This window comes from Odocoileus virginianus, unplaced genomic scaffold (assembly GCF_023699985.2).
Source record: "Odocoileus virginianus isolate 20LAN1187 ecotype Illinois unplaced genomic scaffold, Ovbor_1.2 Unplaced_Contig_11, whole genome shotgun sequence".
NCBI classification, from domain to species: Eukaryota; Metazoa; Chordata; class Mammalia; order Artiodactyla; family Cervidae; genus Odocoileus; species Odocoileus virginianus.
In genome coordinates this window covers 2,158,852-2,289,235 of record NW_027224328.1, presented here as the reverse complement: position 1 = coordinate 2,289,235, position 130,384 = coordinate 2,158,852, and the positions used below count along the sequence as shown (strand labels likewise).

Sequence of the window (130,384 nt, the reverse complement as noted above, 5' to 3'; positions counted from 1 at the left end):
GTTTGCTACTTTTCCTCAAGAAATATTCCAAGGATTTTAGCAGGTTATCTGAAGGTTGTCCCTAGGTTGGGAAGATCCCCTGGAGGAAGGCACAGCAACCCACTCCAGTATTCTTGCCTGGAAAATCCCATGGATAGAGCCTGGTGGGCTACAGTCCATGGGGTCTCACAGAGTTGGACATGACTAAAGCAACCGAGCAAGCATAAAAATGAAATCAAAGCTTTTGTCAGAAAATAGCAGACATTGTTTCAAAACTGAATTGATATTGTCTATGATATTGTCTGTGGTAGGAGAAACTTCTGATTAGCCATTTTAAGAAGATATTGTATTTTTATCAGACTTCATCATGTTATATTTAGATATATATATATATATGTTATATAATATGGATTTCCCAGATAGCTCAGAGGCAAAGAATCAGCCTGCAATGCAGGAAACATGAGTTTGACCCCTGAGTTGGGAAAATCCCATGTGGAAGGAAATGGCAGCCCACTCTAGTATGCTTGCCTGGGAAACCCCATGGACAGAGGAGCCTGTTAGGCTACAGTCCATGGGATGGCAAAAGAGTCAGACATGACTTAGTAACACAACAAAAACATTATGTAATATATATAGGTTATATATTTTTCATATTTAATAAAGAGTTTTATATAAATTAAAATATTTTGTTTTTCCCTTTTTTCTGGACAAGCATGTCATTTTAAAAATTTTGCCTTCATTTTAATTTTTTTACCTTTCTCAAAGATTAAAAATACATTTTCTATGTTTTGTTCCCTTATATGTATACATGCTAAGTCACTTCAGTTGTGTCCAACTCTTTGAGACCCTATGGACTGTAGAAAAATCCATGGGATTTTCCAGGCAAGAATACTGAAGTGGGTTGCCATTCCCTCCTCCAGGGGATCTGCCTGACCCAGGGATCAAACCTTCATCTCTTAGGTCTCCTGCCTAGGCAGGCATGTTCTTTACTCCTAGTGTAACCTGGGAAGCCCTTTATTGCCTTATACATATACTTATGTTTAGCATTTCATTCGCCTGATATAGGGAGCTAAGTTTAATTTTCCAAAATGTATATCTAGCTGTTTAAGCACAACTTATAGAGTGTTCTATTATTTATTTTCTGATTCACCCATTTAAGTAACATGTCTGGTTGTCTACTATGTCAGGACCTAAAATGATAAATAGTAATGGACATATTCTTATGGAAATTAGAATTGTTGGAGAAAATATATATCAGTCAAATAACTACAGAAATTATTTTTAGCTTTCAGTATTGATTATTGCCTCAAAACAGGTAAATTATCAACCTGATACTATGAGAAATAATATACAGGTAACTAACCTAGTGTTGGAGTTCCCTGAGGAAGTCTAAGGGAGTATAGATTGATACAGGTATTTTAGAAACGGAATTATTTCATTATTTAGGTAAAGAAAAGGACAAAGAACAATTTAGGCAAGAATATTAGGATGTGTGAAGACCCAGTGATGTTAGGAAAAATAGTTCATTTAATTAAAGAGGAATGATGCGGCAAGAGCAAAAAGAAGAAAGTGTATAATGCTTTCAAAGACAAGGCCAGAGCAGAGGCAGGCAATTTGAGAAAAATTTCTTATTTAAAATAGGTCAAATCTTGTAATTGACATAGATATACAAACAATAAATTGGGGGAATTCCAGATTCCTTACTCTTTCAACAAGTTGAAAAATGGTGACCTTCACTAAAATAAGAACATATGCAGGATGATAATATTGTTTACTTTGTTTCATTGTTGAGGTGTGGAGTTTTAGTTGTTAATATTTGGGACATTTGAGGAGATGCTAACTGACAAAGAATAAGTGAGATGAAACCTAAAGAAGAAATCTTCTCAGCATGTGCACATGTGTAAACATGTGATAAGTAGTAATTGAGGCAAGGACGGTGGATGAAGAGACCAAGAAAATATAAAGAAGAAATGGTTAAGAAGAAAGAAGTGGTGAATGGTATTGAATTCTATTAAAAGTTCAACTAAAAGAGAAATAAAGGATTCATTTAGTGAAGCAGAGATCACTTATGATCTAACAGTGTGCTGATGCTGAGGAGTCATTAGGTAAGAGTTAGAATGCAGTGGCTTGAGTAGTGAGAATAAAATATAATAAATGGTGATGAAATTCAATGGCACTTTGAGAATTTTTCTAAGTGTGGTAGAGAGCAAAGATAGTATTTTTTTTATTGGGATTGAGGTCTAATGATGGTGAAAATTGTGTGTAATTTTAAACTGATGTGAAGGATAGTACTAAGAAGATACTGAATATTAAAAAAAAAAAAAAAGCAGAGTGATAAATAGTGTGTGATTCTCGGGCAGTGGAGTGGACAGATTCAAATATAGCTGAAATTGGTTTTGTTGAAGAGGAAGGAAATCACCTCTGTTGAACAGGAGAGAAAATAAGATGCGGGTATATACCTGGAGAAAGATGAGGTAATCTGGTACTTTTTCTTTTACTGTGATATAGGTCATCTTCTGAGAACAAAGAGAGGGGGTGGAAGAGAGATTTGTCAACAATGGAGAATGTGTGATAAAATTAGTTTCAGAGAATGTGAAAGAATGATGACTTGAAGAAAGCAACAGGACTCCCAGCATCATTAAAGCAATTTCATGTTGGTGACGGTGAATTTATATTGCAGTAAATCTGATCTTTTCTAAAAAGCCCTTGGCTTCTCAGGTGTTGACGGAGAGGAACAGATAATTTATCTCATACATAGGGTGATTTTACTGAACAAGTGGGACCAGAAAATGTTCAAGGAAGTTAGTGATTGGCAGAAGAGAATCAGATTTGACCTGAAAGAAGGTGAAGAAAGAAATATACTGATAGAGTGGAATGAGGTCAAATGGGCTGCAGACATCAATGAGATCAGAGCATTTTCATGCTGGAGAGAGATAAATGAGCAATCTTGAAAGGTAAGAGTGTTTGTGGAGGGTGCTAAGTTTATGTAAGATGTTTTTTGAGATGAAATACTTAAAGATATTCAAAGACCAAGGTGTTCCCATAGGAGGACTTGGCTGTGGCAGAATGAGAAAGTTACTGTAGATGAGGAGACAGAGAAATTGTGTAATCAGTATATAAGAGGATGGTTCATATGGACATTGTGGATCAGAATACTGTGATTCATCAGCCTGGTCAATAATGAGGATGCCTGGGAGCACATAAGCCATGATGAGAGGAGGGAAAATGAATGTTAGAGTCATAAATAAGTGGAAAAGACTTGAAAAAGAGGTGTCTGTACTGTGTTTAGTCATCAGGTACAAACTAACAAGAGACACATTTGGAAATTTATATTAAAATGTTTTCTTTTTTACCCATAAACTGCTGATCATGGAAGACTTTCAAATTATATGTATAGTTATTTATTATAACACACCAAGTTTCCCAAGCGGCTCAGACATTAAAGAATCTGCCTGCCTGGGAGACCCAGGTTTGATTCCTGGGTTTAGAAGGTCTCCTGTAAAAGGGAATGGCTAACCATTCCAGTATTCTTGCCTGGAGAATCCCATGGACAGAGGAGCCTGGCAGGCTACAGTCCATGGGGTCGCAAAGAGTCAGACATGACTGAGCAACTAACACACACACACACACACACACACACACACACACAGAGTTCAGTTCAGTTTAGTCGCTCAGTCGTGTCCGACTCTTTGTGACCCCATGAATCACAGCATGCCAGGCCTCCCTGTCCATCACAAATTCCCAGAGTTTACTCAAACTCATGTCCATCGAGTTGGTGATGCCATCCAGCCATCTCATCCTCTGTCATCCCCCTTCTCCTGCCCCCAATCCCTCCCAGCATCAGGGTCTTTTCCAATGAGTCAACTCTTCACATTAGGTGGCCAAAGTATTGGAGTTTCAGCTTCAGCATCAGTCCTTCCAATGAACACCCAGGACTGATTTCCTTTAGGATTGACTGGTTGGATCTCCTTGCAGTCCAAGGGACTCTCAAGAGTCTTCTCCAACATCACAGTTCAAAACCATCAGTTTCTCAGCACTCAGCTTTCTTCACTGTCCAACTCTCACATCCATACATGACCACTGGAAAAACCATAGCCTTTACTAGATGGACCTTTACACGACTATATTAAACTATATTATGAAAGTGAAAGTGAAAGTCGCTCAGTCATGCCCAACTCTTTGGACCCCATGGACTATAGAGTCCATGGAATTCTCCAGGTCAGAATACTGGAGTGGGTTGCCATGTCCTTCTCCAGGGGATCTTCCCAACCCAGGGATTGAATCCAGGTCTCCCGCATTGCAGGTGGATTCTTTACCAGCTGAACCACAAGGGAAGCCCAAGAACGCTGGAGTGGGTAGCCTATCCCTTCTCCAGCAGATCTTCCCCACCCAGGAATCCAACTGGGGTCTCCTGCATTGAAGGCTGATTCTTTACCAACTGAGCCATCAGGGAAGCTAATATTAAGCTGATAAACTATATTGTATGCTATAATAAACACAAGGTAAAAATAAACTTCATTCTCTGGGTGGTGATATCAACTATCACTAAGTAGTAACCAAGAATTAAGGATTATCTATTATAATTTAACCAGGAAAGCCTAAAACATAATTTTTATTGTCACAACTACATACTTTCCCATGTATCCCATGGTACTTTTATTTCGTGTAATCTCTAATACAATATGTAATTGGTCCATTTTTCTTTTCCTTTAAGGTCTCAGCTTTGATATTAAAATACTCTTATTAAGCAGTCATTAAAAGTAATATTTTTCTTATACATCTTAAGTTGAAAATTTATAATTTATGAAATCCTTTTTGAAATACCAAAGTTATTTTTTTATTTTCTGATTGGTATTTTGTGGGGGAGGTAAACTACAAATGAGTAGCTTCATGAAAACTTCCTTTGTAGTTTTTCACACATGCTTTGAATAACAAGTGATTATAAGTCATTAGATTATTTTTCAACCAAGAATCTTCCCTGAAGCTTCTTATACCAGATTATCTACTGTATAACTTTATTTTCAACATACAGCAATTTTATATTGTTTAGTATCTTTGATTTTCCTACAAAGTTTATTTTTAAATTTATTCTTCAAGTTGGTAAGTATGATTGTTTCTATTTATTTCCTTCTCTCAATAAGTTAAAATTGTATATAATTTTTTACAGTTATATCAACAATCAACTCATAATGTACTGCAGTTTAGGAAAAAAATTATTTCTGTAAAATTATGTTACATGTTCATTTTGTAAACAATGGTGTGGAGTATGAATGCAGCTATCTTTTGTATTTTTTGATTCTTTGCCTTGGAATTTTCCTGTTGTTTTTTTCTCCAACTGTTTAGCCTCTTTTATTAAATAACCCATATTTTTCTCATTATTTTAAAATGTTGGATCAGTTGATGTTTTCGTTATTGGGTTTCCATACATACTGGCTAATTATTTTCCAGAGGGAAAGATTTAAGTTAATCAAAAATCTGTGTAAATGAATGTCTGTTTTCCTGCACATTGTCCAACTCTGGTTGGTTGAATTTGATTTACTGATTCTGTAGGTTAACATCTATATCATTAACATGTTAGTCTGTATTTCTTTGTTAAGTGATGAAGGAAAAGTCTTTTCATGTGGTTATTATTGACAAAAAAGTCTTTACATTAGCAATAAAATGATTTTTTATAATTCAACCTAACTTTCTTGTCTATGTGTGATTAGAAACTTGTAGCTATTTATTTATACTTTCTTTGAATGCTTTATTAATTTTATCTCATGGTTTGCATTTAAAATTTTGATTTATCTAAAATTTGTTCAAGTATATGTTGTGAAATTTGTGATCTAAATCTATGTATTGCTTCAATTTGAACTAATATTCCATCTGATTCTATCACTTTTAGCATTTCCTAGATCATGCTTATTTAATTATCAGCTCTCAAAAACAATAGTCATTTTTCTTTCTTTTTTGGTACAAAGAAAAAGGCAGTTTAATTGTGCTAAACATTTAAACAGCAACATTCTTACAATGTCTTACAATGTCTCTTAAATATCAAGTTTTTGCTGGTGCTAAATGAATTGGTCAAAACTTTCAGAAAACAATTTGAGGAGGTGAGAAAAATTCTTAATTTGAAAATAAGTTTATTCCAGTTTTTTCAAAATTTACTCCTAGTAAATTTATAAAAGGATAAATATAGGATGTGGAAAGGCTTTATGAATAAAATTTTTTGTTGTTCAATACTTCTAAATATTAAAAATTTTTTAAAAAGTGTAAAATATATAGCAAAAAATAAATAAATAGCTTGTATCATTCATTCTTTTATTTTCAATAAAATAGAGAGCAATGTATGCCAAAACTCTACCTACAAGTAACCACTGAAAATACAGCCTATTGAGAAATCTATTATTTTGCTTTAAAAATATATATTCCATTATACAATATAATAATATATAAAAATAATATCTGTTACATTAAACAATAGTATACTATGGTATAAATGTACCATAGCTTTAACACCTTCCTTAATTGTGAATTCTGTTGATAACTTTTTGTTCTTTGTTTTTCCAATTTAGCTCTTAGTAAATAAAAACAAAAGATAGGTTCTGCATAACTTTGAATATTTAAATAATATTTTGTAAGATAAATTGCTTAAGATAGAATTGCTGGTTAAAATTCTACTTACTTTATGCTTTCATAAATATTGATAATTTTGTACTCACAATCATGCCAATTCAACAAAATATTAATTATTTAGTGTTATGGCAGGTGAAATGTGCTCTATTATTTTCATTTTTATTTCTTTCTTTATTAATGAGCCAATAAATTTAAAAATTTTATGCATGACCTTTTAATTTCTTTTTTCCCTTTTTGGCAATTCATTGGTATTGTTTCTTAATTTTAGATGACTTGTTTGCCCTGTATGTGTGTGTGTGTGTGTGTGTGTGTGTGTGTGGGTGGGTGTGTGTGCTTGCAAATAAATATGATCTAGTTAAGTAGAAAAATGATGTTAGGCTGGCAGATTGAGAGATACATGGTTGTTAGGCAAATGTAGAATTTACCTAGTTCATGAAAGACATAGGTTTTTCCCCCTCTATTAGTCAAGAATCTACTGCCTAATGAATTATTTCAGTGATACAGTAAACTTTATGTCAACGTGATTTGAAAGAAAAATTTTAATATTAAATTTAAATAATTAAGCCTTTGTTAATATAGCTGTGTTTTAACCATAGTTCACACACTGTCAACACTATTCATTATATCGAGAATGTTGAGAAGGGAAAACATATCTATTTTAAACCTACTCCTTTGAAACCCTGATTCAGAAAGGAAATGAAATGTATCTTATTAATTTTATTAAAGGAGAATAAAACTATTTTTCTGAATAAGGACTGCAAAGTGAGAGGGAAATTTAATCTCTCATTTCCTCCCTTTTTTATCCTTCTAATGTTATACCTAAAAGCTCACTTGTACTTCAGAATGAATGTATTTTTCACTGTCTGATTTGATATAATCACCACTTAACCTTTTCCCTCACTTTTCTCTACTACACAGATATTAAAGAGAGACACAGAAAGATACCCAGATTGAGCTGAAGCAGTCTAAGTTTTAAAAAAAGAAAAAATGCTTAAGAGTAAGCAAAACAAAGATATTGTAAACAAGCAAGAGCTAATCTACACAGAACCAAAATTTTCCAAGTCTCAACAGCAAAAAACATCCAAGACAAATCAGAGTAATGTCCAGTCAAGAGAACAGCAAGTAGACTACATGGAACTGAAATTTCCCAGATCTTCCCACCTTCAGCACAGAAAACAGAAAAAAGGAAAAGGTATATTTTTATATGTATTATATTTTGCTATTTGCTAGATCTTGATTCTTGGGTTTAGAAAATTACTTCTTTCAACACCTTTGTATAATAAATTTGCCTCATTACACTGATTACCTATCTTCAGCACTCTCCTTAGTTATTTTAGATATTACCATGAAATTTTTTGCCTCTTAAATAATCCTTCACTATGTTCATTTTCTCTAAAATATTCTTACAAAATTGTATTACTTGTGAGAATTATTGTGTAAATTCTACTGCTTATTTTTAAAATAATTTTAAAAATAATTCTTGTTATTAATTTTCAATTCAATTCAATGTAACTCATTCCCACAACTGTTTTTGAATTTTTGCTGTGACCCTGATCCAGACCTATGATACCTATAAAGATGAAGCTGCAATAACCACTTAGCTTCAAAAAAATTAACAGAATTTGTTAGAGGAAAGATAGATTACAGAAAAAATATAATAATGATTAATTGGATATTGGAGTTAAAGCTGAAAAATGAGAATATGATAACAGTGTTCCTAACCTAAGTGACTGAGTAGTTAATCATCTTACTCACCATTAAGAAAAATATGTTTAATCTAGTAAAGGCAGATCATATATGAAATTTGAATTGTCTCTTGATCAGTTCAGAGGAAAATGTCCATAAAGAAATTGGATTTTAAAGGCTAGATGTCCCAGAAGAGGATGGAAAAGGGTAGGAAAGACTTACATTAGTAGGTAAGATTGAAAACAGAGGCACTATGGGTGAAAAGTCTATCACAGAGAAAAAGAACATTTATGGCTTAAGCAGAGGAAGATTCAAGAAGGATACGAAATGCATGTCCAGAGAGAAGGAGAAAATAAACTATGTCTAATAAATGACAAGTGGAAAATTATTTCTTTGGACTTAGTAAATTCCAAAAATTTGGGATTTGGCAAAGTCCAAAAAATTGGGAATTCTGTTTGAGTGCCAAGAAAAGCATATAAGCTACAACTAAGGGTTAAGAGGTTGAAAGAAATTTATTATGGGAAAAAAATTAGTCCAGAAAACATTTTTACAATTTTCACTGAGAAAAAAACAACATAAGAGAAATGGTGATAATAAATGAAAGACCTGTATGAATAATAAGGAATTACATTAGATTTTGAGAGGTCTGAGACCATACGTGGACAGATGTGACAAAATTTATAGAAAGAGATGATGAAAAAAAGAGAAACTTTCTCTTAGAAAATAAATGTTCTAAAGGAGACTGGGTGGCATGGAGTAACTAGGGCATACAGTAGGTTTTAACTTGGGCCATAAAGAAATTGCTTTTCCTCTGAATTGAAAATAAGATAATAAGGTTGAATATATAAATATTCATATAGTAAGGTAGAATATATGAATATTCATACATTCAGGAAGGTGGTCAAGATAAGGAAATTCATGGTTTCAACTTCCTTATAAAATAATAAATTTCTTGGTGCTTGAGTTAGAGTCTTACTGAGGCTTGATAATTTTTTTTTTTTTGTAGTCAAAGACAGACTTTGGGCAGAAGTTGACCAAAACTAAGATTAGACATGCTAATATTTATCCACCACACTGTTTAATTTCTAAACTTGGAAATTTGACTCCTCACACTCTTTCATCTATGACACATTCAAGCAATCTTGAAAAGGACCACATGTTCAAATAACCGGCTTCTCTCTTGGATTGATGTCTACCTGCTTTCACGAAGATTACTAATACAGACTCTCTAAACGTTTCTCATCTTCCACTCTACACATTTTTCAATTCTTTCTTAAGTTTCAATAAAAATGGTCATATCTTTTTAAAATCAGTGTCTGCAAAGATTTCATACTGTTCTTAAAGTTGCTGCTGCTGCTGCTAAGGCACTTCAGTCATATCCAAAGCTGTGTGACCCCATAGACAGCAGCCCACCAGGCTCCCCATCCCTGGGATTCTCCAGGCAAGAATACTGGAGTGGGTTGCCATTTCCTTCTCCAGTGCATGAAAGTGAAAAGTGAAAGTGAAGTCGCTCAGTCGTGTCCGACTCTTCGAGACCCCATGGACTGTAGCCTACCAGGCTCCTCCGTCCATGGGATTTTCCAGGCAAGAGTACTGGAGTGGGGTGCCATTGCCTTCTCCGTTCTTAAAGTTAGAAACAATAATAATCCTATAGTCTTACAGGTTCTCTCTCCACTTCCATTCCCCCTTTGCTCCCTGAATTCCAGTCAGACTATAATTTCAGTTCCCTGAATACATCAAACTTCCTGTCATCTAAAACCATTTATTGATGACTCTCCTCGAGTTTGATCCCTGGGCCAGGAAGATCCTCTGGAGCAGGAAATGGGCAACCCACTCCAGTATTGTTGCTTAGGAAATCCACCAAGGAGCCCGGTGGATTACAGTCCACAGGGTCACAAAAGAGTCAGACAGGACTTAGAGCCTAAACACAACCCCAAGTGGAAGACCTCCTCCATGTCTTTCATACTTCAAGAAATAATTAGCTCTTACTTTCCACCAGCTTTCAGTGAAATGTCTTTTGTTTTTGCTAAATATATTTCCTGTTCTCATGTGTCCAGGTTAAAACTTGGTGAACATACTTGTATGTCTTTGCAAAATTTATGGTAATTATTTCTTATCTCAACAAAGAGCAAAAATGTATTTTGCTATTTCCCCCTTGACTGATTGGTTGGCTGAGTGAATATTAATATTCACATAGAATTGTGAAAATAATATTTTTTACATGACAGCATTGTTTTCTCTAGGTGTATTTCATTTTTAAGTCTCCTAGCTGAGAGTATATTTTCGAATTGCTCAGAATTAATAATTTATAGATGACTAGGCGAGGGATACTCAAAGATGCTGGTGAGTCAGGTGACATTTCTGGGGCCTTAAATAGGATCAGAAAGAATTGAGGTCAAGAAAAAGCTAAAAAGGAGGAAATCTGAGTATCAAAGAACTCATACAAGGATTGGAAAATGAATTACTGCCCTCTGAGAGTGAAATATAATGGATTTAAATTTCATATTTGATGGTTTGTGGGAAATGATGAAACCATCATTGTTTCTGTTTCCTTTAGTGTTACACCACCGATCTACAGCCTGGCAAGTGATAACTGGGAGTCTGGGGACCCTGTGTGTGGTCTTGTTGATAACAGTGTGTGTCTTGCTTGCAAACTGTAAGTAATTAAGAAAATAATCTGTCCTTGGTACAGTCAATATATCAACAACATAATATGTTTCAATGATTTGTAATCAAGACTGAATTTTTATTGTCCTCATTATTTTATCCTCAACAAAACTAATTATTACCATGATTTTTGCCATAGTATTTTCCAACAAAGAAGACCCAAACCAAAAAATATCACCTGTTCCCACTCTGTCTTCTAAAAATGATGGTAAGTACTCTCTCTGTTTTGTCCACTTCTAATATTGATTATTTGGAGAAGGAAATGCAATCCATTCCAGTGTTCTTGCCTGGAGAATCCCAGGGACGGGTGAGGGTCAGACATGACTGAAGCAACTTAGCAGCAGTAGCAGCAGCAATATTGATTATTAGGGTTAAAAGGTTTGTTTTCCTAACATTCATAAAACTTCAGTGAATCAGACAGAAAAATCCTCTTTTATGGTATGTTCAACCTTTTATCACAGAACTATTAATATTGGGCAAGATGAGAAAGATGACATAGGAGAATGCAAGAAGACCCAAAGTATTATGTATAATAGATAAGTATTGTTTGTGATTTGATTATTTTTGGGAAAAAATGGGGTATAAATTATATTAAGGTGGGAGCAAGAGAAATGGGTGAAGAGGGCAAAAAGGAAAAGAAAACAAATGAAAAGAAAAGGAGTTTTGTTTCTAGCTTTCCCTGATGGAGATGATTTCTCTAGCATTTATGAAGTTAGAAGCATTTTGATTTTATTAAAATATATTAATTTTATTTATACATTGATACAATGGCTAGATATAGAAAGCTGTTATTGTTTTGAATTTTTTCTTTTTTTTTTTCACTTATTGCAAGTTTATTCAAATTCCTAACAGTAAATTCAGCACTTAAAAGAAAGAGAAAGATTGCAAGAGAAAGGGAGAGAATGTTTCTGTCTCTTTATTCAGGAAGTTGGGATGGTTCCCATCTGACTTTTTTTAGGGAAATCTTTCCTTTTTCAATAACAGTGTTAGATTCTCAGCACAGATGCATTTGCCAAGAAGGGTATCTCTTTTCCCATACACTAAAACTAAAAGGGTAGGGTCCCTCTGTCACTGAGGCCAAAGACATTCCTCATGAGTATTCCTGATGAACATTTCCTATAAGCAAGGGGGATAAAGAAAGAAAAAAAAAAAAAGGAAAATAATAAAAATTATGCAGTAGTTTTTGCATGACATAAAAATATTTTGGTTTAACACTCCCTAAGAAATTAAAAAGGACCAAACATTTATGAAAGAGGAAGTCTAAGTAAAGATTTAAAAAGATGGAAAGAACTAATTTCAGGTCTAATTAAAAATAAATTCTTTGAGTTAAAAAGAGAAAATCTCAACAGATGCAATAAACAGAGACTAGACACATCAGTTGTTAATTTTTTGTTTAAATTAGTGATTGACTTGGGAAACTACTTGTTGTCTCTCAGAAAAAAAAAAAAATCAGTGTCAAATCTTAGCCATTCACATTGCTTGTGTTTTTGTTTTCCTTTCATTGACCTAATTTGAAAATAAAAAGCAGTCAAACAGGAAATTAAGGAAATGAAAATTATAACCCCAATGAGTTAGCATTACACAACCACCAATATGGTTAGAATTTGAAGGCTGACAGTAACAAGCATTACTAAGAATGTGGAGTTAACTGTACTGACACAAGCCCTTAACAAGCCTACTCTTAGACATTTAAAAAAGAGAAATGAAGGCATATATCCACATAAGACATGTACAAAAATATCTAGAGACACTTTATATGTAATAGCTAAAAATTATAAGCAATCCAAATATAAACCTCCAGATGAATGGATTACAAATTGTGGGTTAGTAAATAATGGACTACTCAATAATGAAAAGGAATGAAATCTCTATACACACAATAGATAAGATTCAAAGACATACTGAGTGGGAAAAGATGCAAAAGAATCAATCTTGAAGGATTATGTTTATATGAGCTTCTTAAAAAGGTAAAAAAAATAATTTGCAGTGATATAAATCAGATCCATGGTTGTTCGGGTGAAGTAGGGGTGTGGAACATTAGTTGGGAAGTAACATAAATTAACTTCTGTGTTGATGGAAATATTCTAAAATTTAATTGCAGGGGAAATTACAGAGGTATATTCATTTATCAAAACTTATCAAATTGTGTATTTCAAAACTGTCTTTTATTATGTGTAAATGATAACTCTGTGGACTGTAGCCTGCCAGGTTCCTCTGTCCATGGAATTTCCCAGGCTCAGAGGCAACCTGGGCTTGCATCCCTTCCTCTGTTGTGTTCATCCCTGATCTAGCACAAGGCTGTAGTGCAGAAGGCTGGGTTTGGGGGTCAGGGCATCGTGGCCGCAGGAAGTGCAGCTGACAGAGATGTGGACAGTCTCTGTGGCATTCTCCTGAGACCAGTCTGTCCCAGATGGACCTCTAAGATGTGGTACAGAGTGGTGGAGCTGGGATGCTCTCCCTGGGAGAGGAACCACTAGCTACTCCTGTGGGTGCTGAGAATGGCTGCTGCTGCCCCACCCAAAACACAGCTCAGCCCCTCCAGGCAGTCTCTGCGTTGCTACATCGAGTCCTCTCCCAATACCTGTCTGCCTGAGACTCAGCATTAGGCCACTGAGACTCCTGGGGTGCTACCCCTGTAGCAGCTATATTCATAGCTGCCCCATATGTCACCTTGTGTGTACACTGACAGGGATCACTACCCCTCTCTTCACCCCATCACTCCCCAGTCCTCCCAGTCTCTCTCTGTGTAGCTAGACAGTCTTTTCCCAGGGTCTGGTTGTCCCAGATATCACACCAGGTTGTGGTGTGGAGTGAGCAGAGTTGGGGTGATCACCGTTTTGGATTAAAAAGTGTGTTGATGCAGTAGCCACAAGCCCAAGGCTCTCTCCACCTGGATTGTTGGCAAACCAGCCCATGCACACCCCTCATAAGCAGAGTCTATATAGGCTTCTCCAGCACTTCTATCTGTCCCAGCAGTTGTCTCAGCAGACGAGGGGGTTTGTCTCCGGAGCACAGGACTCAGGACCGGAATGCCCAGATTGTGGCTCACCCTGCTCGCTCTTTAGGGTGAAGGTCCTTCTCCTCGTATCAGGCCCCTCCCAGGGGTGCAGAACCTGAAACGATGCCTTTTGTCCCCATCCTACCCGGTTACACGTTTCCTGCTGTTTTGGTTTTATAGGAGTCCTGCCAGTTTCCAGTTAGTTTTTCATGAGCATTGTTACACATGTAGATATTTTTTTGATGTGCCTGTAGGAAGATGAGTTCCTTGTCCTCCTACTCCACCATCTTGTTTCCCCTCCCTAAGTCTACATTTTTTATGATTATAAAAAATTATTAAAATACACAAATTACATGATTATTAAATTGTTGAAGTATCAGTTTTTAAAAATTACTTACTGAATTTTATTCTGTGTATTTAAATTGCTTCCCTGGTGGCTAAGTTGGTAAAGAAACTGCCTGCAATGCCGGAGACTGAGGTTCAATCCCTTGGTAGGGTAGATCTCCTGGAGAAGGAAATGGCAAGGAATATTTAAATTAATAGCAAAAATTTTGACAAAAGTGAAATAGCTCATTAGTTGCTTTTTGTGTTCATATGATTATATGTTGATTAACTTTTCATTTATGACATTTATTTACTCAGTTATTTATTTGGCTGTGCTGAGTCTTAGTTGCAGCACATGGGATTGTCCATCTTCTTTGTGGTATGTGGGATAGTTCTAGTTGCCGCATGCAAACTCTTAGTTGCAACATGTAGGATCCAGTTCCCTGACCAGGGATCAAGCCTGGGCCTCCTGCATGGAGGCTCAGAGTCTTAGTCACTGGAGTAAGACGGGAGACCCTAGCCTTTTAAATATGCATGTATAATTTTGATCACATCAAAAAACTTATATTTGAAATGTGTTTTCCTTATGGATAAAATTTTATAACAGATTTTAAGTAGAAAAATTAAAAATATGAGCTAAATCTTAATTATTGTTAGCTATGGTTTTGTTTAAAACTTGCCCAGAAATGTTACCAAAAAAATGCTTGTTTTTCTTCTTACCTAATATCCATCTGTATAACAAACAGGAAGATATGGGAATTGTGTTAGTAGTAGTGACTTACTGTACAGAGTACACATTAAATATATTTTTACTTTCTAGAATGTTCCTGTGACCGTTGTTCAACTCACTGGATTGGATTTGGAAGTAGTTCTTATCATCTTTCCAGTAAAGCCAAAACCTGGGTGGAGAGCCATGCTGCCTGTGAAGAGCTAAATACCCACCTTCTAAAGATTGATATCAAGGCAGAGCTGGTAGGGGAGACACTTCTGCTTTTGTTTATTTGTTTGTTTATGTTGTTGTTGTTGTTGTTGTTGTTATACTGCAACTGTATTTGGTTTGAAAACATTAGTGATTGATGCTATAATTTGGGAAAACTGAAATTCTCAAAAGTCTATGATATTTTCTTTCTTTGACTCAGTTTTATTAGGGAGAAATTAGAGAAACTCCACTTTTTGAACATCTAATGCTAGGAAAAAAACACATTAATAAATGAGATATCTTTACAAAAAATCTTATTAATACTAAGTAGATGTGTGCAAGCCCTTGGGAGAAATTTAACCAATAATCTTTGAATCAGAAAGGAGTGAATTATAATATGCTCACATTTATGGTTTATGACTGTTTCCAAATAGGAACTTTTATCAATGCTTGAAGTAAAAGGATGGATAGGTCTCAAAATCAATGAAACCAGTGAATCCTGGTTATGGGAGGATGGCACCACAGTAACTGAAAACCTGTAAGTATGGTGTTTTGATAACTGAACTTTTCTAGATTATATGTGGTTGTATGTGTATGTGTGTGTGTGTGTGTGTGTGTGTGTGTTATGTGTGTAGGGAACAGAAAGAGCAACCAAGATAAAGGAAATCATTATGTGTTTTGAGGATCAGTCTATGTGATTTAATTGGGGAAGAAGTGTCAGTTCTTTCTAAATAATCTCAGCTTTAGAACCTTTACATTGTTAACATTACTGGACTCTTAGAAGAAATTTGGGCATAGTTTTAGCCAAGTTTGTAAATCTATATGTTTCTATCATAGTTTAATCATTTGTGATTGGCTTTTGTTGTTGCCCAGTCACTAAGTCATTTCCATTTCTGTGACCCAATGGACTGTCTTCCCTGTCCTTCACTAACTTCCTGGGTTTGCTCAAAGTCATGTCCATTGGGTCAGGGATGCCATCCAAACATCTCATCCTCTACCACCCTCTTCTCCTCTTGCCCTTAATCTCTCCCTACATCAGGGTCTTTCCCAATGAGTCAGCTTTTCACATCAGGTGGCCAAGGTATTGGAGCTTCAGCTTCTTCCAAAGAATATTCAGGATTGATTTCCTTTGGTTTATAAATTGTCATTTGGCTTATAATTCTATTTAAACAAACAGGATTAGATACTGTTTAGTATTATCTGCTAAACTTGGCTTAAAGACTGTCAATCTTCAGGGTTTTGTTCTTATTTTATTTGTTTAGTTTGTTCTTTTATTCTTTCTCATTTTGTTTTGTTAATTTTAAGCTTGAGATAAAATTGGCATTTGAAGATTTTATTGCTTTAATTTTTTTTACAGATTTGGATTCCTGAAAATGGAGAAAGATGATTGTGCATATATTGAAGGAAATTATGTTTATGCTGCTAACTGTTCATCTGGAAAAAGTTACATATGTGAGTTTACTGTATAACAGCTCAATTTTGCTAATACAAGTTGTTAGTGAATCCTAATTAATTAAAGAGCATAAAATATGTTGCTGCTTTTATAAAATTTTATTAGTTATGACTTAAATTTTTTTTACTGCATGCAGAATACTTCAGTTACATTTCCAAATTTTAAATGTACTCAAAGTGAGGAAAATTTACCACCCATAAATTCCTTGGGAGTGAGTAGTCTCCTTATGAGAGCTCATATTAGTAATTATTTATTTAATAAAATTAGCAAACATCCTTTATGAACTAAAAAAATTGGTAAAAGTTAGGGATATAAAAATAAAAAGGGCTTCTACCTATATCAGTTAAGGTTCTGGCATGAAGCAGACATTTAAGATTTTTCGAGAGGTTTACAGTGGTAAACCACATGGGCGAGGTTTAATGGAAAAACAGGAAATAGCAAGATTTATAAACCTTTGTCTGTCCGGTCTTGGAGGCAAACCAGTGTGCTCATGTTCATGTACACTCCTTAAGAACAAAGCCCAGGCTTCCCACAGCCCTTCCATCTGTTTCAGCAGTCTTACAATCAGTCACAGGTATTTGTCCTCCCTACATAGGACTCCAGACTGTGACACCCCATTCATGGCTTGACCCATGAGTGGGTCTCCATCAGTATAATCTCCCTTTTCCTCTGAGTCCACTCCAAGATGCACCAGTCCTGACCCAACCACTTCTCTTCTGTTCATACCTGATTATTTGTATATCTTTCTTACAGTCTTGGTTAAACAGGAGTCCTTTTGCCAGTTTCCAGTTAGGAGAAGGAAATGGTAACCCACTCCAGTGTTCTTGCCTGGAGAATCCCAGGGATGGTGGAGCCTGGTGGGCTGCCAATTATGGGGTCGCACAGAGTTGGACACGACTGAAGCGAGTTAGCAGCAGCAGTTAGGTTTCAGTGAGAATTGTACCACATGTGGATATATTTTTGACATGTTGTGAAGGAGTAGGTGAGCTTTATGTCCTTTTACTCCATCATATTGATCTGAACTTCCTTTAGTTAGTTTGTATATGCATCCCTGTCTTGATCTGCAAAGTTTCTGCTGAAAAGCCAAATGATAGTCTTGCAGGAGTTCCCTTGTACATTGTACTTTGCTGTGCTGTGCTTAGTCACTCAGTCTTGTCTGACTCTTTGCGATCCCATGAACTGTAGCCCGCCAGGCTCCTCTGTCCATGGGATTCTCCAGGCCAGAATACTGGAGTGGGTAACCTTTCCCTTCTCCAGGGGATATTCCCAACCCAGGGACTGAACCCAGGTCTCCTGCATTGTGGGCAGATTCTTTACCAGCTGAACTACCAGGGAAGCCTCTCCTTTATACATTACCAGTTGCTTTTCCCTTGATGATTTTATTAATAATATTTTTTTATTTGCAATTTTTGCCGCTATCTTTATAATGTGTTTCTTTGTGGACCACTTTGGGTTCATATGTTTTTGTACCATCTGTCCTCTCAGACAGGGATATTTGTTTCTCGGGTTAGGGAACTTTTCTGCTCCCATTTCTTCATATGAGTTTTCTGATCCGTCTCTTCCTGGGGATCTGTATGATACAGTTGTTAGTGCACTTGATATTGCATAATGTGTGTCTTAAACTGTCCTCGATTTTTGAAAGTCTTTTCTTTTTTTTTTCTTTTCCTCTTCAACTTAAGTGATTTTCTCTACTCTCTCTTCCAGACTGCTGAACTGTTCATCTGTGTCATCTAATCTGTTGTTGATTCCTTCATGTGTATTTTAAAATTTTATTGAATTCTCCAGCTCTGTGTGTTTCTTCTGTTATTTTCTAACTCTTTGTTAAAAATATTGTGCTTATCCTTTCTTCTCCTGAGTTCATTGAGTATCTCTATGATCATTTCCTTGAACTCTGTCAGGTAGATTGATTATATCCATTTTACTTCTTTCTCTGTGATTTTCCCTTACTCTTTCATTTAGACCATTTTGTCTCTATAATTTCCTCTAATTCTCTGTGTTTATTTCTCTGTATTAGGTAGTTTGGTCTTGTTTCCTGTTCTTGGAGAAGTGGTCTTATGTAGGAGTTGTCCAATGGGGCCAGCAGCAGACTCTTCTGGTCACCAGAGCCATATGTTCTAGGGGTGACTCTGTGGACAGCATAGGATGACTACAATGGGGACACTGATAGGTGGGGCTGTCCCCATATTGTTGGTTACATTTGCAGCAAACATTTTTCCATGTTGTCACTTTTTTTTTTCTACTTTCTAAGTACTGTCTTTTCGATAGACCCAAAGATTTTATTCCAAAGTTTTACTGAGATATAATCAATATCCAACATTGTGTAAGTCAAGCATGTTGATTTGATACATTTGTATTGCAAAATGACTATCATCATTGCATTAACTAGCACATCTCTCTTATCACAGACATATATTTCTTTTTTGTGATGAAAACTTTGAAGATCTAGTTTATTAGAAACTTCCAAGTATATACTACAATATGATTACCTTATTCATCATACTGTACATTAGATCCCTATAATTTGTTAATCTTATAACTGGAAATTTATATCCTTTGATTAGTATTTCCACAGTCCACTCACAGTTCCTGGTGACAATCACTTCTCTCTCTGTTTTCTGAATTTGGCTTTTTCAGATTCCATATGTATGTGATATCATGTAATATTTATTTGTCTCTGTCTGACTTATTTCATTATCAAGTATCTAAATTAAGGTTGCTTTATAATATGTAGCTTTGTATTTACCATGCCAAATTCTCTCTTACCATTCTTCAGTTTTAGAAATAAAATATCTATTCTAGGCTCTTTGTCCTACTATAAATTTTTAGAAATAATTGATTAAGGTCTAGGATAAACAATGATAGGATGTTTGTTTTAGTTACACTAAGTGTTTAGATTACTTTGGGTAGAGTTTGAATATTTATAATGTAAGTAAATATTTCAACGAATTGGCAAGAGATATCACTAGTAATTTACACCTTCTTTAATAATTTTCAGTAAACTTCATATCTACATAGAAATAATGAATATCTTCTGATATTTACTCCAGATACTTCTAGGTATTTAATTTTTTTCCTAATGTAAATGAAATCATCTATTATATTAAACAAATTCATAATGTAAATAAAACACACAGAACTGCACAGACTATTAATGTAGAGCTTGTTTAATTTTCACAAAATAAATATACTTGTATATTTATATGTTGAGATCCTGACATTTAAATATATGTTAAGGTCCTAACCCAAAATATATGTCAAGGTCCTAATCCCCCAGTACCTGAGAATATGGACTTATTTGAAATAGGTCTTGGTGGATACAATCAAGTTAAAGTTAGTTCTCTCTTTAGAGAGAAGCCTAATCAAATATGCTCATATGTAGGACCTGCTAACCACTTTATTTTGAACTTCTATCTTCCAGAGCTGTGAAAAAAAAAAATTCTGTTCTTTTAAGACACTCAAGTTGTGCTACTTTGTTATAGAAGCTCTAGGAAACAAATACAACATCCAAGTAATCAGCACAAGATAATTAACAAGGTTTTGACCAGAAACATATTGATACATCTTTTGTTACTGAAACTTTAGTGACTGAAGATGTTTCAGTGTTCACTTATGTAACAAATCACCAACCACAGGTGTTAGTGTATGCAGACATCCCCTGGTCAATTGTGTTAAACAATATCACAAGCACTTGAGAAATGCCTCTTGGACTTTGTCTCTAGGAATGATTTCTAACCATGGTAACTATTATTCATTCCCATTATTATACCTTCTAGGAATAAATCCCCTATCAAATAAATTCTGTCCTAATTTATGGCAGCAGAAATTAGAGTTATGTATAAATAAATGAAATTTTATAGAAAAAACTACTTTGTGTCTTATTTTTTGCTCAAAATTGTGTTTGTGTTATTAATCCACAATGACATAAACAGATAGTTTAAATAAAAGAAATACCAAAAAGAGATGCTTGGTGTCACAAATAATAGGAAACTGTAAATTTAAATGACTCAAGACAACTGTTTCCATTAGTAAAGGCTTTATTGTCAAAATCAAACAGATTCATAACACACTTTGTTGGTAAAGATGTAGGGAATCAGACACTTTTGAATGATGCTATTTGGTGATAGTAAGTGCACAAGCTCTATTAAACATTAAATATCTATCAAAGCTTAATTTACATATTTTTTGGACACAGAAATTGCACTGCAGGAGATCTATATTATGGATATGCTCTATGGTAAATAATATGGTATGTCATGCTATATTGGAGAATTTTTCTATAATTACCAAATTCTGGGATGAAACTAAATATCCGTTGAAATAAGCAGTTAAATTTTTTAGAAGTAATTTATTTTAAATGAAACAAAGATGAATATTTTTAATGATAAAAGGTACAATTCACAAAGAAGATAGATCATAAACCATTAGACACCTTAACAACAAAGAAACAAAGATATATAAAGCAAAAATCAGAAGGAATAAAAGGGAAAAGAAAAAATATATAATCACAATGAGACATACATTTCTCTGAGAATATTTTATCAAGTAAGCAGTTAAATTTTATCATAATACTTGCAATTGTTTACAAAAAGTGAGATAGCTCTTTATATGCTAACATGGAACAATTTGCAAGAAAGTTACTTAAATAAAAAAATAAAGAAGCAGGACTATTGTTTATAGTTCAGTTCAGTTCAGTTGCTCAGTCGTGTCCGACTCTTTGTGACCCCATGAACCACAGCATGCCAGGCCTCCCTGTCCATCACCAACTCCCGGAGTCCACCCAAATCCATGTCCATTGAGTTGGTGATGCCATCCAACCATCTCATCCTCCATCGTCCCCTTTCCTCCTGCCCTCAATCTTTCCCAGCATCAGGGTCTTTTCCAATGAGTCAGCTCTTGACATCAGGTGGCCAAAGTACTGGAGTTTCAGCTTCAACATCAGTACTTTCAGTGAACACCCAGGACTGATCTCCTTTTAGGATGGACTGGTTGGATCTCCTTGCAGTCCAAGGGACTCTCAAGAGCCTTCTCCAACATCACAGTTCAAAAGCATCAATTCTTCTATGCTCAGCTTTCTTTATAGCCCAACTCTCACATCCATACATGACCACTGAAAAAACCATGGCCTTGACTAGATGGATGTTTGTTGACAAAGTAATGTCTCTGTTTTTCAATATGCTGTCTAGGTTTGTCATAACTTTCCTTTGAAAGAGTTAATGTCTTTTAATTTCACAGGCTGCAATCACCATCCACAGTGATTTTGGAGCCCAGAAAAATAAAGTCAGCCACTGTTTCCACTGTTTCCCTATCTATTTGCCATGAAGTGATGGGACCAGATGCCATGATCTTAGTTTTCTGAATGTTGAGCTTTAAGCCAACTTTTTCATTCTCCTCTTTCACTTTCATCAAGAGGCTCTTTAGTTCCTCTTCACTTTCTGCCATAAGGGTGATATCATCTGCATATCTGAGGTTATTGATATTTCTCCCAGCAATCTTGATTCCAGCTTGTGTTTCATCCAGCTCAGCATTTCTCATGATGTACTTTGCATATAAGTTAAATAAGCAGGGTGACAATATACAGCCTTGACATGCTCCTTTTCCTATTTGAAACCAGTCTGTTGTTCCATGATTACATAACATTTGATTTAGTATATAGCATGTATATAATTTTATGTTCCTACAATATCTCTGGAATAACATCTAGACAAATATAATATTTGTTCTGAGAAAGAAATTAGGAAAAATAAAAGACTTTGTTCATTATTTCACACCTTTCATATTTTGAACATTATGAAAGTATCAATTTCAAACCTTCTCAAATACATTTAAAATTACTTACATAGATAACTTCAAGATATCTAGTCCATTAAATGAATTTGTTTGATGTTTTCTTATTTACTGGTTCTTGAAATTTTTAAAAACTAAATTTATTTTTTTGACTTTTGATTTCATTACATATAAAACTTATTGTTTTATCCTTCAAGAATGTTTGAGAGATCATAATCCTTCATAAATCATGTGTAGTTGAGTAATTTGAATGAACATCCTAAGTTTTTTCCATAATATCTATTAAAGAATTAAAATATTGACTTTGAACACAATAATTCTTTTAGTTATCAGGGCAAATAAACTTCTTTTCACAAATGTAATGAAGCTTTCTAATACAAACATCAGAAATAATACTCACTGACTTGAGGTGTCCACATTTTCCATCATGAATTCTGTTGGAAATTCCTACAACAGAAAATATATTTATTTTAGATAGTCATTCTTTAGGAAAAATTTGGTTATCACAAATTTAAAACATATGTGTGCAATTATTTCAATGTTCAGATGCAAATCTTGTGACAGACATATAACAATAAAATTGTAAAGTGTAACTTTATATATAAAACTAAAATAAGTATTGCCAATTGTAACTAGATATAAAAATATTTCCAGTTTCCTATCATTCAGAATATGTGCTGAGAGCAATTTTCTACTATACTAACCTCACTTTGAGAGCAGAAAGTGCTTATATGCATTAAAAATGAATGTATATTTTTAATTTTTTTTTTAGTTTGGTCATTTTTAAAGTTTATATTGGATTTGTTACAATATTGTTTCTTTCTTTTTTTTTTTTTTAATGTTTTGGATTTTTGGCCATGAGGCCTGTGGGATCTTAGTTCCTCAACCAGGAATTGAACTGGAAGGCAAAGTTTCCACCTAGACTGCCAGGGAAGTCCCAAGAGTGTATGTTTTGAAAGCAAGATAGCTGAGTTGGAGGTCCTGAGCTCATTTCCTTCCACAGACAAACTAAAACTACAACCATATGTAGAACAACGATCTCTGAGAATGAGTTAAAGACCAATAGAGCAGATTTTCCATAACTAAGGATATAAAGACACTGCCTAGGAGCTTCCCTGGGGGCTCATTAGTAATGAATCTGCCTGCAAATCCGGGAGACATGGGTTCGATCTCTCATACAGGAAGATCACACATGGCATGGAGTAACTAAGCATGTGCACCACAACTGTTGAGCCTGTGCTCCAGAGACCATACTTTGCAACAAGAGAAGCCAGTGCAATGAGAAGCCTGTGCACCACAACTAGAGAGTAGCCCCCACTCGCCACAACTAGAGAAAAGCCCATGCAGCAATGAAGACCCAGCACAGCCAAAAATAAATTATACCAGAGTCATACAAGAAAAAAATTAATTGAGTAATTTTAGGGCCTGTGCTAAAGGGGCAGAGATTTGGTAGAACTTTCCATGGGGATGAAAACACTGGTTGGTGATACTTTTTTTTTTTAACTCTTCATCCTCCTAACTAACCCAGCGCTGGGTGGCACCATTCCTGTTGCTCCTTCCCAGGTGGTTCAGTGATAAAGAATCCGCCTGCCAAGTAGGAGAAGCAAGAGACGTGAGTTTAATATCTGAGTCGGGAAGATTCACTGAAGTGGGAAATGGCTACTGGCTCCAATATTCTTGCCTGGAGAGTGCCTTGACAGAGAAGTCTGGCAGATTATAGTCCAGGGGGTTGCAAAGAGTTGGATATGACTGAGTGACACAGAGAGTTAAGCACAGTGAGAAGACAAATAGACATAGTCACTATGTTGTACACCTGAAGCTTATTGTATGTCAACTATACTTCAATAAAATTTTACATAAATAACTAAAAGGAGAGTAAAATTTTTTCCTACTAACCTTAAGGACTTCTGGGCTTCCCTAGTAGCTGAGATTCTTTCCCTGGTAAAGAATCTGCCTGCAATGCAGGAGACTTGAGTTCAATCCCTGGGTCAAGAAGACCCCTGGAGAAGGGAATGGCTACCCACTCAGTATTCTTGCTTGGAGAATCCCAAGGACAGAGGAGCCTGGTGGGCTACAGTCCATGGGGTCACAAAGTGTCAGACATGGCTGAGCAACTAACACTTTTTTAAAGATTTTCATACCAAATAATGTATTAAAATTCTGTGAAATCGAGCAATGAGATTAGGGAACGTAGATTTTTACATTTTAGGGGGAGGAGGCTGCAATATGTAGGAGAAAATGTTGCTTAATTTTAACTTTCTCTAAATGTTCCTGAATCTAACCAATAGTGAGCAATACTTTTAAATAACAAGGTTATCTGTGTGAAGTCACCAAACTTTCAAATTCTGCTAATGATCTCAGTAGGACTTCTATTTAAGGTATCCCATGATCCTACCTGCCTCACTGTTTTCCTTATGTCTCTTTCAGCACCCTTCCTAGTAGTTTCTCCTCATCATCCTCTTCTCCCCATTATCTTAAACATTTGTGTCTGCAAAAGCTCAGGTTTAGATTTCCTGAAGGTCACTCCCAGCTTCATAGTATTGACAATGTCTCTGCAATGATTCTTGCTACACTTGCATCCCCGGCACAGATTTCTCATTTGAACTTCATAACCATGTACAAAAACCATCATGTGATATCTTGTGGATAGCTAAATGCTTAATCTGTTTATCTAACATATCTAAAACCAAATTCCAAATATGCCCCATCAGAGTTAATGGCAAATATTCTTACAATTACTGACCAAAAACCTTGGAAGCATCTCTGACTCACACATCTTTAAATACATTTGGAATCTGTCAGCAGACCAACTCAACCAATGTTCATCAGTTCAGTTCAGTTTAGTTGCTCAGTTGTGTCTGACTCTTGCAACCCCATGGACTGCAGCACACCAGGCCTCCCTGTCCATCACCAACTCCCGAAGTTTACGCTAAGTCATGTCCATCCAACTATCTCATCCTCTGTCATCCCCTTTGCCTTAATATTCATCATTGTTCATCAAGTCACTATCATCTCTCACCTAGATGACTGTACTAGATACTTCATGTCCCAATTCATACTCCCTATATCCCTAAACATACCCCAGGCAGCGTGGAAGGCAAAGTCAAGTGGGCCTTAGGAAGCATCACTACAAACAAAGCTAATGGAGCTGATGGAATTCTAGTTGAGCTATTTCAAATCCTAAAAGATGGTGCTGTGAAAGTGCTCAACTCAATATGCCAGCAAATTTGGAAAATTCAGCAGTGACCACAGGACTGGAAAAGGTCAGTTTTCATTTCAATCCCAAAGAAAGGCAATGCCCAAAATGTTCAAACTACCACACAGTTGCACACTAGGAAAGTAATGCTCAAAATTTTCCAAGCCAGGCTTCAAGAGTACGTGAACCATAAACTTCCATATATTCAAGCTGGATTTAGAAAAGGCAAAGGTACCAGAGATTAAATTGCCAACATCTGTTGAATCATTGAAAAAGCAAGAAAGTTCCAGAAAAATATCTATTTCTGCTTTATAGACTATGCCAAAGCCTTTGACTGTGGATCACAATAAACTGGAAAATTCTTCAAGAGATGGGAATACCAGAGCACCTGGCCTGTTTCCTGAAACATCTGTATGTAGGTTAGGAAGAAATGGTTAGAACTGGACATGGAACAACAGATAGGTTCCAAATAGGGAAAGGAGTACGTCAAGGCTGTATACTGTCACCCTGTTCATTTAACTTTTATGCAGAGTACATCATGTGAGATGTCATGTTGGAGGAAGCATAAGCTGGAATCAAGATTGCTAGGAGAAATATCAATAACCACAGACATGTGGGTGGCACTACCCTTATGGAAGAAGGTGAAGAGGAACTAAAGAGCCTCTTGATGAAAGTGAAAGAGGAGAGTGAAAAAGCTGGCTTAAAACTCAACATTCAAAAAATTAAGATCATGGCATCCAGTCCCATCACTTCATGGCAAATAGATGAGGAAACAATGGAAATAGTGACAGATTTTTTTTTTCTTGGGCTCCAAAATCACTGCAGATGGTGACTGCAGCCATGAAATTAAAAGATACTTGCTCCTTGGAAGAAAAACTATGATCAACCTCAGTTCAGTCACTCAGTCGTGTCTGACTCTTTGTGACTCCATGGACTGCAGCACACCAGGCCTCCCTGTCCATTACCAACTCCCAGAATTTACTCAAACTCATGTCCATTGTGTCAGTGATGCCATCCAACCATCTCATCCTCTGTCGTCCCCTTCTCCCACCTTCAATCATTCACAACATCAGGGTCTTTTCAAATGAGTCAGTTCTTCTCAATGGGCAAACAAAGTGTTGGAGTTTCAGCTTCAGCATCAGTCCTTCCAATGAATATTCAGGACTGATTTCCTTTAGGATTCGGACTGGTTGGATCTCTTTGCAATCCAAGGGACTCTCAAGAGTCTTCTCCAACACCACAGTTCAAAAGCATCAATTCTTTGACATTCAGCTTTCTTTATAGTCCAACTCTCACATCCATACATGAACTACTGGAAAAACCATAGCTTTGACTAGATGGAACTTTGTTGGCAAAGTAATGTCTCTACTTTTTAATATGCTGTCTAGGTTGGTCATAACTTTTCTTTCAAGGAGTAAGTGTCTTAAAAGACACATGAAATTAAAACTTCATGGCTGCAGTCATCATCTGCACTGATTTTGGGCCCGAAAAAGTAAAGTCTGCCACTGTCTCCACTGTTTCCCCATCTGTTTGCCATGAAGTGATGGGACTGGATGCCATGATCTTAGTTTTTTGAATTTTTGAGTTTTAAGCCAACTTTTTCACTCTCCTCTTTCACTTTCATTCAACAGGCTCTTTAATTCTTCTTCGCTTTCTGCCATAAGGGTGCTGTCATATGGTGGTGGTTGAGGTTATTGATATTTCTCCTGGCAATCTTGATTCCAGCTTGTGCTTCATCCAGCCCAGCATTTCTCATGATGTACTCTACATATAAGTTAAATAAGCAGGGTGACAATATACAGCCTTGATGTACTCCTTTCCCATTTGGAACCAGTCTGTTGTTCCATGTCCAGTTCTAACTGTTGCTTCCTGACCTGCATACAGATTTCTCAAAAGGCAGATCAGGTGGTCTGGTATTCCCATCTCTTTCAGAATTTTCCACAGTTTGTTGTGATCCACACAAAGACTTTGGCATAGTCAATAAAGCAGAAATAGATGTTTTTCTGGAACTCTCTTGCTTTTTTGATGATCCAGTGGATGTTGGCAATTTGATCTCTGGTTCCTCTGCTGTTTCTAAGTCCAGCTGAACATCTGGAAATTCACAGTTCACAATGGCTTGGAGAACTTTGAGCATCACTTTACAAGCGTGTGAGATGAGTGCAATTGTGCAGTAGTTTGAGCATTTTTTGACATTTTCTTTCTTTGGGATTGGAAGGAAAATTGACTTTTTCCAGTCCTGTGGCCACTGCTGAGTTTTCCAAATTTGCTGGCATATTGAGTGCAGTACTTTCACAGCATCATCTTTTAGGATTTGAAATAGCTCAACTGGAGTTTCATCACCTCCACTAGCTTTGTTCATTGTGATGCTTCCTAAGGCCCACTTGACTTTGCATTCCAGGATGTCTGGCTCTATGTGAGTGATCATGCTATTGTGATTATCTGGGTCATGAAGATCCTTTTTGTATGGTTCTTCTGTGTATTCTTGGTACCTCTTCTTAATATCTTCTGCTTATGTTAGGTCCACAATATTTCTGTCCTTTATTGTGCCCATCTTTGCATGAAATGTTCCTTTGGTATCTCTAATTTTCTTGAAGAGATCTATTATTTTCTTCTATTTCTTTGCACTGTTCATTAAGGAAGGCTTTCTTATCTTATGACCAACCTAGACAGCATATTAAAAGCAGAGACATTACTTTACCAACAAAGGTGTGTCTAGTTAAAGCTATGGTTTTTCCAGTAGTCACATATGGATGTGAGAGTTGGACTATAAAGAAAGTTGAGCACTGAAGAATTGATGTTTCTTAACTGTGGTGTTGGGTAAGACTCTTGAGAGTCCCTTGGACTGCAAGGAGAGCAAGCCAGTCAATCCTAAAGGAAATCAATCATGAATATTCATTGGAAGGACTGATGCTGAAACTGAAGCTCTGATACTTTGGCTGCCTAATGCAAAGAACTGACTCATATGAAAAGACCCTGATGCTGGGAAAGATTGAAGGCAGGAGGAGAAGGGGATGACAGAGGATGAGATTATTGGATGGCATCACTGGCTCAATGAACATGAATTTGGGAAAGCTCCAAGGAATGCTGAAGGACAGGAAAGTCTGGCATGCTGCAGTACATGGGGTTGGAAAGAGCTGAATACGACTGAATGACTGGACAACACAGCAAATGGTTCAAGGGGAGTGTTTTAACTTCACTGATTTACTTTCAGAAGTCCGGATTCCCAATGCTACTTGCTGAAGAGACTTTTTCTCTGTTGTTTACTCTTGCCCCCTTTGTGAAAGATTAATTAACTTTAGGTTTGAGGGTTTGTTTCCATGCTCTCTGCTTCATATATATCTCCATTCATCCATATATCTTTTGTGCCAGTATCACACTAATTACTGTAGCTTTGTAGTACTGTTTGAGTTCTGAGAAGGATCTGTCTCTAGATTTGTTCTTTTTCCTCTGGATTATTGGATCTTTCCTGGTTCCATACAAATTTTAGAATTATTTGCTATAATTTTGTGAAAAATGTCGTGGATAATTTGACAGGAATTGCATTAAATCTGTAAATTGCTTTGGGGTAGTATGGCCATTTTAACAGTATTAATTCTTCCAATACAAGAACACTTTTCCACTTCTTTAAATCATGTTTATTTTATCAATATTTTACAGTTCTCAGCCTTTAGATCTTTCACATCCATGGTTATATTTATTCTTTGGTATTTTTTGATGCATTTAAAGCAGAATCATTTTTACTTTCCCTTTCTGATAGTTCATTGCTAGTGTAAAGAAATGCAACAGATTTCTATGTATTAATTTTGCATCCTCCTACTTTGCTGAATTTATTAGTTCTAGTGGGTTTTGTGTGCAGTCATTAGGGTTTTCTATATATAGTGTCAGGTCATCTGCATATAATGACATTTTTCCTCTTCCTTTCCAGTGTGAATGCGTGTGCGCCCAGTTGCTTCAGTTGTGTCCGACTTTGCAATCCTATGAGCTGTAGCCTGCCAGGCTCCTTTTTCCATGGGATTCTCCAGGTAAAAATACTGGAATGAGTTGCTGATTTAGTATAGGTTTGATTCTCTCGGGGCCTATGGCCCTAGTCCCTTCCGATATGATTAGGCCCAGATGTCTAACAGATTGTTGACAAAGCTGAGCCTTTTCTCTTGATGCCCTGTAGCTGAAGCCTGCCAGAAAGTTTAAGAAATCTTCTGAGTCTCGTGAACAAGCTTCCTCTGTCTCAGCACAGAGCAAAATATCATCTGCATATTGTAACACCACCGCTTCGGAGCTATTAAAGTCTTGTAGATACCGTGACAAACTTTGTCCAAATAAGTGAGGACTATCATGAAATTTCTTGCGCAAAACTGTCCAGGTTAACTGAGAAGCTGGCTGCGTAGGGTCCTCAAAGGCAAATAGAAATTGACTTTCCTCCGCCAAAGGCACTGAATAGAAAATCATCTTTCAAATCAATTACTGAGAATATTTGGCTCGTTCAGGAATTTCAGATAGTAGAGTGTAAGGATTAGGCACCACGGGTTGTAAAGGAACCACAGCCTCATTTATTATTCATAAATCTTGAACTAGTCTCCATTTACCATTTGATTTCTTTATACCCAAAATAGGAGTGTTGCATGGACTGTTATAGGGAATTAATAGTCCCTGCTACTTTAAATTTTCCATGATGGGTTTTAACCCTTCCTTAACCTCAGGTTTCAGAGGATTCTGCTTCTTATGTGGAAATCAGTATGGGTCTTTGAGCTTGACAACTACAGGAATATCATTTTTTGCTTGACCCACAGATTTTCCATCAGACCGTACTCTAGGTTTTACATTTTGTTCAATTAAAGGGAGAAAAAAGGAAGGCTCTATATTCATGAAAACAGAGGCATGGACCTTGCTCAGTATATCCCTCCCCAAAAGGGATGAGGGAGACTCTGGCACAATCAGAAACACATGTGAAAATAGCCCAGAATAAGTCACAGCTTACAGAAGAACTGAAGTAATACCTTTTGGCTCATCCAGACAGTCCCATTATGGAAGCGGATCAGGAAGAAAGTGGGCCAGGGGCTTCAGTAAGCACAGAGTAAGTTGCCCCAGTATCTAAAAGGAAATTGACGGATTGGCCCCCCACAGTTATTAATACCCGGGGTTCCTCAGGTGTAATTAGGACAGGGAGCTTGTGTGGGGACCCCTGGGCACCTTCAGTCCTGATTGTCTTGAGAGTCCGACCCCTGAAACCTACACCTCTGGGGGCAGTCTCTCTTCCAGTGTGGTCCTTTGCAGACCAGACATGGAGCCGGGGGCGGCTTAGATGCCTGAGGGCAATCCCTCTTGAGGTGCCCCTCCTTTCCACAGTAATAGCAAGCCCATCCCTTTTCACCTGGGTCCCTCTGGGCATTTTTCTCAGGCTGTTTAAGAATGGTTCTTCATAGCCATTGCGAAAGCTTCCGCCTGTTCCTTTGTCCTTTTCTGCCTTTCTTTCTTTTCCTCATATTCCCTACCATAATAGACTGTCTGAGACAGTTGTAACAGATTATCTAAAGACTGATTTGGTCCATACACCCGTTTTAATAGCTTACAGCGGATATCTGGAGCCGACTGAGTGAGAAATCTATCCTTTAAGATCACTTTTCCCTCTTCACTTTCGGGATCAATCTCAGTGAATCTGTGAAGGGCTTCTCTCAGTCTATCTAGGAATATTACCAGGAGCTTCCTTCTCCTCCTGTTCTATGTTGCCCATTTGCCATAGTTTAGAGGCTTAGCAGGTGCCTGCCTGAATCCTTCAAGAGTACATCTGACAAAATGACTCTGATCCCATCTTCCTTTAGCTGTGTTGTAGTCCCAATCTGGTTCTATAGTTGGGACCTCCTGATTCCCAGTGTGGAGTGCAGCTATCTCATCCCCCCTCTTCCCTACTGATTCATTACCAAGCCATTTATCTCCATAAGCAACAACTTTTCCCAAAACTCTACTTTTTGAGTCGGGAGTGAGCATTTGTCCCAAGATATACATCACATCCTTCCAAGTAAGGTCATAAAGCAGAGTAACACCTTTGAAAGTGCTAATATATTTTTCTGGGTCCTCTAAATAGTCTCCCAGATCTTCCTTGATTCTTTGTATTACATGATAAGAAAAAAGTTTATTAACTCTTATAGACTGATTATTTCTCCTGGTAGGTGCTTCATGAAGAGGCAACAGCTTGTGTGACTGCTCCTTAGTCTCTCTGGCTGTTCTGCACATATGATCCCCAGGATAGATTGGACAAACCTGCTTTTCTTTATCTCTTTGTCTCCTGTCCTCCATCTCATCTAGCAAAGTAGGAGGACAGGAGGGAGCTGAAGGAGTCACACCCAAATCTATACCCTTAGGACATAAGTCTGGCATATTTTGCAGAGAGAAAAAGGGCAACACATATGCTACTTCTACCCATTTCCCTTGTTTTCTACAGAACCAGTCTAATTGTAAAACAGTATTATACTTAAGAGACCCTCCAACCAGCCACAATTTGCCATCCTCCAATGGATACCGTGGCCATGCAGTATCATATAGGAAGACCAGGTGTGTCTTCTTTAAGCCCTGAGGATCAAATCTATCCGTTTTTCAGGATACAGTTCAAAGGAGTGATGCTGGAATTGTTAGCTCCCATTTGTAAGAGAGAAAAAAAGCAACCAGCACCCTCTTTCTACTGGAGGCATCCCTCCCTGCTCTAGATGGGGGTGTAGACAGACTTTACACCAAAGCCTTTCTTTCCTGGTCGGACTTTGCCCCTTACCGCACAGGTGACATACTCATCTCTCCTGGTTCTACCACTGAGACGGGGTGGAGATGCACCAGGGGCAGACCTGATGGCATCCCTGACTGACGTCCAGCTCCTCACCATTAAAACCTTACTTGCCTCTGATGCCACCTGGGGTGCAATCAGAGTAACCTTCCGGAATGCCTCCCAGGCTAAGACTGCTGGGGGAAACATTTGTCACCTGAGTGCCTGTGCACGACCCTGAGTATATTCCTGACCACAGTAAGACCGATACAAACATAAAACTGAGATGTTCCTTCCAAGCATCACCACACCAGTATAAGAGCCTCCTCTCGTCCACTAAGAGCCAGTGTTACCAAGGGGAAAAAAAAAAAAATAAAAATAAAACATTGTAGTTCCAATCTGAGTAACCTTTAACCTCAGAGATGCTCTTGGAGCTAGAGCTCCATCTAACTTCTGAACTTTCGATTCCTAGCGAGGCTAGGTGCTTCCTGACTACCAATCCAAGTTTGGGACCTAAGTAACAGTACACAGTAACAGCATAGATCACAAGTCCCTTGAAAGTCTATGATCCAACAGATTAGGTTAGTAGTTCTAATTTCCAAGGAGTTATGAAATGGTCAAAGAGACCAGAAAGTTGACTGAGAAAGGAGAGTTTGGTCCACACACTTTGCCCATTTCTGGTCGATCCCCAAGGGAGACACTGGATGCCTCTTGGCATTGGCAGGTCGGTATAAACCCCCAACAGGTTTCTGCCATAAGCCGTATGAGGTCACTGCGGAACCGCAGAGCAGGGCTCCTCACCTGCTTCCTGCAGGGCGTTTCACTCATTCACGCAAGCATACCGTAGAGTTAGTAATGTACAGCAGCAAATTTGCTAGGAGAACAAAGCACTAGAGCTCCAAGCATCCTTACCTTGTACTGAAGAATCCCAAATGAGCCTCCAAGATGAAAGGTTCTTTTTGAACCTTGAAAAGACGCCAGGATTCTTGGCCTCTGGAGAAGAATTCAATCTGGGGCCAGAGTTGAGGCTTGATCGCTGAGCTTTTGTGTAATAAAGTTTTATTAAAGTATAAAGGAAAAAAAAGTATAAAGGAGATAGAGAAAGCTTCTGACATAGACATCAGATGGGGATAGAAAGAGTACCCCCTTGCTAGTGTTAGCAATGGAGTTACATACTCTTCAATGAATCCAAAGAATGTCTGGAGGTTGTAAAGGCCTCACCAGACCTACTGCCATAATTTACATTTTAAGATAACAGGACTAGCCAGAAGGTTTAATCCAGAGACTGTTTTCAGGCAGGATACATTATTGTTAAGAGCAATATTGCATAGGAACCTGGAATGTTAGGTCCATGAAACAAGACAAATTGGACGTGGTCAAACGTCCAATGGAGATTGGCAAGATGTGAATGTCGACTTTCTAGGAATCAGTGAACTAAAATGGACTGGAATGGGTGAATTTAACTCAGATGACCATTATATCTATTACTGTGGGCAGGAATCCCTTAGAAGAAATGGAGTAGCCATCATGGTCAACAAAAGAGTCTGAAATGCAGTACTTGGATGCAATCTCAAAAATGACAGAATGATCTCTGTTCATTTCCAAGGCAAACCATTCAATATCATGGTAATCCAAGCCTATGCCCCAACCAGTAATGCTGAAGAAGCTGAAGTTGAATGGTTCTATGAAGACCTACAAGACCTTTTAGAACTAACACCCAAAAAAGATGTCCTTTTCATTATAGGGGACTAGAATGCAAAAGTAGGAAGTCAAGAAACTCCTGGAGTAACAGGCAAATTTGGCCTTGGAGTATAGATTGAAGCAGGGCAAAGTCTAATAGAATTTTCCCAAGAGAACGCATTGGTCATAAAAAACACCCTCTTCCAACAACACAAGAGAAGACTCTATACGTGGACATCACCAGATGGTCAACACCGAAATCAGATTGATTATATTCTTTGCAGCCAAAGACAGAGAAGCTCTATACAGTCAGCAAAAACAAGACCGGGACCTGACTGTGGCTCAGATCATGAACTCCTTATTGCCAAATTCAGACTTAAACTGAAGAAAGTAGGGAAAACCACTAGACTATTCAGGTATGACCTAAATCAAATCCCTTATGACTATACAGTGGAAGTAAGAAATAGATTTAAGGAACTGGATCTGATAGACAGAGAGCCTGATGAACTATGGACGGAGGTTCGTGACATTGTACAGGAGACAGGGATCAAGACCATCCCCATGGAAAAGAAATGCAAAAAGGCAAAATGGTTTTCTGAGGAGGCCTTACAAATAGCTGTGAAAAGAACAGAAGTGAAAAGCAAAGGAGAAAAGGAAAAATATTCCCATTTGAATGCAGAATTCCAAACAATAGCCAGGAGAGATAAGAAAGCCTTACTCAGCGATCAATACAAAGAAATAGAGGAAAACAACAGAATGGGAAAGACTAGAGATCTCTTCAAGAAAATTAGAGCTACCAAGGGAACATTTCAGGCAAAGATGAGTTCGATAAAGGACAGAAATGGTATGGATCTAACAGAAGCAGAAGATATTAATAAGAGGTGGCAAGAATACACAGAAGAACTGTACAAAAAAGATCTTCACGACCCAGATAATCACAATGGTGTGATCACTCACCTTGAGCCAGACATCCTGGAATGTGAAGTCAAGTGGGCCTTAGAAAGCATCACTACCAACAAAGCTAGTGGATGTGATGGAATTCCAGTTGAGCTATTTCAAATCCTGAAAGATGATGCTATGAAGGTGCTGCACTCAATATGCCAGAAAATTTGGGAAACTCAGCAGTGGCCACAGGACTGGAAAAGGTCAGCTTTCATTCCAATCCCTAAGAAAGGCAATCCTAAAGAATGCTCAAACTACTGTACAATTGCACTCATCTCACACACTAGCAAAGTAATGCTCAAAATTCTCCAAGCCAGGCTTCAGCAATACATGAACTGTGAACTTCCAGATGTTCAAGCTGATTTTAGAAAAGGCAGAAGAACCAGAAATCAAATTGCCAACATCCGCTGGATCATCAAAAAAGCAAGAGTTCCAGAAAAACATCTATTTCTGCTTTATTGACTACACCAAAGCCTTTGACTGTGTGGATCACAATAAACTGTGGAAAATTCTTAAAGAGTTGGGAATACCAGATCACCTGACCTGCCTCTTGAGAAACCTGTATGCAGGTCAGGAAGCAACAATTAGAACTGGACATGGAACAACAGACTGGTTCCAAATAGGAAAAGGAGTATGTCAAGGCTGTATATTGTCACCCTGCTTATTTAACTTATATGCAGAGTACATCATGAGAAATGCTGAGCTGGATGAAGCACAAGCTGGAATCAAGATTGCTGGGAAAAATATCAATAACCTCCGATATGCAGATGACACCACCCTTATGGCAGAAAGTGAAGAGGAACTAAAGAGCCTCTTGATGAAAGTGAAAGAGGAGAGTGAAAAAGTCGGCTTAAAGCTTAATATTCAGAAAACTAAGATCATGGCATCTGGTCCCATCACCTCATGGGAAATAGATGGGAAAACAGTGGAAACAGTGTCAGACTTTATTTTGGGGGGCTCCAAAATCACTGCAGATGATGACTGTAGCCATGAAATTAAAAGACACTTACTCCTTGGAAGGAAAGTTATGAACAACCTAGATAGCATATTAAAAAGCAGAGACATCACTTTGCCAACAAAAGTCCGTCTCATCAAGGCTGTGGTTTTTCCTGTGGTCATGTATGGATGTGAGAGTTGGACTGTGGAGAAAGCTGAGCACCAAAAAATTGATGCTTTTGAAGTGTGGTGTTGGAGAAGACTCTTGAGAGTCCCTTGGACTGCAAGGAGATCCAACCAGTCCATCCTAAAGGAGATCAGTCCTGGGTGTTCATTGGAAGGACTGATGCTGAAGCTGAAACTCCAGTACTTTGGCCACCTCATGTGAAGAAGTTGACTCATTGGAAAAGACCCTGATGCTGGGAGGGATTGGTGGCAGGAGGAGAAGGGGACGACAGAGGGTGAGATGGCTGGATGGCATCACCGACTCGATGGGCATGAGTTTGAGTAAACTCTGGGAGTTGGTGATGGACAGGGAGGCCTGGCTTGCTGCGATTCATGGGGTCGCAAACAGTCGGACATGACTGAGTGACTGAACTGAACTGAAGGAATGTAGAGGGGAATAAAGTTTGTCCTTTCTTCCTCTTTGAGAATTCCAGACCCCTCTCTCCTTGGGGACCCCTAGACTTCTTATCAACCTGCCTAGGAAGTGACTTGCCATGCTGTTTCCAGGAGATCTTCCCAACCCAAGAAGCAAAATTGCTTCTTATGTCTTGTGCACCACCTGCTAAGCTCCCAATTTAGATACCATTTATTTTCTTTTCCTGTCTGACTGCTATCGGCAGTACTTTGAATACTATATTGAATAGAATTGGTGAGAATGGGCACCCTTGTCCTAGATTTTAACTGAATGGTTTTCAGCTTTTCATTGTTGAGCATTATATTGACTGTGGATTTGACATAAAAAGTTTATGCTGAGACATGTTCCCCCCTTGCCACTTTGGTGAAAGTTTTTATCATGAATGGATGCTGAATTTTATCAAAGACTTTTTCTTCATCTATTGAAATGATCAGTGTTTGTTGTCTTTTCTTTTTTTATTGTGATGTATCATGTTAATTGATTTGTATATGATGAACCATTCTTGGGACCCTGGAATGAATTTAATTTGATCATAGAAAATGATCTCTTTACTTACTGCTGCATTGATTTTTCTAATATTTTGTGAGGAATTTTCCATTTACATTAATCAGGGATATTGGCCTTTAATAATTTTCTCTTTCTTTTCTTTCTTTCTTTCTTTCTTTTTTTTTTTTGTAGTATCTTTGCCTGATTTGATATCAGGATGCTGGTAGCTTCTTAGAATGTCTTTAGGAGTGTTCCTTTCTTTTCAGTCTTTGAGAATAGTGCAAGAAGAACTAATATAAATTTTTTTCTTTGTATATTTGGTAAAATTTCCCAGTGAAGCCATCCAGACCTGAACTTTTGCTTGTAGGGAGTTTTCTAAGATGACAGATTCTATTTCACTTCCAGTGATCATTCTGTTCAAATTATCTTTTTCTCTTGACTCACTTTGGAAGGTTGTACATTTCTAGAAACTTGTTCATTTCTTCTAGGTTGTCCAGTTTGTTGACATAAGGATTCATAGTATTTTCTTATTTTTCAAAAATTTCTCTGGTATTGGTTGTTATTTTTCATTTTTATTTTTTAACTTTTTTAAAAAATTCAAGCTCTCTTTTCTTCTTGGTGAACTTGGCTTGATTTTCTTTACATTCTAAAAAAAATTTATCTTTCTTTTATTTCCTCTATTGTTTTTAATCTCTTAACCTCTCATTGTTTTATTTCCTCTCTGATCCTTGTTATTTCCTTCCTTCTGATGACTTTTGGGTCTGTTTGTTCCTCTTTTTCTAATTTTTTTAAGTAGTAGGTTAGGTTGTATATTTGAGATTTTCTTCTTTGAGAAAGTCCTGTATCCCTATGACCTTCCATTTGAGAATTGCTTTTGCTCAATTCCATAGGTTTTGTAAGGTTGTCTTGTCATTATCATTTGTCTCTAGGTATTTTCTGATTTTCCTCTTTCATTTCATTGCTGACCCATTGGATTTTTAGTATTATGTTTTTAGCTTCCATGTAATCATTCTTTTCTTATTATATTTTATTTCTCATTTTATTACTATTTGCATAGAGTTGTGGTCAGAAAAGATGTGTGAAATAATTTCTACCCCTTACATTTCTTAAGGCATATTTTATGTCCTAGTATGTGGTCTATCCTTGAGAATGTTCAATGTGCACTTAAAAGGATATTCTGGGTTTTTTTGTATGTAATGTCCTGTAGGTATCAATTAAGTTCATCAATTCTATTCTGTCACTTAGATTCTCTGCTGCCTTACTGATTTTATGTCCAGAAGATCTGTCCAGTGATGTCAGTGCAGTGTTTAAAACTCCTACTATTATTGTATTCCCTTCAATTATTATTTTTATGTCTTTAGTGTTTGTTTTATGTATTTAGGTCCTCCTAAATATATTGGGTGGATATATGCTAACAAGTATAATATCCTTTTCTTATATTGATCTCTTTATCATCCCATAGTGTCCTTTGTCTTTCATTATGAAATTTGCTTTAAAGACTGTTTTATCTGATCTGAGTACTGTTATACCTGCTTTCCTCTCATTTTCATTTGCATGTGCCATTCATCTTGTGGCTTATGTGTTCTTTTCCTCCCCTTCCCACTGTTTTGTTAGATATGTTTAAAAATTACCTTTTCTTAAGCTTTAAAGTTTGACTTGGGTTTATATTGTGATATAAATATTCCTAGTAAAATATAGACAACTAGGCATGATTGAGAATTGGAGGATGAATTCACAACTGATTGATGTGTGTGTTAGTCACTCAGTTGTGTCCGACTCTTTGTGACCCTATGGACTGTAGCCCACCAGGCTCCTTTGTCCATGGAATTCTCCAGGCAAGAATACTGGAGTGAGTTGCCATTTCCTACTCTGACAGCATATTGGACATCTCTTGACATTGCCAATAGTTTTCTTCCAATCTTAGTCACATCACAAACCTCTATGACCCTGCCTCAATTTCATCCTAGGTTTCTGGTTTGAGCACTCAAGAAAATGCTGGATTGCAAGTAGTTTGAAGATGGTTCAGTTTGGGGGTAAGAACTGACACTTTTCATGTTGTAAAGGACTAACAAAGTGAATCCTAAGGAGAAAACAGAAGTGGGAAGAAACTAGGAAAGTAAAACAAACTGATGGTGATCAACAGTGGACATGCCTGTGGTGACTCATTTAGTCTCTAAAGGTAGGAATGGGTGGATAGAAAGTAAAAGTACTTCTTTCATTATAACAAAAAGAGAAGGGAAGATGAGAATATAAAGTTTGAAGGTGAGTAGCTGGGAAGTGATGAGTTATCTGATATGATGAGTAGTTATTTAATATCTCAACCTATGTCATAATGATGCATTTCATATTGTTTACATTTATCCTTTCAAGGGGAAATTATTTTAATCAGAGGAAATTTATACATTAAAATATTTATTTGATAAGATTAAAGCTGAATGTAAGAACTAAGGCAGAGAAAGAGAGATGGCATTTTGAAAGTAATGGACTCGGTGCCAGGTACACTATGGTTGGCAAAGCAGTAATTTCTCAGAATAATTGGGACAAATATCTTTAAATATTTATTGAAAATGGTATTATGATTCATAGAACTTCTTTAATGACAATGGAAATGAAGTAATAATGGATGTGAGGAAAAGGCATATGTACTGCCAAGATTTAGCAATATAGTTTTAAAAGAAAAACTTGAAGTATTCTAAGTTTGCACTATATATGATTGAGATGGAAGCAAGATAACTGCATGGGTGGTTAAACCTCAGTCTCCTCAGATCTTGCAGAATATGGAAATAATTTCTCAGAAGCATTTGAAAATTGAAAACATAAATAGCACACTTAGAGGTCCATCTGTCCTTTCAACTGGAGTCCTAACTTTCCTATTTTCTGGAGGTGTGTGGTGACCTAAATGTGAGAATAGCCCAAATGTGAGAATTTCCTGTCCAAACCTGAACTGACACATTGATGAGAAATCAACTTTTTCCACTCTCACTTCACTCTGAGCCTTCACAGGGTAGTATGTAAAGGTCACAGACATTGTTAATTCTTGTCCTGGATTTATGTTTTAAATTTCTCCTTTTATTACCCAGCTATAGCAGGCCTCTTTTGTGAGAGTAATCTGACCTCCCCACTAAAGGATGCACGACTTTCTGGCCAACAGAAGGTATGTGTCCCTTCTCGCCTGTCTCTCTACTAGACCATCTCACTTAGTGGGAACTAGCAAATGTTGTATATGAAACAACTGAGGTATAGTTAATATACAACAAAATCAAAGTATATAAGTTTTTTTAAAAAAAATAACTCAGGGTAAAAAACAACCATAAAATATCAAATATGATGGAAGATTTCTCCAAGTATTCAAATTAGTGTCTGTAGAATGCTAGTCAAGTGTATATTTGGATTTGTATATAATCTTAAGTGAAATCTGCAGGCATCTTGACAGAGAACAACTAGTTTGGGATTTTATAATCAGTAGAAGGTGGATTTCTTGTATAATAATATGTTAATATATATTTCTCTCAACTTCTATAAATAGATTCTTGGGAAAGAATTCATTGCATAGAAAGGCCAAACATGAATCTTTATATGCACTTAGATTGAGTAAAATCAGTTTTATTTTTAATAAAAATCAAGGTGAAGTAGCTTCCTAAATGCTAATATAAACTTCACTGTAAGTAATGAAAGTATTTTTAAAAATATTGAACAAATATTTCAAAAAAGATGTACTATACTAATTAAAGACACTCTCATTTAATAAATTGCTTGCCAGGCTCTAACTGATATGAATCAGAAATAGTAACACAGAAATTGTAACTTAAACAGTAGTTAAAAACTAATATTTATAGAACATATAGGTACTAGATTGAGTGCTCAGTGTAACATGCATTATATATTACATATTATTTCCATGTTAGATTAATAATATAGGTTACTAGACACTAAATAACTTTTAAAGAACACACTTCTTTAAGTTTCAAATCCATAATTAATTTCCAGATCTTTCTGACTAATGCATCCATTGACTGAATTATTAAGCTATGTTTTCTGGATTTTATAAGCAATTATCATCACTTATACAAATAAAATGACCATTACTAACTTTGACATCTATAAGATCTTTCTGGAAGTTTGAACCAACAGTGTTCTTCCATGAATGAACTATATTTGTTCATCATTTTGTGAATTCAGACCTTAGCCACTAAATTATCAATTACATTTGTAAAGTAAATATTTTTTAGTCTTTTTCTATTGCTTTTTTTTTAATATTGTTTAGGTTATGTTTAGTTTATCACATAATATTTTTCAGCATATGAAGTAGTACCTCAAATTTTAAAGTTTTCTCAGAATTCCTCAACCATTCAAAATAATGAGCATTTGGTACCCTTTTTAATAAATAAATATAAGTCACCATATACTGTAATTTAGTGCAGGAAATGCCAACTTTATCCTCATCTTTAAAGTACTTAGTCTATAACCAGTATTGGATTTCCAAATAATCAAAATTATAGTTGAATCTCTCTGTTGTAATACACAACATTTTCATTTTAATACAAGCCCTGTAATGCTGTTAAAATATTTCTGTGGAATCTGACTTAACTTCATGAGGCTATTATTAGTCATGAACTTCATTATTCCCTAATTTATTGCTTTTCATTGTTTAAACAATAATATATTGTCGAATATAAAATATCTTTTTTTTTAAAAAAGTGTTCTATCATGAAATCCTTGTTTGAAGTTCCAAGGAATTTAGAACCAGGCTTTAAATTTGTTCAGCTGCAAAGTGAACACTAAGCTCTTTGCCCCGCCCGTATTATTGCAGTAGGATTCTTGCCTCATATACACCACTCATTCCTCAGTTCACTTAGAACACAGTCTTTGACATCACTCAGCTTCAGAGATGAATAACCAAGGAGTAATTTATACAGAACCGAAGGGAGTCAAGAACTCAGAGAGACAGCGAATAAAACCTAAGGGCTCTAAAGGTCTCATTTCAATAGCTCAGCAGGAATTAACATATGCAGAATTAAATCTTCAAAATGCTTCTCAGAATCTTCAAGGGAATGAGGAGAACTACCACTCCAAAGGTAAAACATTACCAGTCACTAGGTGAAATTGTTCTAGGATATGAGGTTGGGGTGCAAAGATGTGGAGAAAGAGTAGGGAATAAGCTCACATATTTTTCATCTGAAGAAGAGAGCTTAAAATTGGGTATGGTATCTAATGTGAAATCAGAGAACTACTTTCATTCTGGCATTGCTGAAATTTGTAGTCTTTAATCAACAACTAATGCAGCATTATATTTGCTGAAAATGAAATGGTATATTCTGAGAGAAAGCCTAGAGTGGTAGAAATTGTTTGGGGTCCAAGCTGATGTACATAACTCTCTGTTTACTTGGGTTCTAGTGTATGTCTACTCTCTAAACAATTGCCCCCCATCACTCCCTTCTCAGTAGTTCCATTTCCCTCCCTACAGGTTCACCATCACCTCCAGAGAAGCTCATTGCTGGGATCCTCGGAATTGTCTGCCTGGTTCTGATGTCCACTGTGGTAACAATGATTGTTGTTACTCCCTGTAAGTACATTTTTTAAAAACTGTAAGGCAACTTTTCACTTTAATGATGGCCAGTCCTCTAAACATTTCATAATATTATAGAATGTGCCTATCATTAAAATATATGCATTTAGACTAAATGTGGAATGGTAATTCTGAATCTGTCAAAAATATACAACACAGAATATAGAGGGTACATATTTGTATATTCTGATTTCATAACTCAAAAACATTTATTAGTAGATTGAAAGAACTTTCTGATAAACACAAATGAATTCTTAATATTAGTTAAAATAAATACTGTAAGGGGTGGTAGCATCTGTTCCTTTTGGTTTTTGAAATATGTTTTTCCACCAACTCTTTATTGCTTAATTAATTTTTCTTGGTAAAATCAGTTTTATTTTAGATTACTCTAATCCTAAACAATAAACCAAATTTTAAACTCAGAAACTAAAATCATTATGATTTATTTAGAGCAATATTAACTTTTATAATAATTAATTTTGTAGCTACTCTAATACAGGAACAGAATAACTCCTCTCGGATAACAAGGCTCCAGAAAGGTACATAATGATTTTAAAGCTCTGGCATATATACAGTTGGTATTTTGTCTCTATCTTAGGCTAACAAAAATAAGAATAGATTATGGGGTAGAACATAAATTACAAAATAGAGCAACAAATATTTATAAGTAATGATTATAGGAGAATGCTTCTGCCTATACAACGATATGATCAATATGAACAATACAACAATTGTTGAAAATTGGTTCTACTTTCCTTCTGTTATAATATGATGAGACAAATAAGTTTATTATTCTAAAACAGAGGTTTCATTTCTTGATTATCAGGATGTGTAAAAAGTGGGTATTTCTGTGTTTGCTTTATATGGAGACATAAATTGGGTTATGAGAGACTAACCCTTTCTGTGAATGTATGCATTGGTTTAATATGTACCAGCCTTGAGGATGCATAGATACTTTGTATAAACATGTATATACATATATATGTCTATATCTATGTATATATGTCGGAGAAGGCAATGGCAACCCACTCCAGCATTCTTGCCTAGAAAATCCCATGGACGGAGGAGCCTGGTAGGCTGCAGTCCATGGGGTCACTAGGAGTCAGACATGACTGAGCGACTTCACTTTCACTTTTCACTTTCATGCATTGGAGAAGGAAATGGCAACCCACTCCAGTATTCTTGCCTGGAGAATCCCAGGAACAGGGGAGCCTGGTGGGCTGCCATCCATGGGGTCGCACAGAGTCGGACACAACTGAAGCGACTTAGCAGCAGCAGCAGCATGCATATATGTAAATTGACTTTTATTTTCTAAAATTCAATATTTTTTGGCTAGTAATTCACAATCTTTCTTCAGAATGCCATTGTGGTCGTTGTCCAAAAGACTGGTTTACATATTCCAACAACTGCTATTATATTACTTTTGAAGAAAAAACATGGAATGGGAGTTTGACAGCCTGTGCTTCTAGGAACTCTACTCTGCTTTATTTAGATAATGAAGAGGAAATGGTAAGCTATCAAATGTTTCCAACACTTTGCTAAAGGCTTGATTCAGTCAATATTATATTTGTTAGAATTCACTTGTGTTTTTGTATGTATTTGTAGTTTGTTTAACACAGGTCTGTTATTTTATTAAATAGTGGAGTACAACTTAATGATATTTTATTAATATTTTATCCTATGAATGCATGCTTGATTATTTCCATTCTTGCTTTTCACTGAAAATCACACTTCTCCAATTGCTATTTTATTCTAAGATAAACTGTGTTATTTAATTTTAATATATATCAAGGAAAGTATACACATCATACATTTTCATATAGATCACAAAATAAATAGAACCATGTAATTACACATTAGATTGTGGATTAGAAGTTTCAACTTTCCAGCGCCCCATCCTCTGTAACTTCTCATCACCTGTGTTTCCTCCTTTTTACCCACTTTTGTGATGTTTGATGTTATAGAACCTCTTTGCGTGTTTGGCTCCTCATGTCCATAGACTCTGCCAGTATGCATTCTTCTTTCAGTCTCCACACACTCCCATGTACTAGTTTTGCAATTCATCCATATTCTTTCATTTACATGGTGCTTGTTACTGACTATTGCTCATTTTGTAAATATAGCATTTAAAATCCACTCTATTCAACGTCTTTGAGTGGAGATGGAGTCTTATGCCTTCAGGGAAAAGAGGCTTTCCGGGTTCAGCACTTTTAGACATGAGATCCTCTTTGCTGGCCCCACGTCCATCTTGGCCTCCCAACTCTAGTTCTCTTTGTGGCGGCAGGAGAAGAACCTCCTCTAACTGCTCCTTGTTAGCAGGTGTCCTGACGGACACTTTGTGAGGCTGGCATGGTATTGCCGACAGGATTCCCCTCAACACACAGGAAGAACGGAATGCCTTATCTGTGCCCCCTCCTACAGCTTGGCTGGGTGAGTCATTTAAAAGGTCTAGGTCATTTTCTTCTTTTGGGGAAGATATAAGATGCCCCTAATTGTTGTTCCCTAACCTCACTTTGTTCTCCCATCCTGGAGAAGTGATGAGAGATTACAGAAGTCAAGCTGCTGTTAAGTCTCCAACCACATCACCCTTCTCTTTCCACCTTTCAGAGTTCTCCGTTCTTGTGTCTTTCATCAGTTCCTGTGTTTACAGTTGTACTTAGCAGGAAGGAGCAGAGAGAAATGAGTCTCTGACACTTTATCTTATCTGCTGGATTCTAGCAATACAGAAAAAAGATTGATTTTGGGTTTATCTAGGCAAAGAATGGTGTGGGTACCAGAAAATCAATCTTTGTTTTTTGTGTCATTTATTTTCTCAATTTCAATCCCTTAATATCCTTCTAAAGCTGAAACTCTGAGAAACATAGTAGCAAAATCCAGTGATATAATCACAGTATCTGGAAAAACAAATGTTACAGAATCGGAAAACATTTAAAACCTTGCTATGTTCAATTTGACAACATGGGTAGCAATTAAACTGCATGAATCAGACTTTTCCTTATTAACATAAGAAAAGCAATGAAACTGATAAACATAAATGTTTGAGTTTATTTTTAATCATAAGTACAGACATTGGTTAATGTTTGACAAATATTAAAACATTCACCTTTGTATTTTTAGAGTTAGATTAGATTCTAACACTCTCATCTTGTTCAGAAAACTCAGGATCCTATGAAAGAGCACACTGTTTGCATTTTAAGAATTAATAAATTCTTTCATAGCGATTAAATGAAAATACTTTTGTGTAGAAATTTCTGAAGTCCCTATCAGTTATGTCATGGATTCCAGTCTTTCGTGAAGGCCATGGTCATCCGTGGATGTGGCAAAATGGCTCAACTTGCAAACTACAGTAAGTTTTTAAAAACAATACTATATAGAGAAGAACATATTAAAAATATATATTTTAAGAATATTATTAAAACATTTGTTTTGGTTGAATTACACAATGATGAAGGATGCTGTTGAAAGTTAATAAAATGTTGATAGAAATATTAAAAAATGGGATACTCAGTATTCCATTTTCCTAATAACAAACTCTTCCTGAAATTATGTTAAAAACACCATTATCCACTTTCAAAATATCTTTTTATTACTTTTATACAGAAATGTTATAACTTCATGAGCTGCCTTCATATACCATAACAGAATTATGCAATGCTTTCCATTACAGGATATTAGACATATCACCTGAGAAAAGAAACTGTGCAGTGCTATCCTCAGAGGGCATAAAGTCAGATGGCTGTGAATTCCCAAATATGTATACTTGCAAGCACAAGCTTGAGAATTAAAAAGTAAGTTTGGCTGCTGTTGGGAAATGCCATCTCTTAAGAAATGGAAAAATAGTATGATTGCATAAACTTCAAAATGCATTATATTCTTTTTTCTAATAATGTCAGTTTTTTTAAAAAAAAAAACTGTTGAAATTTAATATGCACAGCAGAAAGTACAGATATCATTCCATCGGTGTCTGACTTTTTTTGCTCAATAATATATTTATGGCAATCAAACTTTCTAAAGGATTGCATGGTGTATAGGACTGTTTACATGAAATATCAAAAATAAGAAAAGAGAGACCAGAAGCAGATTAGTGATGACCAAGAGCTGTGGGGAGGTGGGGATAGAAAATGACTGCTAACTGAACTGTGATGAATATCTAGGTTTTGATAGTGGTGATAGTTGCAAATTGCAAATGTATATAAAATAACTGCTTATACACTTTAAATGGATGAATTTTATGCTATGTAAATCACACCTCAATAAAGCTGTTTTAACAAACTGCTTGGGACTGCATTTAATCTTTAAAGTAAATTGTAAAGAGAGTCATCTTTGCAGTATTAACTCTTCCAATCAGTACCATTCTTTATCCTTCCAATAATTTAGGTTTTTTCTTAATTTCTTTGTATTTTATTTATTTAATTATTTTTGGCCACTCCAGGTGGCATATGGGATCTTAGTTTCCCAGCCAGGAATCCGACCTGCACCCCCCACGCTGGGGAGTACAGAGTCCCATCCACTGAACTGCCAAGAAAATCCACTTTGCATGTTTTAAATTTTTCAATATTGAAATCTTAGAGAAATATGGTAGCCATGCTTTTGTAAATGTCATCCTTTGCTTTTTAAATTTTTAGTAATTTCTACTGCTGCAGCAGAAATAAACGAACAAAAAAAGTGGTTTACAGGCTGATCTTAAGTTCAATGACCTCTCTGATTTTATGTATTAATTCTATTGTTTCAAATTTATATTCCTCTGGATTTTTAAAATAAAAACAGATATTGCAACTATAAATAATCACATTTTATTTCTTCTCTCCAGGTGCAATTGCTTTGTTTTTTTCTTGACTTATTTTTACACTGCAGGCTTTTATCTTCAATGTCGAATAGAAGGTACTGTAAAGGTCCTATATGTATCATTCCTATATTGTGGGAATATATTCCAACACTTTATCTTCAGGTATGAGGTTTAAGGATTTTTTTATCATACTTTTTTTTACTATGAAAGCAATTCCATATTATTTAATTTTTTCTTATAAATTTTGTAACCAATCAGTAGTGCTTCATTTTTCTTTTTTCTTCAATAGAATGAGAACTGCTTTTTTAAATAATGCTTATGTATGGCAAAAACCACCACAATATTTTAATTAGCCTCCAATTAAAATAAATTAATTAATTTAAAAAATAAAGTTTATAAAGTTTTTTCCTCCAAATATTCTTATTTACTTCCAATATTAACCAGTCAAGCATTCCTGAAGTGAAACCACAATGATCATTCTGTATTTTCTTTCTCTTAAAATCAGTACGTATATCATACTTAGATTAAAATATTTTCTTCATCTATTTTCACAAAGAGACAGGACTGAGTTCCTTAATATTATGTAAGCTGCAAGTTTTGTTCTCAAGGATCTTTTGGGAAACATTCCTTTTTTTTTTATCTCACCTGGAGACTTTGTGAAAGACCTGGTATAATTTTAAGTGTTATTACTCAGTACTGTTACCATTAGAGTTTCTAGAACAGTTTTTGTAGGAAGTTTATACAATGAACACCATATCTTTAACACATGTTAAGTTTATTCAGGATCCGAGTTGTACTGCATTTGGTAAATTGCATTTTTTTGGCATTCTCTATTTTATATAGATGGTAGAATATATTCATAGTATGGTTTTCTTATCCTATTTAACATCTGTAAAAACAATAATGGTGTTGTCATATTTATTATAGATGTAAAAGATTTATGTCTTCTCATTTTTTCTTTAAATGTCTTTTATCAATTATACTGCCTTTCAAGTGAAAATGACACTGACCATTTTATTCCTTTCTAATGTACTTGCTTTCTTTGTCGTGATTTTGCATCATTTATTTTCCTTTGATTTCTTTATTTGGACTATACTTAAATTTAATTTCACCCAGATTGCTTTTTAACTTTTAGTTTCTAGTGGCACCTCCTCAAATTTATTCTTTCTTACTTTTTTGTTTGTGATGTGTGCATTTAAGGCAATCAATATTTCACAAGGCAGATTTTACTATTGCATTTTCCTTTTAAATCATATAAAAATTGAGAATTTTGTGGATATTTCTTTGGTTCATATGTTATTTGTAAATGTGTAACTGAACTTAAAACTAGATAAAGGTTTTCACATTTTTGGTTATTACCTTCTAGCTTAAGTTGTAAAGAATTTCTATGAATCTGGAAGCAATTTATATCTTTATTATATGTGGCTGGTGTGAATGAGGAGGAAATATTAAATTTTTATTTTTTTATAATTAATTAAAAATTAAATTTGAATACTCACATTTCAAGTGTCCATCTGCCAAACTTGACTTAAAGCTGTTATAGTGACACTACAGTTATACATATTTCATATCAATGTAATCAGGATTATGAATATATAGTGAATTTTTGGAAAATTTTAGTGTAATTAAAAATGTGAGTATTCTATATGACTATATAAGTGTGTGTGTGCACAAATGTGTTGGTTAATTGTCTAGTTTAGATGTGTCTGTAGCCTAACTGGTATATCTGCTTGCCAGATGAGCAGTGAGAGGTAATTGTTTAAATCTCTATTTATGATTATTTAACCTACATACTTTTCTCAAATCCTTGTTGAACTTGTACTATTAAGTACATGTGTTTTTTTTTTTTTTGTAATTGCTAATGGTTTGGATCCTCAGTATATTGTTATGAAACATGCTTCATCTTTTCTAACAAGGTTCTTCCCTTGTATTGTGACAGTACGTTAACTTTATTAGTTTCATCATCTTGTGTTGCATCACATCATTTTTCTTCTTTTTAAAATTCCTCTTTATTTTTTCATTAAAAAATTCTAACTAGGATAACAGTTATTAAAATATCTCTTCTATATATATAGCTGTATTAAACAAAATGTTTTAAATTATGAACATTCTTAGAAGAGGAAGGCTATTTCATATATATTTAACCTAATTTAAAAATTATTGTAAACTTTATATATATTCTTTGTATGTAAGTATATATAATTAATTTTAAGTATAATATATTGTTTCTTTGAATTCTACTTTATCTTTATTTTTCAAAATAAATATTTTTACACTCATCTATAAGAATTTATTCATTTAATATGCCTTAGTTTAATTAGTGCCTTACATTTTGCAGCTTGCATTCTTTACTCAATAAAGTCCAAGTTAGTGCTTTTACTCACTTCTCAAACAATGAAAGGATATATTTATTCTCTACTTTTATTTACTGCTCATGCTGTATTGGCGCCCTTGAATTCTAATACAAATGTATATTTACAATTTGAAAGTTTGTCATTAATATTTTACTTCTCAATATCTATTTGGATATAATCACAGAAGTTCTTTTCTTCAAATCTTCTTTTCTTGTAAAATTTTACCTAAATTAAGAGTTTCTTCTTTAGAAGACCCTAAATATTTCCTTTATTTAGAGTCAGTTGGTAATTTCCCTCCATTTAAAAAACTTCCTTGAAAATGAATTGATCTTGTCATTATGTTCAAAGGACATTTTCACTTGTTATTGACTTCCAATTTATCTCTCTTTTAGGTCACTAAGTATGGCCATTAATAAACATAGTTACAAATCGATATATTCATATCATAAAAAGCAAATTCAAGCTACTTTCAGTGTTTTGAGTAAATTTATCTTTGCCGTGTGTTGTCTGAACATAGATTTTATTAAAGTTAAATGCCAGAGAAAGTGAAAATGAAAATGTACTCACTCAGTTGTATCCAACTCCTTGCAACCCCATTAACTGTAGCCTGTCAAACTCCTCTGTCCACAGAATTCTCTGGGCAAGATTACTGGAGTGGGTAGTCATTCCCTTCTCTAGGGGATCTTCCCAACCCAAGGGTCGAACCCATGTCTCCTGCATGGAGGGCAGTTTCTTCAAATTAAACTCATATTTTGACATATAACAAAGAACCTGACAAGTATAGCATTATTTAATTGAAAACAGCAAAGTGTATGACAACAGTAGATACAACTACTTCAAATTTTTAAAAGTAAACATTAGTATATTTTACATTGTGTGACATCTCTAATGAATGTTTCAATTGTTATAATTCTAGGATGTGAGTAATAGAGAAAGTTATCAGTTTATGAGAATAAAATATAATGGATAGATACAACCATACAGCTAGCCATTAGTCACTGTTTTATAAGACTCAAGTATTAGTCTTCATTACAAGGACATAACTGAGCTTACATTACATTTTTCTAGATTTCGGAAAGCTAAAAATAGTGTTTCCCTGAATTCAGTGTTCTAGAAGTGATGCTGAAAGTGAATATCCTTAGGAATGGTAGAAAAACATTTATCCTTTTCTTGATACAAGTGACAATTGATGAAAAAAAATGCATTTGAGGCAAATTTGATAGTTTATTTAATGTCTTATGTTTTTGGATGTTCATGTATGTTTTGCTAAAAGGTCAACATTTTCTGTCTTCCCCATTTTCTGTGAAGTAAAAATTTAAAAGCTTATTTTTCCCCCTATGGAAATTTGGGCTTTTGTTATTTACAGCAAATATTCTTATTAAAAATATAGACAACAAGTTATGATTTGAGGGTCATCAATGAATGATATAGTGAGTATTCAATATTTCAATCTCTGCCATGGTGATATAGCTTGATATTGTTTGATGTTTTACCCTTCCCAAAGACATTTATTTTATCAGAGGAAACCTAAATACCTTATTTAGGAATAATATAATTAGATGCAGCTATTTTAAGAACTAAGGCAGAAAAATAAAAAAAGTAACTTTAGGCATTCATCTCTTTGTAACAGTTATTTTAATGTAGACAAGGTAGTAATTCTTCTGAATTAGTGACAAATGGTATGGAGTAGCCTTCATAGTCAACAAAAGAGTCCAAAATGCAGTACTTGGGTGCAATCTCAAAAACGACAGAATGATCTCTGTTCATTTCCAAGGCAAACCATTCAATATCACAGTAATCCAAGTCTATGCCCCAACCAGTAATGCTGAAGAAGCTGAAGTTGAATGGTTCTATGAAGACCTACAAGACCTTCTAGAACTAACACCCCAAAAAGATGTCCTTTTCATTATAGGGGACTGGAATGCAAAAGTAGGAAGTCAAGAGATACCTGGATTAACAGGCAAGTTTGGCCTTGAAGTACAAAATGAAACATGGCAAAAGCTAACAGAGTTTTGTCAAGAGAACACACTGGTCATAACAAACACCCTCTTCCAACAACACAAGAGATGACTCTACACAGGGACATCACCAGATGCTCAACACCGAAATCAGATTGATTATAATTTTTGCAGCCAAAGATGGAGAAGCTCTATACAGTCAGCAAAAACCATCATACAGAGGAAGTGGAAAATAGATCGAAGGCATTAAATCTGATAGCCACAGTGCTCGAAGAACTATGGACAGAGGTTTATGACATGGTACCGGAGGCAGTGATCAAGAACATCCCCAAGAATAAAATGCAAAATGGTTGTCTGAGGAGGCTTTACAAATAGGTGAGAAAAGAAGAGAAGCTAAAGGCAAAAGAGAAAAAGATATACCCATTTGAAAAAAGAGTTTCAAAGAATAGCAAGGAGGGATAAGAAAGCCTTTCTCAGCAATCAATGTAAAGAAATAGAGGAAAACAACAGAATGGGAAACACTAGAGTTCTCTTCAAGAAAAGTAGAGATACCAAGGGAACATTTCATGCAAAAATGGGCACAATAAATGACAGAAATGATATGGACTTAACAGAAGCAGAAGATATTAAGAAGAGGTGGCAGAATACACAAAACAACTACACAAAAAAGATCTTCATGACCCAGATAACCACGATGGTTGATCACTCACCTAGAGCCAGACATCCTGGAATGTCAAGTCAAGTGGGCCTTAGGAAGCATCATTATGAACAAAGTTAGTGGAGGTGATGGAATTCCAGTTGAGCTATTTCAAATCCTAAAAGATGATGCTTTGAAAGTGCTGCATTCAAAAGGCCAACAATTTAGAAAACTCAGCAGTGGCCACAGGACTGGAAAAGTTCAGGTTTCATTCTAATTCCAAAGAAGGCAATGCCAAGGAATGTTCAAACTACTGCACAGTTGCACTCATCTCACATGCTAGCAAAGTAATGCTCAAAATTCTCCAAGCCAGGCTTCAACAGTATGTGAACCATGAACTTCCAGATGTTCAAGCTGGATTTAGAAAAGGCAGAGGAACCAGAGACCAAATTGCCAACATCTGCTGGATCATCAAAAAGCAAGAGAGTTCCAGAAAAATGTCTACTTCTGCTTTATTGACTATGCCAAAGCCTTTGACTGTGTGGATCACAACAAACTCTGGAAACAAACAGAGCAAGAGATGGTTGGATGGCATCATTGACTCAATGGGCATGAGTTTGAGCAAAGGTTGATAGTGAAGAACAGGGAAGTCTGGAATGCTACGATTCATGGTGGGGGTGGGGGGCGGTGAATTATCGAACTTAGCGACTGAAAAACAACAATCCTTAAATAACTACTGTTAACGGATTATGATTGTTTTCATTATAACCGAAAAGACATAATGCTAATATAAGGAAAGGAAATATGTAATGCCATGTAGTAAATCTTCTGAATTAGTGATATGTTGTATGTGCTGGAGAATACTCTTGAGAATCCCTTGGACTGCAAGGAGATCCAACCAGTCCATCCTAAAGATCAGTCCTGGGTGTTCATTGGAAGGACTGATGCTGAAGCTGAAACTCCAATACTTTCTCTGGCCACCTGATGTGAAGAGTTGACTCATTGGAAAAGACCCTGATGCTGGGAGGGATTGGGGGCAGGAGGAGAAGGGGACGACAGAGGATGAGATGGCTGGATGGCATCACCAACTCGATGGACATGTGTTTGAGTAAACTCCAGGAGTTTGTAATGGACAGGGAGGCCTGGCTTGCTGCGATTCATGGGGTCGCAAAGAGTCCGACATGACAGAGCGACTGAACTGAACTGTATGTGCTAAGTCGGTTTAGTCATGTCTGACTCTTTGCGACACTATGGACTGTGGCCACCAGGTTCCTCTCTCCATAGGGATTCTCAGGCATGAATAGTGAAGTGGATTGCTGTGACCTGCTCCAGGGGATCTTCCCAGAGATTGAAACCACATCTCTTTTTTCTCCTGCATTGGCAGGAGGGTTCTTTACCACTAACTATAACTGGGAAGCCCTAGTGACAAATACTGTTAATAGAATTATGAATATTCCACAACAGGAATGAAAACATCAGAGTATAAGGAAATGAAAAATGTAATGCCAAGATTTAGCAACTTTATATAAAAGTAGAACTTAAAACATTGAAGGCACCCTTAGCAAAACCTAAGTTTGTAGTATGTGTGATTGAGATAAAAACAATTTAATAGTATTGTAGTCATCTTCTCCCCAGTATCTTTTAGAAAATAAAAAAATTCTCAGAGGCACTTGCCAAAGGACTAACTATGAAACACACTACATACCCAAAGTCTCCTATATTCTGGAGTTGCGTCATGAGATAAACTGTCTTCAAAATACTCAAGTGTAAGAATTTCCTGTTTAAACTTTGTGACATGTTGATGAGAAATCTACCTTTTCCACTATTGCTTCACTGTGGGCCTTCACAGGGCAGTCTGTGAAGACCGCAAATACTGTTTACTACAGTAACTTGGTCACCCACAAGAGGAGGTAGGACTCTGGCCTACAGAAGGTATGTGTCTCCATGAAAAGATGCTCAACATCACTCATTATCAGAGAAATGCAAATCAAAACCACAATGAGGTACCATTACACGCCAGTCAGGATGGCTGCTATCCAAAAGTCTACAAGCAATAAATGCTGGAGAGGGTGTGGAGCAAAGGGAACCCTCCTACACTGTTGGTGGGAATGCAAACTAGTACAGCCGCTATGGAAAACAGTGTGGAGATTTCTTAAAAAACTGGAAATAGAACTGCCATATGACCCAGCAATACCACTTCTAGGCATACACACCAAGGAAACCAGATCTGAAAGAGACACATGCACCCCAATGTTCATCGCAGCACTGTTTATAATTGCCAGGACATGGAAGCAACCTAGATGCCCATCAGCAGACGAATGGATGAGGAAGCTGTGGTACATATACACCATGGAATATTACTCAGCCATTAAAAAGAATTCATTTGAATCAGTTCTAATGAGATGGGTGAAACTGGAGCCCATTATTCAGAGTGAAGTAAGCCAGAAAGATAAAGACCATTACAGTATACTAACACATATATATGGACTTTAGAAAGATGGTAACGATAACCCTATATGCAAAACAGAAAAAGAGACTCAGATGTATGGAACAGACTTGTGGACTCTATGGGAGAACGCGGGGGTGGGATGTTTCAAGAGAACAGCATCGAAACATGTATATCTAGGGTGAAACAGATCACCAGCCCAGGTTGGATGCATGAGACAAGTGCTCAGGCCTGGTGCACTGGGAAGACCCAGAGGGATGGGGTGGAGAGGGAGGTGGGAGGGGGGACCGGGATGGGGAATACATGTAAATCCATGGCTAATTCAATGTATGACAAAAATGACTGCAATGCTGTAAAGTAATTAGCCTCCAACTAATAAAAATAAATGGGAAAAAAAAAAAAAAAAAAGAAGGTATGTGTCTCTCTCCTTCCTAATTCCTCATCTCATTTGGTAGGAGATTACCCACGTCTAGATATGATTCAATTTAGGGACAATTGATATGTAGCCAAATCAAGGATATATTGGTAGCTTTATTTGAATAATTCTGAGAATTATGTAAGCATAAATATGAAATACTATGGAGGATTTTGTAAAATATTCAAATTCTTGCCTGGTTATTATTCAAGTGCATATACACATGTGTAAATGAGTTTCTAAATCAATGCAATTTAAAGTGAAATCTCATAAGCAACATGACAAGGAACAGTTACTGCTGTATTTTGTCATCAATAGAGATATATTTATATATCATTAAGCATTTCACTCAGCTTTTAAGAATAGATTCTTAAAGGGGATTCATGAAATTGTAAAGGGCCAGTGTAATTCTTCATAGATCTAGATAGAGTAAAAGCAGTTGAGTTTTAAGAAAAATAAGACTGATGCATCTTCAGTAAAATCCTAATTTAAATCCAATTATAAACAACCAAATGCTTTTTAAAACCTTGAGCAAAATAATTGAATAAAAAAGATAAATGACACAGATACAGAGATTCTGTCTAAGAAATTATGTTACATTTTTCTGACTGATATGAATGGCATTATGGCAATTATATTAAAATAATAAAATGCAAAATTTAATATGACTTTTATATGATCTATATAACACATATTTTATTATTTATTATAGTATGTATATTTGTTATTTATTATTTATTATAATAATATTTATTATTTATTATTATTATCTTTTAAATATTATTTTCTTTTTATTGTTTACTAAGCTTTGGATAGTTTAATATGTCATGTAACATTTTTGACTTGCAAAATATTTCTCTAAATTTCTAAATTCTCTAAATTTCTAATGATTTCAAACTTGCAGTCAATCAAAAAAATGAAAAAAAATATTTGATAGCACTTCATTTTCTTTTAATAAATGATACCACTGATTAAAGTAGTTTAGTGCAGGAAATATTACATATGCCAATACTATTATTCTTTCTTCTTTAGAAGGCTCAATCCTTAACCATTAATAGGTTTTAAAGTTATAATAAAAATTGGTATATTGGTGCATCTGTTTTTTCCAGTATGGCATTTTAATTTAAGCACGGTTACTGAAACAGTTTTAAAATATTTCTTTGCAAATTAACTGTAAATTGATAAGGATATTATTCTGTACGAGCTTTGTTTTTCACAAATTTACTAATTTCATTGTTCCAATGATGAATAGCATTATTTCAAACTTAGAATATTATTTTTAAAACTTAGTCTATCATGAAATACTAATACTAACACTCTGTGAAAATGAGACCAAACATGTACCTTGCTTAACTGCAAAATGAGTGCTGTCACTCATCTCACACACCACCCACTCCAGGCTTCTTGTGATTTTATACACCATTTATTAACTACCTAGGTCCAGTTTTCACAGAGCGCCATCCTTGACATTACACAGCTGCAGAGATGAACAATCAAAAGAAAAACTGCTGCTGCTGCTACTAAGTCGCTTCAGTCATGTCGGACTCTGTGTGACCCCATAGACGGCAGCCCACCAGGCCCCCGTCCCTGGGATTCTCCAGGCAAGAACACTGGAATGGGGTGCCATTGCCTTCTCCAATGAAAAGCTACCCAGAACTGGCTAAGGAAGCCAGGAAACAGCAAATGAGAGGTAAGAACAGATAAAGTTCCATTTTAGTCACTGAACAGGAGAAAACCTACATGGAAATAAAATTTCAAAATGCTTCTCACTATCCTCAATGGAATGACAGGAGCTACCAGTGCAAGTGTGAGAATTTAATAGCTCACACACTTTTTATTTATGAGGATCAGAGTTTGAGTTTGAAATACAGTACTCTATTGGTGGCTTCCTGATAAGGAATCCACCTGCCAATGCAGGAGACGCGGGTTGGATCCCTGGCAAATCCCATGGACAGAGGAGCCTATCTATTCCAGCACTGTTTTAATTAGTAGTCTTTGATCTACAACTTGTAAGGTGTTATCTTTGCTGAAAATGTATATATTCTGAGAGGAGGATTACAATGTTTCATATGGATTCAGGGTCCAAGTTGATGTCTATGAATTCTCAGGGATGTGGGATCTTTTGTTCTTCTAAAACAACTGTCTCCATCTCTCCTTTCTCAGTGTTTCCTTTTCTCTCCCTGCAGATTTACCATCACCTAGAGAGAAGTTTGTTGCTGTGATCCTGGGAATCATCTGTTTTGTCTTGATGTATACTGTAGTTAGAATGATAACTTCTATTCCATGTAAGTGTATTTTTGAAATTGTGATTGAACTTTTCACTTTAATGGTCATCAGTGCCTCTCAAAAATCATATGATGAAATAAAACTCTTATTTTAATATGTGCCTTCAGCCTAAAAGTGGAATAGCTATTCTCAAGTTGTCCAGAATATAAATAACACAATGATTCTAGGGAATACTATATATATATATATATATATATATATATATATATATATATATATATATATATATATGTATCTTGAGATTGCTTAAACCAAATACTGTAAGAGGTGGTGGCATCTGTTCCTTTTGGTTTTTGAATTTTTTTTCCCCATCAAATCTTCATTGCTTAATTGCTTTTTCTTGGTAAAGTCAGTTTTAGTTTAGATTATTTTAATCTTAAACAATTAACCAAATTTTAGACTCAGAAACTAAAATCATTATGATTTATTTAGAGCAATATTAACTTTTATAATAATTAATTTTGTAGCTACTCTAATAGAGGAACAGAGTAACTCCTCTCGGACAACAAGGCTCCAGAAAGGTACATAATGATTTTAAAGCTCTGGCATATATACAGTTGGTATTTTGTCTCTATCTTAGGCTAATGAAAATAAGAATAGATTATAAGGTAGAACATAAATTGTAAAATGCAGCAACATATATTTATAAGTAATGATTATAGGAGAATGCTTCTGTCTGTGCCACAATATGATCACCATATGCATTGTTGAAAATTGGTTCTAATTTCCTTCTGCTATAATACGATAAAAAACAAATAAGTTTGGTATTCTAAAACAGAGGTTTCATTTCTTGGTCCTCAGGATGTGTAAAAAGTGGGTATTTCTGTGTGTTTGCTTTATACGGAGAAATAAATTGGCTTATGAGAGACTGACCCTTTCTGTGAATGTGTTGGTTTGTTTAATATGTACCAGCCTTGAGGGTGCATAGATATGTTGTATAAACATGTATATGCATAGATATGCTTATATCTATGCATACATATAGTTTCTTTTATTGTACAAAATTCAATTATTTTTGGCTAGTAATCCACAATCTTTCTTCAGAATGCCATTGTGGTCGTTGTCCAAAAGACTGGTTTACATATTCCAACAACTGCTATTATATTACTTTTGAAGAAAAAACATGGAATGGGAGTTTGACAGCCTGTGCTTCTAGGAACTCTACTCTGCTTTATTTAGATAATGAAGAGGAACTGGTAAGATATCAAATGTTTCCAATACTTTGTTAAAGGCTTGATTCAGTCAATATTATACTTGTTAGAATTCACTTGTGTTTTTGTTTGTATTTGCAGTTTGTTTAAGGCCTATTATTTCATAAACAATGTAATACAAATTTGTAATATTTTATTTATATTTTTATTCTACTAATGCACACTTAATTATTTCCATTTACTTTTCACTGAAAACCATGCTTCTCCAAGTGCTATTATATTCTAAGTTAAACTGTGCTATTTAATTTTACCATTTATCAAGGAGAGTATACATATCACAAATTTTCATATAGATCACAAAATAAGTAGAACCGTGTAATTGCACATCAGACCATGGATTAGAAGCTTTCACTTTCCAGCAGCCTATTCTCTGTAATTTCTCATCATCCTGTGTCCTCCTTATTTACCCACTGTCATGACTTTTGATGTTATAGAATCTCTTTGCATGTTTTGCTTTTCATGTACATAGACTCAAACTATATGCATTCTTGTTCAGTCTCTGCACCCTCCATGTACTAGTTTTGTAATTCATCCATATTCTTGCATTTATGTAGAATTTGTTAATTTCCCTTGCTCATTATGTAAATAAAACATTTAAAGTCCACTCTATCCGATGTCTCTCATTGGAGATGGAGTCTTATGCCCTCAAGGAAAAGAGGCTTCCTAGGTTCAGAACTTGTAGTAACGGGATCCTCTTTGCTGGTCCCACGTCCATCTTGGCCTCCCAACTCTAGTTCTCTTTGTGGCAGCAGGAGAAGAACCTCCTCTAACTGCTCCTTGTTAGCAGGTGTCCTGACGGACACTTTGTGAGGCTCGCATGGTATTGCCGACAGGATTCCCCTCAACACACAGGAAGAATGGAATGCCTTATCTGTGCCCCCTCCTACAGCTTGGCTGGGTGAGTCATTTAGAAGGTCTAGGTCATTTTCTTCTTTTGGGGAAGATATAAGATGCCCCTAATTGTTGTTCCCTAACCTCACCTTGTTCTCCCATCCTGGAGAAGTGATGAGAGATTACAGAAGTCAAGCTGCTGTTAAGTCTCCAGCCACATCACCCTTCTCTTTCCACCTTTCAGAGTTCTCCGTTCTTGTGTCTTTCATCAGTTCCTGTGTTTACAGTTGTACTTAGCAGGAAGGAGCAGAGAGAAATGAGTCTCTGACACTTTATCTTATCTGCTGGATTCTAGCAATACAGAAAAAAGATTGATTTTGGGTTTATCTAGGCAAAGAATGGTGTGGGTCCCAGAAAATCAATCTTTGTCTTTTGTGTCATTTATTTTCTCAATTTCAATCCCTTAATTTCCTTCTAAAGCTGAAACTCTGAGAAACATAGTAGCAAAATCCAGTGATATAATCACAGTATCTGGAAAAATGAATGTCACAGAATCTGAAAACATTTAAAACCTTGCTATGTTCAATTTGACAACATGGGTAGCAATTAAACTGCATGAATCAGACTTTTCCTTATTAACATAAGAAAAGCAATGAAACTGATAAACATAAACGTTTGAGTTTATTTTTAATCATAAATACAGACATTGGTTAATGTTTGACAAATATTAAAACATTCACCTTTATACTTTTAGAGTTAGATTAGATTCTAACACTCTCATCTTGTGCAGAAAACTCAGGATCCTCTGAAAGTACACACTATTTACATTTTAAGAACTAATAAAATCTTTTATAATGATTGAACAAAAATATTTTGTGTAGAAATTTCTGAAGTCCCTATCAGTTATGTCATGGATTCCAGTCTTTCGTGAAGGCCATGGTCATCCGTGGATGTGGCAAAATGGCTCAACTTGCAAACTACAGTAAGTTTTTAAAAACAATACTATATAGAGGAAGTGAAGTTGCTCAGTCGTGTTTGACTCTTTGTGACCCCATGGACTGTAGCCTACCAGGCTCCTCCATCTGTGGGATTCTCCAGGTAAGAATACTGGAGTGGATTGCCTTTTCCTTCTCCACGAGATCTTCCCAATCCAGGAATCGAACCCTTGTCTCCCGCATTGCAGGCAGACACTATACCATCTGAGCCAGAGGACAATATTAAAAATAAATATTTTAAGAATATTATTAAAACATTTGGTTGAATTACACAATGATGAAGGAAGATGTTGAAGGTTAATAAAATGTTGATAGAAATATAAAAAAATGGGCTACTCAGTAGCCCATTTTGCTAATAACAAACTCTTATTTCAATTATATTAAAACACCATTACCTACTTTCAAAATATCTATTACAGTTATACAGAAATGCTATAACTTCATGAGCTGTCCTTGTATGTCATAACAGAATTATGCAATGCTTTCCATTACAGGATATTAGATATATCACCTGAGAAAAGAAACTGTGCAGTGCTATCTTCGGAGATAAGGTCAGATGACTGTGAATCCCCAAATACGTATACTTGCAAGCACAAGCTTGAGAATTAAAAAGTAAGTTTGGCTGCTGTTAGGTAACTTCATCTCTATGAAATGGAAATAATAGTATGATTGCATAAGCTTCAAAATGCATTATATTCTTTTTTCTAAAAGTGGGAGTTTTTTCAAAAATTATTGAAATTTAATATGCACACAGAAAGTACAGATATCATTCCTTTGGTGTCTGGCTTTTTTTGCTCAACTATATATTTACAGCAATCAAACTTTCTAAAGGATCACATGGTACATCATTTACATGAAATATCAAAAATAAGAAAAATAAGAAAAGAGAGACCAGAAGCAAATTAGTGATCCCCAGCAGTGGGGAGGTGGGGATAGGACATTATTGCTAACTGAACAGTGATGAATACTTTCTAGATTTTGATAGTGGTGATCATTGCAAATTAAAAATGTATCTAAAATCACTGTTTATACACTTTAAATGGATGGATTTTAGGCTGTGTAAGTTACACCTCAATAAAGCTGTTTTCTGCTTGGAATTGCATTTAATCTTTAAAATAAATTGCAAAGAGAGTCATCTTTGCAATATTGACTCTTCCAATCAGTACTATGCTTTATCTTTCCAATAATTTAGGTTTTCTCTTATTTTCTTTCTATTTTTTAAAATTTATTTATTTTTGGTCATGCCAGGTTACATGTGGAAACTTAGTTTCCCAACCAAGAATCCAACCTGCACCCCCCACACTGGGAAGCACAGTCCAAACCATTGAACTGCCAAGGAAATCCACTTATCATGTTTTTACATTTTTCAATATTGAAATCTTAGAGAAATATGGGTATTTCATAGCCATGCTTTTGTAAATGTCATCTTTGTTTTTTAAATTTTTAGTAATTTTTGCTCTGAAGCAGAAATAAATAAAACTCAGAGGTTTACAGGTGTATCTTATGTTCAATGACTTCCCTGATATTACATATTAATTTTATTGTTTCAAACATATATTCCTCTAGACTTTTAAAATAAAAAGAGCTATTGCAACTACAAATAGTCACATTTTATTTCTTCTCTCCAGGTGCAATTGTGTGTTGTTGTTGTTGGTTTTTTTTATGACTTATTTTTACATGGCAGGCTTTTACTTTCAATGTTGAATAGAATTTACAGTAAAGATCCTATATGAATCATTCCTATATTATGGGAATATATTAGAGTATTTATCTTCAAGTATGAGGTTTAAGGATATTTTTTATCACACTTTTTTCTATGAAAGCACTTCCATAGTATTCATATTTTTCTCATAGAGTTTGTAAACAGTAGTGTTACATTTTTGTTTTTTCTTACATAGAATGAGAAATATTTTTAAAAATAATGTTTCTGTATGGCAAAAACTACCACAATATTGCAAAGTAATTAACCTCCAATTAAAATAAACAAATTAATTAAAAATAATGTTTATGAACTTTTCTTTCAAATATTCCTATTTCTTTCAAATATTAACCAGTCAAGAATTCCTGAAATGAAACCACAATGATCATTCTGTATTTCCTTCTCTTAAAATCACTACACATATCATATTTTGATTAAAATATTTTCTTCATTTTCACAAAGAGACAGGACAGAGTTCCTTAACATTATGTAAGCTGACAAGTTTTGTTATCAAGGCTCTATTGGGAAGCATTCCTTTTTTCATCTTACCTGGAGACTTTGTGAAAGACCTGGTAAATTTTTAAATGTTATTATTCACTAAGGAGCCTCTTGACAAAAGTGAAAGAGAAGATTGAAAAAGTTGGCTTAAAACTCAACATTCAGAAAACTAAGATCATGGCATCTGGTCCCATCACTTCATGGCAAATAGATGGGAAACAGTGGAAACAGTGACAAATGTCATTTTTTCGGGGATCCAAAATCACTGCAGATGGTGACTGTGGCCATGAAATTCAAAGACAATTGCTCCTTGGAAGAAACGTTATGACCAACCAAATAGCACATTAAAAAGCAGAAAAATTACTTTGCCAGTGAAGGTCTCCCTAGTCAAAGCTATGGGTTTTCCAGTAGTCATGTATGGATGTGAGAGTTGGACTATAAAGAAAGTTGAGTGCCAAAGAATTGATGCTTTTGAACTGTGGTGTTGGAGAAGACTCTTGAGAGTCCCTTGGACTGCAAGGAGATTCAGCTGGTTCATCCTAGAGATCAGTCCTGGGTGTTCATTGGAAGGACTGATGCTGAAGCTGAAACTCCAATACTTTGGCCACCTCATGCGAAGAGCTGACTCTTTGGAAAAGACCCTGATGCTGGGAGGGATTGGGGGCAGGAGGAGAAGGGGACGACAGAGGATGAGATGGCTGGATGGCATCACTGACTCAATGGACATGAGTTTGAGTAGACTCCGGGTGTTTGTGATGGACAGGGAGGCATGGTGTGCTGTGATTTATGGGGTCGCAAAGAGTCGGACGCGACTGAGTGACTGAACTGAACTAAAACCACTTTTTAATTTTTAGTTTCTTGTGGCACCTCCTCAAATCTATTCTTTCTTATTTTTTGTTTGTGATGTATGCATTTAGGGCCACCAATATTTCAGAAGACAGATTTTGCTATTGCATTTTCCTTTTAAATCATATAAAAACAGAATTTTCACTGTGGATTTTTCTTGGGTTTGTATGTTATTTAGTTAACTTAAAACCAGATAAAAGTTTTCACATTTTTGCTTATTGCCTTCTAGCTTAAATTGTAGAGAATTTCTATGAATATGAAAGAAATTTATATCTCTGCTATATGTTATATACTATATAGATTATATCTGGTGTGAATGAGGAAGATATCTTAAATTTTTATTTCTTTATAACTAATAAAAATTAAATTTTAATGCTCACATTTCAAGTGTCCATTTGCCAAACTTGACTGAAGGCTATTATAGTAACACTACAGTTCTATATATTTCATATTAATATAATCAGGATTATGAAAATATAGTGAATTTTTGGGAAATTTAAGTGTAATTAAAAATATGAGTATTTCTATATGAGTATATAAGTGTGTGTGTTCCTCTATGTGTTGGTTAATTGTCTAGTTTAAAAATGTTTATAGCCTTACTGGTATATCTGCTTGCTAGATAAGCAATGAGAGGTAATTGTTTAAATCTCCAATTATGATTGTTTAACCTACATACTTTTCTCAAACCTTTGTTGAACTTTTAGTATTAAGTACATGCAGGTTTTTTTTTTTTTTGTAATTTCTAATGGTTTGGATGCTCAGTATTTAGTTATGAAACATGCTTCATCTTTTCTAACATAGTTCTTGCCTTGTATTGTGACAGTATATTAACTTTCTCAGTTTTACCATCTTGTGTTGCATGATACCATTTTTCATCTTTTTAAATTTCCTCTTTATTTGTTCATTTAAAAAAGTCTCACCAAGACAGCAATTATTAAAGTAACTTTATATATATAGCTGCATTAAACAACATGTTTTAAATTATACATGTTTTTAGAATTTAGTTCAGTTCAGTCACTCAGTCGTGTCCAACTCTGTGCAACCCCATGAACTGCAGCACGCCAGGCCTCCCTGTTCATCATTAACTCCCAGAGTCCACCCAAACCCATGTCAATTGAGTCGGTGATGCCATCCAACCATCTCATCCTCTGTCGTCCCCTTCTTCTACTGCCCTCAAACTTTCCCAGAATCAGTGTTTTTTCAAATGAGTCAGTTCTTCACATCAGGTGGCCAAAAATTATGGAGTTTCAGCTTCAACATCAGTCCTTCCAAAGAACACCCAGGATTGATCTCCTTTAGGATGGACTGGTTGGATCTCCTTGCAGTTCAAGGGACTCTCAAGAGTCTTCTCCAACACCACAGTTCAAAAGCATCAATTCTTTGGCACTCAACTTTCTTTATAGTCCAACTCTCACATCCATACATGACCACTGGAAAAACCATAACCTTGACTAGATGGAACTTTGTTGACAAAGTAATGTCTCTGCTTTTTAATATGCTGTCTAGGTTGGTCATAACTTTCCTTCCAAGGAGTAAGCGTCTTTTAATTTCATGGCTGCAGTCACCATCTGCAGTGATTTTGGAGCCCAGAAAAATAAAGTCAGCCACTGTTTCCACTGTTTCCCCATCTATTTGCCATGAAGTGATGGGACCGGATGCCATGATCTTAGTTTTCTGAATGTTGAGCTTTAAGCCAACTTTTTCACTCTCTTCTTTCACTTTCATCAAGAGACTCTTTAGTTCTTCTTCACTTTCTGCCATAAGGGTGGTGTCATCTGCATATCTGAGGTTATTGATATTACTCCCAGCAATCTTGATTCCAGCTTGTGCTTCATCCAGCCCAGCGTTTCTCATGATATGCTCTGCATATAAGTTAAATAAGCAGGGTGACAATATACAGCCTTGACATACTCCTTTTCCTATTTGGAACCAGTCTGTTGTTCCATGTCCAGTTCTAACTGTTGCTTCCTGACCTGCATACAGATTTCTCAAGAGGCAGGTCAGGTGGTCTGGTATTCCCATCTCTTTAGAATTTTCCACAGTTTATTGTGATCCACACAGTCAAAGGCTTTGGCATAGTCAATAAAGCAGAAATAGATGTTTTTCTGGAACTCTCTTGCTTTTTTGATGATCCAGTGGATGTTGGCAATTTGATCTCTAGTTCCTCTGCCTTTTCTAAAACCAGCTTGAACATCATGGAAGTTCATGGTTCACATATTGCTGAAGCCTGGCTTGGAGAATTTTAAGCATCACTTTACTAGCATGTGCTGCTGCTGCTGCTGCTGCTGCTGCTGCTGCTGCTAAGTTGCTTCAGTCATGTCCGACTCTGTGCGACCCCACAGACAGCAGCCCACCAGGCTCCCCTGTCCCTGGGATTCTCCAGGCAAGAACACTGGAGTGGGTTTTACTAGCATGTGAGATGAGTGCAATTGTGCAGGAGTTTGAGCATTCCTTATCATTGCCTTTCTTTGGGATTGGAATGAAAATTGACCTTTTCTAGTCCTGTGGCCACTGCTGAGTTTTCCAAATTTGCTGGCATATTGAGTGCAGCACTTTCAGAGCATCATCTTTTAGGATTTGAAAGAGCTCAACTGGAATTCCATCACCTCCACTAGCTTTGTTCTTAATGATGCTTCCTGAGAGTCCCTTGGACTACAAGGAGCCAACCAGTCCATCCTAAAGGAGATCAGTCCTGGGTGTTCACTGGAAGGACTGATGCTGAAGCTGAAACTCCAGTACTTTGGCCACCTGATGTGAAGAGTTGACTCATTGGAAAAGACCCTGATGCTGGGAGGGATTGGGAGCAGGAGGAGAAGGGGACGACAGAGGATGAGATGGTTGGATGGCATCACTGACTCGATGGACATGGGTTTGAGTAGACTCCAGGAGCTGGTGATGGACAGGAAGGCCTGGCGTGCTCCGATTCATGGGATCACAAAGAGTCGGACATGACTGAGCGACAACTGAAATGAACTGAAGTGAACTGAAGGTCCATTTGACTTCACGTTCCAAGATGTCTGGCTCTAGGTGAGTGATCACACCATCGTGATTACCTGGGTCATGAAGATCTTTTTAGTACAGTTCTTCTGTGTATTCTTGCCACCTCTTCTTAATATTTTCTGCTTCTGTTAGATCCATACCATTTCTTTCCTTTTTTTAAGGCCTTCTTTGCATGAAATGCCCTTAGTATCTCTAATTTTCTTGAAGAGATCTCTAGTGTTTCCTGTTTTGTTGTTTTCCTCTATTTTTTGCACTGATCTCTGAGGAGGGCTTGCTTATATCTCCTTGCTATTCTTTGTAACTCTGCATTCAAATGAGTACATCTTTCCATTTCTCCTTTGCTTTTCACTTCTCTTCTTTTCACAGCTATTTGTAATGCCTCCTCAGACAGTCATTTTGCTATTTTGCATTTCTTTCTCTTGGGGATGATCTTGATCCCTGTCCTCTGTACAATGTCATGAATCTCCATCCATACTTAATCAGGCACTCTGTCTATCAGATCTAGTCCCTTAAATTTATTTATCACTTGCACTGTATAATCATAGGGATTTGATTTAGGTCATACCTGAATGGTCTAGTGGTTTTTCATGCTTTCTTCAATTTAAGTCTGAATTTTGCAGTAAGGAGTTCATGATCTGAGCCACAGTCAACTCCTGGTCTTGTTTTTGCTGACTGTATAGAGCTTCTCCATCTTTGGCTGCAAAGAGTATAATCAATCTGATTTCGGTGTTGGCCACCTAGTGTTGTTCATGTGTAGAGTCTTCTCTTGTGTTGTTGGAAGAGAGCGTTTGCTATGACTAGTGCATTCTCTTGGCAAAACTCTATTAGCCTTTGCCCTGTTTTATTCTGTACTCCGAGGCTAAATTTGTGTGTTATTGCAGGTGTTTTGACTTCCTACTTTTGCATTCCAGTCCCCTATAATGAAAAGGACATCTTTTGGGGGTATTAGTTCTAAAAGGTCTTGTAGGTCTTCACAGAACTATTCAACTTCAGCTTCTTCAGCATTACTGGTCAGGGCATAGACTTGGATTACCATGATATTGAATGGTTTGCCTTGGAAACGGACAGATATAATTCTGTCCAAGTTTTTGAGATTGCATCCAAGTACTGCATTTCAGACTCTTGTTGACTATGATGGTTACTCCATTTCTTCTAAGGGAGTCTTGCCCACAGTAGTAGATATAATGATTATTCGAGTTAAATTCATCCATTCCAGTCCATTAGTTCATTGATTCCTAAAATGTTGATGCTCACTCTTGCCATCTCCTGTTTGGCCACTTCCAATTTGCCTTGATTCAATGGACCTAACATTCCAGGTTCCTATGCAATGTTGCTCTTTATATTTGTATGTAAGTATATATAATTAATTTTAAGTATAGTATATTGTTTCATTGCATTCTACTTTATCTTTTTCTTATCTTTCACAATAATAGCTGCATTAAATAAAAGATTTTAAATTAAAACATTCTTAAAATAACTGCAAGCTATTCCATATATATTTAACCTAATTTTAAAATTATTGTAAATTCATATGTATTATTTGTATGTAATCCTATATAATCAATTTTAAGTATAATATATTGCTTCTTTGCATTCTACATTATCTTTTTCTTATCTTTCACAATAAATATTTTTTACTTTCCTCTAGAAGAACTTATTTATTTAATATGCCTTAGTTTTATTAGTGCCCTACATTTTACAGCTTGTATTCTCTACTCAATAAAGTCCAAATTAGTACTTTCACCCATTCTCAAACAATGAAAAGACATATTTATTCTCTACTTTTATTTATTTATCATTAATATTTTACCTCTCAATATCTATTTGAATACAGTCACACAGGTTCTTTTTTTCAAATTTTTTCTTATAAAATTTTACCTAGATTAAGAGTTTCTTCTTCAGAAGAACATAAATATATCCTTTACTTAGAGTCAGTTGGTAATTTCCCTCCATTTAAAAACTGCCTTAAAAATGAATTGATCTTGTCATTATATTAAAAGGACATTTTCACTTGTTATTGACTTTTAATTTATCTATCTCACTAGGTATGGCCATTAATAGACATTGTCACAAATAGATATGTTCATATCATAAAAAGTAAATTCATATCATAAAACATAAATTGTTATTAGTAAAACTACTAATTGTATTTTGCATAATTTTCTTTGCTGTATGTTGTCTGAACATAGATTTTATTAAAGTTAAATGCCAGAGAAAGTGAAAATGAAAGTGTAGTCATGCAGTCTTATCTGACTCTTTGCAATCCCATCAATTGTAGCCTGCCAAGCTCCTCTGTCCATGGAATTCTCCAGGCAAGACTACTGGAGTGGGTAGTCATTCCCTTCTCTAGGGGATCTTCCCGACCCAAAGATCAAACCCGGGTCTCTGGTATTTCAAGCAGATTCTTCAGAGGAAACCCATATTTAACATATAAAAAAGAACCTGACATGTATAACATTATTTAATTGAAAACAGCAAAGTGTACGACAGCAGTAGACATAAGTACTTCAAATTTTAAAAGTCAACATTAGTGCATTTTACATTGATCTCTAATGTATGTTTCAATTGCTATAATTCTAGGATGTGAGTAACAGAAAATTATCAATTTAGTTTATGAAAATAAAATATAATTGATAGATGCAACCATATAGGTAGCCATTAGTCATTGTTTTAGAAGACTCAAATATTAATCTTCATTACAAGGACATAACTGAGTTTACATTCCATCTTTCTAGATTTTAAAAAGCTAAAAAATAGTGCTTGCTTGAATTCAATGGTCTAGAAGTTATGCTGAAAGTGAATATCCTTAGGAATGGTAGATAAACATTTACCCTTTTCTTGATATAAGTGACAATTGATGAAAAAAATACATTTAAGGCAAATTTGATAGTTTATTTAATGTTTTACATTTTTGGATGTTCATGTGTGTTTTGCTAAAAGGTCAACTTTTTCTGCTTTCCCTATTTTCTTGTGAAGTGAAAATTGAAATGCTTATTATCCCCCTGATGGAAACTTGGGCTTTTGTTATTTACAACAAATATGCCTGTTAAAAATACAAATAATAAGCTATGATTTAAGGATCATCAATGAATGATATAGCAAGTATTCTGTATTTCAATCTCTGCCATGGTGATACAGCTTGATATTGTTTGATGTTTTACCTTCCCAAAGACATTTATTTTAATCAGAGGAAACATGAATAACTTATTTAAGAATAATAAAATTATGTGTAGCTCTTTAAGCACTGGGGTGAAAAGCTGAAAAGTAAGTTTAGGCATTCATCTCTTTGTAACAGTTATTTTAATATAGACAAGGTAGTAAGTCTTCTGAATTAGTGACAAATGGTATGGAGTAGCCCTCATAGTCAACAAAAGAGTCCAAAATGCAGTACTTGGGTGCAATCTCAAAAATGACAGAATGATCTCTGTTCATTTCCAAGGCAAACCATTCAATATCACAGTAATCCAAGTCTATGCCCCAACCAGTAATGCTGAAGAAGCTGAAGTTGAATGGTTCTATGAAGACCTTCTAGAACTAACCCCTCAAAATGATGCCCTTTTCATCATAGGGAACTGGATGCCAAAGTAGGAAGTCAAGAAATACCTGGAGTGACGGGCAAATTTGACATTAGAGTACAAAATGAATCAGGATAAAGGTTCACAGAGTTCTGCCAAGAGAACACATTGGTCATGACAAGCACTTTCTTCCAACAGCACAAGAGATGAGTCTAAACATGGACATCATCAGATGGTCAATATCGAAATTAGAATGATTATATTCTTTGTAGCCAAAGATGGAGAAGCTCTATACAGTCATCAAAACAAGATGGGAAGCTGGATGTGGCTCAGATCATGAGCTCCTTATTGCAAAATTCAGACTTAAATTGAAGAAAGTAGGGAAAACCACTAGACCATTTCGGTAAGACCTAAATCAAATCCCCTACAACTATACAGTGGAAGTGACAAATAGATTCAAGAGGTTAGTCTGATAGACTGAGTGCCTGAAGAACTATGGGTGGAGGTTCATGACATTGTACAGGAGGCAGTGATCATGACCATCTCCAAGAAAAAGAAATACAAAAAGGCAACACGGTTCTCTGAAGAGGCCGTAGAAAAGTAAAGAAGAAAAGCCAAGGGAGAAATAGAAAGATACACCCATTTGAAATCAGAGTTCCAAAGAATATCAAGGAGAGATAAGAAAGCCTTCCTTAGTGATCCATGAAAAGAAATAGAGAAAAGCAACAGGAAAGACTAGAGATCTCTTCAAGAGAACTAGAGATACCAAGGGAACACTTCATGCAAAGATGGGCACAATTAAGGACAGAAATGGTATGGACCTAACTGAAGCAGAAGATATTAAGAAGAGGTGGCGAAGATGGCGGAGGAATAGGATGGGGAGACCACTTTCTCTCCTACAAATTCATCGAAAGAACAATTGAACGCTGAACAAAGTTCACAAAACAACTTCTGATCGCTAGCAGAGGACATCAGGCGCCCAGAAAAGCAACCCATTGTCTTCGAAGGGAGGTAGGACAAAATATAAAAGATAAAAAGGGAGACAAAAGAGCTAGGGATGGAGACCCGTCCCGGGAAGGGAGTCTTAATAGAGGAAGTTTCCAATCACCAGGAAACCCTCGCGCTGGCGGGTCTGAGGGAAGTTTTCAAATCTCGGAGGGCAACCTAACTGGGAGGAAAAATTAAATAAGGCCCACAGATTACGTGCCTAAAAGCAACTCCCAGCAGAAAAGTACCCCAGACGCCCGCACCCGCCACCAGCAAGTGGGGGCGAAACGGAGAGGAGCGGGCGGCATTGCTTAGGGTAAGGACTGGGCCCGAAGGCCCTGAGAGCAGTCGGAGGGAGCTTTTTTAAACTGTGGGATAGCAAGAGAGAAAATTAACCAGCCTGAACACACTGCCGGCGGTTCGCAAAACAAAGGGACTGAGAAACTCCAGAGAAGAGCCGCCCCATCCCCGCTGGAGGTAGGAGGCAGGGGGGAGGGGAAAGGGGCAAACTCAGCCCCAGAGAAGCCACCCCCTCCCACACTGCAAACAGGCCCCCGGTTCCTATCTAAAGAATTCCTGAGATTCTGGATGGTCGACATCCGCCGCCGGGAGGGTCGCGGCTAGAGGCCAGCTCCTCTGAACAAACGCAAGCCGCAGGCACCCGACCGGCGGCGCGCTGGGGCCGCGGAGGGAAAAGGCGCGCCGCATCCGGGGAGAGTGCGCCCAAGCCTCTGGCTGCCTGAACCGCTCAGGCCGGGGAAGGCACAAAACGCAGGCGCAACCGAATCTGCGCTTTTGTGGAGTACCCGAAAACTGGAACTGCACTCAACGCAGGGCCCGCTCCATATAGAGCAGCCGGGAGCCTGAGCAGTGTAGACGGGGAAAGCACAGACACCCCTGTATGGGGCAAACCCAGTGTGGCCAGAACACGGTGAGTGCTATCCACACACAGCGATATCTGTCTGCAGCGCCCCGCCCTCCCCGTAGCAGGACTGAACTGAACTAGCGAACCTAAATAAGAGATCACCTCCACCCGCCTGTGTCAGGGCGGAAATTAGACACCGAAGAGACGGCAAACAGAAGCCAAATAAACAAAGGGAACCGCTTCAGAAAGGACCAGTGCAACAGATTAAAATCCCTGAAGGTAACGCCAACTACACCGGAAGGGGCCTATAGATATTGAGAAGTGTAAGCTGGAAAGAGGAGCTATCTGAAATTGAACTGAACCTACACTGACTGCAACAGCTCCAGAGAAATTCCTAGATATATATGTATATTTTTTGTTAAATTAAAAAAAAAAATTTTTTTTCTTTCCTTTTTTTTAAAAAATTTTTTCTCTTTTATTTTCTTTTAAAATTCCCTACTACTCCCCCATTACTCCTCAACTTTCATTTTCATATATTTTTATGATTTTTTTTTAATTAGGGAAAAAAAATTTTTTTTCTTTTTTTTTCTTTCTTTTTTTTTTCTTTTTCTTGTTTTTCTCTCCTATTTCCTTTTAAAGTCCTCTAATACTCCTCTATTATTCCTTAATTTTCATTTTCATTTCACTATAACCTTGCAAAAAAAAAAGAGAGAGAAGCCCTATTTTTAAACTGAACTTCATATATATTTCTAAATTTTGTGTTTTTGTTTTTGTTTTTAAATATTGTATTTCAAAGAGTCTAACCTCTATGCTAGATTTTTAATCTTTGTTTTTCAGTACATGATATAAATTTTGGACATTTAAGAATCCAATATTCAGTGCCCATTTCTATTCAGGAGTGTGTTGATTACTCTCTCCCACTTTTGACTCTCTGTTTTCTATCTGAACACCTCTATTTCCTCCTTTCCCCTTCTCTTCCCAATCCAATTCTGTGAATCTTTGTGGGTGTCTGGGCTATGGAGAACACTTTGGGAACAGATAACTGCGTAGATCTGTCTCTCTCCTCTTGAGTCCCCCTTTCTCTCCTCCTGCTCACCTCTATCTCCTTCCTCCCTCTCCTATTCTTCATGTAACTCTGTGAACCTCTCTGGTTGTCCCTCACGGTGGAGAATCTTTTCACCACTAACCTAGAAGTTTTATTATCAGTGCTGTATAGTTGGAGAAGTCTTGAGACTATTGGAAGAATAAAACTGAAATCCAGAGGCAGGAGACTTAAGCCCAAAACCTGAGAAAACCAGAAAACTCCTGACTACATGGAACATTAAGGAATAAGAGACCATCCAAAAGCCTCCATACCTACACCAAAACCAACCACCACCCAAGAGCCAATAAGCTCCAGAACAAGACATACCACGCAAATTCTATAGCAACGCAGGAACATAGACCTAAGTGTCAACATACAGGCTGCCCAAAGTCACACCTAACACATAGACCCATCGCAAAACTCATTACTGGGCACTCCATTGCACTCCAGAGAGAAGAAATCCATTTCCACGCACCAGAACACTGACACAAGCTTCCCTAACCAGGAAACCTTGACAAGCCAATCGTCCAACCCCACCCACTGGGTAAAATCTCCACAATAAAAAGGAACCACAGACCACCAGGATGCACAAAGCCCACTCCAGACACAGCAATCTAAACAAGATGAAAAGGCAGAGAAATACCCAACAGGTAAAGGAACATGAAAAACGCCCACCAAGTCAAACAAAAGAGGAGGAGATAGGGAATCTACCTGAAAAAGAATTTAGAATAATGATAATAAAAATGATCCAAAATCTTGAAAACAAAATGGAGTTGCAAATAAAGAGCCTGGAGACAAAGATTGAGAAGATGCAAGAAATGTTTAACAAGGACCTCGAAGAAATAAAAAAGAGTCAATTAAAAATGAATAATGCAATAAATGAGATCAAAAACACTCTGGAGGGAACCATGAGTAGAATAACAGAGACAGAAGATAGGATAAGTGAGGTAGAAGATAAAATGGTGGAAATAAATGAAGCAGAGAGGAAAAAAGAAAAAAGAATCAAAAGAATGAGGACAACCTCAGGGACCTCTGGGACAATGTGAAACGCCCCAACATTCGAATCATAGGAGTCCCAGAAGAAGAAGACAAAAAGAAAGGCCATGAGAAGTTACTCAAGGAGATAATAGCTGAAAACTTCCCTAAAATGGGGAAGGAAATAGCCACCCAAGTCCAAGAAACCCAGAGAGTCCCAACAGGATAAACCCAAGGCGAAACACCCCAAGACACATATTAATCAAATTAACAAAGATCAAACACAAAGAACAAATATTAAAAGCAGCAAGAGAGAAACAACAAATAACACACAAAGGGATTCCCATAAGGATAACAGCTGATCTATCAATAGAAACCCTTCAGGCCAGAAGGGAATGGCAGGACATACTTAGAGTAATGAAAGAGAATAACCTACAACCTAGATTACTCTACCCAGCAAGAATCTCATTCAGATATGAAGGAGAACTCAAAAGCTTTACAGACAAGCAAAAGCTGAGAGAATTCAGCACCACCAAACCAGCTCTTCAACAAATGCTAAAGGATCTTCTCTAGACAGGAAACACAGAAAGGTTGTATAAACACAAACCCCAAACAACAAAGTAAATGGCAACGGGACCATACCTATCAATAATTACCTTAAATGTAAATGGGTTGAATGCCCCAACCAAAAGACAAAGGCTGGCTGAATGGATACAAAAACAAGACCCCTATATATGCTGTCTACAAGAGACCCACCCCAAAGCAAGGGACACATACAGACTAAAAGTGAAGGGCTGGAAAAAAATATTCACGCAAACGGAGACCAAAAGAAAGCAGGAGTTGCAATACTCATATCAGATAAAATAGACTTTCAAATAAAGGCTGTGAAAAGAGACAAAGAAGGACACTACATAATGATCAAAGGATCAATCCAAGAAGAAGATATAACAATTATAAATATATATGCACCCAACATAGGAGCACCGCAATATGTAAGGCAAATACTAACGAGTATGAAAGAGGAAATTAATAGTAACACAATAATAGTGGGAGACTTTAATACCCCACTCACAACTATGGATAGATCAACTAAACAGAAAATTAACAAGGAAACACAAACTTTAAAGGACACAATGGACCAGCTAGACCTAATTGACATCTATAGGATGTTTCACCCCAAAACAATCAACTTCACCTTTTTCTCAAGTGCACACGGAACCTTCTCCAGAATAGATCACATCCTGGGCCATAAATCTAGTCTTGGTAAATTCAAAAAAATTGAAATCATTCCAGTCATCTTTTCTGACCACAGTGCAGTAAGATTAGATCTCAATTACAGGAAAAAAATTATTAAAAATTCAAACATATGGAGGATAAACAACACGCTTCTGAATAACCAACAAATCATAGAAGAAATCAAAAAAGAAATCAAAATATGCATAGAAATGAATGAAAATGAAAACACAACAACCTAAAACCTATGGGACACTGTAAAAGCAGTGCTAAGGGGAAGATTCATAGCATTACACGCCTACCTCAAGAAACAAGAAAAAAGTCAAATAAATAACCTAACTCTACACCTAAAGCAACTAGAGGAGGAAGAAATGAAGAACCCCAGGGTTAGTAGAAGGAAAGAAATCTTAAAAATTAGGGCAGAAATAAATGCAAAAGAAACTAAAGAGACCATAGCAAAAGTCAACAAAGCTAAAAGCTGGTTTTTTGAAAAAATAAACAAAATTGACAAACCATTAGCAAGACTCATTAAGAAACAAAGGGAGAAGAACCAAATTAACAAAATTAGAAATGAAAATGGAGAGATCACAACAGACAACACTGAAATACAAAGGATCATAAGAGACTACTACCAGCAGCTCTATGTCAATAAAATGGACAACTTGGAAGAAATGGACAAGTTCTTAGAGAAGTATAACTTTCCAAAACTGAACCAGGAAGAAATAGAAGATCTTAACAAACCCATCACAAGCAAGGAAATCGAAACTGTAATCAGAAATCTTCCAGCAAACAAAAGCCCAGGACCAGATGGCTTCACAGCTGAATTCTACCAAAAATTTAAAGAAGAGTTAACACCTATCTTACTCAAACTCTTCCAGAAAATTGCAGAAGAAGGTAAACTTCCAAACTCATTCTATGAGGCCACCATCACCCCAATTCCAAAACCAGACAAAGATGCCACAAAAAAAGAAAACTACAGGCCAATATCACTGATGAACATAGATGCAAAAATCCTTAACAAAATTCTAGCAAACAGAATCCAACAACATATTAAAAAAATCATACACCATGACCAAGTGGGCTTTATCTCAGGAATGCAAGGATTCTTTAATATCTGCAAATCAATCAATGTGATACACCACATTAACAAATTGAAAGATAAAAATCATATGATTATCTCAATAGATGCAGAAAAAGCCTTTGACAAAATTAAACATCCATTTGTGATTAAAACTCTCCAGAAAGCAGGAATAGAAGGAACATACCTCAACATAATAAAAGCTATATATGACAAACCCACAGCAAGCATTACCCTCAGTGGTGAAATATTGAAAGCATTTCCCCTAAAATCAGGAACAAGACAAGGGTGCCCACTCTCACCACTCCTATCCAACATAGTTTTGGAAGTGTTGACCACAGCAATCAGGGCAGAAAAAGAAGTAAAAGGAATCCAGATAGGAAAAGAAGAAGTGAAACTCTCGCTATTTGCAGATGACATGATCCTCTACATAGAAAACCCTAAAGACTCTACCAGAAAATTACTAGAGCTAATCAATTAATATAGTAAAGTTGCAGGATATAAAATTAACACACAGAAATCCCTTGCATTCCTATACATTAACAATGAGAAAACAGAAAGAGAAATTAAGGAAACAATACCATTCACCATTGCAACAAAAAGAATAAAATACTTAGGAGTATATCTACCTAAAGAAACAAAAGACTTATACATAGAAAACTATAAATCACTGATGAAAGAAATCAAAGAGGACACAAACAGCTGGAGAAATATACCGTGTTCATGGATTGGAAGAATCAATATTGTCAAAATGGCTATCCTACCCAAAGCAATCTATAGATTCAGTGTAATCCCTATCAAGCTACCAACGATATTTTTCACAGAACTAGAACAAATAATTTCACAATTTGTATGGAAATACAAAAAACCTCGAATAGCCAAAATAATCTTGAGAAAGAAGAATGGAACTGGAGGAATCAACCTGCCTGACTTCAGACTATACTACAAAGCCACAGTCATCAAGACAGTATGGTACTGGCACAAAGACAGAAATATAGATCAATGGAACAGAATAGAAAGCCCAGAGATAAATCCATGAACCTATGGTCACCTTATCTTCGACAAAGGAGGCAAGGATATACAATGGAAAAAAGACAACCTCTTTAACAAGTGGTGTTGGGAAAACTGGTCAACCACTTGTAAAAGAATGAAACTAGAACACTTTCTAACCATACACAAAAATAAACTCAAAATGGATTAAAGATCTAAATGTAAGACCAGAAACTATAAAACTCCTAGAGGAGAACATAGGCAAAACACTCTCCGACATAAATCACAGCAGGATCCTCTATGACCCACATCCCAGAATACTAGAAACAAAAGCAAAAATAAACAAATGGGACCTAATGAAACTTAAAAGCTTTTGCACAACAAAGGAAACTATAAGCAAGGTGAAAAGACAGCCCTCAGATTGGGAGAAAATAATAGCAAACGAAGCAATAGACAAAGGATTAATCTCAAAAATATACAAGCAACTCCTCCAGCTCAACTCCAGAAAAATAAATGACCCAATCAAAAAATGGGCCAAAGAACTCAACAGACATTTCTCCAAGGAAGACATACAGATGGCTGAAAAACACATGAAAAGATGCTCAACATCACTCATTATCAGAGAAATGAAAATCAAAACCACAATGAGGTACCATTATACGCCAGTCAGGATGGCTGCTATCCAAAAGTCTACAAGCAATAAATGCTGGAGAGGGTGTGGAGAAAAGGGAACCCTCTTACACTGTTGGTGGGAATGCAAACTAGTACAGCCGCTATGGAAAACAGTGTGGAGATTTCTTAAAAACTGGAAATAGAACTTCCATATGACCCAGCAATCCCATTTCTGGGCATACACACCGAGGAAACCAGATCTGAAAGAGACACGTGCACCCCAATGTTCATCGCAGCACTGTTTATCATAGCCAGGACATGGAAGCAACCTAGATGCCCACCAGCAGACGAATGGATGAGGAAGCTGTGGTACATATACACCATGGAATATTACTCAGCCATTAAAAAGAATTCATTTGAATCAGTTCTAATGAGATGGATGAAACTGGAGCCCATTATAGAGAGTGAAGTAAGCCAGAAAGATAAAGACCATTACAGTATACTAACACATATATATGGACTTTAGAAAGATGGTAACCATAACCCTATATGCAAAACAGAAAAAGAGACACAGATGTATAGAACAGACTTTTGGACTCTATGGGAGAAGGCTAGGGTGGGATGTTTCGAGAGAACAGCATCGAAACATGTATATTATCTAGGGTGAAACAGATCACCAGCCCAGGTTGGATGCATGAGACAAGTGCTCAGACCTGGTGCACTGGGAAGACCCAGAGGGATCAGGTGGAGAGGGAGGTGGGAGGGGGGGATCGGGATGGGGAATACATGTATATCCATGGCTGATTCATGTCAATGTATGACAAAAACCACTACAATATTGTAAAGTAATTAGCCTCCAACTAATAAAAAATTAAAAATTAAAAAAAAAAAAAAAAGAGGTGGCAAGAATACACAGAAGAACTATACAAAACAGATCTTCATGTCCCAGATAGCCACGCTGGTTGATCACTCACGTATCCTGGAATGTGAAGTCAGGATGAGGCCTTAGGAAGCATCACTATGAACAAAGCTATTGGAGGTGATGAAATTCCAGTTGAGCTCTTTCAAATCCTAAAAGATGATGCTGTGAAAATGCTGCACTCAAAATTCCAGCAAATTTGGAAACTCAGCAGTAGTCACAGGATTGGAAAAGGTCAGTTTTCATTCCAATCCCAGAGAGAGGTAATGCCAAAGAATGTTCAAACTACTGCACAATTGCTACTCATCTCATATGCTAGCAAAGTAATGCTCAAAATTCTCCAAGTCAGGCTTCAACAGTACATAAAGTGTGAACTTCCAGATGTTCAAGATAGATTTAGAACAGGCAGAGGAACCCGAGATAAAATTGCCTACATCCACTGGATCATTGAAAAAGCAAGAGTTCCAGATAAACATCTATTTCTGCTCCATTGACTATGCCAAAACCTTTGACTGTGTGGATCACAACAAACTGTGGAAAATTCTTCAACTGATTGGAATACTAGACCACCTACCTGCCTCTTGAGTAATCTGTATGCAGGTCAAGAAGCAACAGAACCAGACATGGAACAAGAGACTGCTTCCAAATCAGGAAAGGAGTATGTCAAGGCTGTATATTGTTCACCCTGCTTATTTAACTTGTATGCAGATTACATCATGTGAAATGCTGGGCTGGATGAAACACAATCTGGAGTCAAGATTGCTGGGGGAAGTATCAATAACCTCAGATATGCAGATGACAACACCCTTTGGCAGAAAGCAAAGAATAACTAAAAATCCTCACAATGAAAGTGAAAGAGGAGAGTGAAAATGTTGGCTAAAAACTCTATATTCAGAAAACTAAGGTCATGGCAGCTAGTCCCACCACTTCATAGCAAACAGATGAGGAAACAATGAAAACAGTGAAAGACTATTTTGGGGGACTCCAAAATCACTGCAGATGGTGACTGCAGCCATGAAATTAAAAGACGCTTGTTCCTTGGAAGAAAAGTTATGACCAATCTAGACAGCATATTAAAAAGCAGAGACATTACCAACAAAGGTCTGTCTAGTCAAAGCTATGGTTTTTCCAGTAGTCATGTATGGATGTGAGAGTTGGACTATAAGGAAAGCTGAGCACCGAAGAATTGATGCTTTTGAACTGTGGTGTTGGAGAAGACTCTTGAGAGTCCCTGGACTGCAAGAAAATCAAATCAGTCAATCCTAAAGGAAATCAGTCCTGAATATTCATTAGAATGACTGATGCTGAACCTGAAACTCCAATACTTTGGCCACCTGATGAGAACTGACTCTGTGAAAGACCCTAATGCTGGGAAAGATTGAAGTCAGAAGGAGAAGGAGATGACAGAGGATGAGATGGTTGGATGGACATGAGTTTGAGTAAGCTCCAGAAGTTGGTGATGGACAGGGAAGCCTGGTATGCTGCAGTCCCTGGGGTCACAAAGAGTGGACATGACTGAGGGACTGAACTGAACTGAACTGGTATGGTCACTCAGCAAAATCCAGACATCCTGGAGTGTGAAGTCAAGTGGACCTTAGGAAGCATCACTATGAACAAAGCTAGTGGAGGTGGTGGGACTCCAGTTGAGCTGTTTCAAATCCTAAAAGATGATGATGTGAAATTGCAGCACTGTATTGAGTGCCAGCAAAATGGAAAATTCAGCAGTAGCCACAGGACTGAGAAAGGTCAGTTTTCATTCCAATCTCAAATAAAGGCACGCCAAAGAGTTTTCAAGCTACTGCACAATTGCACTCATCTCACATGCTAGTAAAGTAATGCTCAAAATTCTCCAAGCAATGCTTCAACTGTATGTGAACCGTGAACTTCAAGATGTTCAAGCTGGATTTAGAAAAGGCAGAGAAACCAAAGCTCAACATCCGCTGGATCATCGAAAAACAAGAGAGTTCCATAAAAACATCTACTTCTGCTTTATTGACTATGCCAAAGCCTTTGACTGTGTGTATCACAACAACCTGTGGAAACAAACAGAGCATGAGATGGTTGGTTGGCATCACTGATTCAATGGGCATGAGTATGAGCAAAGGTTGATAGTGAAGGACAGTGAAGCCTGGAATGTTACAGTTCTTAGAGTGTTGAATTATTGAACACGACTTAGCAACTGAAAAACTACAATCCTTAAATAATTATTGTTAATGTATTTTTTTTTCATTATAGCAGAAAAGACATAATAATAATATAAGGAAAAGAAATATGTACTGCCAAGTAGTAAACCTTCTGAATCAGTGACTTGTATGTACTTTGTCACTTCAGTCGTGTCTGGCTCTTTGCAACACTGTAGCCCACTGGGTTCCTCTCTCCATAGGGATTCTAGTGGAGTGAATTGCCATGCTCTCCTCCAGGGGATCCTCTTGACCCAGGGATTGAACCCGCATCTCCTGTCTCCTGCCTTGGCAGGAGGTTTCTTTACCACTAGGTTCACCTGGGAAGCCCGAGTGACAAATATTCTAATAGAATTATGATTTTTTTCCACAACAGAAATGAAATAATGAGTATAAGGAAATGACAAATGTAATGCCAAGATTTAGCAACTTTATGTAGAAGTAAAATTTAAACATTGAAGGTACCCTTAACAAGGCCTTAGTTTGTAGTATGTGTGATTGAGATAAAAACAAGTTAACAGTATTGTTGTCATATTTTTTCCCCAATATCTTTTAGAAGGTAAAAAAAAACTTCTCAGGGGCACTTACCAAAGGACAAACTAAATGACACACTACTTACCCAAAGTCTCCTATCATTCTGGAGGTGTGTCGTGAGATAAACCATGTTTAAAATACTCAAGTGCAAGAATTTCCTGTTTAAACTTTGTGGCATGTTGATGAAAAAACCTATCTTTTCTACTATTGCTTCACCATGGGCTTTCACAGGATAGTCTGTGAAGACCACAGATACTGTTTATTACAGTAACTTGGTCACCCACAAGAGGAGGCAGGACTCTCGCCTGCGGAAGGTATGTGTTAATTCCTCATCTCATTTGGTAGGAGATTACACATGCCTAGATGTGATTCAGTTTATGGACAATTGCTATATAGCCAAATTAAGGATATAATGGTAGCTTTATTTGAATAATTCTGATAATTATGTAAGCATAAGATATGAAATATTATGGAGGATTTCTAAGATATTCAAATTCTTGCCTATTATTCAAGTTCATATACACATTTGTAAATGAGCTTGTAAATCAATGCAATTTTAAGTGAAATCTCATAAACATCATGACAAGGAACAATTACTGCTGCATTTTGTTATCAATAGGGATATATTGATATATGTCATTAAACATTTCACTCAGCTTTTAAAAATAGATTCTCAAAGGGGATTAATGGAACTGTAAAGGGCCAATGTAATTCTTCATAGATTTAGATACAATAAAAGCAGTTTAGTTTTAATAAAAATAAGACTGATATAGTTCAGTGAAATGCTAATTTAGATGTAATTATAAACAATCGTATGCTTTTAAAAATGTAAATAAAACATTGAATAAAAAAGATAAATGACAGATACAGAGATCCTGTCTAATAAATTGTTACATTTTTTAACTGATATGAATGTCATTATGGCTATTATATTAAAATAATTTTAAAAATGCAAAATTTAATGTTTTATATTATTTATATAAAGCATATTTTATTTTTATTTTATATTAGTAAGCTAGTTTGTTAGATACTAAATAATTTTTAAAGGTCACGCATTGTAAACTTCAAAGCCAGAATTATTTCTAGATCTCACTAACTACAGGCTCCAGAGACAGAATTATTAATGTGCATTATCTGACATTTAACTGTTGATACAACTAAAGCTACTCTCATTGATTTGACACCTATAAGATCTTTCTGGAAGTTTGTATCAGAATTGCTCTTCCATAAATGATTGACACTTTTATTTATCATTTTATGATTTCATATCTCATCCATTATCACTTACTACTTTTGTAAAAAAGTATTTATTTTAAAATATTTTTAATATTGTTTTCTTTTATTGTTTGTCAAGTTTTGGGTGGCTTAATATGTCATGTAACATTTTAACATGCAAAATATTTCTCTAAATTTCAAATGATTTTGAAGAACTTGCAGTCAGTCATAATAAAATAAAAAATTGTTTGATAGCACTTCATTTTCTTTTAATAGATGATATCACTAATTAAATTAGTTTAGTGCAGGAAATATTACATATGCCAGTACTATTATTCTCTCTTCTTTAGAAGGCTCAATCCTTAAACATTAATGAGCTTTAAAATTATAATAGAAATTGTTATATTGGTGCATTTGTTTTTTCCAGTATGGCATTTTAATTTCAACACAGTTGCTGTAAGAGTTTTAAAATGTTTCTATGCAAATAGACAGTAAATTTATAAGAATATTATTCTTTATGAACTTTATTTTTCACCAATTTATTAATTTCATTGTTCCAATGATGAATAGTATTATTTCAAACATGAATATTATTTTTAAAACTTAGTCTATCATGAAACACTAACACTCTGTGGAAATGAGAACCAAACATATACCTTGCTTAACTGTAAAATGAGTGCCTTCTGTCACTAATTTCACACACCACCCACTCCAGGCTTCTTTTGATTTTATACACCATTTATTAACTACATTGGTACTGTGTTCATAGAGTGCCATCCTTGACATTACACAGCTGCAGAGATGAGCAATCAAACAAAAAACTACCCAGAACCCAATCTGGCTAAGGACACCAGGAAACAGCAAATGAGAGGTCAGAGCAGATAAAGTTCCATTTTAGTCACTGAGTAGGAGAAAACCTACATGGAATTAAAATTTCAAAATGCTTCTCACTATCCTCAATGGAATGACAGGAGCTACCAGTGCAACTGTGAGAATTTAATAGCTCACACACTTTTTATTTATGAGGATCAGACTTTGAGTTTGAAATACAGTACTCTAATATGAGCTTCCTGGTAGCTTCGTGATAAAGAATCCACCTGCCAATACAGAAGATGTGGGCTGGATCCCTGGCAAATCCCATGGACAGAAGAGCCTATCTATTCCAGCATTGTTATAATTTGTAGTCTTTGATCTACAACTTGTGAAGTGTTACATTTGCTGAAAATGTATATATTCTGAGAGGAGGATTACAATGTTTCATATGGATTCAGGGTCCAAATTGATGTCTATGAATTCTCAGGGATGTGGGATCTTTTGTTCTTCTAAAACAACTGTCTCCATCTCTTCTTTCCCAGTGTTTCCTTTTCTCTCCCTGCAGATTTACTGTCACCTTGAGAGAAGCTGATTGCCGTTATCCTGGGAATTATCTGTTTTGTCTTGATGTATACTCTAGTGAGAGTGATAACTTATTCCACATAAGACAATTTTTGAAATTGTGATTGAACTTTTCACTTTAATGATCATCAGTGCCTCTCAAAAATCATATGATGAAATAAAACTCTTATTTTAATATTTGCATTCAGCCTAAATATGGAATAGCTATTCTCAGACTGTCCAAAGTATAAATAAGAGAATGATTCTAGGGAACATTACATATATATATATATACACATATATGTATATATGTGTGCATATATATATATATATATATATATATATATATATATGTTTTTCTGATTTCATAACTCAAACACAGGCTTTAGGAAGTTGAAAGACCTTATGGATAAATACAAGTTAATTCTTGAGATTGGTTAAACAAAATACTGTAAGAGGTGGTGAAGTCTATTCCTTTAGGCTTTTGTTAATATACCCCCCAATTTTCATTACTTTATTAATTTTTATTGGTAAAAGCAATTTTATTCCAAATAATTCTAATTCTAAAAAACACCACATTTAAACTAAGAAACTAAAATTATTATGATTTATTTAAATCAGTGTTAATTTTTTAAAAGATCATTTCAATGTTTTCTAGGTACTAAAATACCAGAGCAGAACAATTCCTGTATGATAACAAAGCTCTGAAAAGTTACATAAGGATTTTCAAAATTCTGATATTAAATACGGTTAGTTTTGTCTCTGTCTTAGGTTAGACAAAGATAATAATAGTCTTTGACAGGAAAGCATAAATTATAAAATCAAATGATGAACATTCATAAATGATCATAGAAGAGTGTTCCTTCTTAGACAGTAATATATAGAAATATTCAGTTGCAATCATCATACCTACTGCTGCCAATTGGCTTAAAGTTCCTCCTGTGATAATACAATAAAAATAATTTTGCATTCTACAAAAGGAGTGTCATTGATTATCAGGTTATGTAGAGAGTACATATTTTGTCTGTTTGCTTCCTATGGGGACATTGGGGATTAAGAGGTTGACCTTTCTCTGTGAGGGTGTATGTGAGTATGTACCAACCTGTGAGAATGCATAACTATGTTACATATATATATTTTATACTTAGCAAATATGTAAATTAATTTTAATTTCTTTAAGATTAATTTTTTTTGGATAATAATTCATAATCTTTCTTCAGAATGTCATTCTGGTCATTGTCCAAAAGGCTGGTTACATATTCCAACAACTGCTATATTACTTTTGAAAAAAAACATGGAATAGGAGTTTGATAGCCTGTACTTCTAGGAACTCTACTCTGCTTTATATAGATAATGAAGAGGAAATGGTAAGATATTAAATGTTTCCAACACTTTGCTAAAGGCTAGATTCAGTCAATATTTGTTAGAATTCATTTGTGTTTTTGTACATATTTGTAGTATGCTTAAGGCTTTTTATTTCATTAAACAATAGAATACAACTTAATGATATTTTATTTATATTTTTCTTATTAATGCATGCTTTATAATTTCCAGTTCCTGCTTTTTTTGAAAACCATGGCTCTACAAATGCTATTAAATTCTAAAATAAACTGTGCTATTTAATTTTCCCATATATGAAGGAAAGTATACATGTCATAATTTTGCACACTGATAAAAAATAGAACCATGTAATTGCACATCAGACCATGGATTACAAATTTTCAACACCCAGTTGCCCTGAAAAGTGAAAGTGCTAGTCGGTCAGTCGTGTGGGACTCTTTGCGATCCAGTGGACCTCAGACCGCCAGGCTCTTCTGTCAATGGAATTTCCCAGGCAAGAATACTGGAATGAATAGCCATTCCCTTCTCCAGGGGATCTCCCTGACCCAGGATAGAATCCGATCGCCTGTACTGTAGGCAGATTCTTTACCAGCTGAGTCACCAGAGAAGACCAGCAGCCCCATCCTCTGTGATTTCTCATCACGTCTATGTCTTCCTTATTTATCCACCGTCGTGACTTTTGATATTACAATATCTCTTTGCATGATTTTGCACTTCATAAACTTGGGATCATTCAGTATGCATTTTCCTTTCTGTTTCCACTCACTCCCGTATGCTACTTTTAAAATCATCCCTATTCTTGCATTTACCTGGAGTTTGTTCATTTCTACTGCTCATTATGTAAAATCCATTCCATCCAATGCCTCTGACTGGAGATGGAGTCTTATACCTTCAGAGATAAAGAGGCTTCCTGGGTTCAGTACTTTAAGTCACGGAATCACCTTGGCTGATCCCATCCTTACCCCTACAACCTACTTCTAGTGCCTCTTGGCAGAGAAAGGACAAGCACTTCCTCTGACTGCTCCTTGTTAGCAGGTGTTCTGATGGATCACCTTCTAAGGCTCACTGGCTGCTGCTCACAGGATTCCCCTCACACAGGAAGAATGGCTTATCTGTGCCACCTCCTAGAGCTAGGCTGGGTGTTGAGTATTGAGAAGCAGCAGGCCTCCATCACTTTCTTTTCTGTTGGGAAGGGGATATAAAATGCCAGTAATTTTTCCATCACCTCAGGGTCTCAAACCATTTCACTTTTATCTTCCTACCCTTCAGCATTCTCCTTTCTTGTGTCTTTCATTAGTTCCCACGTTTACAGTTGAACTTAGCAGCGGGGAGCAGAGAGAAATGAGTCCCTGATCCCTTGTCTGGTCCATTGGATTTCACCCATACAGAAACAGATTGTTTTGAGGTTTACCTAGTCAAAGAATGGTGCGGGACCCGGAAAACAAATCTTTGTCTTTCATGTCATTTATTTTCTCAATTTCATTTGCTTAATTTCCTTCTAAAACTGAAACTCAGAAACATATTAGCAAAATCCAGTGATATAATCACAGTATTTGGAAAAACAAATGTTACAGAATCTGAAAACATTTAAAACCTTGCTATATTCAATTTGACAACATGGGTAACAATTAAAATGCATGAATCAGACTTTTCCTTATTAACATAAGAAAAGCAATGAAACTGCTAAACATAAATATTTGAGTTTATTTTAAACCAAAAGTATTTTGTACTTTTAGTGTGAGATTAGACTGACTCTAAACTTCTTCAGAAAACTAAGGATCCTTGATTTCTTTCATCAGTGTTTTATAGTTTTCTATATATGGGTCTTTTGTTTCTTTAGGTAGATTTAATCTAAGTATTTTATTTTTTCATCACAATGGTGAATGAAATTCTTTCATTAATTTCTCTTTCTGTTTTCTCATTGTTAGTGTATAGGAATGCAAGAAGTTTCTATGAATTATTAGTTTCATATCCTGCAACTTTACTATATTCATTGATTAGCTCTAGTAATTTTCTGGTGGTGTCTTTACACTGTCTTTACAGTTTCCTATATAGAGGATCATGTCATCTGCAAACAGTGAGAGTTTTGCTTCTTTTCCAATCTGGATTCCTTTTATTTCTTTTTCTTCTCTGATTGCTGTGGCTAAAACTTTCAAAACTATGTTGAATAGTAGTGGTGAGAGTGGGTTCCTGACTCTAGATGAAATGCTTTCAATTTTTCACCATTGAGGATAATGTTTGCTGTGGGTTTATCATATATGGCTTTTATTATGTTGAGGTATGTTCCTTCTATGCCTGCTTTCTGGAGGGTTTTTTTTTTATCATAAATTGATGTTGAATTTTGTCAGAAGCTTTCTCTGAATCTATTGACATCTTCATATGCTTTTTATCTTTCAATTTGTTAATGTGGTGTATCACATTGGCTGAATTGTGAGTATTGAGAATCCTTGTATCCCTGGGATAAAACCCACTTGGTCATGATGCATGATATTTTTAATATATTGTGAATTTTGTTTGTTAGAATTTTGTTGAGGATTTTTGCATCTATGTTCATCAGTGATATTGGCCTGTATTTTCTCTTTTTGTGGTATCTTTGTCTGGTTTTGGTATTACAGTGATGGTGGCTGCATAGAATGAGTTTGGAAGTTTACTTTCTGCTGCAATTTTCTGGAAGAGTTTGAGTAGGATAGGTGTTAGCTCTTCTCTAAATTTTTGGTAGAATTCACCTGTGAAGCCATCAGGTCCTGGGCTTTTGTTTGTTGGAAGATTTCTGATTACAGTTTTGATTTCCTTATTTGTGATAGGTCTGTTAAGATTTTCTATTTGTTCCTGGTTCAGTTTTGGAAGGTTATATTTTTCTAAGAATTTGTCCATTTCTTCCAAGTTGTCTATTTTATGTGAAATAAATCAAAGATGACACAAATAGATGGAAAAATATACTAAATTCATGGATTAGAAGAATCAATATAGTAAAAATGAGTATACTACTGAAAGCAATCTATAGATTCAATGCAATTCCTATCAAGCTACTAACAATATTTTTCACAGAACTGAAATAAATAATTTCACAATATGTATAGAAATACAAAAAAAAAAAAAAAAAAAAAAAAAAAAACCTTAAATAGCCAAAGCAATTTTGAGAAAGAAGAATGGAACTGGAGGAATCAACCTGCCTGACTTCAGACTATACTACAAAGCTACAGTCATCAAGACAGTATGGTACTGGCATAAAGACAGAAATATAGGTCAATGGGGCAAAATAGAAAGCCCAGGGATAAGTCTACACATCTATGGACAACTTGTCTTTGACAAAAGAGCCAAGAATATACAATGGAGAGAAGACAATCTCTTTAATAAGTGGTGCTGGGAAAACTGGTCAACCACCTGTAAAAGAATGAAACTAGAACATTTTCTAACACCATAAACAAAAATAAACTCAAAATGGAATTAAAGATCTAAATGTAAAACCAGAAGATATAAAACTCCTAGAGGAAAACATAGGCAAAACACTCTCTGACATAAATCATAGCAGGATTCTCTATCACCCACCTCTCAGAGTAATGCAAATAAAAGCAAAAATAAACAAATGGGACCTAATTAAATTTAAAAGTTTTTGCACAAGGAAGGAAACTATAGGCAAAGTGAAAAGATAACCTTCAGAATGGGAGAAAATAATAGCAAATGAAGCAACTGACACAGAATTAATCTCAAAAATATACAAACAGCTCCTGCAGCTCAATACCACAAAAATAAATGACCCAATCAAAAAATGGGCCAAAGAACTAAACAGACATTTCTCCAAAGAAGACATACAGATGGCTAACAAACACATGAATAGATGCTCAACATCACTCATTTTCAGAGAAATGCAAAGCAAAACCACAATGAGGCACCGTCTCACACTGGTCAGAGTGGCTGCTATCAAAAAGTCCTCAAACAATAAATGCTGGAGAGGGTGCAGAGAAAAAGGAACCCTCTTACACTGTTGGTGGGAATGCAAACTAGTACAGCTACTGTGGAGAAGAGCATGGAGATTCCTTTAAAAATGGAAATAAGGGGCAGTCCTAAGATGGCAGAGGACTAGGATGGGGAGACCACTTTCTTCCCCACAAATTCATTAAAAGATCATTTGAACTCTGAGAAAATCCCACAAAACCACTTCTGGAAGCTGGCAGAGGACACCAGGCACCAAGAAAGGCAGCCCATTGTCTTCGAAAGTAGGTAGGACAAAATATAAAAAAAAAAAGAGACAAAAGACTTAGGGATGGAGCCCTGTCCCGGGGAGGGAGTCGTGAAAGAGGAGAAGCTTCCAAACAACAGGAAAACCTCTCACTTGGGGTCTGTGGGGAATTTTGGACTCTGTGGAACAAGGCAAGGGTGGGATGGTTTGAGAGGGTAGCGTTGAAACCTGTATATTATCATATGTGAAGTGGATCGCCGGTCCAGGTTCAATGCATGAGACAGGGTGCTCAGGGCTGGTGCACTGGGATGACCCTGGGGGATGGGATGGGGAGGGAGGTGAGAGAGGGGTTCTGGATGGGTAACACATGTGCACCCATAGCTGATTCATGTTGATGTTTGGCACCTCTACAATATTGTAAAGTAATTAGCCTCCAATTAAATTCAATAAATTAATTTTAAGAAAAAGAAATACAACTTCTACCTCCTCTTAAAAAAGGGGAAAGAGGGGGGAATAGAACTGCCATATGACCCAGCAATCCCACTGCTGAGTATACACACTGAGAAAACTAGAATTGAAAGAGACACGTGTACCCCAATGTCCATTGCAGCACTGTTTACAATAGCTAGGACATGGAAGCAACCTAGATATCCATCGCCAGACAAATGGATAAAAAAAGCTGTGGTACATATCCACAATGGACTATTACTCAGCTATTAAAAAGAATGCATTTGAATCAGTTCTAATGAGGTGGATGAAACTGGTGCCTATCATACAGAGTGAAGTAAGTCAGAAAGGAAAACACCAATGCAGTATATTAAGGCATACATATGGAATTTAGAAAGATGGTAACGATGACACTATATGTGAGATGGCAGAAGAGACAGATATAAAGAACAGATTTTTGGACTCTGTAGGAGAAGGTGAGGGTGGGATGATTTGAGAGAATAGCATTGAAACATGTATATTACCACATGTGAAATAGATCACCAGTCCAAGTTCAATGCATGAAACAGGGCACTCAAAGCCAGTGCACTAGGACAACCCAGAGGGATGGAATGGGGAGGGAGGAGGGAGGAGGGATCAGGATGGGGGACACATGTACACCCACAGCTGATTCATGTCAATGTATGGCCAAAACCTCTACAATATTGTAAAGTAATTCAGTTCAGTTAAGTCACTCAATCATGTCCGATTCTTTGCAGCCCCATGAACTGCAGCACACCAGGCTTCCCTGTCCATCACCAACTCCTGGAGTCTACCCAAACCCATGTCCATTGAATCAGTGATGCCATTCAACCATCTCATCTTCTGTCATCCCCTTCTCCTCCTGCTTCAATCTTTCCCAGCATCAGGGTCTTTTCAAATGAGTCAGCTCTTCACATCAGGTGGCCAAAGTATTGGAGTTTCAGCTTCAACATCAGTCCTTCCTTCCAATGAACACCAGGACTGATTTCCTTTAGGATGGATTGGTTGGATCTCCCTGCAGTCCAAGGGACTCTCAAGAGTCTTCTCCAACACCACAGTTCAAAAGCATCAATTCTTCAGTGCTCAGCTTTCTTTACAGTCCAACTCTCACATCCATACATGACTGCTAGAAAAACCATAGCCTTGACTAGATGGACCTTTGTTGACAAAGTAATGTCTCTGCTTTTTAATATGCTGTCTAGGTTGGTCATAACTTTCCTTCTAAGGAGTAAGCATCTTTTAATTTCATGGCTGCAAAACAGAAAAAGAGACTCAGATGTATAGAACAGACTTGTGGACTCTGGGAGAAGGTGAGGGTGGGATGTTTCAAGAGAACAGCATCGAAACATGTATATTATCTAGGGTGAAACAGATCACCAGCCCAGGTTGGGTGCATGAGACAAGTGCTTGGGCCTGGTGCACTGGGAAGACCCAGAGGGATCGGGTGGAGAGGGAGGTGGGAGGGGGGGACCAGGATGGGGAATACATGTAAATCCATGGCTAATTCATTTCAATGTATGACAAAAACCACTGCAATGATGTAAAGTAATTAGCCTTCAACTAATAAAAATAAATGGAAAAAAAAATTTCATGGCTGCAGTCATCATCTGCAGTGATTTTGGAGCCCAGAAAAGTAAAGTCTGACACTCTTTACACTGTTTTCCCATCTATTTGCCATGAAATGATGGGACCGGATGCCATCATCTTAGTTTTCTGAATGTTGAGCTTTAAGCCAACTTTTTCACTCTCCTCTTTCTCTTTCACCAAGAAGTTCTTTAGTTTTTCTTCACTTTCTGCCATAAGGGTGGTGTCATCTGCATATCTGAGGTGATTTATATTTTTCCTGGCAATCTTGATTCCAGCTTGGGGTTCATCCATCCAGCATTTCTCATGATGTACTCTGCATATAAGTTAAATAAGCAGGGTGACAATGTACAGCCTTGACATACTCCTTTTCCTATTTGGAACCAGTCTGTTCCATGTCCAGTTCTAACTCTTGCTTCCTGACCTGCATACAGGTTTCTCAAGAGGCAGGTCAGGTGGTCTGTTATTCACATCTCTTTGAGAATTTTCCACAGTTTGTTGTGATCCACACAGTCATTGTCATAGTCAATAAAGCAGAAATAGATGTTTTTTCTGAAACTCTCATGCTTTTTTTATGATCCAGTGAATGTTGGCAATTTGATCTCTGGTTCCTCTGCCATTTCTGAAACCAGCTTGAACATCTGGGAGTTCATGGTTCATGTATTTCTGAAGCCTGGCTTGGAGAATTTTGAGCATTACTTTACTAGCATGTGAGATGAGTGCAATTGTGCAGAAGTTTGAGCATTCCTTAGCATTGCCTTTCTTTGGGATTGGAATGAAAACTGACCTTTTCCATTCCTGTGGCTACTGCTGAGTTTTCCAAATTTGCTGGCATATTGAGTGGATCACTTTCACAGCATCATCTTTTAGGATTGAAATAGCTCAACTGGAGTTCTAGTTGTACTACATTTGGTAATTTTATTTTTTGTGCATTTTCTATTTAATACAGATATTCAAATAAATTCATAGTATGGCCTTATTATCTATTTAACATCTGTAAAAGCCATAATGGTATTGTCATATTTAGTATAGATGTAAAAGATTTATGTCTTCTCATTTTTTTCTTAAAATATCTTTTATCAATTATATTGCTTTTGAAGTGAAAATAACTTTGGCTATTTTACTCCTTTCTCATGTAGTTTCTTTCTTTGTCATGTATCATTCTTTTTTTGTATCATTTCTTTTCCTTTTACTTCTTTATCTGGACTACTTTAATTTAATTTTACCTAATCACTTTTTAATTTTTGGTTTCTTGGGGAACCTCACTAAATTTATTATTTCTTAGTTTTTGTTTGTGATGTATACATTTAAGGCAATCAAGGAACCTCACTAAATTTATTATTTCTTAGTTTTTGTTTGTGATGTATACATTTAAGACAATCAATATTTCAGAAGACAGACTTTTGCTATTATATTTTCCTTTTAAATCATATAAAAATTGAGAACATTCACTTTGGATTTTTCTGGGTTCATATGTTATTTAGAAATGTTTAACTGAACTTAAAACCAGATAAAGATTTTCACATTTTTGGTTATTGCTTCTAGTTTAAATTGTAGAATATTTCTATGAATCTGGAAACAATCTATATCTCTATTATATGTGGCTGGTGTGAATGAGGAGGAATTATTACATTTCATTTCTTTATAATTAATTAACAATTAAATTTGAATATTCACACTTCAAGTGTCCCTCTGCCAAAGTTGACTGAAGGCTATTATAATGACACTACAGTTCTATATAGTTCATATTAATGTAATCATGTTATGAATATATAGTGAATTTTTGGAAAATTTAAGTGTAATTAAAAACGTGAGTATTCCATACGAGTATATAAGTGTGTGCATGCACATATGTGTTGGTTAATTTTCTAGTTTAGATCTGTCTATAGTCTTACTGGTATATCTGCTTGCTGGATAAGCAGTGACTGGGAATTTTTTAAATCTCCATTTATGATTGCTTTTTAAAAACTTTTGAAATTATATTTATTTATTTTTAATTGATTGATGATTGCTTTACAATATTGGTTTGATTTCTGCCATACATCAACATGAATTAGCCATAGGTATACATATGTTCCCTCCCTCTTGAACCTCCCTCCCACCTCCCCCCCTTTCCCACCCCTCTAGGTTGTTACAGAGCCCTGGTTTGAGTTTAACCTACATACCTTTCTCAAATCTTTCTTGAAGTTGTACTATTAAGTACATGCAGATTTTTTTAATTGTTAATAGTATGATCCTTAATACATTGTTATGAAACATGCTTCATATTTTCTAACATGGTTCTTGCCTTATATTGTGACAGTTAATGTACAGACAGTACTGACAGTACAGTTAATGTAGTGACTGTTAACTTTAGCATTTCTATCAGCTTGTGCTGCATGATATCATTTTTCATCTTCTTAAATTTCCTTTTTATGTTTCATTTTAAAAAGTGTCATTAAGATAGCAGTTATTAAAATAATTCTTATATATATAAGCTATATTTAATAAAATGTTTTACATTACAAACATTCTTAGAATTTAAGTTTAAAGCTATTCCATATATATTTAAACTAATTTTAAAATTATTGTATTCTTTATATACTTTATTTGTGTGTAAGTGTATATAATTAATTTTTAAATATAATATATTGTTTCTTTGCATTCTCCTTTATCTTTTTCTTATATTTCACAATAATAGCTGTATTAAGTACAATATTTTAAATTATAACATTCTTAAAATTTAAATGGAAAGCTATTCCATATATATTTAACTTAATTTCAAAATCACTGTAAACTTTATATATATTATTTGTATATAAGCATATATAATTAATTTTTAAGTATAGTATATTGTTTCTTTGCATTCTGCTTTATCTTTTTCTTATCTTTTGCAATAGATATTTTTTACTTTCCTCTACAGGAACTTATTCATTTAATATGCCTTAGTTTTATTAGTGCCCTACATTTTACAGTTTGTATTCTCTACTCAATAAAGAACAAGTTAGTGCTTTCACCTACTTCTCAAACAATGAAAAAACATTTATTCTCTACTTTTATTTACTGTTCATGCCATATTTGTTCTCTTGGATTTGAATACAAATGTATATTTACAATTTGAAATTTTATCATTAATATTTTACCTCTCAATATCTATTTGGATATAGTCACATAAGTTCCTTTCTTCAAATCTCCTTTCCTTACAAAATTTAACCTAAATTAAATTTCTTCTTTAGAAGATGCTAAATATTTCCTTTACTTGGAGTCAGTTGGTAATTTCCCTCCATTGTGTAGTCACACAGGCATATCTGACTCCTTGCGACCCCGGCAACTGTAGCCCACCAAGCTGCTCTGTGGGCTTCCCTTGTGACTTAGCTGGTTTACAGAGTCCAACAATTGCTATTACACTAGTCTTGGGGGAAAAAGAAAATGGAATGAGAGTGACGACCTGCGCTTCTAAGAATTTTACTCTGCTTTATATAGATAATGAAGAAGAAAGGGTAAGACATTAAAGGTTTCTAACACTTTGCAAAGACTTGAATCAGCCAATGTTATTTTTGTGGAATTCATTCATGTTCTGTACATAGTTGTAGTTTTTAGTCTGTTAATACTCCACTGTGTGACTTTATGTTTTATTTCTGTGTTTACAACTTTAATGCACATTTGATAATTTCCATTTCTTGCTTTTCATGGAAATCTAGCCCTAATAAATGATTTTCTTCCTAAAATAAACTTTGTTATTTCATTTTCCCATACATTAAGGAAACTAAATATATGAGTGAGCGTATCTATCACAAAGTGTATTGAGTCATGTGATTACATAACAGAGCATCAAATTGAAGTTTCCTGGCCCCAGTACCCAACTCTGTGTATTTTCCCATCACATCTCCTCCCTCCTTATCTAATTGCTGTCCTGACTTAATACTACAGAATCTCTGCTTGTTTTTGAATTTCATATACATGGAATCATGGGCTCCCCAGTGGCTCAGCAGTAAAGAATCCATCTGTGATGCAGGAGTGGAGGTTCTATCCCTGGGTAAGGTAGATGCCCTGGAGGAGGACATGGTAACCCACTCCAGTATTCTTGCCTGGAGAATCCCATGGACTGAGGAGCCTGGTAGGTTACGGTCCTTGGGGTCACAAAGAGTCAGTCATGACTGAAGCAACTAAGCACGCATGGACACATACGTGGAATCATATATCATGCAGTTTTCTTTCTGTCTCTGCTCACTCCCATATGATGTTTTTGCAGTTCATCTACTGCAAAAACTACTGCATCTACTACTACTGAATTTTTGCATAATTTGTTATTTTCCACTGCTCATAATGTAAATGTAACATTTAAGATCAATTCTATGCAATGTCTCTGGGTAAAAATGGAGTCTTATGTCCTCAGGGATAAAGAAGTTTTCTGGGTTCAGTACTTTTAGGCGTGGGATTCCCTTTGCTGGTCCCATTCCCACCCCTACCACCCAATCCTAGAGTCTCTCAGTGGAGGAAGGAGAAGAACTCCCTCTGACTGCTCCTTGTTAACAGGTGTCCTGATGGATCACCTTTAAGGCTCATCTGGTATTGCCTACAGGATTCACACAGCAGAGGAGCGGCTTACCTGTGCCACCTTCTACAGAAAACCTGGGTGTTGGATGTTCGAAAGCAGCAGGCCTAGGTCATATTCTTCTTTGGGGGGATGATACAAAATGCTCCTAATTGTTGTTCCCTAATACAGGGTCTCCAGCCACTTCACCTTTCTCTTTCAGAATTCTCCACTCTTGTGTCTGTCCTTAATTCCAGTGTTTATAGTTGTACTTAGTAGGGATTAGCAGAGAGAAATGAGTCTCTGACCCCTTGTCTGGCTCACTGGAATGCACCAATACAGAAACAGTGTGTATAGTTGTACTTAGTAGGGAGTAGCCAAGAGAAATGAGTCTCTGACCCCTTGTCTGGCTCACTGGAATCCATCAATACAGAAACAGGTTGATTCAGGGTTTATTTAGTTAACAAATGGTGTGAAGTCCAGCAACCAAAACTTTGGCTTTCATGTCACTTATTTTCTCAATTTCAACCCCTTAATTTCCTTCTAAAACTGAAACTCTGAAAAATATAGTAGAGAAATTCATGGATAGAGTCACAGTATCTAGAAAAATAAAAACACAGAATCTAAAAACTCATTTAAAATCTTGCTATGAGAGTTTTTACAACATGAGTAACAAAATATGTAAAGTAGATTTTCCTTATTTACATAAAAAACAATGAAAATGCTAAGCATAACTGAGCTAATTTTAAATCAGAAGTACAGATATTGGTTAATGTCTTGGCTATATTAAAACATTCAACTTTATGTCTTTAGTATTAGATTCGGATCTAACCCTTTCGTTTTGTTCAGGAAACTAAGGATCCTCTGAAAGAACACACTACCTGCATTTTAAGAAATAATAAAATTTTTCATAGTGATTAAGAGAAAATACTTTACTTTTGTATAGAAATACCTGAAGTCCCTCTCAATGTGGTGGATTCCAGTCTTTCAAGAAGGCAGTGATCTTCTGTGGGTGTGGCAAAATGGCTCAACTTGCAAAGTACAGTAAGTTTTTAAAAATAATACTATGTAGAGGAGGAAAATATGAAACTAAAAATTTTAAGGATAATATCAAAGATTTAAGTTGAATTATAGAAAGCTGAAGGAAGATGTTGAAAGTTAATGAAATGATGTAAATATTAAAGAATTTTCCAAACAACAAATTCTTGCTAAAATTATATTAAAATCATGACCTGTTTTCAAAAATCTTTTATCACAGTTACATGAAATATGCTGTTGTTTCATGAGTTGTCCTTAAATGATATGACAAAATTATGCATTTTTTTTCCATTATGAGATAACAGATTTATCACCTGAAAAAAAGAAACTGTGCAGTGCTAACCTCGGGGGGGGGGGGGGGCCTTAAAATCAGATGATTGTAAATTCCCAAATAAGTATACTTACAAGCACAAACTTGAGACTTAAAACATGAGTTTGGATGCTGTTGGGTAACTTTAGCTCTTGTGAAATGGAAATAATATTCAGTTCAGTTCAGTCACTCAGCCATGTCCAACTCTTTGCAACCCCATGGACTACAACACACCAGGCTTCCCCGTCCATCCCAGCTCCCAGAGTTTACTCAAACTCATGTGCATTGAGTTGGTGATGCCATCTAACCATCTCATCCTCTGTCGTTCCCTTCTCCTCCCGCCTTCAATCTTTCCCAGCATCAGGGTCTTTTCAATGAGTCAGCTCTTAGCATCAGGTGGCCAAAGTATTGGAGTTTCAGCTTCAGCATCAGTCCTTTCAATGAATATTCAGGACTGATTTCCTTTAGGATGGACTGGTTGGATCTCCTTGCAGTCCAAGGGACTCTCAAGAGTCTTCAACACCACAGTTCAAAAGCATCAATTCTTCAGCGCTCAGCTTTCTTTATAGTCCAACTCTTACATCCATGTATAACTAGTGGAAAAACCAATGCTTTGACCAGACGGACCTTTGTTGGCAAAGTAATGTCTCTGTTTTTTAATATTCTAAAAATAATATTATGACTGCATAAAGTTTAAAATGAATTACATTCTTTTTTCTAATAATAAAAGTTTTTTTCAAAACAGTTGAAATATAATATTCACACCAAAAAGTACAGACATCATTCCTTTGGTGTCTGACTTTTCTTGCTCAACATGTTTACAACAATCAAACTTTCTAAACGATCACATGGTGTATGAGGCCATTTACATGAAATATCAAAAATAGAAGAACAGACACCAAAAGCAGGTTAGTGATTACCTAGAGCTGTGTTGGAGATGGGAATAGGAAATGACTGATAACTGATCAATGATGAATACTTCCTAGATTTTTATAATGGTGATGGTTGTAAATTGTAAATATATTTAAAATAGCTATTTTACATACTTTAACTGGATGAATTTTTTGCTGTGTAAATTATACCACAATAAAGCCATTTTTAAAAACTGAAATTATGCTTGGGACTTCATTTAATCTTTAAAATATTTTGTAAAGAGAGTCATAGTTACAATATTTACTCTTCTAATCAATATCATGCTTTATCCTTTCATGAAGTAGGTTTTCATTCATTTCTCCCTTGTATTTTATATTTTTCCATATTGAAATCTTACAGAAATATAGGTATTTCCTAGTCATATTTTTGTAAATGGCATCTTTATTTTTTAAATTTTTAGTAATTTTGCTGTTGCAAACAGAAATACAATGAGATTTACAGTTTGACCTTAACTCCAATGACTTCTCTGATTTTATATATGAATTCTGTCATTTTGAATATATATTCCTCTGGATTTTTTATATAAAAAGCTATTGCATCTATAAACAATCACACTTCATTTCTTCCCTCCAGGTGCAATTGTTGTTTGTTTGTTTTTTACTTATTTTTATAGGGAAGGGCTTTATTTCCAATATTGAGTAGAAGGTACAGTAAAGATCCTATATGTGTCCTTGCTATATTAGCGGGACAATATTTCAATATTTCATCTTCAAGTATTATGTTTGTTTTAAGGTTTTTTCATCATACCTCCATTTATAACAAATCTACCATCTTCTGAACAGGTCATATTGTTTACCTACAGAGTGAAAATCTGACTTTGTCAATTCTCACTTCACAATCATCAAGTCATGAACTCCTTATTGCAAAATTCAGACTTAATGAAAGTAGGGAAAACCATTAGGCCATTCAGGTATGACCTAAATCAAATCCCTTATGATTATACAGTGGAAGTGACAAATAGATTCAAGGGACTAGATCTGATAGACAGAGTGCCTGAAGAACTATGGATGGAGGTTCATAACATTGTACAGGAGGTAGTGATCAAAATCATCCCCAAGAAAAAGAAATGCAAAATGATTGCCTGAGGAGGCCTTTCAAATAGCTGAGAAAGGAAGAGAAGAGAAAGGCAAAGGAGACAAAGAAATATATACCCATCTGAAAGCAAAGTCCCAAAGAATAGCAAGGAGAGATAAGAAAGTTATCAGTGCAAAGAAATAGAGCAACAATAGAATGGGAAACACTAGAGATTTCTTTAAAAAAAACTAGAGATACCAAGGAAATATTTCATGCAAAGATAGGCACAATAAAGGACAGAAATGGTATGAACTTAACAGAAAAAGAATATATTAAGAAGAGCTGTACAAAAAAAGACCTTCATGACCCAGATAATCACGATGATGTGATCACTCACCTAGAGCCAGACATCCTGGAATGTGAAGTCAAGTGGGCCTTAGGAAGCATCACTACAAACAAAACTAGTGGAGGTGATGAAATTCTAGTTGAGCTATTTCAAATCCTGAAAGATGATGCTGTGAAAGTGCTGCACTCAATATGCCAGCAAATTTGGAAAACTCAGCAGTGGCCAACAGAACTAGAAAAGGTCAGTTTTCATTCCATTCTCAAAAAAGAGAGATACCAAAGAATGTTCAAACTACCACACAATTGCACTCATTTCACATGCTAGCAAGGTAATGCTCAAAATCCTTCAAGCTAGACTTCAACAGTATGTGAACCAACCAGAGAACTTCCAGATGTACAAGCTGGATTTAGAAAAGGCAGAGGAACCAGAGATCAAATTGCCAACATCCACTGGATCATAGAAAAACAAGGGAATTCCAAAAAAAATCTACTTCTGCTTCATTGACTACACTAAAGCATTTGACTGTGTGGATCACAACAAACTGTAGAAAATTCTTCAAGAGATGGAACTACCAGAGCAACTGTCCTTCCTCCTGAGAAACCTGTATGCAGGTCAAGAAGCAACAGTTAGAACCAGACATGGAACAACAAACTGGTTCAAAATTGGGAAAGGAGTATGTCAAGGCTGTATATTGTCACCTTGCTTATTTAACTTATATGCAGAGTACATCATGTGAAATGCCAGGCTGGATGAAGCTCAAGCTGGAATCAAGATTGCTGGGAGAAATTTCAGTAACTTGAGATATGAAGATATACCACCCTTATGGCAGAAAGTGAAGAGGAACTAAAGAGCTTCTTGATGAAAGTGAAAGGGGAGAGTGAAAAAGCTGGATTAAAATTCAAGAGTCAAAAAACTAAGATCATGGCATACACTTTTATCACTTCATGGCAAATAGATGGGAAAAAATGGAAACAGTGACAGACTTTATTTTCTTGGGCTCCAAAATCACTGCAATGGTGACTGCAGCCCTGAAATTAAAACTCTTGCTCCTTGGAAGCAAAGCTATGATGAACCTAGATAGCATATTAAAAAGCGAAGACATCACTTTGTCAACAAAGATCTGTAAGTCAAACTATGGTTTTTCCAAAAGTCATATACAGATGTGAGAGCTGGACCATAAAGAAGGCTGAGCACTGAAGAATTGATGCTTTTGAGTTGTACAGCTGGAGAAGAGTCTTGAGAGTCCCTTGGACAGCAAGGAAATCAAACCTGTCAATCCTTAAGGAAATCAACCCCAATTATTTATTGGAAGGACTGATGCTGAAGCTGAATCAGGACTGATGCTGAATATCCTGTGGAAGCCATCTGATGTGAAAAGCCAACTCACTGGGAAAGACCCTGATTCCGGGAAAGACTGAGGGCAGGAGGATAAGTTTCTCTTACAGGTCATTCCTGAGTATTAAGTAGAGCCACCTGTACTAAACAGTAGTTCTTATTAATTATTTATTTTTATATAGTAGTGTTATATGTCAATCTCAATCTCCCAATTTAATTCAAAGCGATACATACACCCTAACACTCATTGCAACACTATTTATAATACAACAACAATCAGGACATGGAAACAACCTAAATGTCAATTAACAGATGAATGGACAGAGAAGATGTGGTCCATTTATGCAATGGAGTATTACTCTGCCAGAAAAAGAATGAAATAATATCATTTGCTACAACATGGATGGACCTGGAGATTGTCACACTCAGTAAAGTGAGTGAGACAAAGCCTCACACTCAATTCTTGTCATTCTAGACTGTTCCGTGTTCCATCCATCTCCAGATATTCATAACCTCACTTAAACCAACAATACTGGACTACACATAGCTCTCTTTATTCATTTTAATGTCTCTTTCTTCTAAGTCTTCATCATTTCTATCATCAATTCTTGGAATATCTTAGCCCCATTCAACTTGCTATCTAACATGTATGTATGAAAGTTTCTCAGTCATGTCTGACTCTCTGTGACCCCATGGACTATGTAGTCCATGGAATTCTCCAGACCAGAATACTGGAGTGGGTAGCCTTTCCCTTCTCCAGGGCATCTTCCCAACCCAGGGATCGAACCCAGGTCTCCTGCATTGCAGGCGGATTCTTTACCAGCTGAGCCACAAGGGAAGTTTGATATGAGACATATTGTTTTTAAAGAAACTTCTTCTAAATCACCTAATCCAGGACATCTCCCTAACACCATTTCCTCACAGTTGATATTGGTAATCCATTATGAAATTGTCAGATATAATTCTCTCTTCTTTAATACCTAGCAATTGTGTTTACCATTGCAAATTACATGTTCATTTAAAACCATATGCTTATGTCTATAAACAGACTGTGAACAATTAGATAATAGGGACTGTGCTTTTTATTTTTTTAAACTGTATATAAATATCTGTTGCCAAACAATACACTTGACACACAGAAATCCTTAACAAAGACTAACTCAAACTAGAAATAGGATAGAGTCTTTATGAAAGTACAAGTAGTTTCCTATTTGTGTGTGTACATATATATATTCTATTGTGCTTTGATGTTATTAATTCAGTATATAATAATGGAGAAAAAATAAGCCAGTATAAAGAGGCTCCAGGAGGTTAACTACAACCATAGAAGGAAAACTGCAAGGTTTCAGTAGATATTTTCAAACTCTCCAAGAGGATAATGTAAGAATTGTAGAGTTTAAACAATGCATTTTTATTCCTGTCTATGTAAGTGAATCTGTTAACAATAAATGAAGAAGCAATAAATAAATTAGAATTTGACCAACTGCTATTAGGTGCATTTAAAAAGTGATTTGAGAGACTTTGATTCTACCTACATCTGCAACTAATGACCCATTTTCCTTGGAAAAAGTGCTGCCTTATTCCTAGATCTATTTCTTTGTGTACCTGGGGTAAATAATATCCACATTTCATGATATTGACAAAATCCTAGTATTCTTTGATATTGAAAGTGAGTTTGGATTCAAGATGCAGAAGTTGTAAATGGCATATTTCCTTTTTTCCGTGACTGGAGATAACCATTGTGGCAGAAAAGTTAAGATTAAATGCCAAACAAACAAGCAATCAAACAAGGAAAATAACTAGAATGCTAATAGTAATTTGAAGACATCTAACTTGTAAGTCATGCATATTTTTCACTTGAGAGTGATTTTGAAAAGAGTTACTATTGACATGGCCATTTATTCACAAATTATAAGTTAATACCACAGCAGGGAAATGCTCTTATGTTTCACTATATCAAATAGATTGATATTAAACAAAACAAAACAAATATGAAGTCTTCTAGCACGGGCTAAGTTAATGAAAGGAAAACATTTCTTTGTTGAAGAAATGACCCCTCGATAGAATTGTTTATTTTTTAAATCACAGAAGACTTCAACTAAGATGGGGCTAAGTAATTATTTATCCGTTACTAACTCAAGAAACCATGCCAATCAATATTAGTTGCCAAGATGGTGATCTAGTCTCTTCCTCTTCCTGCTGAAGTATACATTCAAGATTTATGAAATCCCTGCCTTATGTTCATTCTACTACAATGTACTGGTTGACTTTATATGTGCCTTGCCAAGTATGTAACACCTAGCTGTGTTCTGAATTTATATTAAGTTCTGAGTAATTATTTATTCAAGTGTGTTTGCCGATCTTTCACTTTTTCACTCTGCTCCAACTTGCCCGTGAGTATCCAGACTCAGCTCTGTTTCTTCCAGTCGGGCTTATTTACTTCATTGCTCTTGTTATGAATTTTAGAATCTTCTTGTCCTGTCTCATCGATTCAAACACATTTATGAAAAAATCAATACTACAAAAGTTTCTGTTGGTCATGGTCCTACAGCTTGTGCTCGCATTTCCAGGCAACTGTCCAGCAAACACCCCTGACCACATCCAGTTTTAGTATCACAGCTTGAGATGAGTATCCGGCCCCGAGGACAGCTTCCCACCACAAAGCTGCTCTGTGGCCTCACCACCTCCGCCCCTCATTGTACACAGGAAGAGCTTAACACAGCTCAGTCATGCAAGCCAGACTGTACCTTACTGGCCAAGAAGGCCTGTTGATTAACCGTAGTGGTTATTCTCACTTAACAAATTTAATTTTGAAGAGCTTGTTGAGGTGGCAGTGGCTATTCTCAGATGACCTGAACCCAGGCTGTTTGCAAAGCATTGTAAATTTCTATCTCCAGTAGTTTTAAAATGTCATATACATATGTCCCTATGAAACCTATACATGTATTTTTGTAGTCAAATTACTCCATCTGCATAAATTCGTTTTTTTGGTCCAATAAAACACCGTTTATTAGAAAGTATGTCTTCTGAAAGCAATGTCATGTACTTCTGCAATTTCACATGTCACTGAAATATCACTACTGTTGAGCACACCCTCAGTAAATGACCCACGATGACTGGTGCAGGGTGAATGTGTGCTGAGCATTGAGAAAGATGTTGGAATTTCATTATACATACTATCTCCTTACACTAGGAAGTTTTAAATGTCTCCCCTGTCTTTCCATTTTTTTAGCTCACATTCCTGACTCAGAACATACCTCTTTAAGAATCCTTAAAGACAGATTGTTGACTGGAATTTTGTGGTGATCATTTTGCAATATACGTGAATATTGAATCATTGTTATACATTTGAAACTAATATAATATTATATGCTAATCATACCTTAATTAATAAATTAATGAAAAATTATTTGCCCTCTATCTTTAAAAAAAAAAAAGACTCCTTTTCTCACTCTCACTTTACAGAGGGAGCTTTACATATGACACGACACTCCTCATGCTTACGTTGTCTCTTTCCAGAAACTGTTTTTGTAAGTATATTTTTGTGAGTTTTCCACAGGATTCTAAGTTCTTATTTGAAATAAATGAAATGAGTAGACTATTCAGATGTTCTGTTTCTACTTTATTTTTTTTTTCTTGGTCTTTTATTTAAAAGACACATCGGTTAAACCTAAAGCTGCTAACATAAAAAAAAAAAAAAAAAACCCTTCAAGTAAGTGTGATTTAGATTTCCCCATAAAAAACCCCACATTCATTTCCTTTTATAGATCAATTTTTTTTTAAAATGTGGTTTTAAGAAAATGTCTGCCTGTATTTCTTATGTCAAGGTCTCGCTTTATTCTGTAGCATTGGCAATGGAAAATGTGGATTAGCTGAAAAGAATATTGGTCAAAGACTATCAGAAGATAACTATTTTTTCCCCTCAATGTGTTTTACAGTCACTTGTTTTGTTTATTCTTGAAATTATTTCACACTCTCTTTTCCATTTTTCTATCACCTACACTAAAATATAATCTCCATTACAAGGCAAGAAATTTTGCCTAGATTATTTAATATTCTCAAGGTTTAGAAAAGCGTCTAGCAAATAGTTGTCACTAAAGCATATATATATATATATATATATGTATATATATATTAAATACAATTGTTTATTGTTCAAGTTGAAACATACTACCAAATTTGCTTTCCTTCTTTTCTCAGTATATTGTTAAAATTTTTGAGTTTGATAACCTTGCATTTCCTTATAATTTTAGTGTTTTGTTATCTTATTTTATATTTTATCTCAGTGTTTGAAATAAATGTAATAAATGAAATGAAAATAAATAAAATGTATACTGAATCAATCTTATGAATTGATATCAATTTTCATGTATTTACTTATTTTTATGCACACCAGGTTATGATTTAAGTTCCTAATTCTGCATATGATGTATATATGGCAGAATGTACATATACACATTTGGGTTTTTATAATGGTTTAAAAATTCACAGCAGTAATTATTTAATAGTACCTCATTTTCTACTTTATCTACAATGATACCTAATCTATTTTTTCATTGATACACATGATTTCTTGTTTGTATCTTTTCTCTTTCAGTTTGCCTGATTTGCTTATGTTCCCATATCATTTTGTTGTAACAAAACTTTGTTGAATGTAGCTTTAGCAAAAGTCTTGATATCTAGAAGAAAAAGGTTGCTATTGTTTTTTCTTCTTCAACAGTGACAGGACTACTCTTGGATTTTTCTTTAAGGAACATAGCATAACAGGGGATATTAATTGGAAGTGAATTTAACCCCTGAACAATTTTAGGATTAATTGGCATATTTATTAGACCCAGTGGTCCTATTAAAACTTAGCTGTGTTTAACAATATTTACATAAAATTATAGAATAAGTTCCATATAGATCTTGTCTATTTCTGTTAGATTTGTTCATAAGTATCTAACAATGTTTCTACTGTGGCTATTAATTAATTGTTTCTGTTTATTATTGACCTTTAGTATGAGAGAATTTACAAATTAATGTTACATTCAGTTATACTAATATTATTTCTATTAACTAGTCATTAAATTATTTTTATATTATATGTTGATAATTATATCATCAGCAAAAATTTTTTTAAGTCCTTATCTTTTTTTTTATATTTTTTTATATATATATATATTTTTCAATATTTTTGTGCTGGTCTTAAGGGTGCTGGAGAATCTCCTCAATGATTTTAAAATGAAGTGGTATTATCATCATTTTGTCTTAATGATTTTCTAAAAATCTACTAATACCTTGAGGTTAAGAATAATGTTTATCAAATTCAGGTCTGTCAGGGGGAAGGGATAGTTAGGGACTTTGGGGAGATCATTATACACACTACTATATTCAAAATGGATAACCAACAATGACCTATTGTACATTACATGAAACTCTACTCAATGTTTTGTGCCAGCCTGGATAGGAGTGGTGGTGTGGGAGAAAATGGATGCATGTATATGTATGATTGAGTCCCTTTGCTGTTTACTTGAAACTACCACACCATTGTTAATTGGCCATACTCCAATACAAAATAAAAGTTTAAACTTTGAAGGAAAAAAAAAGAATGTTTATATAGATTCTGGTATATATACTAAAGATTGTTTATCATGAAAAGTTGTTGAATTATAAGAAGCATGTACTCCATCTTTATGCAATCATGTTCTTTTATTTCTTAAATTTATTGTTTGTAGCATTTTATTTAACATTCTTCTGAAAGAGAATTATTACAATCCTGAAATAAACTGAATTTGGTCATCTATATGCTAAGAAGTTTTATACAGTGTTTGATATGACTTGGGACTGTTTTACAATCTTGTAACAATGTTCATAAATAAGGTTAACTTTTCCTTTTTCTATTAACACATTTTCATCTAATTTGGAAATCAAGGTAACTCCAGTTGCAGTGAAAAAAATAGCAACAACTCCTTTTCCCCCTATAGTTTACAAAACTTTGTATAATTTATAATGAAAGTCCTTGAAAGTTAATTTCTCTCCCCTATAAAACTATTTGACATCTGTGCTATCCATACAGAAATTTTTAAAATGATGTATTTATTTCAGAAAAATAGCTATAGCTTTATCAAATATTGCAGAGCTTACTTTTACCTATGTTAATTTTATCTTACACATTTGGTACATAGCAAATAGTTACAGTGTCTATGTAATTGCTCTATTAACTAAAAATTATCTCCTGATAATTATCTCTTACTTATTGAATAGGCCATGAATTTACTGGTTGAAGTTCTGTTTTTACAAGCACATGTTCAGTGAGACAACAGACTGGTTCCAAATTGGGAAAGGAGTACGTCAAGGCTGTACATTGTCACCCTGCTTATTTAACTTATATGCAGGGTTAAATTATATGCAGAGTACATCATGAGAAATGCTAGACTGGATGAAGCACAAGCTGGAATCAAGATTGCCAGGAGAAATATCAATAACTTCAGATATGCAGATGACACCACCCTTATGGCAGAAAACAAAGAAGAACTAAAGAGTCTCTCAATGAAAGTGGAAGAGGAGAGTAAAAAAAGTTGGCTTAAAAGTTAACATTCAGAAAAGTAAGATCATGGCATCCAGTCCCATCACTTCATGGCAGATAGATGGGGAAACAATGAAAACAGTGACAGACTTTATTTTTTGGGCTCCAAAATCACTGCAGATTGTGACTGCAGCCATGAAATTAAAAGATGCTTGCTCCAGAAGAAAAGCTATGACCAAGCTAGACAGCATATTAAAAAGCATTAACGTTACTTTGCCAACAAAGGTCCATGTAGTCAAAGCTATGGTTTTTCCAGTGGTCATGTATAGATGTGAGAGTTGGGCTATAAAGAAAGCTGAGCACTGAAGAATTGATGCTTTTGAATTGTGGTGTTGGAGAAGACTCTTGAGAGTCCCTTGGACAGCAAGGAGATCCAACCAGTCCATCCTAAAGGAAATCAGTCCTGAATATTCATTGGAAGGACTGATGCTGAAGCTGAAACTCCAATACTTTGGCCACCTGATGTGAAGAACTGACCTCATTGGAAAAGACCCTGATTCTGGGAAAGATTGAAGGCAGGAGAAGGGGACAACAGAGGATGAGATGGTTGGATGGCATCACTGACTCAATGGACATGAGTTTGAGCAAGCTCCAGGAGTTGGTGATGGACAGGGAAGCCTGGCATACTGCAGTCCATGGGGTTGCAAAGAGTTGGACACGACTGAGTGACTGAACTGAACTGAACTGTTCAGTGAGAGTTCATAAAAATGACTTTTTTTTAAAGTTATTTTCCTTTAGAGTACATATTTTTGTTTTCTTCTTCAAATTGCCCCATCTAATTTATAATAAAAATAAAGATAATGATAGCTGCTATTCTATAGAATATAATATTATAAAGAAGTACAAAGAGTCCAACTTTCACTAAAACTTACTCTAAATAAATTTTTATCTTAGAATAGTCTTTAATATAAAAAGTACAAAAAATAATACAAGGAGTTCCCATAACCCAGTGTCCAGTTTCTCTTATTATTGGCAGCATATATTAGAATGGTGCTTTTTTCACAACAAATGAACTGATGTTGATATTAAAGAAACTGTTTTATTCATATTTCTTTAGTTTTTACTTAATGTCTATTTTCTGTTCCATTATTCTATCCAGGACACCATCTAATGTTTATTACATTTAGTCATTCAATCTCTTTAAACTTTTGAATGTCACAGTTTGATTGTCATTATTTGTTAATGAAATGAAATGTCATCATTTCTTAAATATAAATTATAAATTTATAATTTATAACAGAAGTTATAAATAGCTAAAAACCAGAGCATTAAGGCATTAGTTGATTTTTGTTGCTACTCTGCCAAGAGATCTGGTGCTATTGTTCTGAGCAACAGAGAAGCAGTTATACAATGAGTGGTGTTCAGAAGGAAAAAAGAGAAAAGAGCCCTACTTATGAGCAGAGATAAACCTGAGTCACTCACATACATAGACAATGAAATTTGGGATGTAAGTTGATAATTATTTACACTAGGCATATGATGATTCATCCTAGAATTTTTATTTTGTATACACTTACTATTTTCATTATTAAAAAGTCATGGGTATGCATACATACAAATGTCCGTATAGTCAAAGCTATGGTTTTCCAGTAGTCATGTACAGATGTGAGAGTTGGACCATAAAGAAGGCTGAGCACTGAAGAATTGATGCTTTCAAACTGTGGTGTTGGAGAAGACTCTTACAAGTCTTTTGGTCCACAAGGAGATCAAACCAACCCTGAATATTCATTGGAAGGCTGTTGCTGAAGTTGAAGCTCCAATACTTTGGCCACCTAATGTGAAGAACTGACTCATTGGAAAAGAATCTGATGCTGGGAAAGATGGAAGGCAAAAGAATTGGGTGGCAGACAATGAGATGGTTAGATAGCATCATCGACTCAATTGGCATGAATTTAAGCAAACTTGGGGGATAGTGGAGGACAGAAGAGAGTGGTGTGCTTCAGTTCATTGCAAACAGTTGCAAAGAGTCAGACACAACTTAGGGACTGAACACCACTAACAAAATGTACACACATATGTATATATACACATATATGTTTAGGTATATATACCTATATATGTATGTACATATTAGTAGTGTATATATGAAAGCTCTCTCTGTGGTTTCAGTTTATATGATACAGCACAGTTAAGTCCACTCAAATGAAATGATTAAGAAGTTTAATTTTTCACAAAATGATTAAGAAGTTTAATTTTTTCTCCTTGTTTCTTCCACCCACTACTTGCAACCATGTTTTATAACAAATTATTCACTTTTGGAAAAAATTCAGAAAGTGATTCTGTTATACCATCATTTGTTTCTTAAAACTCTGGCTATTTATTATCACTGAATTTACCATTTTTAAGTCATAAAATGTTAGAACATAAAATTTATTCCATCAAAAAGGGAAATATTCTGTGCAATGAGAGGCGGAAGTACTGTGGTTTGTGTGGTGCTTTTTTAACAGAAAGATGAGATGAGAAAAACACCCATCATATCTTTCTTCAGGGATAAAAATTGACTGGAAATCACTAGTGTCATTTTTAAATGGGGAACTCGGGACATGTCTCTTTTTTTCAGGAGACTCTTATCCACAAGAATCAGGATCTTCTTTCTCTGATCAGGTGTGTGTCTGTGTGCGTCGCTCTGTGTGTTTCTAACAGCTGTTGTTCAAGAAATAAGAACTCTTGAGGTTTTAACCTCAAGAAAGTTTCTAAAAATATTTATGTTGTAAGGTAATTCTAGTTGTTCCTTAAGTGTTTGAACTGACTTACTGAAGGCAAGGAATACTTATTACTTCAGGGGTATATTATTTTTCACTTTATTTAATGATGGATAAATAGGATATACTTATTGAAGAATCAGAAGTTATGATGTTGCTATAAGATGAAGTCTTCAAATAAAGCTAAAAGAATAAATCTTTACTTTTGGGACTAGAGAACTGAATTTCAATTTAAAATTTCACGCGCGAGTTTTCTACTCTAGTGCAAGTCACTTACCCTCTGTGACATACAATATTACTTGCTAAAAGGAAACAAATTATTTTCATTGTTTCCAACAATCATGATCAAATACAGAGCAACTTTTAAAAAAAATCTAAATATTATGCATACTTATTCAACACATTTTGTCTGAGAGCTATGTTAGACAATGTTAAAATAATATATAAACAAATGTGAGATTAGTTTTGTTAATGATGATGATGGTGATAACTTGTAAATGATGGCAATGATATGGACAGAAGCTCAAAAAGAGCATACTAGGAAAAATCATTCAATAAAAGTTTATATATCCTACCCAGATTTACCTTGCAAAGAAAGCAGTTACCGCTATATGCTAGTGTAGGTGAATTAAAAGCAACTATTACACTTTTTAACAGTTTTAAATGATTATTTTTTTATTTTCTAGTAAGGGAAAATTTAAAGGTTAATGCTACTTGATTTTATACGAATTCTCATTTCCATTCTTTCCTTTTTTTAATATCTGCATGCATGAACCTTTTCTGTATTCTCACTTTTCTAGTGTAAGTATATTAACTTACCACAAGGAGACAAAACTAGGAAAAAAAAATCCCATTTTTATTTTATTCAGGAACCCTTTCTAAAAAATGAAGGCTCTGAATTCATCTTTGATATAGATAAGCAGTCATAATTATACAGTGGGATTGGTCTGAGATAGGTGGGTTCATCATGGCAGAGGTACATACTTTCTGTATAAATGGAGTTTACTCTTTCTGAACAATTTTAAAATACCCAGAATTTGATCAAACATATAAGTCACAGAAAAGCAATTTACTTTGAATCACTTATGTTCATATTATATTTTAAATCAAGGCTTCAAAAACTTGAAAGCTTTTTCTCCCCTTCATTAACTAACAAAGTAATGTATCTCACAATCTGAGGCAGCCTAAAATAATAACAGCTTTAGGATTTGGAGTTAGAAATGAATTTTAATCAGGCTTTTACCAGTCTCTAGCTTTGATATCTGGGACACTCCACAACTCTATGGACTTAAGTTTCCTTTTCTAGTAAACAGAGATAAAAAACATTTCATATTTACCTTAGTGGATCTCTGTGATATTCAATTCAAGTGACATAAATTTGAAAATGTTTCTTAAAGTATTATAAATTACTTATAAGTGGTAACACTATATTAAGTAAGCAGTATGACTTTGACCACCTCTAAAATTTAATTTCTTCAACCATAAAATATTCTTACCCTATTCACACATTTAATAATAAAGTTTGCTACATTACATATTATGTGAAAGTCTTTATCGTTCATTCATGCCTGACTCTTTGTGACCCTGTGGACTGTAGCCCACCAGAATCCTCTCTCGATGGAATTCTGCAGGCAGGAATACTGAAGCAGTTTGCCATTTTCTTCTCCAGGGGATCTTCCTGACCCAGGGATCAAACCCAGGTCTCCCTCATTGCAGGCAGATTCTTTACCCTCTGAGAAAATAATGTTTTAGTTTAATTTTAGGTGTAAAAGGTAATTCATATTAGCATTTCATTTATAAAGAGGATTTTACATATTTAGTAATGATTACTATTCAAAAAGAAAGAAAAAATGATTTTTCACTTGTTTTGTTCAGAGGCAAGAGTCTTTGCTTATCTTTATCCTAAAATTTTAGACCCTATTTTATTCTTTGTAAGTTCTTCACTATAAAGAACATTAGATACACTACTATATACTCTTTCCTACCAAATTCACATTATTGACACTAGATGCATATTATTTACTTTAACTTTTTAAAAGATCCACACCAGACTGTGTTAATATTCTTTGTCTTCCTTCATCCAAACCCCTCCCCTTTTCTTTCTCTTTCTTTCTTCTTGCAATTTGTGAGGTTATTAACTTGGTAAATGTGGCTCTGTGAATCAAACAAATGTGTAACTCCTTAGAAACCAGTCTTTTTCATGATATACTGTTTTATTTTGATGTTATATTTCATTACAATACATTAACATTTTAATAGTACATAAGATCTTGCTAGAGATATTTTGCCATAGCATAAATGTACTTTTGTTTATATCAGTTCAGTTCAGTTCAGCTGCTCAGTTGTGTCCAACTCTTTGAGACCCCATGGACTGCAGCACGCCAGGCCTCCCTGTCCATCACCAACTCCCGGAGTTTACTCAAACTCATGCCCATTGAGTCGGTGATGCCATCCAACCATCTCATCCTCTGTCTTCTCCTCCCGACTTCAATCTTTCCCAGCATCAGTCTTTTCAAATGAGTCAGCTCTTCACATCAGGTGGCCAAAGTATTGGAGTTTCAGCTTCAGCATCAGTCCTTCCAATGAATATTCAGGACTGATTTCCTTTAGGATGGATTGGTTGGATCTCCTTGCAGTCCAAGGGACTCTCAGGAGTCTTCTCCAACACCACAGTTCAAAAGCATCAATTCTTTGGTGCTCAGCTTTCTTTATAGTCCAACTCTCACATCCATACATGACCACTGGAAAAACCATAGCCTTGACTAGACAGACCTTTGTTGGCAAAGTAATGTCTCTGCTTTTTAATATGCTGTCTAGGTTGGTCATAACTTTTCTTCCAAGGAGTAAGCATCTTTTAATTTCATGGCTGCAGTCACCATCTGCAGTGATTTTGGAGCCCCCAAAATTAAAGTCTGCCACTGTTTCCACTGTTTCTCCATCTATTTGCCATGAAGTGATGGGACCGGATGCCATGTTCTTTGTTTTCTGAATGTTAAGCATTAAGCCAACTTTTTCACTCTCCTCTTTCACTTTCATCAAGAAGCTCTTTAGTCCTTCTTCACTGTCTGCCATAAGGGTGGTGTCATCTGCCTATCAGAGGTTATTGATATTTCTCCCAGCAATCTTGCTTCCAGCTTGGGCTTCATTAAGCCCAGCATTTGTTTATATCACAAAGCATAAAAATCATAAGGTAATACAAAATAAAAGTAATTTGATGTTATGCTTTAAAATGGATATGGATGGAAATGCCAACTTAAATTTTAACATTTATTAACTGAGTGGCAGAAAGACCATGACATAGTGGCTTGAACTGTTTTTCTCCAGAGATGAGTGAATCTCATACTTATGCCAGTGAACGAGTAAAGTCTGGTGCTTCTAGACAATGCCAAAAGAGAACATGTATATTAACCACAAGTCAACGTGGACAAAACCGTAAGTCTTATGTTTCATTTGTCTCTCTCAGTGTACTGAGGTGAATCTTAGAAACTGTGACTAAATTGATGATAAGCATTCAGTTTATTTTACCTTCATGAAGAAAGGAGATATGAGATTCTTTCTCATATGCTATATGGTCTTCTCTGGTAGCTCATGTGCTATTGGAATATATAATAAAATTTGGCAGAAAGTGTTGTGTTTAGAATCTTTTCATGCCCTAAAAATGATGAAATTATCATAATAATGAAGACAGTAATTTCTAAGGGATTGCTGAACAACTAAACTTGTGTGTGTGTGTTCAGTCACTCTTTGCAACCCCATGGACTATAGCCTGCCAGGTACTTCTGTCCATGGAATTTTCTGGTGAAGAATACTGGAGTGGGTTGCTCCGGGAGTCCAGGGGATCTTCCTAAGCCAGGGATCAAACCTGAGTCTCCTGCATTGGCAGACAGATTCTTTATCACTGAGCCACCTGGGAAGCCATGAAAATCTAGCCTTAAGGAGAAGTAAATAGAAATTGAAAACAGAAGGGAACTATCAAATTTCCTTCAGTTCAGTTATGTCCTTAAACATTATGGAGGAGATGACTTGACCGCTATTCACAGAAATGTTTCTGGGTGGTGAAGAAGGTATGCTCTCTTAACCAATTTGGAATATGGTGAAAAATAAAGCCTGAGATAGCTTACACAAAAGGAAAAACAACAGGTTACTCTCACCTATAAATTTTGATTAAATGTTAAAAATATATTATCAAATAACATCATTTTACAATGATTAATTATAGGAATGAAACTGTGCACTATGTAATAATTAAAGTGGAAAGATTGTATGAATGTATACATAATGCTAAAAAGGTTTCAGATAAAAATTGATATGAATTTTTAATTAAAAAGAACTTAATTTTAGAAACCTCTAAAATATAAGCACTGCCTTTGATGTATTTTTTTTCTAAAGCTACCATTATGCTTATTGCTAAATGGTAGCAGCATTTTCACTGTAGTTAGAAAAAGAGAATTTTCATGATTATTACTGTTGAATAATATTGATTGTTTTGCTGGTGTTAGCATGAGTTAACAAGAAAAGAAAGAGGTAAATGATATAAAATTGGAGTTAAAAGGCAAAATTAATATTATTTGAAAAAAAAATATTTTTTAAGCCTTCACCTAAAATATTACAAACAATAAGGATATCTAGTAAGTGGACTTGATTGAAAATAAGACAAAATCAATTACCTTAATAACTACAAAACAAGGAAAATGTGATGAAAAACAAATGCCATATGCATAAAACAAAATATCAGAAAAGAATAGCAGCACACTTTTAAATTGAAAATCCTAGAAATAAACTTACCCATTTAAAATTGTACTGGTGAACATAAAATAAGACATGTGTTATAGAAATAGAAACTATTCAAGGATAAAAGACATTTTAAAAACGTAAATTATCTCTGTGTTAAAGGAGAAGGGGATGACAGAAGATGAGATGGTTGCATGGCATCACCAACTGGATGCACTTTAGTTTGAGCAAGCTTCTGGTGTTGGTGATGGACAGGGAAGCCTGGCATGCCGCATGTAGTTCATGGGATCACAAAGAATTAGACACGACTGAGTGAATGAACTGAACTGAATTTATACATTTAGTGTAATTCTATGGAAAAACCATTGTATCATATTTTTAAACTGACAGATTCTTGGAAAGCTGATATTAAAATTCTTAAGGATGGGGCTTCACTAGTGGCTCAGACAGTAAAGAATCAGCCTGCTAATGAGGAAGACCTGGGTTCAGTCCCTGGGTTGGGAAGATTTCCTGGAGGAGGGCATGGCAACTCACTCTAGTATTCTTGCCTGGAGAATCCCCATGAACAGAGGAGCCTGATGGGCTACAGTCCATGGCATCGCAGAGTCTGACACGACTGAGCGACTAAGCACAATGCACATATGAAATGTAATGATAGGGAAAATCATCCGAAAAATAAAATATAATATTATATTGTGTGCAGTAATAAATACTCAAGTATTTTACATATTAGAAAATTTTACATATTGTTTAAATGGAAACATAGACTAAAAAGTATAGGAATAAGTGCAGGTACAAATTGGAATATATTATATGCTAAAGGTATGTTTCATATCAATGAGAACACATTGATTTATTGAGCAAATATGTTACAAAAAGTCAGTGTCCACTTGGAAAATAAATTTTTTATAAGTTTAACTCCCACATGACAGTAAACAGACACACACACACACACCCCTACCAAATAAACCAAATACAAAAGGCAACCACAAAATATCACAAAGGAACATGGGCATAACATATTTTATAAACTCAGAATAATTAAGACACTTTTAATCATATCAGAAAAAGCATAAGTCATAAAGAAATGTTTGATTAAGTCAACCATTACCCATTTTGACATCGCGAAAGTATCATATGTAAAGTTAAAACAAAAGGGTATCTGGGACATGTATTTGCAAAACATTGACATGACGTGAACTAATAATTTTAACCTGAAAAGAAACAGACCAGATATAGACATCTCAGAGAAATTTTTTTTCAAAAGCATTGTTTAACCTCATGGAAAAATGTTTAATCTCATTCATAGCAGGAAAAACAAAGTTAGATTTTAAAACTAATACTGTGCATCAGATATATATATATATATATATATATATATACTTAAAATATAAAGAAATAGAAATATTTGGTGTGAAGGAAAGTGTGAAGAAACAGGCTTTTGAATTTATTTTTGGTGCTACATAAATTGGTGTGGCTTATTTCGACTGAAACATTCAATCATTATAAAAATTTAAAAAGCATGTGCCCTTTAATTAATTTCTCCTAGGGAGGTACTCAAAAAATATGCACAGATATATGTGAATATTACTCATATCATTATATTTAAAAGCAAAAGCTAAGAAATCATTTAAGTATGTACTGGAAAAAAATAAACATCTGCCAATAATTAGATTTTGCTCATATACTGATGAAACACAATGCAAGAAGCTAATTAAAAAAAAATTGACAACTTTGTAAGACATAATATGGAATAATCACCAGGATATTTTCTTAACATTTCCAGAATATTTTGTGTACTTCCTTAAGCGTGTGTTTGTAAAAGAGAGTTGAAGGAAACTGTCTGCATTTCTTATTATATCTGTGTGAAAATTTTTAAATTTTTAAAATGATAACTGAAATTTATTCTAATGGAGGAGTAGGACTAGGGAACTTGAAGAAAGGAGTAAGAATGGATATTACATTTTTATACCCTTATTTTTAATTAATTTACAAAATACTTGTTTTACCTTTCCTGAGAAAAATAATCACAGAGAAAAACTGATATCAAGCCTCACCCCTCAATTAAAAACACTTCTAATATTTAAGTTAAACAGAAAGATAACAGAACCTTTTCTCATCTTTCTCACTCTTTTTTTTTTTTTTTTGTCTTTGACAGCATCTCCATTTGTCCTTGCCAGATCCGTTGCTATAGCTATGGGGATTCATTTCATTGGAATGGCAATAATATGTAGTGCCATGATCATAACTCGTAAGTGATAATAGAGAAAGTAATTAGCAGCAATATTGATCTGGCCATTGTAATGCATCACTTTGACTAGTATTCAGAGGCACAGAAATATAAACTAGTAATATTGAGTATATTTTTTATTGAGCTTATATTTTTGCTTAGACTATAAGTTACTAATAATATAAATTCTTTCAATAACTATTATTTTAATAGCATTATTCACTTTGACTAGTATTCAGAGGCACAGAAATATAAACTAGTAATATTGAGTATATTTTTTATTGAGCTTATATTTTTGCTTAGACTATAAGTTACTAACAATATAAATTCTTTCAATAACTATTATTTTAATAGCATTATTCAACCAAGAAGCTCCAATTTCTTTGAAAGGTAAGTGAAAATTTTCTGATATTTTGATGCACAAACTGTATGCATCTATATATGGGTATAGGCACATATCTGATGGCATGAACAAGAAAGTGAATATGAAAATGATGAATTCTTGTCCATAATTCACTGTAGATGTATTTATGTATAATGAGGAGGTACTTGTAAAAAGCAAAGGACATCATTTTGGCATCCCTCCCTGTATAAATCAGTAGAGATATGTCCTTGGGCAGGATCATAATGAGTTAATTATATTGAATTTTAGAGTTGAAATAAAAAAGGTATTTAACCTGTCCAGATAAAATCTGCTCTTATGTTCAGACCAGGCAGGCACTAGTGGTAAAGAACCCACCTGCCAATGCAGGAGACATAAGAGAGATGCAGGTTCGATCCCTGGGTTGGAAGATCCCTGGAGGAGGGCATGGCTAACTCACTCTAGTATTCTTGCCTAGAGAATCCCATGGACAGAGGAGCCTGGCAGGCTACAGTCCATGGAGTCACAAAGAGTCAGACACGACTGAAGAAACAGCATGCACACACACATAATGTGCAGACATGCAGAATTAACAATGTACTCTACCTTTCTAGAAAATTACTGTGGTCCATGTCCTAAAAACTGGATATGTTATAGAGGTAACTGCTACCAATTTTTTAATGAGAGCAAAAGCTGGTACCAGAGCCAAGCTTCTTGTATGTCTCAAAATTCCAGTCTCCTGAAGATATACAGCAAAGATGACCAGGTTGAGTATTTGTTTTAATTCCCCTTTCTATATTTAGTCTTAAGATATGAACTGACTCACTGGAATGTGAACCTGAAACACAAGAGAGGCACTAAGACTCATATATAACAAACCCAAATCTTTCAGCATTAGAAATAAGAAAGCACAGAAATTCCAGGTTTTTGTATGTGGTGTTTAAGTCAGAATTATGCTAGTGGAGAGAATGCATTCCCCCAAGTGCGGGGGGAAAAGGTTAAATGCCTATAGCCTTGCATTTATGAAATTCTGAATTCTGATTTTGTTTGCGGTTTCAAACAGGATTTCTTTAGATTGGTGAAGTCATATCATTGGATGGGACTAGTACAAGTTTCCACCAATGGTTCCTGGCAGTGGGAAGATGGCTCCATCCTCTTGCCCAACCTGTAAGTTTCCTTATCAATTGGAAGGAAATGTAATATTGTATTTCGTGTAATATTGCAATAAGGACTATCTATCTTCTGACTTTGTTCTATTCTTGGAATTTGAAACCCCTTGTACATCTTAGAATTGATCTGGGACGGCCTCATTTCTGTGTTACCCAAGGTTTTACTTTTAACAAAAAAGATTTTACTCTCTGGAAATACTAAGACCTTGTATCATCTCATTTCAATATTTTTCATGCTGCAAGTACAAAATTTCATTTTGCTAAAAGCAAAACAACTAGCATACCCAAGTTCTGTTTCTGCATATTATTAATATTTGTTGAGTGTGACTTGGTTCCCAGGAACTACACAGAAATAACCACAGAGATGAATAGGGCTTAGAGTCTTCAAAAACTTCACACTTCAGAGATACAGTTATAAATAAATAATGTATAATCCAGTGTAATCAGTACCCTCATGAAATGTGATGAGAGTGGGTTGGGGAAACAAACACAGAAATTGAAGAAGCATATGAAAAAATGTGAGAAAAATTGAGGCTTTAATGTACATAGATTGAGACCAACTAAGAGCAGTTACTAAAAAAAATTCTTAATTTTTTTCCCTAGAATGGCTAGTCTTTCCTACATTACCAAAGTTTGTTCTTTTGTCTTTTTAAATACATATACTATCAAACCTTGTACTTTTCATTTTCTCAATTTCACACTGATATAGCATCATTACTCTTTCTTCAACTTTCAATTTCCTACTGGTTCCTAGTAGAAAACAAATCACCATTTATTACATTAATTATATAACTATAAAATATTCAAGATCCTGGGACAAAATAGATATACAGATATAGCAATCTCTACATGAACTACCAGGCTTCCCAGGTAGCACTACTGGTAAAAAACCTGCCTGCCAATGCAGGAGACTTAAGAGACTTGGGTTCAGTCCCTGAGTTGGGAAGCTCCCCAGAAGGAAAGCACAACAACCCACTCCAGTATTCTTGCTTAGAGAATCTCATGGACAGAGGAGCCTGGCGGGCTATAGTTCATGGGTTTGTAAAGAGTCAGACAGGACTGATATAACTTAGCATGCATACACATGGAATAGCTAAACACACATATGCACACACACTTGTATATGTATATTAGAGGATTTCACAGTTTATTTTTATATTTTTTACCAAGTAAAATTGCATATATCTGAAGAAGATTGTTTATTTTTGCACAAACCAAGAATCTGCCAACTTCTAAATTGAATTCTGAATTCATTTCTAAGTATTTCATTTTTTTTTGCTTTCATTTTGACTTACATACATAGATTAAAAGATTTCAGACTTTTCAAATTGACTAATTTCTAATGTACAAAAAGTAGTGACATAATTTATAATAAAATGCAATTTTTATTGTTATCTTAGTTGGCTGTATTTTGCATATCTATGAACTAAGAAAGAACACACATGGTCCTAAAATCTCCTGAAATGATATTATTTCAGTGTCTATATTTAAATATTATTCCATGTTTGTATTTCTACATTAATAAAGCTGTGAATATAATCTGTCCTTCTCTCTAATCTAGACTAACAATGGTTGAAATGCAGAATGGAACCTGTGCAGTCTATGGCTCGAGTTTCAAAGCTTATACAGAAAATTGCTTAACTCCAAACACATACATCTGTATGCAGAGAATTGTGTAAAATCTTATAGTTAATAAAATATGAAGTATTCAAAGACTCAAAAGCCATTCTCTGTTCTCAAAGAAAGCTCACAACAAGAATAGTTCTTCCTGTGTTCAAGAATGTGTTCAACACACATATTTCTTGAAGAAAAGAAGAAAATTCTATTTAGTTACTGAATTTTTCCATGTATAGCATATAAAAATTTTTTTTGCAGGAAATAAAAGCTAATAGATAAAGACAAAAAGGTACACATATACTATGGAGTAGTACTCAGCCATAAAAAAGAGCAAAATAATACCATTTGTGGCAACATAGATGGGCCTAGAGATTGTCATACTGAATGAAGACAAAGAAAGAAAATTATTGTATGAAATAGATTATTTTTGGAATCTAAAAAATAAATGATATAAATGAACTTGTCTACAAACTAGAAACAGAATTACAGACCTAGAAAATGAATTTATGGTTACCTGAGAGTGGAAGGATACTTAGAGAGTTTAGGATTAACATGTACACACTGCTATATTTAAAATAAATAACCAACAAGAAACTACTGGTTAAAAAATGGAAAGGGAACAAGATAATGATATAGATGAGATGTGATTGGCCATGTGCTGATAATTCTTCCAAGCTAATTGGTGGCTCCATGGGGATTTACTACACTATTTCTTCCAGTTTTGTGTATGTTTGAAATTTTCCATAATAAAAAGGTTTTTAAAATTTGTTTTAAAAGATTCAAGCTTGGTGGAGGGTATATGAGATTTCATTTAATATTCTTTACATATTGTCAAAATGGCTATACTACCCAAAGCAATCTATAGATTCAATGCAATCCCTATCAAGCTACCAACGGTATTTTTCACAGAGCTAGAACAAATAATTTCACAATTTGTATGGAAATACAAAAAAACTCTAATAGCCAAAGTAATCTTGAGGAAGAAGAATGGAACTGGAGGAATCAATTCTCTGCCTGACTTCAGACTATACTACAAAGCAACAGTCATCAAGAACAGTATGGTAAGGGCACAAAGACAGAAATATAGATCAATGGAACAGAATAGAAAGCCCAGAGATGAATCCACGAATCTATGGTCACCTTATCTTCGACAAAGGAGGCAAGGATATACAATGGAAAAAAAACAACCTCTTTAACAAGTGGTGCTGGGAAAACTGGTCAACCACTTGTAAAAGAATGAAACTAGAACACTTTCTAACCATACACAAAAATAAACTCAAAATGGATTAAAGATCTAAATGTAAGACCAGAAACTATAAAACTCCTAGAGGAGAACATAGGCAAAACACTCTCTGACATAAATCACAGCAGGATCCTCTATGACCCACATCCCAGAATATTGGAAATAAAGCAAAAATAAACAAATGGGACCTAATGAAACTTAAAAGCTTTTGCACAACAAAGGAAACTATAAGCAAGGTGAAAAGACAGCTCTCAGATTGGGAGAAAGTAATAGCAAATGAAGCAATAGACAAAGGATTCATCTCAAAAATATACAAGCAACTCCTCCAGCTCAACTCCAGAAAAATAAATGACCCAATCAAAAAATGGGCCAAAGAACTAAACAGACATTTCTCCAAGGAAGACATACAGATGGCTAAAAAACACATGAAAAGATGCTCAACATCACTCATTATCAGAGAAATGCAAATAAAAACCACAATGAGGTACCATTACACGCCAGTCAGGATGGCTGCTATCCAAAAGTCTACAAGCAATAAATGCTGGAGAGGGTGTGGAGAAAAGGGAACCCTCTTACACTGTTGGTGGGAATGCAAACTAGTACAGCCCCTATGAAAGAAGAGTGTGGAGATTTCTTAAAAAACTGGAATTAGAACTGCATATGACCCAGTAATCCCACTTCTGGGCATACACACTGAGGAAACCAGATCTGAAAGAGACACGTGCACCCCAATGTTCATCGCAGCACTGTTTATCATAGCCAGGACATGGAAGCAACTTAGATGCCCATCAGCAGACAAATGGATAAGGATACACCATGGAATATTACTCAACCATTAAAAAGAATTCATTTGAATCAGTTCTAATGAGATGGATGAAACTGGAGCCCATTATACAGAGTGAAGTAAGCCAGAAAGATAAACACCAATACAGTATACTAATGCATATATATAGAATTTAGAAAGATGGTAACAATAACCCTATATGCAAAACAGAAAAAGAGACACAGATGTACAGAACAGAATTTTGGACTCTGGGAGAAGGTGAGGGTGGGATGTTTTGAGAGAACAGCATCAAAACATGTATATTATCTAGGGTGAAACAGATCACCAGCCCAGGCTGGATGCATGAGACAAGTGCTCAGGCCTGGTGCACTGGGAAGACCCAGAGGAATTGGGTGGAGAGGGAGGTGGGAGAGGGGATCGGGATGGGGAATACATGTAACTCCATGGCTGATTCATGTCAATGTATGACAAAAACTGCTACAATACTGTAAAGTAATTAGCCTCTAACCAATAAAAATAAATGGGAAAAAAAACATTCTATACTTGAAATTTTCAAAGTGAAAGTTGAAAAATCAATAAATACACCCTCAAATCTTCAAAATTCCTCTACAAATTTAATAAAGCATATGACATGTTTTACAGAAGTTGAATTATTCCTTGCCATAAGAATATGGCATTAATTGCCACAAAACTTAGAAAATAAGTAGTTGAATTTGAAGGAGACTTACAAGGCTTCTAGGGAAAAAGAACTCTATGCCTGAGTTGAAACCTGTAGAATGACTAGAATTTGTCTGGGCAAATCATTTAGGGTACCAGAATTCTTGGCAAATGAAATGCTACATGCAAACATGTAGATGTTAGAAGAGTCGGTGACTAGGGAAAGCCGGTTTGGTGGAAGTAGAATGATAGAGAAGATGAGGAACATAAGATGCGGTGGAGAGATAAGCAGAGTAATAACTAGTAATAACTTTGTATTTTATTCTCTATTCTCAGGGCAATTACTCTTTGTGAGTTTTATGAAGGGCATTAAGAAGTGGGTTGAACAGCATATTTAGGTGGAAATTAGTATAAAATAACATGAAGAAAACTATTTTCTACCTAGCCAATCAAGGGCTGAGGAATGTCTTAGTTCAACTTAAGTTTTTAAATTATTGCCTGAATTTGTGTAATAGGCACCACCCAGAATTAAAGAAATGGCAACCCACTCCAGTATTCTCACCTGGAGAATCTCATGGGCAAAGGATCCTGGCTAGCTACAGTCCATGGGGTCACAAGAGTAGGACAAGACTTAGTGACTAAACCACCACCAACATTCAGTCATGTTTGCCTTAAGATTTTATATTAAATTTTTAAGTCATAAAAAGCATGCAAAAAAAGCACATATGTTTGCTTTGGAGAAATTAAGAAATTTAAATTGGGCTTGGCTTCTGTTTCTGGAACTAAGGAGGGGAAATTATGAAGTTTCATTGAAACTAACAACAAAGAAGTTTTATGATATAGTGTATACAGTTTAGAGAAAGCACTGCTAAACAAACAATGGTAAAAACACTGTGGAAACTCAGAATTTAGTGAAAATTAAAACCCTGAGAGCAAATCAACCACAGAAACTAACTTTCATTCTGAGGGTTTTTAATAATCTTGGGGAACCTTACTTTCTGTTTTGATGGTTGTGATGAAGCACTGGAAACAAGCAATAAAGTTCAGGGGCCACCTAGCTGAAGAATTAGATACAAGTTTTCTTTCTAAACCTGGGACCTTCAAAGGCTGCAATCTCATATTGTTGTTCTTGTTTAGTCAACAAATAATTTCCAACTCTTTTGCAACCCCATGAACTGTAACCTGCCATGCTCCTCTGTCCATGGGATTTCCCAAGCATGAATACTGGAATGGGTTGCATTTTCTTTTCAGGGGATCTTTCTGACACAGGGATCAAACCCGCGTTTCTTACATCTCCTGCATGAAAAATAAAACTTGTACTTCAGGAAATAGTAACAAGGACCCTTGCTAGTGAAGCAAATCAGAATATGTCACCCCAAAATATACCTCTTTGAGATGAAAAGCATTTTGAGCTAAAAATAATTAAGAAGTAACTTGAAATCACTACCTCAAATATATCTGCACCCTATTTTCATAGCATGGTTATTCAAAACACCAAGACATGGACACAACCCAAGTGTCTGTCAACCATCAAACAAATGAGTGCATAAAAAAAGTGTGATACATAAACAAGGGAATACTATTCAGGTATATAGAGGAAGGAAACCTTGTCATTTGCAACAACATCAGTGAACCTGGCATAAGCCAGACACAGGAAAACACTGTATGATCTCAGTTCTATGTGGAATATAAAAAAGCCAAATACATAGAAACAAAGAGTTGAATCATGGTTGCCAAGGCTTAGGGGGAGGGAAAATGGGAAGATGTTGGTCACATGTACAAATTTCCAATTATAAGATGAATATGTATAAAACAGATAACTAATGAGAACGTACTGTATAGCACAGGGAACTTAATACACTGTGGTGACCTGATGGGAAGGAAGTCTAAAAGGAAGCGGATTTATGTACATGTGTGGCTGATTCATTTTGCTGTCCAGTAGAAACTAACACCACATTGTAAAGTAACCATACTCTAATAAAATTAATTTTAAAAAGTAAAATAACAAATATATAAGATGAATAAGTTCTGGGGATTTGCTATACAAGTTGGTTGCTAAGAGAGTAAATCTGAAATATTTTCACACCATAACAAAAAAAAAAAATTTGGTGATTGTATGGAGTGATACATGTGTTTCCGTAGCTGATTGTAGTACTCATTTCATAACATATGTGTGTAAAGCATCATATTGTACACCTTAAATGTATAGAACATTATGTATCAATTATGTCTCAATAAAACCTGTGAGGGGAAAAAAAAAAAACTGTTGGTGGTTTCCTTTTATCACCTAAACAAAACAAAAAACAAAGAGAAACAGCAAATACAGAAAACAAGGTCTCTCTACCCTTCTTTTTTTCCGTGTAAAGTCAGGCTATAAACTCTCATTTGACTGGAAACAGACCCTTTCGCCCACTGACAGCACAAGACAAATATTAAATCTTATTTCTTTACTTTCTTCCCAGATATTTACCTTCCCACAGTTTGCTGCCCTGGGGAGCTTAAAATTGTTCATTTTTGTTCTAATATCTCTCTACACATCTCTTGTCCTTTGTGATGCTACATAATCTGCGCTTCTAAGTCCTCACTTTGAACTACTCTTCCATTTAGGTTTCCCCCAAGTTATGTGCACTGCATGTGTTAGTGAACTTTTTCTCTTGTTAGTCAGTGTTTGATTCAAGAGACCCACGTGAAAACCAAGGATAGATAGAGGTCAAGTTCTGTCTCCCCTGCACTAGTTTTGACCTCTGATGAAAAGAGAAAGCAAAAATCTCCATTGAGCATTTGTAATCACAAATCAGCCCTCTTTTTTAGTTTATAGCTCAAAGCCTGCCTGACAGCAAGCCCAAGAGTATTGTATTCAAAAATGTATTTAAAGTGTTCAAGATGAATAATGGTCTGCCTACTAACAATACTAATACCTTCCAAAAGAAAGCAGCTTCAATCCACTTATCAAAAAAATTTGAAAAATAATCTTCCAGATTTCTTGGACAAAGGCAAATATTGAGGAGGGGGAGTGGGGAATGATCTAAGAGGGGAAGAGAGAGAACAATATGATAATATTTTAACATAGAAGTAGTCTGGATAAAGGATATATATGTAAGTGTGTGCATATACTTTTTCAGGTTTTTTTGTGTGTCAAAATGCAAAGCTAAATGAAACAAACAAAACACCCCTGCAATCATCCTTGAAGTCCCTCTTTCCCTTTCACACCACATCTAATATACCAGTAAATCTGAAGCCTGCACATATATATATCAGCCTTCATTTCTTATCACTTCCATTACTATCAGACCTGCTGCTATTTATGAATTGCCAAAAATTGATTTTCCTTAAATATTTTTATTTTACCTTAATCTTTGAAAGATATTTTTACTACATATAGAATATTATTTTGGTAGGTTTCTTTTCTTTTTGTCATTTTCAAAGTGAAATAGCATTAAATTCTGCCTTCCATTATTTCTGTTAACTACTTGGATTACTGATGTTCTCTTTCTCCGGTTATTACTGGTATTTTTCTCTCCATCTTTGTTGTCAGCATTTTGCCTACAACATGCCTTGTTGTGGGCTTCCCTGGTGGCTCAGGGGTAAACAATCAGCCTGCAATGCAGGAGTCTCGAGAAATACAGGTTCCATCCCTGGGTCCCAAAAATCCCCTGGAGGAGGGCATTGCAACCACTCCGGTATTCTTGCCTGGAAAATCCCATGGACAGGTTGGTGGGCAGCAATCCGTGGTCACAAAGAGTCAGACATGGCTGAAGAACTTAGCACATGTGCCTTGGTATGGTTTTGCTTTTGTTTATACTGACCTGAGCGTGCTACGTTTTGTTTTGTTGGGACGATGGGGGGCGAGGGGGGTGTTACTGGTTCCATTCACTTTCTACTCTTGCCTCATGACTCTGGTTCTATGTAAATTTGTCTTGTTGAGTTTCTGACATATTTTGTTCTTCTATCGACCTGTTTTTCTTTTTCTACTTCATTTTGTCTCTATGCTTGAGTTTGTGTATTTTTATATTGACCAGTCTTTGAGTTCACCAATACTGTATTTTCCATTTCAATCTGATATTTAATTTATCCCCTGAGTTTTTACTTTCAGATATTATAGCTTTCAAATGTCCATTAGGTTGTTTATGGAGACAAAAAATTTTTCTGGTGATGTTCTTAACACATCTTAATTACATCTATTCTTGTCTATGTTTTTTTCATAATTTTTTAACACATTTATCATAGTAAGGGCTTGCCTTGTGGCTCAGCTGGTAAATAATCCACTTGCAATGCAGGGACCTGGGCTTGATCCCTGGATTGGGAAGATGCCCTGGAGAAGGGAATGGCTACCCACTCCAGTATTCTGGCCTGGAGAATTCCATGGACTGTACATGACTGAGTGACTTGGCTACTGGCTACTATCACAGTATAGAATTATTTAAATTTCTAGTCTGGTCACACCACTTATGAACTGTTTGTGTATCTGACGTGTGTGTGTGTGTGTGTGTGTAGATTGTTCTTGATTATTGATAATATTTTCCTACCTTTTTGGAAGTCTTACGATTTTTTGATTCTATGTCAAATACCATGTATAAAAGAATCACACTGGTCCAGATGAAGTTATCTTTCACCATAAAGTGATTCATCTTTTAATTTTCTTTAAAGTGGATAGGGTGGGTACGTGTCACTTTAATTAGGGAATTAGAGGGATTAAGTTTGAGTAACACTATAGTTGTGGGCTTCCCTGGTGGCTCAGGTGGTAAAGAATCTGGCTGTAAAACCTGGTTCAATCCCTGCATTGGGAAGATGCCCTAAAGATGGGAATGGCAACCCACTCCAGTATTCTTTCCTGGAGAATCCCATGAACAGAGGAACCTGGTGAGCTACAGTCCATGGGGGTCCAAAAGAGTCAGGCAAGACTAAGTGACTAATGCTTTCATTTTCAGAGTTATTTTATCTCTGTGATCTATGAGAAAGTCAGTTCTCCTCTTGACTTATTTTCATTTTAATTACTTCCCATCTTACTACACACAGCATCAAAGTTTGGCAGATATCTTGAGGGTCTTACCTGTCATGTATGTAAGATCCTACTATTCTTAGACTTCCCTGGTGGTGCAGTGGATAGGAATCCACCTGCCAATGCAGGGGACATGGGTTTGATCCCTGGTCCAGGAAGATTCCACATGCCATGGAGCAGCTGAGCCTGTGCACCACAGCTATTGAGCCCACGCTCTAGAGCCTGCAAGCCACAGCCACTGAAGCTTGTGTGCCTAAAGTCTGCTCCACCACAAGAGAAGCCACCACACTGAGAAGTCGGCGCACTGCAACTAGAAAACAGCCCCCACTCTCTGCAACTAGAGAAAGCCTGTGTGCATCAGTGAAGACTCAGTACAACCAAAAATAAATAAATACATAAAATAAATGTTTAAGAGTCTACTCTTCAGCTTTGTCATCCCTTCCCCACTTTTAAACAGTAAAATCTCCACTTCTTTTTTTTTTTTTTTTTTTTTTTTTGTCCTGAAGCCATGCCTTCCTTCTACTAAAGGACAAACTTGTGCTTTTTAACTTGCTTTTTAGCTATTCCCAGACTCATTGTCACAGGTGTGACCTTGGTGCAGGTCTCCAATCTTGGTTCACTATTTCATCCATGGCTTCTATATACTGTTTTTTGTTTGTTTATAACTCTTTCTTCTGGTTAGTCTTTGCTTCCTCAACAGCAGGAAAACTTTGGGAGGTTTCCCTTTTTTTTCCCTCAGAATCTTTTGACTTTGTTTCAAAGTCTTCTCTCAGTTTTATCTCAGACTTGAACAAATGGCTTGTGGGAAAGGTGACAATTTGAGGACCTTCAAATCTCTAATATTGTTATTCTAGTCTATGTAACCACTGAAAGCTTTTCAGTTTCTCTTTCTTCGGTCATAGGCTGTCTGCTTTGGCCAAGATCTGATTCACACACACACACACACACACACACACACAGTAGCAACAATGGCAGATTGATAACTAATGCTCCCTATTCTGGAACTTAAACTAATTTAATGTGGGAGACCTGGGTTCCATCCCTGGGTTGGGAAGATCCCCTGGAGGAGGGCATGGCAACCCACTCTAGTATTCTTGCCTGGAGAATCCCCATGGACAGAAGAACCTGGTGGGCTACAGTCCATGGGGTTGCAAACTGTCAGACACAACTGAGCGACTAAGCACAGTAATCCTTCTGTAGACCTTTAAAACCCTAAAAATGTATTTAAAAATTTTTTTAGAGTCTTTCCTTTCCTGTTTTGACTTTTTTTATCTACATTATATCTGGAAGCAGAAATGTGCATTTTGAGTCTCTGTTTTATATTACCATATCCTCCTTCATTTCATTGAGGCTTTCCTAGAATAACCATTTTTAAATTATTATTAAATTTGTACTACTCTATGTGTTTGAACTAGAAATTTTATTTCACTATATTTTTTAGAGGAACTGTGCTCCTTAGGTATCTAATAATTTTTGTCTGTGGCCCTATGTCATCTGGCGGTTTTAGCAACCTTGTTTGTGATTGTGTATTGATTTGGATTCTCTGTTCTATCTTTTTTAAAAAATCAATTTTTATTGCAGTATAGTTGCTTTACAATGTTGTGTTGGTTTCCTCTGTACAGAAAAGTGATTCAGCTAAAGTAAATATATATCCCCTCTTTTTTGGACTTCCTATCCATTTAGGTTACCACAGAGCATGGAATAGAGTTCCTTGTGCTATACAATAGGCTCTCAAATCTTGGTGAGTTTAAAGATTGAAAATACCCTGAAGAAGTCAAGAATTGCTCACAGTTTTCAAAGATTTGTGTTTTCTGGTTTTTTTCCCTCCTCTAGGATTACATCAAACTGTTTTCCCCTTCCATCTCTGGGATTCAGTCACCCTGATCTTCATTCCACCTGCTGTTTGGTTGTTTCTTTTTTGTCTCTGCTGCTGCTGCTGCTACTAAGTCGCTTCAGTCGTGTCCGACTCTGCGCGACCCCATAGACGGCAGCCCACCAGGCTCCCCCATCCCTGGGATTCTGCAGGCAAGAACACTGGAGTGGGTTGCCACTGCCTTCTCCAATGCATGAAAGTGAAAAGTGAAAGTGAAGGCCCTCAGTCGTGTCCGACTCTTTG

General features: G+C 35.7%; 4 protein-coding genes across 10 annotated transcripts; all 4 read left to right on the top strand.

The window, feature by feature from the left end:
- Positions 1-2,358: 2,358 nt before the first annotated feature.
- LOC139033947 (killer cell lectin-like receptor subfamily I member 1) lies at positions 2,359-16,740 on the top strand. 3 transcript variants are annotated; one of them, XM_070464002.1, is made up of 7 exons: positions 2,359-2,453; positions 7,516-7,789; positions 10,841-10,939; positions 11,090-11,158; positions 15,093-15,244; positions 15,626-15,729; positions 16,549-16,740. In XM_070464002.1, the coding sequence occupies exons 2-7, from the start codon at positions 7,585-7,587 to the stop codon at positions 16,658-16,660; spliced, it is 741 nt and encodes a 246-aa protein (XP_070320103.1). In that variant the 5' UTR covers positions 2,359-2,453; positions 7,516-7,584; the 3' UTR covers positions 16,661-16,740. The 3 variants fall into 3 exon arrangements, with proteins under 3 accessions (XP_070320103.1, XP_070320102.1, XP_070320101.1); XM_070464001.1 differs by lacking the exon at positions 2,359-2,453 and adding an exon at positions 2,562-2,933; XM_070464000.1 differs by lacking the exon at positions 2,359-2,453 and adding an exon at positions 4,906-5,079.
- A 25,071-nt stretch (positions 16,741-41,811) lies between these two features.
- LOC110149165 (NKG2-A/NKG2-B type II integral membrane protein-like) lies at positions 41,812-46,896 on the top strand. Its single transcript, XM_020911542.2, has 6 exons — positions 41,812-42,131; positions 42,521-42,619; positions 43,108-43,161; positions 43,980-44,131; positions 45,868-45,968; positions 46,290-46,896. The coding sequence occupies exons 1-6, from the start codon at positions 41,945-41,947 to the stop codon at positions 46,405-46,407; spliced, it is 711 nt and encodes a 236-aa protein (XP_020767201.2). The 5' UTR covers positions 41,812-41,944; the 3' UTR covers positions 46,408-46,896.
- A 6,492-nt stretch (positions 46,897-53,388) lies between these two features.
- LOC110149166 (NKG2-A/NKG2-B type II integral membrane protein-like) lies at positions 53,389-62,142 on the top strand. 2 transcript variants are annotated; one of them, XM_070464007.1, is made up of 8 exons: positions 53,389-54,289; positions 56,657-56,908; positions 57,405-57,503; positions 57,972-58,025; positions 58,549-58,700; positions 60,428-60,528; positions 61,036-61,153; positions 61,790-62,142. In XM_070464007.1, the coding sequence occupies exons 2-7, from the start codon at positions 56,857-56,859 to the stop codon at positions 61,148-61,150; spliced, it is 573 nt and encodes a 190-aa protein (XP_070320108.1). In that variant the 5' UTR covers positions 53,389-54,289; positions 56,657-56,856; the 3' UTR covers positions 61,151-61,153; positions 61,790-62,142. The 2 variants fall into 2 exon arrangements, with proteins under 2 accessions (XP_070320108.1, XP_070320107.1); XM_070464006.1 differs by lacking the exon at positions 53,389-54,289 and having other exon boundaries at positions 56,052-56,908.
- Positions 62,143-94,881: 32,739 nt separating this feature from the next.
- Positions 94,882-121,363, top strand: KLRK1 (killer cell lectin like receptor K1). 4 transcript variants are annotated; one of them, XM_020869481.2, is made up of 8 exons: positions 94,909-95,197; positions 97,178-97,275; positions 113,802-113,909; positions 117,367-117,459; positions 117,793-117,828; positions 118,414-118,565; positions 118,863-118,966; positions 120,530-121,363. In XM_020869481.2, exons 2-8 carry the CDS (start codon positions 97,254-97,256, stop codon positions 120,645-120,647), a joined length of 633 nt encoding a protein of 210 aa, XP_020725140.2. In that variant the 5' UTR covers positions 94,909-95,197; positions 97,178-97,253; the 3' UTR covers positions 120,648-121,363. The 4 variants fall into 4 exon arrangements, with proteins under 4 accessions (XP_070320153.1, XP_020725140.2, XP_020725146.2 ...); XM_070464052.1 differs by lacking the exon at positions 117,367-117,459 and having other exon boundaries at positions 94,882-95,197; XM_020869487.2 differs by lacking the exons at positions 94,909-95,197; positions 97,178-97,275 and adding an exon at positions 110,242-110,379.
- The last annotated feature ends 9,021 nt before the right edge of the window (positions 121,364-130,384 follow it).

Coding starts and splice junctions, on each gene's coding strand:
- KLRK1 (XM_020869481.2), top strand. CDS start 97,254: ATGGCTCAACTTGCAAAGTACA. Junction 117,460..117,792: donor TAGTGCCATGATCATAACTC/GTAAGTGATAAT, acceptor TTATTTTAATAG/CATTATTCAACCAAGAAGCT. Junction 118,566..118,862: donor TATACAGCAAAGATGACCAG/GTTGAGTATTTG, acceptor GGTTTCAAACAG/GATTTCTTTAGATTGGTGAA.
- LOC110149165 (XM_020911542.2), top strand. CDS start 41,945: ATGAATAACCAAGGAGTAATTTATACAGAACCGAAGGGAGTCAAGAAC. Junction 42,620..43,107: donor AATGATTGTTGTTACTCCCT/GTAAGTACATTT, acceptor TTAATTTTGTAG/CTACTCTAATACAGGAACAG. Junction 44,132..45,867: donor TAGATAATGAAGAGGAAATG/GTAAGCTATCAA, acceptor ACTTTTGTGTAG/AAATTTCTGAAGTCCCTATC.
- LOC139033947 (XM_070464002.1), top strand. CDS start 7,585: ATGCTTAAGAGTAAGCAAAACAAAGATATTGTAAACAAGCAAGAGCTA. Junction 15,245..15,625: donor TTGATATCAAGGCAGAGCTG/GTAGGGGAGACA, acceptor GTTTCCAAATAG/GAACTTTTATCAATGCTTGA. Junction 15,730..16,548: donor ACCACAGTAACTGAAAACCT/GTAAGTATGGTG, acceptor TTTTTTTTACAG/ATTTGGATTCCTGAAAATGG.
- LOC110149166 (XM_070464007.1), top strand. CDS start 56,857: ATGAAAAGCTACCCAGAACTGGCTAAGGAAGCCAGGAAACAGCAAATG. Junction 57,504..57,971: donor AATGATAACTTCTATTCCAT/GTAAGTGTATTT, acceptor TTAATTTTGTAG/CTACTCTAATAGAGGAACAG. Junction 60,529..61,035: donor GGCTCAACTTGCAAACTACA/GTAAGTTTTTAA, acceptor TTTCCATTACAG/GATATTAGATATATCACCTG.